The sequence below is a fragment of the Wyeomyia smithii genome, chromosome 1 (genome assembly GCF_029784165.1).
Source record: "Wyeomyia smithii strain HCP4-BCI-WySm-NY-G18 chromosome 1, ASM2978416v1, whole genome shotgun sequence".
Classification (NCBI taxonomy): domain Eukaryota; kingdom Metazoa; phylum Arthropoda; class Insecta; order Diptera; family Culicidae; genus Wyeomyia; species Wyeomyia smithii.
The window spans coordinates 191,452,363-191,596,541 of NC_073694.1; the positions used below are offsets into that span (position 1 = coordinate 191,452,363).

The following is a 144,179-nucleotide window of genomic DNA, read 5'->3' on the forward strand; positions in this document are numbered from 1 at the left end:
ATACACCAACAATTTCATTTAGCCTGAAGAAAAAAGTCCGGTCAAATCGCATAATCTTGGGCCAATTTGCAGGGCCAACACGAGAGATAAATTTAAAGGGAAAACAATTCCACCAGCTCATAAACCATACCAATCTTTTGCGAAACAAAACTCTGGTTTTACCCGGTCGATTACCGCGCAGTGTGATTCCTTCGTGTGTTTAATCCTAATGCAACGAGTGTTTGGGGGGAGCGGTTGATCTAAAATTGTAGATTTAGAAATGAAACACAAGATCAATTTTCAAAATTGATTGGCGTCAAATTTAAGGGATTTAATTTTCGCAACATTGACAAGAGCTGATATTGAGTCCCGAGTAAGATCGGATATGTCGTAAAATATAACAGAATTAAAAATTCGGATTAAAATTTTGTGAATAACAAAATTGATAGATTAAGTTCGAAAAATTTCAAGCATTTTTAACATGCCGGAGAAAGGTACAACAGATTTACAAGACTTAAAGTAGAGTTATTTGTCAAAATTAATTTGAGATTTTTAAAAGACAAGAAATACACAACTTAAAGTTTAGAATGTCGCTCAATAAAAACTGTAACATTGAGGTTTAAATGAAGAACAATGGGTTGAATCACCTGTGTTCAGATGCTCAATCAACTTTTTCGCATGAAAAAGCTTTGCGTAAATGCTTACATCAAATCAACTTACAAAGAGCACATTTTCAGCGGCGGGTGATGTTATGAGACTTTGACGAAAGTTGTTTCATAGGATTAAAATAGGATATCAAAGATCCGAAACATCATAGAATCAGAATCCTACCTATAATATCAAACGTCGACGTTCAAGATTAGTTACGACTTTTCACAACTTATTTCTCAAGCTTTGTTCTCATTTCACAGCGTCGACAACGAAATTCCCATTTAACAAATATTGATTATTGCCATCAAGGTGCGCAGCATCTCATCTTGCTGTGCTGCACAAATTGGCAAACAAAATGGCACCTCGCGTTGTGTTGCCGCTGCCGCTGCTGAAGGGCCCAGAACACCGGCCGGAATACGGCGGTACGGATTCTTCGTCGTTTAAATTAATAGCACTGCGGCGAAACCGTTTTTCCCATCTTTCCACCGCTTGTGCCGCAGTAATTTTCAACGCTCCGCAGCAGAGGGCGAGAAAAGTCCACATCGTTTGCAGCGCCCCGCGTCGCGCGTTGCCATGTTACCCGCTGCGGGCACAACTGGCGAGAGCACAATTTAATCTTTCACCTTTTCCAAAACTCCTTCTCCCGCTGGCCGCGGCCCGACTGCGCGCTGCAAACGCAAACCGTGCTCAGACTTTGAAATGAGCAAAAGCAAATGGCGATAATAACGAAAATAAAACACCAAATAACATACCAGACAATTATAGAATGAACTTTTAACAAGCTTCTAATAATATATAATAAATAAAGTAAATATATGCCATTATAGCCACCCGATTCGGAGTGAAATCCTCCTATCTGTAGTACCCGTAGCGTGGGGTAAGGATTGGGCTGATGCTTGGAAAATCTGGAGTAAAACAACGGCTGGAAGGGTTATAGCCCAGCATGGTACTTGATTTCGGCGAAGGGGTCGCCATGAAAGGATGGGGAAAACTGCCTGAAAACCACTTCTTCGCTGTAGGGTTAAAAAGCTCTGCTGCTAGCCAATCACAGGCGACTCTGAAATCGGATGGCTGTACATAAATTAGCAGGCAATCTTGCAAGCCGGTTTACTCCGCCCCTTTTCGAAGTTTTGCCTTCCACCACACCGAGAGCTGGCCGAGAGCGAGTTGGTGGGCTTTTGCTGTAATAACGTGCACAACGACGACGGTTTGCCGTTGCTGTTGGTGTGAGTTGCGTCCCGGTTTTGCGTGTGTGTTGGAGCTACCGGGCGGCTAATGTAGCAGCTTTTTATTATGTGGCTAGGCGTCGTTGAACGTGGAACGGTTTACGTGCGTGCGTAATCTGCGGGCCCCGTGAAGTGTTAAAAGCGTTGTGGTTGTTGTTTCGTTTTGTTTTTGCCGTTCCGGGCGGCCGGGGTGCTAAACGAGGCATGAACAGAAACACCCGAGAACAAATTAAGCTGTTGGCAATGGAATGAGCACTCAAGAGTCCCTTTGCGGTTTCAGTTAGACTTTCAGGTGAATCTTCGAGAAGTGAATTAGGTGTAAACTAAGCACACATGGCTGCCGAAGCACTGACGGTGTAATATTGAAGTTTGTGTTGTTTTATTTTCTGCTTGTGTTATGGTGCCAAAGGCTTGCAAACATTTCTAGAAACCCAGGATGATGCCGCTAGCACCTACCTCTGTGATAGCCATGTCGACACAGAAGCCACGCATCGGGTTCAGCATTGAATCCATTGTTGGAAACAGGTTATCCAAATCGCCGCCGCATTACTCTCCTAACAGTGACAACTCCGAGCGGCCCCTAAGTCCGCTCAGTGATAGTAGTTACCCCAACGAGCTGCCGACTCATTTGCGGCTTCCGATGATACCGCCGGATTTACAACGAACTCTAAGACTACCCGTGAACTGTTCACCCAGTGATTATAGTACGCGAGTACAACAGTTGACCCAATGTTCCTCGCCTCCTTTCGACCTAAACCGAACGAACCGTCTTCCGGAGTCCCCCCAAAGTCAAGATCTGTCCCGATTAGATAATAGCAAAAGTCCTCCACAAACCCGACTGACTCCGGAGGGAAGCACAGATCGCCGATCACGAAGTCCATCTCCTCAGACGCATGGTTCACTCGGAAACAGCAAAGGACCAATAATAGTTCCTGGTCTGCCAGCCGGCTTAGTGCGACCGTTTCCGGTTGGGCCGCCTGTTCCACCACACCACATGAGTGAGCTTAAATCTATACCGCAGTTCATGAACACCCAGGAGATGGTCCAAGCTGCCCACAATCAGCATCTTCTGGCGGCCCAGTTCCAGGCGGCAGCGGCCTTGGCACATGTGCAGGCTGGCCAAGGATTCCCACCGCATCCTCATGCGGGTCACTTGCACAACCCGAACATTCCTCGCGACAGTTACCCGCTGTACCCCTGGCTGCTGAGCCGACACGGTCGTAATGTGTTCCCGCCACGATTTCCTGGAAGTAAGTCATGTTTTTAGTACCACTTCACAGTTTTATTTTATTGCTATGGTTTCGTATGGATATTCACTGTTACGCGGGCGGACTCGTGGCCACGTCGCAGTGGCAGAGCCACTCGATGACCGATGCACATTTGTGAGAAGTACCCACCAGGGTTGGCCGGATGTTATGCTAATTGTTAGACAGTAGCATTGTGCCTTTGTTTGGCTGATCTTTGCGGGTCTAGATGACAGTGGTTTGGGGGTGTCGGTTATATGAGTTTTATAGCACTTGGTTTTCCGGCGATTGAGCTTATACGTTATCGACAGAGGTCTTCATCTGATGTACATACCAGTATATTTTTTAACCATGTGCACTTCGGCGGATTATTATATTATTTTTGTACCAATTCATTGACAAACACTGTAAGCTAACCAATAAGAATCAACTGAACTTTGGAGATATGTGAAATTAAAAAAAAATGTGCGAAAAAGAACAATTTTATTGTTACAATTTTTTACAGTGAATATATTTTTCGAAGGACAAAATTATTTACCGAAGACACTATACCGATCAAACAAACCTTTTAGATGCTCGAAATATCTTTTACCAATAAATACTCGGTGCAGGAAATAATCCCAATACTTGATGTCCCGGATTTTGTGATGACATAAATCAAACTTTGGGACAAATTAAATTTTTTTTTATTTTTTATTTCTTCAAGTTCAGTTAACTTTAAGCAAGATTTTGGCTTTTCTTCAAGTAAGTTTTCGTCATGAATCCCGCTTTGCAGTAAAATTTTCAGTTTTTGACTGTAATTTTTTTAATGTGTTTTGTAGGGTTTTATCTAGAAATTATGAGAAAAATTAACTTTTTTGCGATGTTCAATGGGCTCTGTGAGTCAAATAACTGCATGCGATGCTGAACTAAACCATCAAAAGATTCAAAAATAACCTTATAAAAAAAAACATATATATATATACGGAAAAATGTTGGAATCGAAGGGAGTTGCAAGTGAAAAAGAGTGCTTTTTTTAGCTAGAAAAAATATTTTTTTCACAAATCACGTTTGAGCAACTTGTAAACAATTTTTTAGAAAATCGAAATGTTCTACAAATACTTCAAGGTATACAGCCCTAGGGGTTGTATGAAATGGTGACGTAGGACTAAATATATAATATATGCTAAACTAAATATTATTATATGCTGAGCTAAACTGTTCATAGGTAACACTACCGTTTATTTTTGATAGTCGTTATTTTAAAACTAACGATGCATGAATACATGAAAATTTTACACTAGTAGTAGTTGCGAAAATTCTCATAACTCTTATCTTCAAGTATCTATAGTTCTGAAAAGAACCGATTCCATAATATTCAGTTAGAAATTCGTGCTACAGAACGCTGATAATCGCACCATGAATATTTTGTTAGCCGCGCATAAAATTTGCTCTCCGCTGTGCCCTCCAGTAGCTGTGCCAGCAAAATATCCTGCAGCGAACGATGGCAACTGTTGCTGTCGTATGCAAAATAAAGGTGTAACATGTTCCGCAGTGCCTGGAAGTTGACTCGTATGCAGCTCTCGTTTCTCAATGTCGCGTACCTTTAACAGCTGCACTGCTCTCGCTTATGTGTAACAAACTAAACTGAAGCTGAATTTTCTACACGCAGTCTTTTGTATCGAGTTCAGAGCAGATTTTTGCAATTAAGGCGTGGCTACGTGGTTTCGAGAAAGAGGAACAAACCAAAACACCTTCAATACTACTGAGTGATTTTCATAAGCATCAAAAGAATGTTTTTGCTTTCCCGATGCGAAAATCACTCTGGTTCTTAGATTAACTAATTTTCGTTGCTAATATTTAACTGATAACAGTCTTCGAGTGAACACAAACAAACAATTAAACCGGAAAATCACTCATTTTAGCAGTGTAAATTCTTGAAATGAGGGTTATATCCTGTTGTGATATACTATTCATAGGTAACACTACCGTTTATCTTTGGTGCGTCCTGGTCGTTATTGTAAAAATGATTATTTAGAAATAGATGAACATTTCACACTAGTAGTAGTTGTGAAATTTCTCATAACTCTTATCTTCATCATCTTATAGTTCTGAAAAGAACCGATTTCATAATCTACAGCTCGAAATGTAGCTACAGAATGCTGATGATCACACCACCACCGGTAGCATTGATTATTTTGTTGGCCGCGTATAAAATTTGCTCTCCGCTGTGCTCTCTAGCAGCTGTGCCAGCAAAATATCCTGCAGCGAACGATGGTAACTGTTGCTGCCGTGTGCAGAATAAAGCTAACATGCTCCGCGGTGCCTGGAAGTTGACTCGTATGCAGCTCTCGAATCTTTAACAGCTGCACCGCACTCGCTATTGTGGAACAAACTAAACTGAAGCTGAATTTTTCACACGCAGTCTTTTGTATCAAGTTCAGCGTAGATTTTTACCATTAAGGCGTGGCCACGCAGCTTAGACAAAGACAAACAAACCAAAACACTTTGTTGAGTCAAAATATGTAGGCAGTGGAATTTATTTCGTCCATGTTATTGTTATCTGTGCTTGGGAAGCAAGCCAATTACGAGGGAAATGTATGGGAAAGCTTGACCCTGGTACTTTTCACCTTTTTCCACCATTAAACACTAAAGCAACAATGTTGAACATAATATCAAAAAATTGTTACACATTTTACCTATCCACCGACATATAAATGACTAAGATGCATTAAGTCGTTCGCTTGCTATAACCGTTCGAAATCTGACGCAACATTTGCCAGTTTCATTTTCATTTTCACAAAGTGTAATCTAGTATAGAAAACAAAGACGTAGTCCTACGTCAAAATATTATAGATAACATTATCTTTCAATTTTAGGTTAAGCATCTTGTCATTTCAACATCGATTTTTTGACACACCCTAATGTTTAGTTTCCGCAGAAAAAAAAACAAAGACGTGTCCCACGTCAAAATCCGATTCATAAGGTTGTAGGTCTTGTTGAGGTCACCCCGAAAATTTGAAGTTGTGGTCAACATATTGTTTTTTTCCACCTTAACGTATAACATTTTTTGAACTCGATCATTTCTCAACCGATTTTCAATGTTTTAACAGTTTTTTTTTTCATTTGTAGCGCAGTTATAACTAATAAATATATTTTAGAATTTTTTTGGATTTATTTTTTGTCTTATAGTGGATATTTTTTCTGGAAGGACCAAATTACTGTCTGCAACTTTGTTTAAGACGTTATATCAATCAATCTAACCATCCTGTCTTTATTTCTTATTTCATTTTTCAAATCTTCTATAGTTTCTAAACAGTGAATTCGAGAATTTTTTGGTATATTTAATAGAAAAAATATTGTTTTTCTCTGTAAATTGCTTTGCTTTGTTGGCTAACGGAACGTTCACCGGTCTAGGACCCATCGCATTAGAGATGTTTAGCTTCTTCTGTCTGTCAGCAGATCGTGCATCTTCTTCCACCGCGCACATCCACCGAGTGCGAGGCCTACCACGAAGTCGACGGCCTCTTCCTGGTTCTCTGCTGAAGACAGTTTTGGCCGCTCTTTCGTCTGGCATTCTGGCCACATGTCCAGCTCACTGAAGCCTGCCCTTCTGTATTACCTATTACCACTATATCAGCATGTTTGTATATCTGGTACAATCCGTGATTCATGCGTCTGCGCCACACTCCATATTCCAATTTACCACCAAATATCGACCGCAGAACTTTACGCTCAAAAAATCCAAGCACTCGTCGATCACTTTCCATCAGCTTCCATGCTTCAAGTCCGTAAAGGACCACCGGGAGTATCAGCGTCCTAAACAGTGCTAGTTTAAATTCTCTGTAAATCATCTGCAAATTTGCCAGGACGTCACACATTTTTTTATTCAACTTCAAAAGCAATTGCAGTGTTTCGAGTCGTCTTTAAACCCTTTGGTTTGGTTGTTTTGATTGGCTTTATTCATTCCAGGAAGCAGTTTTGGTCAAATTTAGAATCGATTCAAAATGTTCTTTCAGTACTTCTGTGACTAATTTATTTAAATAGCGCACTAGTTGCAGCGGATTCCAGCAACGATAGCAGCTGGGCCAGCTGATGCAGGGACAGTGGATACCGATGGCAGCGTATAGCGGCCACAACTGTGGCATGGCTATGGATAGCGAACTAGTTGCAGCGGATCTCAGCTTCAAACTGATGTAGTGAGGCACTTTAGTGAAATGCAGTCTCTGTGCGATAGCGGGCACTAGTGAATGCATTCAATGAAAAGTTGACTCATTTTGACAACACATGAGCCGTCTAGTTTTGAGTGTTAAATCAGTTTTTCACTGTTTATTTTATCACAAGGAATACTTTATTCGCACTGTCAGTGATAACGCCAAGATGTGATCGACATCTTATCCGATATTAAAATGAACAACAAATTGCCCTTTTCAGGATGAAATAAAAACTTGATTGAAGAGTTAATATTTTCTAATAAGTTAATTCACATTTTTAAATTTGTAAAAGTTATAAATTTTACTTCATCTCCGTGTCTCAAAACGTACTGAATTATCTTTTCCTTCAGTCATGAGCACAACATTCGAAAAAATTTCTTCTCAAAATTTGAAAATTGTCAAGCCCCAACCATGACAAGCAACTAACTATATTATTGAAAATGGTCAACCCTTGTTGAAGCGCAAAATTCGATTGATCTGATTAGTCAACGTTTATTTACTAGAAAAAATGACTGACACGCAAGCAGCCGGGTTATCTTTCTTGTAAAAGTATTCTACTTCAACCTCGCGGTCGTGGCTTTGCACACAACCCGCCTGTTTTTTTATTTTTGTGGGATTGTTTTTGAATATTTTTCATGGTTAAGTTCAGCATCACATTCAATTATTTGAATCACAGAGCCCATGTAATGTAACAAAAAAGTGATTTTTCCCATAATATTTAGATAAAAGCCTTCAAAACACATATATAACACATGCATAGTTTTCTATCACATGTTAAAACGCCAATATCTCAGCCCCCCGATAAGATATCAAGGATCGTTTTTCATGTAAATTTTCGTTTTGAATCCCACTGTGCAGTAAAAATTTCATTTCTTGATCAAAAAATTTTGAAGTAGAATACTTCTCTCAGGAAGTTCGGCTACATAGGGATGTGAAATGAAAATCTAAAACCGAAAAAAGTGAAAAATATGTCCAATTTCAAATGCTAATAAATCGGTTAGTATTCGATGGATTTTCTTCGTTCTTGCAGCAATAGATTGGAAAATCTTCTAAGATTCTTCCCAAAATAAGATAATTGTAATTTTATTATTCACACTATTGTACAATTGAAAATAGCCAAGCCTTATCAAAACGAAAAATTCGACCTCTGATTGGTCGTTATATGCTTGCTTCCCAAGCACGGTCGACAGGATCATATACCTTGCAATAGAAAACATGCTATTTGGCCTATATAAGAGCCTGTTTCAGCCGGATCCGCTCATAATAGTTCTAGACAGCGACAACAGCAGTCGTCCTTCCTTAGCAGCAGCACTAGCCCTGTGGTTGGTCACCACGTCTCTGGAGCAGCGCGGTTTTTCTCAGCGTGTGTCGCCAGACAGCCATTATTCCCCCCGTGTTGGGGCAGCATGAAGATTGCCATCAGGAAATCCAATTTTGGAAATCAAAATGCCTTTTTGAAGGCAAATAAACAAGTCATTGAAAGTTAATAATTTTTGTCACCGCAAGCAAGCATTCTGTGTTGCATCCTAGCAATTTAAATTTGTCGCACCCGTCCAATTTACTGAATGTGAAATAGCTTCCACAGTGCATGTTGTCCGTGTATCTTAATTCCCCCAATGTTAGGGCAGCTCAAAGGTTGTAATTAGCAACCGATTTTGAACCGCAACATGCTTTTTTCAAGGCAAATAAAAAAATAATTGAAGGTTAATAATTTTCTGGCATCAACACAAGCAGACATTCTGTGCGGGATCTAATTTTTACTTTATTTAGTATACTCCCCACTGTAGGGGCAGCGCAAAGGCTGCGATCAGCATAACCGACATTGAATAATAAATTGCCCTGTTAGAACGCATTCACAAAAGCAGTTAGTTCGACTATGCAGAGCTAATATGAAGTCGATTCAATCAATCAGCATAAACAGAATTTCGTCGTCTCTCAGCTGCCAAGTTGCAACATGATGCAACACGCAACTGCGAGCAAACGAAATCGCTTGATGTTACAAACCGCAATAAGATACGGGTTAAAACCGTTGCGTGTGTGAGAGCACCATCGGTGTTTATTCGCTGGATACACTATCTACTGTCTACTGAACGCAATAATCTGCTTACATGCGACACGGGGACGGGAACATTTTCTTCAACGAAGCTGCGCAACACGACACAAAACATGTTATTTTGTTGCTACAATGAGAGTGCTATCGGTCCGGTTCGACAAGAAATCATTTTTGTGCATCCGTGCTACGGAACTGAGGAAAAACTTTAGAAACTGAAAAAAGAGGTGAAGCTTATCAAATGATCGCTCTGAGCCGGAATGAAGTCACACATATTTTTCAAGTTATATCATTCCGTACGTACCGTACGTAAAATAATTCATTCCTATTTTCATCCCTATATAAGAGCCTGTTTTAGTCGAAGCCGCTCATAACAGTTCTGAAAAGCGACGACAGCAGTCCTCCCTTAGCAGCTGCGGGAGCGAGCAGTGGGTACCATCGATAGCGGATAGCGGCCACAACTGTGGCATGACTGCGGATAAGCGTAGCAGTTTCAGCGGATCTCACCATCGATAGCAGCAGGGCCAGCAGATGCAGGTACAGCGGATACCAATGGCGGCCACAACTGTGGCATGGCTACGGATAGCGTTGCAGTTGCTCAGCAGTTGGGCCAGCGTATAGCGGCCACAACTGTGGCATGGTTATGCATAGCGTAGCTGTTGCAGTGGGTGTATCAGCATCGATAGTAGCAGGATCAGCTGATGCAACGACACTCCCTTCACAGCTATACTGATGGCTGTACATTAACCTACAGCCGAGCGAATCGGTTCGCGTCGCTTTTCGCGTCTATTATGGCAGAGGCCTAATGGGAAAGTTGTATCATTTTGTTCAGAAGAATATTATTGTCGGTAATATTACAGAGATGCGATTGCGTAAATCCGATTTTGAATTGAACAATTGTTCTTTTGAGAACAAATAAAACACTTATTTGAAGAGTTAATAGCTTTTGGTACCAATAGCAGTATAGTGACAGCCTCATCGGTAGATGCAGATGCAGCCGGTACTTCCCTGAGGCCGATGTAAAGGTAAATGGGAGCAGCAAGGCGAAACAGTTCGGGTTATGCTTAGACGCGCGTCATTTTTCGTTGTTGATATTCCCACATGAAACGACGCGCTTTCGTATGATCAGAGTTGCCAATGTTCCAGTTTAAACTGGATTCCTCCAGTTTTTTTCAAGTGATCCAGTCAAACAGTTTATTCCCAAAATCTTCCAGTTTTGCCAGATATTTGCCAGTTTTAACCAGTTTTTTAATCACCCAAGCTCCGATTGGTTTTCGGAAATATTTTTTAAAAAACGAAAATTTTGTAGATTGATGAATTATGTTGACAATTTTTAACAGCATTTTCAGCATTCTATCTTCTCGCACGAAACACGGCCAAATTAAAAACTGCATGACATGGTTGAGATGAAAACAAATAAATAGATTTTACTAAATTTGAAAAATTCATATTGAGCGTCTTAGTAGAGTGATTTAAGAATTCAGAAGACAGAATTATAAGTTTCCGTTAGACTCTACTAGAAATCTATCTATATGTCTAGTTGAGTCTCACGGAAACATATAATTCTTTCTTCTGATTTCTTAGATTTTACTAGACCATGAAAAAAAATCTTTTATTCATTTGCTATTGCGTAGCAGTTAAAAATTGTTAGAAGAATTAGATACCAAAAGATAGCGAAGTCAGAGATAATTGAAATTTAAATTTCACTGATGTAACGGAAGAAAATGTTGCGTCAATACTATTGTTAAAGATAAAAGTAAATGAAAAAGCTCTATTTTTTTAAATTTTGAGATAGATTGATTGCGTAATTTTAAATTTTGCTGCTGTTACAGGATTATTTTCAGTCCATAATTTTAACAAAATGTAAGCCCGAAGCATAACAGTTTTGATTGAAATGAGTATTTTCTGCGAAGAGCTATCTCTTTAATTGTTGTATTCAAAACTGACACTGGATTCAGTCCCCATAACAGAGAAGTTCTCTCAAATTTTCTTTGCTTTTTTCAAATTTATTTGGAATCCAGTTTTCTTCCAGTTTTTTCCTCAGCCTTTTTCCAGTTAAATCGAAATTTTTTTTGGCAACTCTGCGTATGATAGCGGTGGTATTAGCGGTAGATGCATTTGCCAACACTTCCTTCAGTAAAGCCGTGTCTAGTTTTCAATGTGAAAACACCTTTCTCATTGTGCTGACCGTGCATTTTAGTCCTCACTATCAAGGTAACACAGAGATGTAAGATAAACAGTACATCCTATGATAAATTGAACAATTGTTCTTATAAGGACAACAAATGAATTAATGAAGATTTAATTTTGAATTAGAACACTTCTCTCAGGAAGTTCGGCTACATAGGAATGTGAAATGAAAATCTAAAACTGAAAAAAGTGAGAAAAATTTCAAATGCTAATAAATCGGTTAGTTTTCGATGGATTTCCTTCGTTTTTTGCAGCAATCGATTAGAAAATCTTCTAAGATTCCTACCAAATGCCTGAAATTGCAATTTTATCATTCGAACTATTGTACTATTGAAAACTCTTAAGCCTTGTCAAAACACAAAATTCGACCTCTGATTGGTCGTTATACCGCGCTTTCCCAAGCACGGTCGGCAGAGCTATGAACCTAGTAAACTGGGAATGCATCATTTGGCCTATATAAGAGCTTCATCAGATAATAAACAAACATTTCATCGGATATTAAATTGAACAACTGAAATTTGAAGAACACAAATGATTATTTGAAGAGTTATTATTTTCTCGTTTTGCGCTATAATCCAAAGTTAATTATCTTCATCTACATGCATACTCTGACTATTATTACGTGTTTGCGTCGCTTAGTGTTTGGCTACGGTCATGCAGAACGCAAATAACGGCGCGATGCGATTCGGCAAGACGAAATCTGTTGAAATGTATAGCTCTACTTCGCCTTAAAAAGAGCTGTACATTTCACCACGGTAAGGCGAATCGCATCGCGCCGGCATTCGCGTTCTGCATAACCGTAGCCTTTGTTCCGTTCCCGTTTAATGATGTCGTATTAAATGTGCATATTACAATTCGGCAGCATTTCAACGTCTCACAAAAATTTAAAAATATTCAATGAACTTCATTCAAAATATCAGACAAAAAGAAATTACAATACTGCCAATGAACGGTCAACGTTTATTTACAAGAAAAAATGACTGACACGCAAGCAGCCAGGTTATCTTTCTTGTAAAAGTATTCTACTTCAACCTTGCGGTCGTGGCTTTGCATACAACCTTCTTGCGATTTTTATTTGTGTTTTGAAGGGTTTAAGGGAAAAAATAATTTTTCTGTGATGTTTAGTGGGCTCTGGGAGCCAAACAACTAAATGCAATGCTGTACTGAACCATACAAAATATTCAAAAACAACCCCACAAGAATAAAAAATATATGGAAAAATTTAGGAATCGAACAGAATTGAAAAAAGGGCAAAAGAGTGGGTTCGTAGCGTTTGGGAAACCTGAAACATTTATTTTAGAAAGTCGAAATGTTCTACAAAAATGCTACAAATAACATTATCTTTCAATTTAGGGCTGAGCACCTTGACTTTTTTAACATCGATTTTGTTTGGGACGCTCTAGTGCACACCCTGTACAAAATCTATCTTAACTTATCCAATTATGGTATAAATCAAAAATATTTGAATATATCAACTAAAAACAAATGACAACTCAGTAGCTCAAAGTAGCTGCAAACATTGTTTTCTTATATGAAATGAGTCATAAAATTACATGGTGCATACCAATTTCATAGAATTCATCTGCAGTATTACATTTCGTTTACTTCATCCCAAACTAGTTATCCCAGCAAATTTTGTCACGTCCAAATTTTTTTATGGATTAATGTTCCAAACATTCACGATTGCACATGTAGTTGTTTGTCTTATATTCGCGTTTTTCACATATCATTTAGTAAATAAAGGAAAACTGTTCAAAAATAAATAAAACTGAAGGTTTTCCTACACATAAACATGCCACATATAATAACCCGTGCGAAAAACATGGGAATTCTAAACTAATTCCACATATTTCCAAGTAAGTTCTTGCGAAAGGGTAACTCGTTCAAACTGATTGGTAATGAAAACATGCTTGCTTCGAATTTGACTTCAGGTGTCATCGCGAACAATCTTCAAACCCGTTGCATAATTTTAGTTGGTTCTGGTTCTGAGGTGGAGTGAAGCGTTTAACTTTTAGCTGTAAATTATGTGCAGTCGAATGAGTGTGAAGCTAGAAAGCTCAATTTTAGTTTGGTTGTCAGATGTTCAGAACTACTTTTTGTCTTAGCCACTGAAAAGCCTTTTTTTATTTACCCATTAAATTATCTTTTTTACTGGAATGTCGATTCTTTTCAGATTTTTTTTTGCTTCAGAAAAAAATTTGTAGCTTATTTCGCACACTTCTACCGGCTCTACCTTTCTCCATACCTTACAGAGCATTTCGTACCTCTTCTTATATATATTTTTTTATAAAATGAATCACAAAATAGCTTTGCCCTATGCTGATTTTGATCTTGATCGATGGAGCATGGCTTGAAAATACATGTTGCATTCTTAGTTTTATGTTTTCAAGCATTATTTTGAGAGAAAAAATGTTTTTGTTTTTTTAAATGCTACAAAACATCGACGCACTTTCACGGCAACATTGCACAGTCATACTATAGTATTGTTCGAAAGCAATGCTCTATGTTTCTGTATAAAGCTGTCAAATGATTTCAAAGTTCAAACCCTGTTGCGAATACCGATGGGCAAATTTTTCATTGCTGCTGTTGGTTTCTGAAATGTCAAAACTGCACAATAACGTCAAAGTAGGAAAATTGCTCAACTTTTTATTTTCTTTTTTCAAAAGTTCTCTGCATTTTCTGAGTTGAAAAACAGTGCTATTGTATTTGGTAAAGCCAGCTTTATCCTGTTCTTTTATGAAAACAAGTTTTTATCTTTCATTTTAGTTACCTATTGTAATGAGTAGGCGGTATTTTTCATCCTTGGGGTCAAAATGGGTCAGAATTCGTAAAACGGAACACTGAAATCGCGATGTCTATTTTTTTTCAAATAGGTATTAAAAAATGCAAGAAATTCACTTGGGAAGTTGATTTTCTAATTTTTATTCATTTTGAGTAAGTTTTGAAGTTGTTATTGTCATTTGAAACATAGGTCAATTTCCTTTTTAAATAGACTTAACTTTTTTTCACAACATTTATTTGACACGGCACAATTTAGACTTTACTTTAAAACTGGTCGGTGTGCGACCAGACCAAACCAAGCGCCAAAAACATTATTTCGAGTAATCGGCGATCAAAGTTTACTCACCCCGTATGCTTCCTGCAAGCCGCTGCAGAAAAATTTTGTTATAATACCATTATAAACTGTTCAAATGATTTCCTTTTTTCATGAAAGATAGATTATCATTTTAACATCAACTACTAAATAAAAAACTCAATTTTCAAAAAATGGCGCTTGGTTCGGTCTGGTCGCACGCCGACCAACTATTGCATCGAACTTAATGAAATTTTCACAGCAGATGTATCCTATGTTGTAGTTTATGAAAATATTTTTTTGGAGAAAAAATATTTTTTCAATAGTAACTATTTCAAGCAATATGTTGAAATTTTATGTTCTGCGGCACAGAAAAATCTGAAAAAAATCACAAGTATTTTTGACAAAATTTCGAAACTCTTCTGAAAATTTCGAGTTGATGTTATTTTTAGTTCAAAAGATATGGGCTTTCGCGGTTTCTACAAACAATTTCCAGGAGCAGCAGTTGTCAACTGTGTACCAGTTCAATTCAAAGTTTTGCTAAAATCATGCGTATCGTCACAAACACCACCGTTCCACCATTTTTCGTTTCGTTCCACAATTTAACGTCGCGTAAACTGGAATTACATCGTCGAAAACTACTTTTAAGAACGAATTACGTTCTCTCTCGTTTTATTCTGCTGTATGCTGTGGAAAAACGTTTCCGACCTTCAATATTTTCTAGGTTTTCTCGCCGTACCTACGAAAATTCATTGTGTTAAGACGAACTCGACAAAACAAATTGAGCACAAATCAGACGATTTATTCCAAAGGGATTTTGCACATTTCTGTCTCCCTCTTCTTAATTTGTGTATAGAGATTGTAAGAAGACCACACAAAACTCTGACTCAGGGAAAGTAATATTCCTAGCCATGAGTCATATACAATTCGAAATTTTGAAAAAACTTTTCAATTAACAAGTGAAAAATTGGCTATAGAGGCTGTACACAACCTTACCACAGTGGTCCAATGAAGCAAAAAGTGGGCATATATCAAGATGGCTTGACAAAGTAATTTTTTTTTAATTCTTTTTTCACCAATATTCAGTGGTTAGTTTGTAAGTTCAAAATTCAATTTGTGGTAATTTGTGGTTAAGTGGTTTCCGAGAAAGTTTCGAAAAACTGAGTCAAGCCATCTTGAAACATGATTTTTCTTAAAATGAAGCGGATATCGATGATATATACATCAATCGAAAGCTCTTAATTTGTGGTTTATGAAAATGTAATTTTTAAAGTCATAACTACTAGTGTTTATACAGAAATTTGTGTTTTATTGTTCACGTAGTTCTACGTTTTGTTTATTTGTTGATGGCGCTGCTGTCCGCCAGTGGCGTTGGCTGTTGGCGGTGTTTGTCACTGCTATACCGAGCGTGCGTGTGGGGAATATGGTAAATATCAAGATTCGGGGAACTTGCCAACACACTTGCTATTACAGGTAGCCCAACAGGCGCAGAATGGATATGTGTAATTTTTTTGTCAAAAAGGATACCGGTAACGAAAAAGTAATTTCAAAGTAATCCAAATTCGACGGATTATTTTTCGAGCGCACAGAGGAGTAACTCAAGTGGAAACCTGGCCAAAATTATTTTTGTATCTGTTTAGTAATATGTTGGGAAATATTTAAGTGATAAGTGGAAGTGGCTGGTTCGAGTATTGTATCAAAGAGTAACTCTAAATATCACGCACACAACTTGTTGTTCACATTTACATAGCCAATGTGTCTTCATTAATGTTATTGAGCAGATGAAGAAATACGCTCGTATAATTTGTGTTCGCAAAACGGGCAGCGAAACAAATCGAAGAATTTACCAAAAAAATGTTGTAGCAAAATATCTTCATTTTCATTTTTCAATTTGTTGCTCACAGATTATATGATGCCTCGTGGAACCTGCGTAGGTTGGAAAAAGCCTTTTGTACGGAGTGTTATTTACCTGGATTATTGATTCTGTGCATCAAGTTAATTTTTAGTTTACTTAAATTAGTTAAATTCATTCACTTAACTTATCTCATTTAATCTTTGTTAAGCTTAAACTCTGTTTTAAGCATGAGGCAGGTATTTTTTCTCATTTCAACATTTTTCAAACGGGTTGCAAATGTCAATCCGGACCAGGCTTGTAAACGGTCACCATTTTCATTTGATCTCGCTTCCTTAGCGTGCGTCATAGCCGGCTTTCGCTCGTAAATGTAAAATAACCAAACCATCGCCGCTCAGCTCACAGAAAGAAAAGGATAGTCAAACGACACTCGCGTACCAAAGAGATGCACACTGTCAATAGTTTAGCGATGTTATTTCGGCCTCTTTCTGTCTACTTCGTTCATTCATGTTGAGAAATATTATTACACGATCAATGGTATAAATAATTTCCAGAATACACGCACTCATCGTGCGTAATTCTCATTTCAAGAAAAAATGTCAAATTACGTTTGAGAAAAATAACGTCGTGATGACGATACTCATTTATTTAAGAATGTATTCAGACAGCGAGCCTTGGTAGCGTCAGAGGAAGAAGAAGACGATTTATCGCAGTGAAAAGTGGTTCTACCGTGACCATTTCGAAGCCTGATCCGGACGTTACCGGATGAGATATTTGCGAGGAGGTGTTCGTGATGTTATGAACATCCATTCCCCCGATGATTATATGATCGGATTCCGCGAGATTTGATAACTCTTTAAATATTGAATATACCCGAAAATACGTAAAAATCACTAATTTCGAATACTTCTTAAGAGTTGCTATTATTTTTAATATCGGAATTTTGGTGCAAAATATTGATCAAATGTCATTTTTTTGACGCCTGGCACAACTTGTTACTATAAATGGTTCCATTCCCAAAAAAATGCTTGTAAACTTGTCAATGTTTACAGCGCTCCCAGCATATGATAATACCGTTTAACGTTAATTGAGTGATGGTATTTTGTGAAGCATTTATTTAAGCTGCAGAAAAAAGCGGCATCAAAAAGCGACAAAAAACTTTTTTCTTATTTTGGCCAGATTTTTGTTCTAGGTACTTCTCTGTGCGACGGTGCCACTACTAGCTTAACAGACCCGCGGACAGCAGACATCTTCTTTATTACTTTGCTCATAAGTTAGCACATTTGCATGGAAAAATAACAGAAGAGCAACATTAAGTTGGATCCCGGCAGCTCATTTGAACATTTGTTTGAATATTTCCGAAACATTTTTCAGAATCTAGGTCATGAAGAAGTGATAATTATTGTTTGCGATACCTACTGGTTCTGAAAAATAATTCGTCGAATTTGGATTGCTTTCCTTTGAAAGTACATTTTCGTTACCGATATCCTTTTTGACAAAAAATTTACACATATCCATTCTGCGCCTGTTGGGCTACCTGTAATAGCAAGTGTGTTGGCAAGTTCCCCGAATCTTGATATTTACAATATTCCCCACACGCACGCTTGGTATAGCAGTGACAAACACCGCCAACAGCCAATGCCACTAGCGGACAGCAGCGTCATCAACAAATAAACAAAACGTAGAACTACGTGAACAATAAAACACAAATTTCTGTATAAACACTAGTAGTTATGACTTTAAAAATTACATTTTCGTGAATCACAAATTAAGAGCTTTCGATTGATGTATATATCATCGTTGTCCGATTCATTTTAAGAAAAATCATGTTTCAAGATGGCTTGACTCAGTTTTTCGAAAATTTCTCGGTAACCACTTAACCACAAATTACCACAAATTGGATTTCGAACTCACAAATTAACCACTAAATATTGGTGATAAAAGAAATAAAAAAAATTACTTTGTCAAGCCATCTTGATATATGCAAAAAGTGGAGCTAAATTCCATAGCGCCTTTTACCTTCACTCTAGCTCAATAGTGTCTTCAAAACAATTGTTTGTATAAATGACCCGCAAAATTGCAAATGTCAGAAATTATGAAAAGACTCCTATACTACGAATAAGAAAACTAACTTTTTTGTGTTAAGATATAGAGAAATGGTTTATTTAAAAAAGTTGTAGAAAATTCAAAAATAAATTCATATATCTCCAGGACTTTTCCTTACAAAGTTATATCATGTTTTAGCTTATTTTAACTTCAAGAACGTATGGGTTAAAAAGAGGTCAGTGGAATCAAGATGTCAGTACTTTTCCTTGAAGTTAAGCTGAAGTACTATAAACTCCTTTAGGTTCCATTTGTCCCATGGCGAGCGTATGTTACAGTAGGTTTTCATATAACAAAAATACTAACTTTTTCGTGTTAATAGATAGAGGAATGGGTTATTCGACAATGTTTTAGAACGTGCAAAAATATGAAACTTTGTTGAACAAATAAAATTCCTATCTTCTTTGGGTACAGAGTTACAGAGTATTTTCTGTGAAAGTTCCTTAAAAGTTATTTTTTTTGCACTTAACTTATGTTAGTTACATTTTACAAGAAAACGTTGCTCTAAACAAGCATTTGGGCAGGCAGAACACACGTTTTTGTTGAAGGCCACAAATCTCTAGGACTTTTCCTCACAAAGTTATCGCATGTTTTAGCTTATTTTTTCGATAACTTTAGGAACGTATAAAGTAAAAAAGTGCAAGGAGAATCATGATGTCATTACTTTTTCTCGAAGTTTAGCTCGAGTGCTCAAAACTGTTATAAGTTCCATCCATCCCAATCCACCTTATTTTTATTCTATTCGTTGTTAAAATAATCGAAAAAATATGCTGAAATGTGCTATGACTTTGCTAGGAAAAGTCCTCGAGATGTGTGGCCTTTAACAAAAACGTGTGTTTTGTTTGCCCAAATGCTTCTTTAGAACAAAGTTTTCTTGTAAAATGTAACTAATAAAACTCTGTACCCAATGAAGATAGGAATTTTGATTGTTCAGCAAAGTTTCATATTTTTGCACGTTCTAAAACTTTGCCAAATTAACCATTCCTCTATCTTTTAACACAAAGAAGTTAGTATTTTTGATAATGTTCTAATTTTAAAATCAATCAAATCAAAATGTTCTACAAAGTTTAAATTAAAGTTAATTGGTACATTTTTGTAGAAGAAAGTATATTGGTAACTTTTAATGTATAGAATTTAAAGGGTGTCCCACACCAAATTGCATTACAGGAAAAACGCTGTATAAAATTACCCATTCCGTATTTTATCTTGAAAATTTGGATAGAAATGATTTGGAGTGTATTGTTCACACTATATTTTTTTACCGCTGTCAGTTTTTCGAGAGTTGGACAAAATGCCGTTACCCGAAAAGCAACGTCGTTCTTTTTGTGAGAAGAATTTCCACAAATGGGGCATTTTTGGTACATGTTACAGAATTCAGATCCATCGTTGGCAAGTACGGCATGGGGTGATAAGCTTTTCATCTCCGCAAACTTCCTTTACATTTCCCACTTTACCCGCACATTATATAAAGCATGTGCTTTCTCGATGTTTCAAATTGTTAATCTCAGTGCGGTTGAATTGAATTGAATAATTAACAAAGGAAATTTCAGTTCTCTGAAAGTTTTCGCCTCGTGATTTTTGTTTCATAAGAATTACTTGGATAGGGGTTATGCCAAGTAATTCTGTCAAAGTAATTTTGATTGACAAAAAAGGACTCTTCCTTACAAAGTTATCGCCTTACAAAGGACTTTTCCTTACAAAGTTATCGCATGTTTTAGCTTATTTTTTCGATAACTTTAGGAACGTATAAAGTAAAAAAGTGCAAGGAGAATCATGATGTCATTACTTTTTCTCGAAGTTTAGCTCGAGTGCTCAAAACTGTTATAAGTTCCATCCATCCCAATCCACCTTATTTTTATTCTATTCGTTGTTAAAATAATCGAAAAAATATGCTGAAATGTGCTATGACTTTGCTAGGAAAAGTCCTCGAGATGTGTGGCCTTTAACAAAAACGTGTGTTTTGTTTGCCCAAATGCTTCTTTAGAACAAAGTTTTCTTGTAAAATGTAACTAATAAAACTCTGTACCCAATGAAGATAGGAATTTTGATTGTTCAGCAAAGTTTCATATTTTTGCACGTTCTAAAACTTTGCCAAATTAACCATTCCTCTATCTTTTAACACAAAGAAGTTAGTATTTTTGATAATGTTCTAATTTTAAAATCAATCAAATCAGAATGTTCTACAAAGTTTAAATTAAAGTTAATTGGTACATTTTTGTAGAAGAAAGTATATTGGTAACTTTTAATGTATAGAATTTAAAGGGTGTCCCACACCAAATTGCATTACAGGAAAAACGCTGTATAAAATTACCCATTCCGTATTTTATCTTGAAAATTTGGATAGAAATGATTTGGAGTGTATTGTTCACACTATATTTTTTTACCGCTGTCAGTTTTTCGAGAGTTGGACAAAATGCCGTTACCCGAAAAGCAACGTCGTTCTTTTTGTGAGAAGAATTTCCACAAATGGGGCATTTTTGGTACATGTTACAGAATTCAGATCCATCGTTGGCAAGTATGGCATGGGGTGATAAGCTTTTCATCTCCGCCAAACTTCCTTTACATTTCCCACTTTACCCGCACATTATATAAAGCATGTGCTTTCTCGATGTTTCAAATTGTTAATCTCAGTGCGGTTGAATTGAATTGAATAATTAACAAAGGAAATTTCAGTTCTCTGAAAGTTTTCGCCTCGTGATTTTTGTTTCATAAGAATTACTTGGATAGGGGTTATGCCAAGTAATTCTGTCAAAGTAATTTTGATCTCATCAACGGTTTGATCGTTGATGAGAGCTTTCAAAACAATCTTGAACGGTTTGGCGTTCTAGATGTCATAGGTAAACAATTTATACATCTTGTCAGTTAAGTACTTCGGTCAATTTGATTAGTGACTTTAACGAAGAGGAAGGCTTCGATTTTTTTACCGGGTACCCACAACATAAAATGCTTCTTGCTTTTTCATTTCTTGGCCGATTTTCGATCTTGGCCAGTCAAAAGATTGAAAAATCTGTCTACTTTTATAATCCTAGACCAATATGAACCACTAATCACATCTGGTTCCTGTAAATCCGGGATCTTCGGGAGCATGTTCTGGTGAGACAAATTAGTACAATTGTCAATAAAACCGAGCAACATTGGTACAAAAGTTCATGAAATCATTCCATGAGTTTATTTTGGTTCATTTTGATTCCATCTGATAAGTTGTCCGAAATGGCCATATCGGAGAAGATTCCCGATCTTGAACATGGTCCCGAAGATCCGGGTTTACGGGAACCATATCGGGACCAATGGCTCTCTAGATCAGGCATAACAAAAATAGACAAATTTTCGAATCTTTTGACGGGTCAAGATCGAAGATCGGTCAAGAATTGAGGAAGTAAGAAGCATTTCATTTTGGTGGGTACCCGGGTACCCTGCCGAGTACTTACGTGTGTTAAAATTACCAAGTACATAACGGTTAAAGGAATTCACATTTTGTGTAGATTTATCAGCAATAACTTCCATTTCGCCGGCTTCTTGCTCAGGCAAAATAACAAATGAGCAAAATCATTTCAAATCGCCTGGAATTACGCAAAAATTCAATCGAACATTTTTGATTTGAATGAAACTTTGCACACGTATTTTGCTTAGCTAACTGAGCATTTTTCACAGATGGAGAGATTTTTTACACCCATGAGTTACATTCTAAAAGGGCGTATGCCTTTTGGCATAGGTTTTATTCGAAGCATTGTAGCCCAGAAACCGTTGGTTGTATAGAAAAACTGACTGAGAATGAGTTGTAGGGAATTAAAAATGCACCATACAAAAAATATACACTGTACAAAAAAAATTTTTTGACCAAAAAAAATTAAAAATAAACATTAAATTTCAATTTAAAAAAAAAGAGTTGATTTTTTTTTAAAGAAACTTTACGTTAGTATGCAACTTTAAAAAAAAAAGTCCAGGGTGGAGAAATGAAAAATAATTTTTTTATGGTAGATTAATTTTTTTATAAAAATTCTAATTTAAACAGTTTTCGAAATATTTGTATTCTGATGATTTTTCAAGATCCAGAGAGTCATTTTGAATCAAAAAGCTCTTGGTAGTAAACATTCTAAAGGCATCGGTTTTCGAGTTATTTTGAATTTAAGCTCGAAAATATTAATATTTCGGAAAATACACGTTTTTCTTAATTTGTCCATGGTTCTCCAGCAAAAACCATACGTTAATTGGAATGCTTGATCAAAAATATACAATTCATTCTTTGACAACAAAACGATTGGGCGAACGGTTCTCAAGAAAAGAGTTAAATGTTCTAAGTGATATATATGATTAAGAATCAAATATTTATTTTCGAGTTCTATTATCTTAGGAACATATTTTTTTATGGCATAGATACTTTACAGAACTAGTTTCACCTTATATTTTATATACATCATAAGTAGATGATTCGTCATTTTCTGAAAACAGCTTCTTTTGTATCTTATTTTCTGAAATCGGAACAAAAGAGTAATACTTTTGTGTGGTAGCTATTATTATAGATTTTTGAAAATATTGCTCCATTCTGTTACTCCTGGTTTATATTCTTTATATGATACCCAACTAAATGACATTTTTGATGAATTTTTATTACTTTTCTGATTAGACCAATCATACAATTCTTTTGCGCATGTAATGGGATGTTCATGTTCTTTAGCTAAGCTTGCATTTCTTGCCATTCGTTTTAATATGCCACCAATTGCATCGCATGGGCCTTTACCATGAGGAGTCGCAAAAAATGCCACTCTGCATCGACGTTATATTTTGTTTTGAACTTACAAAGACTTGCAAAGTTTTTTCTATTTTTATATTGTGAGGCAGCTCCATCAGACATTATTATCGCTTTTTTCAACTGTATTGTTGTTTTCAAAAAAAACTCATTAATTTGGCAATAAACACCTGAACCGCAACAGTATCACGATGGAGTACTTCCGATATTATGATGAAGCTGATATTCTTAAGTGTTCCAGATTCTGAATAGTAAACAACGAAGGGATGAATGGTGTCTTGACTATTATTTCATTAACTACACGAATCACAAATTGATAGAGACGTATTAAAATGAGCTTGACTGTTCAATATTTTTACTTTTGCAATAACGTTTTCGTTTATCTTGCGTAAGCTTGATTACCACCGATGATCAGGAAAGGGTTAACAGCATTTGGGCTTGGTGTATTCCATTTTCACTTTATTCATCTTCACAAAATGCAAACTGTTACTAACACATCTGGAGTAGTGCAATCGTATTTATAAACGAAAACAGATATTATAGGTAACCCAGTAGTTATTGGTTGCGTACTTTACAAACAGTTATTATTAGTAAACAAGTAGGTAGTGTTGCACGACAAACATATTTTTTTATAAAACATTCGGCAAGGGGGAACGTGTAGGTAGGCTAAGGTTTAACGCTTGAGTTATTTATCCAATCGTTTTGTTGTCAAAGAATGAATTGTATATTTTTGATCAAGCATTCCAATGAACGTATGGTTTTTGCTAAAGAACCATCGACAAATTAAGAAAAACGTGTAAACATTAATAATTTTTTGAGCTTAAATTCAAAATAACTCGAAAACCGATGCCTTTAGAATGTTTACTACCAAGAGCTTTTTGATTCAAAATGACTCTCTGCATCTTTAAAAATCATCAGAATACAAATATTTTGAAAAATGTTTAAATTAGAATTTTTATAAAAAATCTAATCTACCGTTTTCCTCCATGGCAAAGGTGATTTCTTTTCCCCAATTTGAGTGCCTGCGGAATAGTGTATCTTCGGCACAACTCAATAAATTTCAAATACAGTACTAGCCAATTATTGCATCGTACTTTCATGAAAAGAAGCAGATGCACCCATTTCAAAAAAATTCTGAGAAATTATTGTCATATCATAACGCATACGCCATTCCATCTTTTCCCCTAACAAACGATCAATATACCCTATTTATCATAGCATTAACACACCATTCATACATTAAATTACTGCTAAAAAAGTGCCAAGCTAATAAAAAGCGTTAGGGCTGAGCACGAACAAAAAATAATAATAAAGCGTGTAAAACGATCTGACATTTTTCACTCCATTCGCGTTCGCCATGAACCATTTTCCTCCGGCCCATTGCAAAATCGCGTTCGAGCTTCGGGACATTTTGATTGACTCGCCACAGCATGCAGCAGCAGCAGCAGCTAGCAGGGAGTTCGTCCCATACGCGGCACGTCCCTTTTTCGCGTAATGCGCACACGCACCGCTCGCTCGGCCAGCAGGATTTTGGTGACCGATTCTACGGGGTTTGATCTAGGGGTGTAAATAACAATATTTATTTTTAATTTCCCTTCCCGCAAGCATTGCCAGGCGCACAGCAGCCGTCCTTTCGAAGTTCTCCCTTCGTGGACAAACGAAACGGCAATAATCCCTCTTAGCTGGAAATTAGGGATTAATTTTTTAATTGGATTTGGATGAATCCCGATGCCCTGACAAAAACGGTCGCGGGAGCGATGGCGTCGGTGATTGTTCGTTGGTTGCTTAGTTTTTGTTCCAGGCTATAAAACAAGTTTTCGCCGAAAGATTCTCGTAAACCATTCTTGGGGATTTTTACTTGGCTCTGATTTTAAAGCCACTGATTCGGATGTTTGCGATTAATGAAAAACGTTTGAAAAGAATGATGCTGATTGTGGATCAATTTTTGACTCTGCTTCGCAGTGGATGGAATACAGAAAAATTAAAGTTGTTTTATCGTTCGAGCATTGTGGTCATCCTTTTCACATGCAGGAATAATTATGCATTAGTTAGCGTTAAGAATATACTGCGGGAGCCACATTACTGCTCTATATTTATTACGGGAGCTTGTACATTTTGGCGATTACTCTACAACTTTTTTTTTCAGTCTGAGTGATTTTGATTTTCAACTAGAGCAGCTGATAACTTCGTATGGTATCATCTTTTAGTTGCATCAGTTAGTTCGCGATGTTGAACTGTGCGTCCTAACTGTTGGGATCTGAGGCACTTTCGTCTTTTCTAATGTTCAGTAACGATACTGTTTGCCGCCCGAAATCATAATTGGCATAGCAACTTGCCCTGAAACCCCCGGTTTCAGAGCCGGATAACCCGGCTACTAAAACCTTTTGTCACACACAGGCACAGGGATCGTATAATGATTGCGAATAACTGTTGGTACCTACCGACCGACGCACGGTGTCCCGTAGCAGGCTTGGCTAATGTGTCGCGGAAGCAGCGCTTAACTCGAACAGGCTACCGATATAATTTTCTAATAAACTGCCACCCATTGCAATGGTGGGTAATCTGTTTGCCGTCCGTGTTCAGCTGTAATTCAACACAGGGCAACTGCATGAAATATGGGTTAATTGAAAGCGAAACAACTCGTTAAGTGCTAAGAAATGAGTTTTAGTGATGAAGCCCGCGCCGCACCGGTTGCGGCAACTGATTTAGTTAGGTTAATTTACTGTTTTCACGGCTTTTACAACGTGGATTAGAAAGGCCCATTTCATGGAAATAATTTAGGCTCTTGGTCCGGTGATGGCCTTATCGCACCGCCTTTCGTTCGTTTCCTTTCTCTGTCGCTTCTGTTCTACGGCTACTTATAGCGAGATAAGAACCGTCAGTAAAACCGGGTGTAAATGGAACATTGCTAAATTGGATGACGTGCATTCGAAGCCGAACAAATTCGGTGTGGTTCGATCGCGTATTGCATGCAGCGAAAACAGAAAACCTGCAACTGGTGAGCCTCGAACCGCTCGGCAGACATGGCTGTAATTCATGAAATTATCACTAATTTGAGAACAATTAAGAGCAATAAAGATAATATAAACGGATAGCTTTGAGCGCTGCCCAACTTGGACTTTCCGGGGCCGTCCGGTAAAAGGACGGAACGGTCCTACGACGCAGTCAATCAACTGCGCTTTAGCAATGCTGGCTGCCCAGTGCCAATGCATTCCGTGTCGAACCAATTCTCGCCCCGGCAAGCCTCGGCCAGCGGCTGCGTTTTTGCGAGGGTTTGATTGACAGCGTTGGTACACTATCATTTGGCAGGCCGGAGAACCAGTTCCATGTGACGGGAATCACATTTAATCAACGGTCATTAGCTGGCGGGTTCGCGCGCAAATATGCATCGCTTGCATCCGATCGACCGATCGCCTTTTCGCGAGCCGTGATTCCGTGGGAGGGAGGGGAGCGCAGGGAGGGGAGGTGGGGTGGCCGGCAGAACTAGTGTTACTGCTCCCGGCGACAGCAATTGTGTAGGAATTGAGTTGATTTGAGTTGAGCTGGTGGCTGTTGTTTCTGGGTAAGTTTCAACAATAGGTACTTATTAGCAAAGTCGTCCTGCGTGGTGATTCTAATAACCACCAGCTGCCAATTGGACTTATGTAGTAGTGTTTTCTGTGAAAAAAATGTGTTTACAGTTTGAAGTTGTCCCGGAATGTATGTTTCATGGCATTAATACTCATAGATCAAGGATATATTATTGAGCATTTGCAATCGAACCGAGAACGGTTGTTTCGGATCAAACACTCAGAAACTGGAAATATATTCTCTTATTTTGAATCTCATTTTTTTCGGTCGCATAGTTGAAACTTCTCATCAAAAAAGGATTATTTTAGTTGCGAAATGCTCTCTTTGCGTATGCTCTTTTTAACATGATACGACATGTTCTTGTTGAACAAATGTACAAACATCGACGAGAATAGATATAGACTAGATAATGATAGAATTAAAGTGGTAACATTTTATTACCAAATTAACAAATTGACGGTTAACGTTTTAGTAAATTTCACGCGAATAAAAATATTTAAGTATAGAAGAAATGGCACCAAGAGGTCTGAACTTAGATGCCACCTTGAAAACCATACTGGCGAATTCTAAATAATCTTTGGTAAACAACCTAAAATGGCCAATCACTATTTAATGTGGATATTTCCAGAAAACGGGTTAAAACTACCAAATATCATCCAAAATGAATAAATTTGAACCCGGAAGGTTGTAAATCGAGTCCGGACGTCATTATGAAATCTAAGATGGCGACTTTCGGTTTCCTGAAACATACTAAAATAATACAAGGTATACAGCCCTAGGGTTGTATGAAATGCTGACGTGGGACTAAACACTCAATTAGGGGATATTTTGTTACAAAATATACAGAGTCTGCAGACAGAATCAGTTTTTTGCTCAGTGATTTAAGTATTTTTTTTCAGCCTTTTCTGGAAATCTGTTTTTAGAAATAAAGGGTGATTTTTTAAAAATTTGGTTTTTCTTTTTAAAAACAGGTGGGTTGTGTGCAAAGCCACAACCGCAAGGTTGAAGTAGAATACTTTTACAAGAAAGATAACCCGGCTGCTTGCGTGTCAGTCATTTTTTCTAGTAAATAAACGTTGACTAGTCGAATCAATCAAATTTTGCGCTTCAACAAGGATTGACCATTTTCAATAATATAGTTAGTTGCTTGTCATGGTTGGGGCTTGACAAATTTTAAATTTTGAGAAGAAATTTTTTCGAATGAGATAATTCAGTACGTTTTGAGACACGGAGATGAAGTAAAATTTATAACTTTTACAAATTCAAAAATGTGAATTAACTTATTAGAAAATATTAACTCTTAAATCAAGTTTTTATTTCATCCTAAAAGGGGCAATTTGTTGTTTATTTTAATATCGGATAAGATGTCGATCACATCTTGGCGTTATCACTGACAGTGCGAATAAAGTATTCCTTGTGATAAAATAAACAGTGAAAAACTGATTTAACACTCAAAACTAGACGGCTCATGTGTTGTCAAAACGAGTCAACTTTTCATTGAATGCATTTACTAGTGCCCGCTATCGCACAGAGACTGCATTTCACTAAAGTGCCTCACTACATCAGTTTGAAGCTGAGATCCGCTGCAACTAGTTCGCTATCCATAGCCATGCCACAGTTGTGGCCGCTATACGCTGCCATCGGTATCCACTGTCCCTGCATCAGCTGGCCCAACTGCTATCGTTGCTGGAATCCGCTGCAACTAGTGCGCTATCCATTGCTACGCCACAGCTGTGGCCGCTTTTCGCCATCGCTGGTATCCACTGCACTGCTAGTGCTGCTGCTAAGGAAGGACGACTGCTGTTGTCGCTGTCTAGAACTATTATGAGCGGCTTCGGCTGAAACAGGCTCTTTTATAGGCCAAATAGCATGTTTTAAATTGCAAGGTATATGATTATGTCGACCGTGCTCGGGAAGCAATCATATAACGACCAATCGGAGGTCGAATTTTTCGTTTTGAAAGGCTTGACTCTTTTCAATAGTACAATAGTGTGAATAATAAAATTACAATTATCTTCTTTTGGGAAGAATCTTAGAAGATTTTCCAATCTATTGCTGCAAGAACGAAGGAAATCCATCGAATACTAACCGATTTATTAGCATTTGAAATTGGACATATTTTTCACTTTTTTCGGTTTTAGATTTTCATTTCACATCTTAATGTAGCCGAACTTCCTGAGAGAAGTATTCTACTTCAAAAAAAAAAAAAAACGCATAAAAATTACAAAACTGTATGAAATCTTTATTTGAGCCGATAAATTGGTTTACTCCTGTAACTTTTCGCGAAAATAATTCTAGAACGGTATTTTTTGCGTTACATCATTAACGGATGCTCCTCTAAGAAACATCTCTTCGATAACACAAACGCCTGCTAGGATAGCATTAAGTTAGCAGCAGTTTATGTAGACGCGCTTTCGTGCGTAGACAAAATCCAAAATCTTGCAATTTTGAAAATGCTGTATCTCTGGAACGCGACATTTTGTTTTTTGCTGATAAGTGATTCCAATGTAAAATCGTCTGCTAAACACATTCACGTGGTCAAAATTAAAATCGAAGGGGGGGTATCTCGAGGAAATTGCAAATTAAGTTTTGAATCGAAAAAAATGCCATGTTGGCAACACTGCCGAAAAAAAATTATCACGTAGTTCGATTCAACATCTAAAACCCTTCGAAATGATTTATCAATATCACCTGTAGCTCTTCAGGGTCCCAAGATATTCACAAATTAAAAAAGGTGTTTTGCTGAATTCGCAAAAAGTGGAGGCAGTCCCATTGGCCGAGGGGTTCACGAATTGGTTACACTTTGTACTTATAAGTTCCGGCCCAAAATATATCGACTCACAAGTTTTGGTCGAAATCGGAGATGGTCGATGCATTTCCTCGGACACTTGACATGGAATGACGACCCTTATATGGAAATAGCTAATAATGAGGTTTTCAATTAAAATATGACATTTTACCCACCTATTGGTAGCGTACAAAGGGTTTTAAACCGATCTATTTCTTGTTCCAAAACATGACGAAAATAGTCCAAAACGTAGACGTAGTTTCAAATTTTTTCAATTTAGATCTGGTATAAAACAAAATTTACACCACCGGTGCAGTAGTGAATTTGAGTTTGTTCCAAAAAATCAGACAAAACAACGATTTGGACCACCGCTGAAGATGCCCTAACCGTTGCAAAAATGTACAATTCTTGTTGAGTAATTTATGGTAATCATATTTATGAGATAAACTTTCAAACATCATCTGCAGCAGCATTGCAGTTTTTCCTCGATTGCACACGAATATAAATGTACGACTAGAAGTGTACCACTGCAATACGAAAAGTACCACTGCAGTATCAATAGTACCGCTGCAGTACAAATAGAAGTGTACCGCTGCAATCTCAACTCTCTACTCCACTGGTACTGTTGCTTCTACCAACATGGTTTCCCTCAAGACATCAGTTTTTATTACGTTCTAACAGATGGTTTAGGAATTGTTCAAGAGTGGGGATTGTTTCAAACTTTTCGGAAAACTTTTACCTTCGAGACATCAAATAAGTCTAAGATCACGGAAACAAAAATAAATTGACCTATTGGGACAGGGAGACTTTGTCAATTTTTTTCGATATTTATACAGAGAATATCACAGGAAACGGTTGGTGTCCATCCACGTCGTCTGTGCTAGGAATACTCGCATGTAATTGGTTCATTGTTCGCGTAAATTTGTCATTGAAACTTATCACCAATTTTACCGCTTAGCAAAGAAATTAGAGTGATGAATGAAACATATTGGTTATTGTTATCCACATTGTGGTTATGCTGTTATTAACGTTTGAAATCTGACGCAACATTTGCCAGTTTCATTTCCAATTTTACAGAATGCATCCCAGTATAGTAAACGAAGACGTGGTCATACGTCAAAATAATACATTATATACGGATATCTCCGGAATCGGAGAAATGCCGAGAAGCCGGAAAACTATTCCCAATGCTATTTTGTGTTCCATGATGGCTAAATCTGATCTGATCTGATTGCTGGAATGTACTGAGTAGACACGATCTCTTAAAATTGGTTTCATGCGTTTTCAAGTTTTTAAGTCATTTGGCATCGAATTTTTTTTTCGTAAACCAAAATTTCATGTATCCCTCCTTGGGTGATTTTCCGGATTTCCAAAAGGGCCAAACTTCAATCGCTCTGCGCCACCCCATTTTAAGTCCGATTGTGCTGAAATTTTGCACAGGGTGTTTTTTGGAGCAGGTGAACATTTTGTGTAGGGGTTTATTTTAATGGGAGGGGGGTATGTTTTGTGATGAATTAATCATTTACTTATATTTATTCAGAATTTTTATTATGTGTTCTGCCACAAACGGTGACATATCAACAATATTACATATATTTTAAGCTTTATTTCATTAAAAGATTGTAATTGCTTCCGCAGTTAAGTGAATATAATTGTAGGAAAATTGTAAACCTACTTGTCGAGAAAAAAAAGGAATTTAAAATTAAACTTTAATCTAATCTTACACCTATCTTACTATACAGTGAGCTTATCGTTGTAATTGAGGATTGCAACGATTTTTGTCGGAACTTATTGATTATTTGGTTTGACATGTTTTCTAACGTTTCCACATTAGTGAGCCTGTGTAGTTCATTCGTGCTCAACCAGCGAAAACGCTTCAATATCATTTTCGGAAGTTGGGGAACTGCATATAACCCTGATGGTCTGAATATTTGTTTGTAAACATCTTATATATTTATTGCACTTTGTTTGGATATTCTCAATGTGCTCCTTGAAAGTAAGATTTTTATCATAATTTAGCCCTAAATATTTAACTTGGTCAGACCAATTTAAGATTGCACCGTTCATCTTAACAACATGATTATTGGTGGGTTTGAGAAACGAAACTCTTGGTTTATAGAGAAAAATAGTTAATTGCGATTTTGATGCATTAGGAGAAATTTTCCATTTCTGCAAATATGAAGAAAATATATCTAGACTTTTTTGCAGCCTACTGCATAAGACATGAAGGCTTTTTTCCTTTTACGGAAATGCTTGTATCGTCACGAAACAAAGATTTCTCACAACCTGGTGGTGAATCAGGAAGATCAGCAGTAAAAATATTATATAAGACTGGGCCCAAGATACTTCCTTGAGGTACACCAGGTCTAACAGGCAATCTATTAGATTTAGCATTCAAATAGTCATGGGCGCAACTAAGAAAAATTTCTAGAGGGGGTTCGTTTTCATACATTTAATTGAAAAAAAGGAGGTTGGGGGGCCGGTGAGAACTTGGTCGTATGTTGACAAGAAAGGAGTAGCTGTTCTCCTTGGAGAGCAGCTTGTTTGAGCGTCTTTTCCCTAGGACAGGGGCGGCTTAAACAGCGACTGATTCGAAGCGGACTGTTGAGTTCAACAATAGCGAATTTATTCCACCAGCTCTCCTCATTTAGACCTGGAAGCAACCTAACTACTGTCAAAACTCTTCTTGATTCGCTCGATATTGACCCAGTATTGACCCTGGCGTGCTACCTGTAAAATTTGTCAGTTTCAACCCGCCACCGCACGTGCTTAGTTCGTAAGCAATTATTATATTGCGTCGTAAATTGCGATGTAGTTTCTTTATTACTAGGCAGATTAGCCCGAACACAGTGGAATAAATAAATTCGCCACAAGAAATGCAGTGTCTCGCCAGCTAAACCCAATACGGTAGCCTCATAGCGAGACTAGGCATCGCAGCCCTAGTAAAGCAGCATGCTAAAATCGAATCTAGTATGACGAAGCAAAATGTTGACGATGTATCTGATACGACCGGTAGTCCTCTACGGAATCGATATAACGACGCTTCTGGTAGAGGGCCTTAACACCCTTGGAGTTTTCGAACGGAAGGTGCTACGGACTATCTAGGGTGGAGTACAGACGAACGACGGATAATGGCGACAGTGCATGAATCATAGACTGCACGCGCTGCTTGGAGAGAACCCTATTGCATTCCTGGCGAAAGTCGATAGGTTGCGGTTGGCCGGTCACGTCGTAAGAATGCCGGACGACAACCCTGTGAAATCACTTCTCTTCAGCAACCCAGCAACGTGCACGATGGCTCGACCAGATCGAGAGATCGTCTGGAAAACTGGCAAAACACTGCCCAAATGCTTGATGCTACGATAAGGAGTATAGAATGTATTTATATTGAATACAATCATTCTCTGGAAAATTCTAAGGGGAGCTTAAAACTTATTTAACGTTATTTAAATTCATTGCTGAACTGCAATTTCATAACAATATTAGTTGTAAATTTTACACCTTCTTGAACAACCTCGTACATCGAGTTACAGTTCGACAAAACGGACATTAGCTGCAGCATGGATTGTTGTAGGTATTCAATCTTCTCGGGAGTTCGACTACCTAAATCAATACTGGCTGACTTTTCAACACCAAACACGAAAGGCTTGTTGCTGTTTGAATTCGAAATTTCACCTGAAAGGACACTAGCATATGAAATGTCAGGTGGTGCCTGATCAGGATTATTTGTTTTCAATTTGATGGTTTATGGCCTTCAAAAGAATCTGCCAAAATGCGAATTTCGCCTCGGCGGCCAATTTGAAAATTAACTTTCACATCAGAAAGAAATGATGAAAGTTCTGAACGAAAAGCTTTAAAATTTGCAACAATTACCACAATAGGTGGAACTTTAGCTTTCTTCATACCGGCATTTTGCTTAGAATGAAAAGTTTGAAATTCTTGATCACCTATAGTAGAAAGAATTTCATACTTTTTTTTCTGAATCAGCCTCACGTTTCCTCGTAGCCGCATCAAAGTGAGCTTTTTTGGTTCGTCCTGGCATTTCAGGACAAATTTCACTGCACTTTCACTTTACACAAATTTTGTCAACACAAATTTACACATTAAAACATTAAAAACAAATTCAATACTTTGCAATTCAACAGGTACTCTTCAAAAAAGATTACCTGTTGAAAGCAGAAAACTTCCAATATCTCTCGGTAGTCTAAGGCAAGCCTCGAGCTGTTGGTAAAATGCGACCGTTCTGCAAGGCAGTTTAAGTCGTACTGAACCGAACTTTTACCTCTGCATCTCTAACGGCTGTTAAGGAAAGGAAGGGTTCTTGTGCTACCGTGGTAAGTGACGGATTTGTGTACATTTGCCCTTCCCTTTTCACGCTTATAAATAAACTCTGCTCTTTTTCACCGAGCCTCGTAAGTTACTTTTTCAAGTATCGGCAATTATAATGGGGAGATGTATTTTCATTTTTTGAAATTTGGCGTGAGGAAAGGGTCAAAATGGAGGGAAGAAGGGAGTCCCTGAGAATAAACAGTTTGATTCTAGTAAGATTCGGACTCGTGACCATTCGTTTGCCTTCATGAGCTCAGTCTAATTTCATGTCTCGAAGGTAAAGGTTTTTCGAAAAGTTTAAAACAGTCCTCTTCCTTAACGGGTTATATACCTTTTAGATCGGGAAAAATGAGGGAAGTTTGAATTTATTTTTAAGTGCATTGCACCATTTTTATTGCATCAAAGTGGTATTTGTCTGAAAGTACAGTTTATCAACAACAAAAAAATACATTTGATTTTGAGATATACCAGTTATTACTAGAGTAATGGCCGTTTCCCCGAAATACTTTTTTTTTCGCTGAGGCTTGCGGTGATCCTGATAGAGACTCAGTGGGTCAACTGAATTCAAAAAACTCATAATATTTCATTAGTTTAGAAGTGTGCCGTGTCCTTGAACGATCGTTTTAATGAGTATTTTGTTTTCAGTGCAAACGGGAACGTTTTTCCCAAAAAATGCACGTTTTGAGCGCTAAAAATTGCATTAAATTTTTTTTTTTTTGCGGAAAAATGTAACTGTGTGTTTCAGAGAGCGATCGTTCAAGGACCAGCGAATTTAATAACGAAAATTTGAAAAAGAAGATGAAGGAAATCGATTCAGTAGTTTTCCCGCAATCAGGATCACGGCAAAGTCATTTCTCGAAAAACACTGTTACGAGATAATCGCGTTGAAAATTTCAAGTTTAGCCTATGCGGCCCTAGCGGGGCGTGTTGCAAATCGCTCTAACTTTCTCCTTATTGCTCAGATCTTTATGAAAATTTGCAAAAATGTTCTCAAGATGTTGTAGTTCAAGATAATGTAATAAATTTTTTTTCGATATTTTGAAAACTAAAAAGGTGGGTTATATACCTTAAACAATTTACCATCCTACTGTTAGAGCCTGATAAGAATTAATGTCTTGAAAGAAAACATGCTGGTAAAGGCAATAGTACCGTACAGTACAGGTGGAGCAGAGCGCCGCTGGTCTATCATTGCAGCGGTACACGATTTCTATTCGTGTGAAATCAAGCCAAAACTGCAATGCTGCTGATGATGGTGATTACAGTTTATCTCATCGATTGGTTACCGAAAAAAACTATAAATTACTCAACCATAATTGAATATTTTTGCAACGGTTATAATTTAAAAGTTATTCCGATTATATTTAAACTTTGATACGCACTAAAGAATCGTGACCGGCATTAGAATAAGTAGTTACTAAAACTGTCACTAGGATTTTTTCGAAGACTTGTAATATAAATAAATATGGGAAACATTTAAAAAGAAATAGAGATTTGAAGAAAGTTTTTATATAAAACCGAAGGTTTTTGTGTCACAATGTTTTTAATTTTTCATTTAACGTGGAAAAAATATAGGATTCGTTAGAATTGTTCCTTGAAGCGTTATCAATATAAACTTTTCTATCGAAATTATTTGGTTGCATTTTGTCATTTTAATTTCTCAATCCCCGAGTTTTCTGGTACAAAACTCCGTAGAAAACGCCTACATAATTGATGGACGTTTCATAGGATTTATGTTATTTTACTTTTAAAATTGTAGGAGCACTAAGTTTTATTATCTGGTTCTATAAATCGAGATTTCAACACTCTATAATAATGATTACATAATAATAATAAATATCGAAGCTAAAATAACTTTTTCAAGTCATTTTATTGGTATTCATTAATATTAATTTGCATTTCGAATTAAACAGCTATTTGAGGTGTATTACATATTAATCAATACTAAAAATAAAAATGTTCACTTTACAGTAGAACGGCACTATACAACTTACATAATGAAAAAATACTGCATTTTTCTTCTACTTTGTTTTCACTTGCAACATTGTTGCAAATAGCGCTGCAGGATATGAACATGAAATATATTAGTTGCACTTTCCTGATGAAAAGTTTACTCTGAACATTCATTTCTACAACCTTCATTTGTAGAACCTTTAAATTAATTACACTCAAAAAAAAAAATCCACAATAAATTATCGTTCGCGACAGCAGCAAAAATAAAAGTAATGAACCATCAGGGCGATTATCGAGCGCACTAACGACTTACGCCGTGTGGTACTTGAGATCAAATTAAAATAAAATTACAAAAAATCAATCATTTATAATTAACTTAACATGTTCATATCAAAATAAACCGCAAAGGTCCGCGTGACAGCACCTCGGCACCGGCTGCCATTTCTGGCAGCAGTAACAAACAGCATGAGTAACTGCGAGTCCGAGGCCGAAAGCTTTGCACAGTTCCAGTTTGGCCAGCAGCGGGGACACAGTGTGTGTTTATTATCAACGTCGAACACATTTGCTTGCTCTTTAGCATATACACTATAAAAATACAGTATAATTAAATAATTACATATCATTACTGTGCATATATTTATAAACGCTGCTGCCTGCCAGACGCACACGGCGAACTGGAGCCAGTTAAAATAACCTACTAACGAAACAACCGTTCGCACTTATACTCTCATAACTGCGGCAAGGTGGGACTAGTTTTTAATTGCGCTTTTTTTTGTTGCTGTTATTGCTCTCGTATGTACGTGTAATAATTTGCAATTTACGGAGAAGTCCAAGTTTACCCACGGCTAGTCGTTGTACTACAGAAAAGTTTTTTTTTTCTTTTCTGCGAAATCCCCTGATGGCGATCGCCGCGACGCGTTCTCTCTCTTTCTGTCGGTGTATTACCGCATTGAGTAGCAAACATTTATGCAAAACATTTTATAAACTTGTCACTTGGCTTGTCAGAGGTAATGAGCTTTAATAAATATTTAGCTTGTTAATTAGTCTTAATTTAATATTAGTGTCGCTGTTAGATTGCCTCGTTTAGTGCGGCAGGAGTTCGGGTCATAAGTGATATGAGCGCCGCGTCGCCGCTCAAAGGCCGAGACGCACCAGGCGAAGCTATGTAGACACTAGGTGTCCTGTCTGATAGAAGCTCACGTAAACGATCACTGCGTTTAAATTGTCTGAAAACTTATTAAAAAAAGCCGATAGGGGTTCTTTCTACTTGCCGATCCGGTTACAGGTAAAGCCTGTGAAATAATTAGCGGATCAATGCTCCAATGATTGGTTTTATAAATTGAACTTTGTAAAGTAATCCACCACACCAAACTTGCTGGCATTTACAAGATACAGACTCATTACTAGACTTGCATCACATTAGCCATTAGTCATAAATGTCTTATCGACTAGATGGGTTGTAGGACACAAACATTTCTTTCACTTCAAATGCTTATGATTAATTTGCGTCGTGATTGTGGGGAATTAGAACACATTTTTTCTTACGATCGATAGCTTAGCTTAGCTTAGCTTACTTGTGACTGTACATATTAGTGGTTACTGCTCCATGATAAGTCCAAGTCACTCAAATGGTTTAATAAATTTAATTTTACAATCCCGTTTCTCTTGAAACTATGAATTTCGAGATGTGTCAGTGCCGCACAAAACCTAAAATAAAGAAGGAATATTAGAAGGCAGTCTTTGCTTTGTTAAAGACTGAGTACCTACATATACCTCTGCTTCCCTACAAAGACCACGGAGGGGAGTTTTTGTTAGTAAGTGATATGACCATGATTTATTTGAATCAATATAACAATATAGATATGATCATGTACACATAATGTGAGATTATTAAAAATGAATTATTAAATACAATAAGAGCATCAGGGCACGTAAAGAAGATCTCGGTTGGCCATTTTCGGTAGCTGAAATATTCAAATTCTTAACGTAGAAAACGAAAACAAAAAAATAAAAACAGATTCGAATAACCTATGAAAAATGGCCATTATTTTAAGCTAAATACATGAACTTATATTAGACTAATTCACGACATATCAATAGTTGTTATTTTGCTGTTTCCAAGTCATCCAAACAATATAGACATGATTATGTACATATAAGCTAAGATTATTTTAAATGAATTGAAAAATACAATAAGTAGTATTAGAGCATATCAAGAAGTCATTGGTTGACTGTCTTCCATAACAGGTGATGACGAGAATCCCCTGCAAAGCTGTTTGGAATTTGTTTTCTACCTTATGTCCGTTATATTGTGTTGGTAAAGGCAATAGTACCGTACAGTACAGGTGGAGCATAGCGCCGCTGATCTATCATTGCAGCGGTACACGGTTTCTATTCGTGTGAAATCAAGCCAAAACTGCAATGCTGCTGCTGATGCTGCTGATCGGCATTAGAATAAGTACTTACTAAAACTGTCACTACGATTTTTTCGAAGACTTATAATATAAATAAATATGGGAAACATTTGAAAAAGAAATAGACGTTTTAAGAAAGTTTTATATGTCCGTTATATTGTGTTCCCAGAAAAAAGTGATCAACTAAATCATGACATATCAACAGTTGTTGTTGTACTCTTTCCTGCGGCTGAAAACATGAATTGAAATAAATTATTACCACCAGATTGCAGTAGTTGCACAGATGTGTCGCTCCTTTATACAACCATTCACCGCAAAAAGTCATCCAAACAGATCATCCACACCGTTCACACCGTTGTGGTAGATCAACCAGGGATACCAGATGTGCAGATTTGTCTGCAAAACGCAGATTTTTAGAGTCCGTGTGCAGATTTTTATTGATTTGCAGATATTCACAGATTTTCCATAGTTTCTGCAGATTTTTGTCAGAGTCTCCTTATATTTGCGCAGTTTTTCTCAAAACGTGTGCAGATTTTTACAGACTTTCACCAGTGCGAGCGAAATTTTTTCGAATCACGAATAGATTTTTTTCAGATTTTAAGCAGATTTTTCCGGTTTTTCGAGCAGTTGCAGGCATTTTTCAAAAAAATCTGGCATCTCTGACCACAACCACGAACGTTATCGGCAAAAGTGGATAAATCGGAGCACCAAGGTACAATGATTTACAGGTCGAGCGAAACAGAAACGACCCTTCACGGCTATAGACCATTTTACGAGACTTTTTTTTCAGAAAACATGGATATGCCAGTATAACGCACGTAAAAGCAACATCAATATCAGCAAATACCGTGTATCCTACCCTACTAGTTTGTAAAAAGGTCTATACACGTTTGCCGGTGTATGTACGGGAAATGTCACTTATCTCAATAAGCAAACACATAAAGAATGTATGATGAAGATTAGAAAAAAACAGCAGACCTAGGTCTACCATCCGTCCTGATTTAACAGGACATGTTCTGATTTTGAAATCCTATTCTTTATTCTAGCATTTGCCCTGATTTTCTTATAAAATTCAAGCGTGGTGATGCGGAATTTTCAAAAATTGTTCAGTAACTTTTTACGCGGATTTGTTTCACCCGAATTTTCGAATTAACGGCCTTTTCAGAGCCATTGTCATCCTTATACCGAGTAACAGTGAATGACAATGAGCTCACGTCTCGGGCTCAAACTCATTTGTGCCCGCTGTCGGTTGTGGTCCGCTAATAAAACCGCGTTATTAAAAAATCCTTCGCAGGGCCACCCAGTGGCCTTCTCGGTCAGAGCAAGATGGCCACTGCACAGTGGGGCGACTTCATACAAAGGCTGGCCAAGCAAAAAAAAAAAATGACGAGAAATGCGATAAAAACTTGGTATTTACATAACTTTGGGGCGCTGAACACGATTCTGGCATCTATTTTTTATTTGGGACCGTCAATACAGCACAAAATCCAATTTTTAATGTTTTTCTGGCACTTTTTTAACGTTTTTTTTATAGAATTATGTGATCTTTGACTACAAGTAGTGCCAGTGGGCATCCTCCCCATTGAAAAAATACGTAATTTATGGACCAGCCCTCGAATTAGACAAATTTTGCCTAAATATATACACTAAGGTCGCTTTTTACGCGTTTCTTTACGCGGATTCCGGAATTTACGCGGTATTTTTTTGCGCGGATTTCGGTTCCCCTTCATTCGAAATGCAGAATTGACGTTGGTTTTTTTACGCGGCTTTTTTACGCGGATTCCGGAATTTACACATTTTTTTTACGCGGGTTCCGGAATTTACGCGTTTTTTTTACGCGGCACGTATCCCCCGCGTAAAAAGCGACTTTAGTGTATATTTTTTATTAAATTAAAACAACATAAGTATTACAAACTAATTACAAATTGAAAAAATCCTAATCATTATCATCTTTCGCTGTGATTGCTGAAAGCTCCTGTTGAATTGTTTCCAGAAAATTTGAAATTCATTATACTTATCAGCAAGAAAAATTTCTTTCGCTGCTACTTTCATTTCTTCTAGTGATTATCGATGTTTCATTGTTTCATATATATATATATATATATATATATATATATATATATATATATATATATATATATATATATATATATATATATATATATATATATATATATATATATATATATATATATATATATTTTATATATATATATATATATATATATATATATATATATATATATATATATATATATATATATATATATATATATATATATATAATAAAATTTAACGAAATTATGAATTTGAAAACCAAGACATTCGAATCACACAACGTTCTAAATGAATACGAAAAGATGCGGAAGGCGACGAATGTTCTTTGTTTTTTTCTCATACAGCAAACTGTATGCTTTGCTTTTGTATGCAAACGAGTGCGAAGCAAAAGCAATCTGCAAAAGGGCTATTATTAGCCAGAGTTTGATGGTATGAATTTGCTGCTGGGAGTTCATTGATCATAAATTGAAAAGGGCTGAATGTTTTCAATATTGTTTTAAATATGTAAAAAGTGATAAATTAATTTGACACAATTAAGATTTCATTTGTTTACTTTTTTAACACGTATTTTCATAACTTTTTATTGATAAATTTTGTGATTTTTGCCCAAATTTATATTTTATTTTTACGGATTGAATTCGGTATCATAAATTTTTATTAATGGGATATCATGAATATGATTAAAATTAATCCTGGATGAAATTTCAACTACAAAAAAAAATAAAAAATAAAAAAATCTGCTATCGCTTTGTTTTACAATAGTGACAATTTGCGCAGTTTCGCGCTACAGCGGACAGTATGCATTTGATAGCCTACGTTTTACCTTAATTTTGAATATAGTCACAACCGTGGCAAATTGTGCAACTAAACTTTTAAGCTACTTTTCTACAAAAAATCACGTTATTTTTAAATTTTTTATGACCAAATTTCACACTATTTAATGAAAGGGGTTTGTTTTGCTTAATTTTTACAACAACTTTCCCTTTGACGTTAAAAAAATCCAAGCTATCATTGATGCTACAGAGCGTTTCAAAGTAATGTACTTTATTTTTCAAAAAAATGCCAAAAAAAAACGTCAGTATGCCAAGCTTTGAAAAGCCATAAAAAATTCAGATTTCATGATATTGCGCCCAAATTTTGGATTTTTGGAGGCATTTGAATATTATAGCAATTAAGGAAAAATATTATGAAACTGCTAACAAAAAAAACTTTGTTTGGCTGATGGTCAGCGATTCCCCACTGTGCACTGGAAGGCCCTACGAAGGTTTTTTTTAATTACGCGTTTTACGAATTAACGCGGGTTTTTACAGGGTACGTATCCCCGTGTGAAGAAAAACAAGTGTACATTAAATAAACAAAAGAGTACTATCATGTATTTTGACGGGTAAATTCAATATAACGTGCTATATTTACTCATACGTCGAAGAATAGAAATAGCTTAGATCAATTTTTTGCCGAGGAAATATTATTTCCAATATTTGGACGTGACGTAGACGTTATATGTCTTAGGGGCCATCCACAAGCCACGTGGACAGCTTTAGAGGTATCTATGTAATGTCCACGGTCTATACAAAAATTTTAGAATTTAAATGGGCAGTTATCCACGGAGGGAGGGAGGGGTCGAAATTTCCTAAAATTTGTCCACGTAGAATGTGGATGGCCCCTTACTTGGGCAGTGGTGAGTGTAGGTTGGCTATTTTAAAAGAATGAGAAGAAAAAGAAAGAAAAGAATACAACATCAACAACCGGCAAGTATGGAAATTTACCAGCCGTTATCTTTTTTAAATTCCCTTATTCTATCATCTACACCGCACCGCCTACTTGTTGTGGCAGTTTTCTTCGCGGGCAGTTAATTTATTACAACAAAATTAAATTGTCTGGTTGTGGCAAAGTCCGGGTTATCTCCGTCCGGGTCCGGGTCCTGCGCGAAGTGCCTATTAATGATAAAAAATATTTTTAACATCTGAATGGATTGTTTGAACGGTGTAGTGTCCTCGGTAAAGTTGGAGATAGTAATTTTGCCGTCTCGAAAAAATATACATTATAAAAAAGTGAATAAAAAATTTATTTCGAACTAAATTTCTATTTTTAACAGCGGCTGTTACCCGTTAACATTCAAATTCATTAAGCAGACAATGTGTGCAGTAGGAAAGCGAAAAATAAGCGGACTGGAAATATGATACAGAAAAATATACCGCATCCCGACGGGACTTGAACCCGCAATCTCCCTGTCTCCGACTGTATCATATTTCCAGTCCGCTTATTTTGCGCTTTCACTACTGCACACATTGTCTGCTTAATGAAATTGAATGTTAATGCGTTAAACCGTCGTTAAAAATAGAAATTTAGTTCGAAAAAAAAATCAGCCCTACGGAGCTCCTTCCGTTGTTGTGTCGCACTTGCAAGCACGACTTAGACTGACTTTGGTCTCGATCACACAGGTCTATAAGAGTTATCAGCAGTGATGCCACATTTTCATCTGAATTTTGAGGCTCAGAAAATCTTGCCACCTTGGTAAAATTTCAAAATACGGGTATACCTCGGTTTTACGCACATGCTCGATTTTGAAATGTGCGTAAAATCGAATTGTGCGTAAAATCGAATCAAGTTTTCTAATATTTTTTATAACCTCAAATTACCTTCCGTAATAGGGGACATTCAAGTATTACGTAACGCTCGAAAGGGATATTGAAAAGCTTGACTACATATACAAACAATTTTGAAGGTCCAAAAGAGAGAGAGAGAATGACATGGGAGTGGGGTCGAAGAAGGTATTTTTTGCGTTATGTAATTATTAGACATTCTCTAATGGGCCGTGTATGTCAGTGAACTCACCTAGAACATCTGGACATGTGTGTATACGTGTGTATGTATGCATGTATGTGCGTCAGGGCGTCAATGAGATGTATGGAAAAAATGACCTTCGAATATCGTTTAGCGGTAGGGATCAAAAGTTTCTTTTTTTTTGAAAAAGGCCCATCAAAAAATGTTCAATATCGACGATTTCATGGACCTGTGCATATTTTTCATCGGTTAAAAAGTTGAAACTTTGATCGTTTTGTGGCACGTGTTCCCGAAATCAGAAGACGAGACTTTTGAGCCCTACCTCTAAACGAAATTCGAAAAATCGATTTTCATTGTCTCCCTAATGTGAGTGTTTTTGTGTGAATGTGTGTATGTATGTGCGTATATGTGTGTTTATGTGTGTGTGTATGTGTATGTGTGTGTGTGTGTTTGTGCTTACAAATTCTTTTTAACCACATACTAACACCGGCCTCCATTGAAAACAGCCCCTTTTTCTTTTAACAGTATATACATATGTAGACGTTTTATATAAAAGCGTAGTACATTACTCCAAAAAGGTTGTGTACACACGATGTCAAATATTTTACATGTAAGACACGTACATAACCTTTGAAAAGTTTGCTGTTTCGCAGAAGAGATGTTGTTGTTACTGTCTCCAGGGTTTCGCCGGTCCATATGGACAGCCCCTGATTTATGAACGTGATTTGTGACGTTAAATATATGTAATACTGCAGTATGCACCATTTTATCAAAAAAAAACATAAGAATAAAAAAGGTGTTTGAAAAAAGTGTGCGTAAAATCGAGGTAAAATGTACGTAAAATCGATGTACGTAAAATCGAGGGTGCGTATAATCGAGGGTACGTATAATCGAGGTATGCCTGTATCTGTATAAAAATCTGCATATGTACCGAACATATCCTTCTTGAAAAAAAAAAAAACCGAAATAACTAGTTTAACAGAATTACGGTAAGTAATTCATACACACACGTACACGTAACAAATAAATATAATAAACCTTCACAGCATCTATGCTCAATATTGTTTTTCAACAGTGTCAAAAAGTTTTATAGGCGACCTCATAAAAACCGAAAAAAATCTGTATAAATCTGTATTATTTCCAGAAAATCTATAATCTGTATATGCAGACATCTGTATGAAAAATCCGTAAATAATCTGTATAAATATAGATAAATCTGCATATGTGGCATCACTGGTTATCAGCATCAGCTGACTCTTCTGTGTGTGATGACACATTCCTTTCAGTCGTAAAAATAACGCTTGTACAGCAGTGTGTGTAGTTAGGGATGAGCAATAGAAAAAGTCAGCAGTGGAATGTGATACGCATATAGATTGTGGAACAGTACCACCGTTCCTCGTAGTTTAATTGGTCAGAACACCATGCCGGAGACAGGGAGATTGCGGGTTCAAGTCCCGTCGGGATGCGATATATTTTTCCAAATCTGTCATATTTGATTGAGGAATAAATTAATTCAAAAATGTAGAGCTTAAAATTTGAAGAACGATTCTTATTTGATTTTTTTATGAAAATACGTAATTTGTTATTTTGTACTGAAATAATTTAGAAACTTCAAAATTCACTCTTACATACCATATTTCATCTACCTGACATGATTTGATACATGGAGCAACTGATACGTATGAAAATTCCCAGTGTTTGCTCAATCTGTTTGAAAAATTAGAAAAAAAACAGTAATATTAGCGTCTCACGAAAACGGGGAGGGGTCCAGAGGGGTGGCACCTTTACCAAAACTTAGAGCAACTATTCCCCTTGAATAAAATTCAACGGGTTAAGCAAATCTGAATAATGAGCCTTTTAAGATGAGTAATTTTTAATTCCTTTTAAGTTTTTCTCAAAACAAAAATTTTTTTTTTTTAGGGTATAATTGTTTTTTTCAGAAAGACAACGTTGTTACACGCAAAAGTTGGAGTGTGCGTAACCAGATCATTTATGAGCGAAATTAGCGCATTTACTGATTAGAGATGGAACCAGTACAACGCATGTGCGTTGGGCATAACGCATTTGATGCTCAAGCGTATTTTGAATGTATTGCGCAGCTCCAAACCACTACACTTTTAAAGCATCAGTCGATGTTCAGAAGGTTGGCATTGTTAAAACTGTGCAACCAGCAATCAATACTGATAAGTTGGGTACTGACTCCATTGAAGAAATTATTGTCTGATCGATTCACTTTCATGAATCAGGTCATTTGAAAACATCATTCAATCATTAACAATAAACAAAAACATGAGATTAGTCCAAAACATTTTGCATTTAATTATGGCTCTGGTTTGATTCACATGCATTCGGTTCTGCGTTACTGGCACCAGCGTCAATAACTTCCGCGGCAACAAGGCTCGCTATTGGCTGTTTCGGTTGCTGACGATTTTTAGGGATGCACGAGCCGTTGATACGCACCGGCTCGCGAAAGTAAAGAACGGTTTTTTGAGGGCCTCGAAACTGATCGTTCGTCCGAAGCCGAAGTTTATCGAGACATTACGATTTTTGTGTATATGATGCATATTCTGATTTTGATCTCTGTCAATGTATTCCTTGTACAACTTTTGCGTTATGCGTATCACGCATTGGTTGTGCGAAGTCAGAACAAATTCTGTGCGAATTGAAAAGACACATTGGATGATTAAAGCTTGAACTTTTGCGTGTATTTTTTATTTTACGAAATTGTGGTTAATTTAAAAACTGTAATTGCAAGCATTTGACGTCAATGCTAAGACGTTTCACAATCAAAACGTTTTAGTGATATATTTCTAGAACTTGTATAGAATTTCAAAAATCAGATATTTTTATCACCAGCCTGCCCCCCGAATAATTCGGAAAAGTTGGGTTATTTTAGTAAAACATCACACTTTACCCATCAACTGCTATTACTAAGTAGCGTACAAGGGATGTTCCAGTTGTAGAAAACGGATCGAAGAATAATCGAGGATGTTCTTATGCACTTGTTGAAATGAAAATAGTATTCACTACAAGATATTTAAAATATTGTTGTGTGTGTAGAGTAGCTCTATACATTCTTAGCGCTCTACCTAACCTATAAAGTGTACACCAAAAGATCTAAACAATGGTTCAAATCTTACAAAAAAAAAACTTGAACAGTGTATGTTCAACACAATCATACATCCATTCTCTTCTCGACAGTTGTCGTAATTAAAACTGCTCTCTAACTGATAAAAACAACGAATTCTCTGACACAATAAGCCATTTACGTCAGACTTCGACCATAATAGTTCAGACTAAACCAACACCGATGCTCTTTTCCGTCTTCTTGAGCACAGGAACAAGCAAAAAAAATAACACATTGGCGGAATACATTTTCAACTTCGATTGTCAAATCATAAAAAAAAACAGAAACTGTTGAAGGTGTGCAAATTGCCCTGCTTCGGAATGCTCATGATTTGCTATTTTCGCAATCCGTACCAGCGATGATGGTGAGGTGAAAAGCTTACCCGCAGCCCGACACTGACAGCGAACGATAAATCAATAATATTTATAAACAATCGGCCTAACAACAATTTATAAAATCACCTAGTTTTTATTTCCTTTCGATGTCTGCCTTCGTGGAGTGCCTTTTCGACGCTTTGCAGCGGCTGCCATCGCTGCTGTCGTCACCGTTTTTCCCATGGCCAGGGACCAGCCACGAATTGTTCGCGGCAGCAGAAGCGCAGCCGAGAAACGTGCCGCAATTCGTGGATGCTCACTAACAAGCCAGCAGCGGAGCGCTCAATTCAATCTGGCTTCCATTTGTTTCCAATGTCTTGCATAATAAATTTCAAAATCATCATTCTTTGACTTCTATTTCCAGGCCCCCTCCGCTGTCTTGCGCCGTTGTTGGTGTCTGCTGACGCGTGGAAATTTATATTTGCAAAACTAACAAACAGAATGGAAATGCACTACTGAGGGGTCATCAAGAGAGGGGGGTAAGCTTCGACGGAGAGCAGACGGGGTCGAATAGTGTAGAAATCGGGCGCTGCAAATCGATATTACGTGTTCAGGGATAAGTTGCCGGTTACTGTTTTTCCACCGCCGTCTCAACGTGAAGTGGGTCGATTTTTTCAGTTAGTCACTTAATTATTTATTGTTTATACACTTGCCAAATGCCGTGAACTGCTTGATTGAATCTGAGTCGTTTTATGGTAACGCGAGACGTTTAGGAATCGGTTGTCGATAATGCAGTTTGACAGTTTCTTATCCGATCACTGCAAATAGTGGATACTGCCCCAACCTTCCCTACGTAACTACTTCGTATATGAAGCCCAATTTAGTAGCGAGACAGCATGAAGAGAAATAAAATCTCACTAATCATTTTTATTATGAGCACAATAAATGTGTACGGACTTGTACCGTCGTCGTCGTCCGGCAAAAGGTTTTCTGTTCGCTCTCGAATCTCAAAAGAACAACTTTTTTATTCGGTTCCTCCATCACAACCACCGAGCAGCCCAGAGCGTGGCGTAGATTATCTTTTATTTATATATGCGATGATATAAAAAACACCTCTTTCTGTGCATGTATACTAATTAATTATTTGGGTTTCCTTTTTCGCGGTCGCTTCTCCGCAGGACTTGGCGAGTTTCGTTCGACTTGGACCAGTTCCCGGGTCGGGAAGTTGTCCGCTTGTAAAATTGTTTTCTCACTTCACGATGAAGAATGGGCTGCTGAAGTGTAGGGCACTTTCTTGAACAACTGTTGCTGCCGTCGTTGGAAGCTGATAAGGCCACTTATGGAACAAATGTGCGTGCCGGTTGCTTCCCCGAGCGTTTGCATCTTGGTTTATTTTTTGTACATTTCGTACAGTTTTAAGTTATTTTCGTCGGCAGCAATGATTGCTGATTTTGTTCTCAAAAACGATTGAACCACTCGTTGTGCTTGTGTAAAATAAATTAATTAGTTAATTAAATATGAAAATAACAGTCAGTCACAAAACAGTTACACTTGGTCCTTCAAAATTCTGATGGAAAGTACCGCGTAATGAGCAATCTTTGCAAGAACCGATTTGATCACGTTTAGCGTACGAGCAAGGTGATTTCCACCTGGAAGAGAGGAACGAATACTACACTCAAAACAGAGAACACGGACATGCGTCGTTTTTTGATAGCGTGTAGCAATCTTCTTGCTGTACCGCATGCGTGACTCAAACGAAGTTTTTATTAACATCAGGAATACTGAATGTGCAAATTTGTCTGTTAAACACAAATTTTCGAGTCTGCGTTATCACAATTTGCCGTTGTATATAAGTTTATTCAGAGTTTTGAGTTTATATATATATATATATATATATATATATATATATATATATATATATATATATATATATATATATATATATATATATATATATATATATATATATATATATATATATATATATATATATATATATATATATATATATATATATATATATATATATATATATATATATATATATATATATCTGCGCAGACATTCCGAAAATGAGTACGAGAGCGTAACCTATGAGGCAGGTTTTCCAGGGTTTAATGCAGTTTCAAATTTTTTTTTCTAACTTTCGTTAGAGCTGTCCAAATTGTTACTGATCTCTATTCGTATACGTAACGTTTGGTTTTAAAAATGAACGCAAATAATTCGTTCAAAGAACGCTGCATAATGTAAATAGCAAGAAATGTTATTAAGCTTACGTAATAATGTATACATTATACGAAATCAAAAATAACAGAACACATTCATGTTATGCCTCGTTGTTGTGTTGCTATTTAACGTAGAACAATTTTTTAGTGAGGGGTAAAAAGTTGACAAGCTTGAAAGCGTTATTAACATTATGATTCACATCAACTGGTGCAGTTCAGTATGAAAAAATATAAAATGTACAGAAAAAAATCATTTTGCAGGCTGAAATCTATGTACATCAGCTTCAGCAAAAAGCTCTTCGGGCCAGAGAGAGTTTCCAAGCGGAGACGGATGTAAATTGGGTTGCAACTACATACAATTATCATAATTAGCGAAAGGAAAGCCATTGAACTGAATAAATAATAACAATAATTTATGTCCCATTAAATTGATCAATCTCGACATGTTCTTGAATCAGTTAACTCTCAGTAGCAAAATTCAACGACCAAAAAAAAAAAAAGGAATACCGAACCCCGTTCCCAAACGAAACCTTTACTGAGTTTCATGGAAATCAACGGCTGATAAATTAATTCTCAATCAAGTGGACTTCCAGCGTAAAAAGCGCTGTGCGAAAGTTGATTACATGCACCGCAGCGGGACCTAAATTAAGCAATATCAAACAATAATTAAATTAATTTAAGCACAACATTTTTCAATACCGAGGATCATGCCTATCCGGATGCAGACAAACCACACGAGGGCTCATGCTTCACTGTGCAACGGGCGCTGCTTGGGAATAATTTGAATAAATACCTGTGCCGCGTCGGACACTAGTTGATGTGCAGCAATCTATTGATTCTGCTAACGAACAAAAAAATTAAGAAGAAAAAAATAATGCATCGGCGAAGCTTGCTTGCTCACTCGGAAGCGAACTCGGTTGCAAGCGGCCGTCATCGTCATCGCGTCTGGCAGCAATTCGTGATCGTGCGCTGAGAAATTGTTTACATATTATAATCAATTCATGTTTTTGTTCAAATGATCTACTGGCAATGCATGCCGTTGAGAAATTATACACAGCCGAAGTGTGTGGTTATCCTCGGATGGATATTACGCTAAATAACACACTTACTACGGCCGAACTATAAATTGTGAATGTAAAATCGCTCACAACAGACAGAAAACGCTCGGCCTAGGCCTGTATAGAATAACCAAGAGCGAAAATCAATAGAACTGTCTAAATACCAATGTAGACAGCGCTCTGGTGGCCTCGCTTGTCTTATTTTGTAGAGAAAACTCCACTTCAACTGCCGTAGCAATGTTCCTCGTTCGCCGTAACCTCATTAGAGCCAATCAAATTGCGATTTAAATGGGGGGCTTTTATTCACCCTAATATGCACACCGTGATCGAGTGATAACAGCGCGAAAGTACATATCGTGCGGAAATAGTTCGAAAACAAAGCGATTCGGAAACACCCCTCCACCCCACCGGGAACTATCGCAGCAACAATGGTTTCCATTGCTTTGTGAAATAATTACCCTAATAGAACATCAACACCACCCCCCAATCAAGTGATGCTCTGCAACTGCAATCAATGTAACCGAGCGTGGAAGGCGGCATAAACAAGCAGCGGCGCACGAATCTTTTGCTCCACTCACTTCGAAACGAATGTTGACGTGAAAGCATTTAGCAGTTGCTGAGAGTTACAATAAATTAAAAGGTTAACCCCGTTCTGTCACGTAACCTTCGGCTTTCGCAACGGGGTAAGAAGAGGAAAGGTGCAATCCTCTGGGAGGGCAAATAATTTCGAGTGCAAGGCGGAAAGAATTAGGAAAATGAGTGAAACTTTTTTGCCCAGCGTGCTGCATGCAAATATGCGACAGCTGTTGCAAGCGCGGTCCGCCAATCGATACGACCTTCCAGCAGGCTATAATTATGTAATTCGATACATTGTATTCAGGGGTACGACTTTTTTTTCTGCTGCGAAAACAGGAATGAAAAGTGATTGTTGAAGTGCTGTTTTGTTTTTGAGCTGGCACCAATGGATGGAAAAATCGCTACTGACAAAAAAACTGTGCACCAATGATATTATTGGCGGCGGCAGGTATCGAGTATTTTACGTGGAAATTACTTTAAATTTAGTTTTTCGAATTTAGGCCGATACAAAGTTCATTTTCACTTTATGTCAAAAAATGTATAAAAAACCTAAATTAATCCACCTAGCGGTCAGACCCAGCCTTTCTCATTTAATTTTTTATTTGTAAAATAGATTAACATGAACGCTTCAATCCAATAAATGTATATTCACTCTTTAGGTTCTAAAATATTGATGTTGTAATCTTTACATATAAAATGCAGTCAAGTCTGTCTGTCTGTCTGATCCATATAGGCCCGAGAACTACAGAACCGATCGACGTGAAAATTTGTATGTAGGGGTTTTTGGTGCCGATAAAGGTTCCTATGATAGTTTGAGACCCCTCCCTCTTCTGGAATACAAATGAATATAAATTTCTGCACAACTCAAGAACAAACCAAGCAAATGAAACCGAATTTGGCATGTGGATGTTTTAAGGGGTAACTAATATGTCCATAATAGTTGGATGAAACACAAATTTGTTCACATCTCGAGAACTAATCAACCAAATGGAACAAAATTTGGCAGGTAAAATTATGACCCGCAGACACTCTTTTGAAAAGAGGCACGGAGAAATGACTGGAGAAATTTCTTTATCGGTGATTCCGAAATTTTTTTGCGTGAGTTAGTGTTTTTAAAGTGGCGACAAAAATAAATACACTATTGAAATATATATGCAAAACAATCCAAATTAGTTTTATTTCTCTACATATCATTAGCAAAGTGACCTTAAACGTTACAAAACTCACTTTCAAAATTTTGTGGCTTGTCCTTTGTTTTGTAAAGCCATATTCAATCTTCCGGGTATGTTTACCACCAGGTTTCGCACGAGTAGAAGCTGAACTAGCATTTCACGCTGCCTGTCCGACGTTCCATAATTCTGTTTTATTCTTTGGATGCTGCTTTGCAACCTAGACTTTCCCAATCTTCCATAGAATTTCTAAAGGATTTAAATTAAAAGTCTACGCTGGTCAAACTAATAATTTCATATTTTCGTTTAAAAATCATTTTCGTGTTTTCAATACTGCATGTTTAGGATCGTTACTCTCCAACAAAGAAGCATGTTTTCTTTGGCATACGGAAGCATTGCGCTACGTAAAATATCTACACAGTCGTTAGTATTCATAGTCTATGTTATAAAATCAATGGGTTCCATACCAGCATCAGAAAACAGTATTACACCGTTTTGTGGTCACTTCCAAATTTTATTAATTTCGTGGTTAATTGTGCGTTGAAGGCAGTATTCACCGGTCTTCTCACCAGCTGCTGACCGTTTTGAAACAAAAAGGTTAAATTTCGCCTCATCCGACCAAAACACGATATGCCATTTAGTTGCACCCTAGTCTAAAAACTTTTTAGAAAATTCAGTTCTTGCCAAAATGTGTCGCTTTTGAAGTAGAATAAAGTTTCTTGTGTACCTAGGTGGTCGATTTTGCTTCCATATGCCGAAGAAAACATTTCACTTTGCTGGATCTTTATGCAGTAAAACGATCCTAAACATACAGTATTGAAAACACGAAGATGATTTTCAAACGACGATTTGTTATTTGACTTTGATCATATCCTATGGCCGATTCGTCGTGCATTTGCAGACTTCAAACAAACCGCAAGGAATCAATGAACTTGGAACGTTCAAATAGTACGACACCACATTTAAATTATGTTGAGGCCACATATATTGATCAAAGCAGGTATAGTTTTAAATATATAGTCTTTGAATTTCTCTTCTTTTCATAACTTTTGAGCCACATATCAAATTGTTATGAAGTTTGTTATTTGTAAGTTTGAGAGCTGACTCGTTCGTATGACACTAGTTATGTTCAAATAAGTCATGTAATCTTTGAGATAATAGACTTTCGTTGTTTTATTAACAATTTAATACAAAACGGTTGCTTAAGTTCGATTATAATCAAATGAAATGGGAACATGTAGGGCAGCCAAACTTTGAAACCACGTGTTCAATCATAATTCATCAGTTAACCCTTAACTAGCCCGCTCATCTGATAATAATTATCAAATCGGTTGTGAAGTTTCGTGATTTTCACGAGTCGGCACATTACAAATGAAGTTACAGTTCGACTACAGTAAAATTCAATGGGGTCTTCTGAGGCAGCTAGACCATTCATTTGACACTAATTTTGTGGAAATCGGGTCGGCCATCTCTGAGAAAAGTGAGTGAGTCCAAGTAGTCTTCGGAATATGTTCCTTTGCATAGCTGGATTTTACATTTTTAAACATAACAGGCAAAGTAATAATCCGATTGCAAAACAAATCAATAGGGTCTTATGGGGCAATTGGACCTTCCATTTGACACTGATTTTATGAAAATCGATGCAGCCATCTCTGAGGAATATGAGTGAGATTAAACAGTCTTCAGAACACGTTTCTTTTCATAACTTTTGAACCACAAGTTCAATCTTTATGAAATTCAAAACTTAAGGGTTTTCTAGGTAGCCCATTTATTTGAAACCAATTTTGTTCAAATCGGTTGTGTAGTTTCTGAGATATTGATGTTTCATGATTTTCACATTTTTAAACATAACCTTTAAACTAAAAATCCGATTACAATAAAATTCAATAGGGTCTTATGGGGCAACAAGACTTTTCATTTGCAATTAATTTCATGAAAATCGGTCCAGCCATCTCTGAGAAAAGTGAGTGAGAATAAAAATCTGCACATACACACACACACACACACATACACACACACATACAGAAAATGCTCAGCTCGTCGAGCTGAGTCGAGTGATATATGCCATTCGGCCCTTTGGAGCACTTTTATACTTTCGGTTTTGCAAGTGATTGCTATACCTTTCTAGGAGAAAGGCAAAAATGTAAAATTTAGTACGAAAATGTTGAAACTTGGAAGAGGAAGAATAAAAGTTCAAGCCGTTTTGTTCATATTTTCGACTTTTCGACAAGGTATATGCTTAATTTAGCAACAAACAAGTCCAGTGACAGTGACATCAAAACGTAAGCCAAATGATTAATAATGATAATAATGTGATATTTTTCAACACACGTTTGTATTCAAGTTACAAACGTGATAACTTGCATACATTTTTCTATGAAAGCTTTTCCTGTTTTTTTTCTTCTCAGTGTTATTCATTTTTTGCCCTCCCCTCAGCTAACTTTGATAAACGTGGACATAAAAACTATTCAACATTTGTATCAGCCTTAATTTTGGCTGGCTGCATTTTACAAGAAAATGTTGTTCTAAAGAACTGTTGGGGTAAAAATCACACACAATTTCACCAAAGACCACACATCTACAGGACATTCCCTTCCAAAGTTATAGCATACTTTAGCTTGTTTCAAGAACTTCAAGAAGGTATGGTGTGAAAACAGGCAAGTGCTCTAGAAAATTATGGAAAGTCTTAAATCATTTGTTTTTGTCAAATATCGAAAGTTTTCTAAAACATTTTATGTTTTGAAATCGAAAGCAAAACAATTAATTCAAGGAAATCTTCATCAAACCGTGAATAAGCATATGAACAACTACTCTAACTCATGTTCACCGGACTCTAATACGGGTGAAATGGGACAAATAGAACTTATATTTTTTTTATTCTCGCTTATTTTCCGTCGGTCTAGTTCCGCCACTGTTGTGGCCAATCACCGACGCCCAGGGAGGCGACTCCACACCCAGGACCCTAACTCACGACCTGTTTATTAACGGACCGGCGCCAACGGCTTTACTTCCTCATGCGATGGAAGGCGTGATCCCAGAGATTTTTCGCCTCAGAAAATCTCCCGGTGTCGGCTACGTTGGTTGTGAGTGGATCACGCCACCTCACAACCATCGACACCTATGTCGGCGGTGGGATTCGAACCCAGGCGTCGAGCGTGGTTGGCGGAGACGTTACCAACCATTTTGTAATAATTATTTAGTTATTCCCTTACTTGCTCGCTTTTACCCAAAAAGCTGAAATATGCTCTAACTTTGTAGAGAAAAGTCTTGGTGATGTGTGGTCTTCGAGCGTCTATTTTGTGTTACCGAATAGTTCTCTAAAACTACTAAAACTTTTCTTGTAAAACGCAATCAAAAAAAGTTAAATACAAGGATAGGATGAAGACATTGCTCATTTTTGTTTGCAGAAGTATCATTCGAAAACGTAAATTCCGCCTAAAAGAGCAAACTTGAGCAATGGCAATCACTTCCAGAATTCCAAGGATATTCAAAATAAAAAAAAAGTCAAATTCAAAAAGATACTTCGAGGTACTTTTTTTTGACGATCGATTTTAAATCGAAATTGTCTTTTTTCTCTAAGCATGAAGCAGCATGACCAAGAAGCCTTTTACTTCCACATGCGCTACGTTATGTCTCATAAGTAATATGTGAAATGCAGTAGTTATATGCCTCTACCGTCGCCATTTTGGTTCTTACTGGAAAATATAGAGAGTATATAAAAATTTAATTTAAAAACTAAGAAGAATATAGCAATGTCACTTGAATAGTCAAAACCTCTGCACCGTAAATGCGTTTCATATCCGTATGGGTGAACTTTCGAGGTTGATAATGTCATTACAATATGTCTTAAATATGTATAGAACATATCAACATACGGAATTTGTTCAATGAGAAATTCACTTTTTTGATTTTTGTCTATGCAACGATGCACTGTGTGGCGTCTTGACGGTTCTTTCAGCGGGGTGATACTAATTAAAGAAAAAAAAAAGAAAAAAAGAAAAAAAGAAAAAAAAAAGAAAAAAAGAAAAAAAAACATAAAAAAAAATGAAAAATGAAAAAAAAGAAAAAAAATTTACGTGGGTACAAAACAAATAACCCAGTTCAGAGCAAAATTCAAGGAAATCATCAGATCACCAACCCTCAGAAAAATAATGTCAGGGTTTTGAGAAAAAAATCACAAGGGTTGTATGCAAAGCCACGATCGCAAGGTTGACGTAGAACTACATAAGGTTGTTTGCTACATTACTTGTATTGAATATGTTTAAAATTTTGTGCAAAAGAGGAGTTAAAGTGCTACCGAATTTCAGTTTGCACATACATCACTGAATTGAAATGAAACAAACACTATACAACGCGAACAAGTTTTAACAGTCAGAGTGCATGCAGATTAGAATAACATTTCAATTTTAACTCTTACGCAAAACGAGAAAATATTAAATCTTCAATAATTTGTTAGCTGTCGTTATAAAGACAATTATTGTGCAATCTTATATCAGATATAATGATGATCACACCGTATGTGACAGAGAGGGTTAAGGCATTTTGCTGATAACACAGATGATAGCTGTTTTTACACTGAAAATTTGACGGCCCATATATTTTGACAGGCGTTTACGTGTTGTCAAAATACGGCAACTTTTTATTAGAGGAAGTGCCGGATAATGTAGCTGCTACAGATGTTGCCTGCTACTGCACAAAGTCAGCTCTTTACAAGCGGAAGTGCCGCTGCACCAGCTGGTCCTGCCACTATCGCTACTGATACCACTGCTGATGCTGATGCTATCCGCTGCCACTGCTACTTAGTAAGAATGTTTGTTGTCGCTGTCTAGAACCAAAATAAGCAGTTTTTACTATTATTTGTGTACATTTGTGAACGGAGATTTTAAATCTCTCCATTCATTCGCCTCCATATGAGCAGTTTCGGCTGAAGCATGCTCTTTTATAGGCCAAAAAGTACATTCCAAATTACTAGGTCCATAATTCTGTCGACCGTACTTGGGAAAGCAATCATATAACGACCAATCAGATCATTTGTAATCTGCATTTCAACAAGCATCGACAATTCTCAATAGCATAGCTGCTTGCGAATTGAGGCTTGACAATTTTGAAGGTTTAATTATGCGATAGCTTATCATTTTAAGGTTTGATTATGCAGATAACAAAAGCTGTTCGGATGTTGCATATTACTGATTGAATTTTTTTTATTACTTTATTAAGGTGGCTTTCAGCCACAGGCTGGTTCGCCACCATTACTGATTGAAAAGATAATTCAGTACGTTCTGAGGCATGGAGATGTAGCCAAATTCATAACCGCTTCAACATTTAAAATGAAGCTATCCGCTGCACTGCTGCTGCTGCTGCTAAGTAAGGACTGTTGTAGTCGCCGTCCAGAACTAATTTGAGCAGTTTTGGCTGAAATAGGGTCTTATATAGGCCAAATAGTACATTCCTAATTACTAGTTCTAAAATTCTGTCGGCCACTCAATTGACAATTTAAAAAAAAAATATTAAAACTGGGACATATTTTGTGTAACTGCTCAAGTGACAAAATGAGTGTTTTTTAAGCGGGTTGCTTTCTTCAATAACTCAAAAGCAGTACAAGATATCTACTTCATTCCAACCACGTTTTCCGTAACTGACCACTATCATATTCAGTCAAAGTTAAAACGTTTTGGGACAGTTTCCTTCGTTTCTTTTCAACTCAATTTGGCCCTTTTTACGCGGTCCCATTCGAATTAAAACGCATTCCCCGCATAAAAAAAGCTCACGGTGCTCCTACTGACCGTTATTACGAAAAAAATGCACCAGAGAATCGGGATACACAGGGCGGGAATTCACCTCAGTGCAGACAGAACCACACAAATTTGTACACAACACATTTGCCATCAAACCGTGCGTGCCACTCCCGATATTTCGTTTGTGTTCTCTTCTCCCTATTCGCTCTTTTGTATTTCTTTCGCACCGAAGAAATACGACTGAGTACGCTTTGTGCATTTGGCAAAATGTGCGACACCACACATTGTGTCATACTTTGTGTATTGCTTGGGGCAATGATTATCGGATTTGACAAACGAAAAATTATAGTATTAAATTTTTTTGCACTTCATTTGACTCCTACTGAAATAATTTAGGAGCTAATTTTCAATGCTGCTCAATGGGTTTTGTTTCAAAACTAAAAATAGTTTCTTCCCGGAGATGGCCGCAATATGTCTTGTACATGAACAGTAGGGTGGCGATAGAAATCGACTTTTCGAATTTCGTTTAGAAGTAGAGCTCAATAGTTCAAACTTCAGCTTAATCATCGGGAACACGAAAGCATTATTTTGTGACCAATGAAAAAAATGCACAGGTAGTTCATAAATTTCTGAATACAGTCAGGTTTTTTTACGCGGGGGAAAAGTACCTCGTAAAAAAACCGCGGTAATTCAAAAATCCGCGTAAAAAAACTGCGCTAATTAAAAAATCCGCGTAAAAAAACCGCGTTAATTCAAAAATCCGCGTAAAAAAACACCACGTTATTTTAAAAATCCGCGACCCGAGACGCTCTAGAACCAGTATTTGAAATTGTCCTCTTTGACGGTCATTCTGGATCTTTCGGTGGGCGGAGGGTATTCTTTGGTCTAAGTCTTTTACTAGATAAACACTTAAACGTTTCTGGTTCCAAATCTACGTTTATTCGGAAATTCGCGAAATTTTTTTTGAATTAGCGCGGTATCGCGTCAAAAAACGCGTTAATTCAAAAATCCGCGTAGAAAAAACCGTGTTGATTAAAAAATCTGCGTAAGAAACCGCGGTAATTTAAAAATCCGCGTAAAAAAAACCTCGTAAAAAAATCCGCGTATAAAAAACCGCGTGAAAAAACCTGACTGTATCGAAATATTCTGATACCAAATGCCCTAAACATGCATGAAACATCGAGATCTGGTGTTATCCAAAAACAAAAAATGAAAAAATCGATCAGTTAAAGTTTCACTTTTCGACTGAACGAACTTCAAATGCAACGAAGGACAATTTTTTCCCATACGAGTCATTACCACCCTAATGAACGGTGTCAGTAGTGAATGCATGTAGCGATTGCATATGAATACCGGGACAGAAACATGTCTGGACGTGCGTCATATGTCCTAAGAAACACGTCGTTTCTTGGTTCCTTTTCTCTGCTATTTTTTTACCCGCAACGCAACGTAAACAGCTCAAACTGCAGCTCTTTGTTCTCACGCAATGTGTCACAAAAAGCAGAACAAAGTGTTGTTCCGTTCTCCCTCTCTTGAAATATTTCTCACTTGGTGATATCTTTCATAGTCATTTCGTTTTCGCTCTTTCTCTTTGTGCCTGTTGGTTGTCAACATATGTAGGTACCGTTCTCGTTGGTACCTTGACATAAAATTCACACACTGAGCGCAATAAGTGTGCGAATGACAGCCCTGAATACACCATTCGATTCGTTATAACGTCCAGAATCTCTGGTCAAAATTCCAAAATCATCGTACGGTACTTTTTTGAGTAATGTCCTTTTAAAGGTCGTAAAGTATAAAAAAGTAATATAAAAACGACGAAATACTTATTGTAAAGCACGTTTTTCAACCACCATTTTATGGAATAACTTCCAAAAGAGTTTCTACACTCCAAGTATTATATTTCAAGACATTAACAATAGGTGAAAAGATTTATTTGAAAATCCCACAGTGCATAGTGGTCTAAACTCGAAAAATCGTGATCGTTTCTGGATTTGACTGAGAAAAATTGATTTTATGTACTCAATGTCTTCAGCAAAATTGCTTCATATAACAAGGCCTTACTTTTGGCGTTTTCGGTTTTTCGGTCAATCCACTTGACAATTAGGTAAAAAATATACTTTTTCTAATTTTCAATTTACCAGAATGCTTCCTTCGGCAAAGTTGTGGAAAAATTCAAAAGAAAAACAATTGCTGAATACTGCGATGTCCTATCTGTACGTTGGACACGACAAATAGAGTTTTTGTGGAACAGCCCTCCTTAAAATTAGTTTTTTTGGATGAGGGATGATGAGGGTTTCTGGTTATTACAATTTGGTATGAAATTAAATTTAGCCAGTACGTGGCGTTAGTGTGCATGTAGTTATGAGTATTTTGAATTTGATAGTTTATCTTTCAATCTAACTATTGGGATGGGGGAAAAGAAATGTCGTATTTTGTCAATAGATGATAACACTTACACATATCTTGTGTTATAATTATCGCGTCGAGTCATACTATACGGCTATTTAAAGACGATAATCTGTGCTACAAGTGACGTTTTAACAGTGTTGTGATCGTACGTTTCAGTCTCAAGTTATAGCGCGTTAAAGATACAGTCCACTAAGCAGGAAATTCGTCATGTTTTACGTTTTTATTACCTGAAAGGTGAAAATGCAACGATGGTGTAGTGGCTGTCAAAGATACACCCCGTACTGGTAGGCCAATCGTCATAGAAACCCATTAAATAGTGGAAATCATCCAAGTAGACCGGCATGTGAGCATTTGATCGATTATCCAGGAACTGGGTATAGACCAAAAAACTGTTTGGAACCATTTGCAGAAGATTGGATTCCAAACAAAGCTGGATGTTTGGGTGCCACACGAGTTGACGCAAAAAAAAACTCTTAGACCGAATCAACGCCTGCGATGCACTGCTGAAACGAAACGAACTCGACCCATTTGATAAGCGGATGGTGACTGGTGATGAAAACGTACGACAACCTCAAGCGAAAAAAATCGTGGTCGAAGTGCGGTGAGCCGGCCCAAACCATCGCCACGCTGACGGCCAGGAAGGTTTTGCTGTGTGTTCGGTGGGATTGCAAGGGAATCATCCACTATGAGTTGCTCAACTATGGCCGGACCCTCAATTCGGTTCTCTTTTGTGAGCAGCTCGGCTGTTTGAAGCAGGCGATTGACCATAAGTGGCCAAAATTGGTCAATAGGAATGGTGTTGTTTTCCACCAGGACAATGCTCGGCCTCACACATCTTTGATGACCCACCAGAAGCTACGGAAGCTTGGATTGGATGTCCTATCGCACCCATCGTCTAGTCCGGACCTGGCACCGAATGATTACCATCTCTTCCGATCCATGCAAAACGCTCTTGGTGATACTAAGTTGGCCTCAAGGCTTGCGGAAACTGGCTGTCTGAGATTTTTGCGAATAAGGAGAGGGTTTTATAAAGGGGGAACGATGAAGTTGCCTTCTAAATGGCAACAAGTTTGCGAACAAAATGGTGCATATTTGACTTGAATCGGATAATTCTTAGTATGTTAAATAAAGCGTCAAATTTCGATCAGAGATACGACATTTCTTTTTCCCTAACCCAATATATTCAAAGCTGTGGTCTTCTGGAAACATGTTCAGAAGGTGATGTGAAAAACTTTGCTGAAGACAACCGCTCTGTAGGAGGATGGAATCGTTGTGTAGGTAAATCAAGGGTCAAATACGAAGGATTGCGTGCACACTATCATTACATAGTTGTAAAACTCGGTATTTAACTTTCGAGTATCCAGAAGCCCTTGATTTTCTGAACGACTTTGCAGAAGATCTCTGCTTTCTAGAGGGTAAGAATCACGGAATAAGTTAATGTCAAGAATGAAGAATTGCGTCCACACTAGCGCCACGTTGTGGCAGAATCTGGCACTGAACTATCCACCAACCAGAAGTCCTTGACCTTCTGAACAAATTTGCTGATGACCGTAATTTTCAGTCTGTGAAACTGCCAAATTTAAAATCTAGCAGCCATTTTCGTCATATGTACGTGCAGCCGTGCAAGATGCTGATTTTTAATTGTTGTTGTTGTGTGCAAACATAAGATGTTTACAATATGGAATGTACGGTGTAGGATGTACGAGTCATTGACATTGTTCGCAAGCAATTTAATTATTCTGGTTGACTTTAGGTGATACAGGATTATTCATAACTTGATATTTCTGCCACCGATATTTTTTCACAGTTTTTTCAGTATTTTTCTTTTTTCTTGTACATATTTACAGTTTCTTTCGGTGAATTTTACAGGTTGGTTGGTTTAAAAAATGTTGAAGAAGTTGTTTATAAAATCCGACCGCAAGGTTAACGTAGAATTACGACAGCCTCTCTAATGTCAATAATTTTTTGCAATAACTTTGGAAAAACACTCGATTAGGGTTAATCAATTTAATGGTGTGAAGCGGTATATTTGCCGTATACTTTTCGCATATTATTACATGAGTATAAGGTCGAAATTCTGCTTCGATGTCAAACTATAACCGTCTTCTGCAAGACGTTACATCCTTGTTAATGAAGTGTTGTGAATGTTCTAAAACGGACTCAGCATCATGAGCAGAACGTGCCGGACCTTTCTGTTTGAAATCGGATTTGTGTCGTATATACTGCTTGTTATCCACAGTATCAACAAATCGTAATAAACATCACATTGCTGTGCATTTGCAGCAGCATTAAACCACAGTTGCAGTTTAGTAATAACCATTCATTATGCTCTTCCAAATATATTTAGTAGCCTTGAAAAAGGCCGATTGCTGCAATTGCAATTTCCATTCAATTGTCGCATAAATGCTCCATGGTCAGATAGCGTGCGTTATCCGCTCTGACATAATAAATTTTTCGAACGTTGTGGAATGATATAACTGGAAAAAGAGGTGTGACCTAATTATATCCAGTTATACCATTCTACAACGTTCAAAAATTTTTATTTCGTATGTCGTAATATTAATGTACGAAAAATACATCTAATTCATTCTGGCTTAGAGCAATCTTTTGATAATCCCCACCTTTATTTTCAGTTCCTACAGTTTTTCTCAGTTTCGTAACACGGATGCACAAAAATGATTTCTTGTGGACATTCTGTCGAGCCGGACCGATAGAGCTGTCATTAAGGCAATAAAATAACATGTATTGTGTCGTGTTGTTCTCGTCCCCGTGTCGCTAGAAGCCGATTGTTGCGTGTTTAATGTTGCCGGTGGTAAACATGAGTATTCAGGTCAAAATTCTGCTGTGATGTCAAACTATAACCGTTTTGTTTTAAGACGCAATAGCGTAAGTGCTGCATACCTGTTATCTGCTGCCATCCAGCACGAGAACAAGTATAAATTACAACTAGCCCTTCTCAGGGCCACCAACACGTTCTTGAGGCAATGTTAAATTTTTCCTGGCTTGCAAATGCTGAAATTTGCGGTTTTCCGTCTGTTACACTTAATGAAAAATCTTAACTACTTCAATCACATAATCGTTGAGCACCAAAAGGTGCTATTATATTTCACAACAGTACCAACACTGGCAAGTCTGTTCGATTATCATCATTTCGGATAACCATTCGCCGATGATTCTAGTTCTCCCGTTTTCTCTGCCGTTTCTAATAATTCTGCAGCTACCGAAAACTCCATAACAGCCGCCAGATATACAGGCGCTTAGGTATCAACACGCCCAGCGCGATCAGTCAGAAATTGAAACCCGGCTTTTCTTTCTTCGTCACGATCAGCAACCAACGTCCGTGTGGTATCGGTACAGTCATGGAATGAATTATACACAAAACACAAAGCGCGCATTCTTAGTCAACTAGGTATATTCTGTCGACCTTGTTGGGGAAGGAAGCATTGTGCGACCAATCAGAGGTCGACATTTGCGTTTCGACAAGGCTTGACAATTTTCAATAGTACAATAATTCGAACAATCAGATTTCAACTTTCTACATTTGGACGGGTGCTTGGTTGATTTTCCAATCGATTACTGCAAAAATGGCAAAAATCGGTTGGAAACTGACTGAGTTTGAAACGTTTGAAATTGAACAATTTTCGTGACGCTCTCGATGTTGGTGGTTTTTGAAATTGGATCCCTGTATTGAAAGTGGTTCCGTGTATATGTTTCCGTAAGACGTAATTCTACGTCAAAATTACCAAAAAGCTGTTAAATAATTTCACCAGACCTTCAGCTGTAAAAATTCCGGTAAAATTTTACCAAATTTGGTGTACATAGGATAAAAATATAAAAACTCGCCACTTACCATGGTGACAATGTAACCTTCTTCCTGTTATAGTCGGTATAGATGCAGGGTTAAACTCGGTGTCTGGCAACAACGATTGTAACACTTTCTTTTTTTCTTTTCTAACCGACCCACAATAATCGGAAAATTAAGATTTGCGGCCAAATTTTTTTTTGTGGCAAATTGTTGGTTTTCTACTGCAGATGATTATGTCATACGAAAAAAGTGTTGAAATGGCAATGGGTTGTCAATAAGCTACGTAAACCGAGGCAAATCCTATATTTTCCCGAGAAACAAAAATAACTCGTTAGTGTAACCAAATGAATTATTATAGAAACTGTAAGCGTCTTCATTTTTTTTTGGACTAAATCGCTATGATATACAAAGAATTTCGTCAAAAAGTGTCCCGAAAATTCAAAACTTACATGAAATGATAAGTTTTTACACGTCTTTTTCTACGAAAAACGCAGATCCTTTGCAAACTGTTTTTATAGATTTTTGAAGTGCACAAGGAGGGCTTTCAGGCACACTATCAGGAACTGTGCTTACATTTGATAATTTTGATGTCAAAATTATGAAAATTCCACATATTTTCTACGTGGTATCCCGATCAGAAAGACAAAACAAAAATGCAACAGAGGCTGTTAGTTTGTAATGTGAAAAACCTTTCAGATTGTGTTTTGATTTTAATCCCGTTAGGTGTTAAAATAACAGAAATCATAACAAAAAATACTCTACTAACATCAAACCCATATCAAACTTTGTTACTAACGTATCAGCTTTCTAACAAAATTAGATAGCACATAGAACAGTATAATAACAACTATTGTTATAAACAACAGGTTTCGATAGAGACGCAAAAATTGTAAGATTTGTTTCAGAACAACTTCATTTCAGGCTTTGTTATTATAACTCATTCAGATTCAATTTTGTTATCAAAAGCAAATGGGTAATACAAAATCGTATCAAAATATGTTATTTGTATCTCCCGTTGATAGAATTTTGTAATTTTTTAGTTATGCTCTTCTGATCGGGATGGCAGACTGTGTGTGATTAAAATCAATTATTCTTTCAGTTTTGGGAAACTAATATAACAAGCTCTTAATTGTATGCAACAATATCACAACACCAGTGGTAGGATTTTCTATATTCCAACATCTTCATGAAAACTATTTTTCTTCATTTCTGAAAGAAGTAACTTTGGAGGCGTTTTTCAACATGAACCGTTTTATGGATTGAGATTTCGTTAGTAAATTATGAAAATATGGATCAATAACTACCAAATAATGTGCTCAAAACTTTTTGAATATTAAGTTCGTTTTTGGTAATTTTGGCCTCCCCTCTATATGGGGACCGTCTTATGTGCGACGGTTAGGATGTAGCCGACACCGTTATCGATCTCAACAAAGCGAAGCTGCAGAATTGTTGTGCATTTAAGAATGTAATTTAATTCCAAATTAGCCATTTTACGATGGTCCTTTGTGCAAGTTCACTAGCTCAGACCCTTCACGGCGGAGCTACTACGATATGAGCGTTCGTTCAAGCTCAAGCTTTCACATACCTAAGTTTTGAGTCAATATGTCTGCGCACTTCGAGGCACCAATTTTTGTTACATTCACAAGTGCACTGTAACCTTTTACTATTGACTGCTACATACTAAATGAAAAGCTTGTTTTGAACTCAAAAATCAGATTTAAGCCGAGCATATCGAAAATGGTGAGATTTTCAAAACCGACAATGTTTTTTTTCGGAATGGTTTCTTTTTTGCTTGTCTGTGCACCCTACCCCTAGGTTGTCGAGCTACATTGTGCAACTTCCATTCGCATTCGAATTGTGGCTACAAATGGCAATTACTTTCTAAAGTACGCGTTTAGACCTAATCATTGCTGATCGAAACCATCCAGGAGGTACGTTCGCTGGCACGATAAGTTTAATGGTTATCCGCGAACCACACATTAACTATTTCTGCATCGATACAGGACCGACTGCTCGGGTCTCAAACGAGATCACGTCGAGTCGAGGATCGGAAACCAACGGCTGCGAAGTATACAGCATTTACGTGACTCGCAGTCGATTCAGGCCTGAAACTATCATCAATGTATTTCCGTCGGGCTCCAGGGAGCAACAAGAGGCTATGATTAATATCACATTAGTGCGAAAAGCGCTGTGATAGTAATTCGCAAAAGTGATGCCGATTTTAATGCCACTCGGACGTTTCCCTCGTACGAGTACTGCTGTTGATCACAATCGAAACGATTTACAAAGTAAAGTGTTCGCAAATTAATTCCCATTCCAAATATTTAGCCTGCAGTGCAATTTGCTATTGCGTTTTTACTGCCCAGTAACGAGAGGAAGATGCGAAAATGACGTGCCAGAGCAGCTGATGCAGATCCTCGTTTCTGCGCGGGCATTTCATTGTCCGCCATTACTTAATGTGGTTCGCTCGAAACCTAAAATTACCGGCATGGAAACGCCAAATTCAAAGCGAGCGAAAAACATCATTAATGGCAGAGTAATTACCCGCCGGCTCGAGTCGGTCAAAACTTCTGCACAATCCAGTCTCGTTAAACACTCTCCCCTTTGCGGAGCGCAGGTATGCTGAAATAGTAGGAGGGTGGTAACCAAGACACGACCGCATAGTTGACGTAGGACTACAATAATTTTATAATTTTATTTTGAAGCTATGTTTGATTTGAGCTCGTTTTACTTTTGTAGTTTGCTTGATTTATTTTAACCAATTTAAGCTCAACATCTTCCAAAAGGAAGGTGTTTTGGTTCTGGTGGTAATATCAAGTATCTAGGTCGTCAGCCCAAATTCATCAAGCGACACCTCAAACGACTTGGAACTAAAACTAGTTCATTGGTGGCCATTTCTACTGTTAAGGTCGTCTTTGACCATTTAAAAAGCCAAAAAAGTCATGAAAAAACCGTTCATTATTGGCATGGTTCGATTTTGGCAACAGAAAAAATTCTGAGGTGTTGCCAAAATCGAACGGGGTCTGTATTTTGATTATTTCTTTGCAGCACTCTATCTTAGAAGAAAAAATATTCTCTTTAACATTCACAATGGTCCAGAAACCAAATTTAGGAGAAAATTTGGGTCTAGAGCTCTATAGCAATGTTTTAGAAAAAAACTTTATTTTACAAAGTTACTTAAAATTATTGGAGCTATAAAATTGTAAAACAAGGTTTTCGATCTACAAAAATAAAAAAGTTAGATACTTAATTTTCCCCTAAATTTAGTTTTCGGACCATTGATGAATACCTTTCATTCTAATACAGCGAATTTTCTTTAATGCGCGAAAAGGCAACCTTCTATAAAATATTTAATTGAGTACGATTTAGTAGAAATTAAACTTCCTTCTATATCTATTTGTCTTGTTGAAGTTGGCTCACTCACCGATCACAAAGCGGCAAAGATGTCACATAAATTTTTTTCCTGTAATTACAAGCTCGTGGAAAAAATATCGATAACGAATTACAGTTTTAGTAGAAAATGTATATTCACAGAAAATTTGAAAATGACATAGAATTTTATGAACATGTTAACATTCAATTCAAGTCAATTTAAACATTTTATCAGTATACAGAATCAATCAGAAAAAATTTTGATCAGTTTCAAGATACCAAAGAACAACGAAGATACCATATTTGAAAGTTATATGTCCGTTATCTTCGAAAATAAACTGGGCTAGAGTGATGCACAACATTAGCCTCAGCAATTAATGTTTGCATAGCGTTGTTCAATTACAAGTAAGGTTATGGAAAGTAATATTTTCTTGCAAATGCTAATTCAAAAAAATTTCAATTGAAAAATACAAACACTAACGTCGGAACTCTAATATCAAGATGAAATGAATTTGGTTTTTCTCTAAACCGCCACCGCGTGATGCAACTAGTATTGTCATATTGGACTAAATTCATTTAGCTAGTAAAATATAATCATCAGTACAGCTCGTTTAACTACCTATTCAAAGATCTGTACGGAGCATTTTGGTTTTCTATTGTCTTTCAAATACCTTATATTTAGTTATTTAAATAAATCTAAAAAAAGGCAGAGTGTAGAGTTTAAAAATAAACAACGCATTTTGTTGTCCCCGGCGGCGCAGCCTATTTTGCGACATCCGAAAAATCATATTGAATTCTGATATTTGCTGCTATACGAAACAAGAAGAAGAAGAAGATAATTCAAATGTTACGAACTTTCCGAAAAAGCTTTACCTTCAAGACATCAATTTAGTCTAGGCTGATGGAAGCTAACATTAGTTGACCTATTGGGACGGGGAGATTCTGTCAAATTTTTTTTTGCCACTGCTATACAGGATATCACTGCAGGCAGTTGGTGTCTATTCATGAAGTCTGTGCTAGGCGTGCTCGCATATGATTGGAACATTGTTGGTGAAAATTCGACCTTGAAACTTTTATTCAATTTTCACTGTTTAACAATGAAGTGATAATGAAAATTGAAGAATCACAAAATTGTCCATCATTCTATCAATCCAACGACATATCGATAATTGTGGTCCATCATGTGGTTACATCAGTATAACCGTTTGAAATCTTTCATTCCGTCGTTACATCTTGGTTTTAGTTTTCGCGGAATGTATCTCGGTATAGTGCGGTTAGACGTAGTCCTACGTCAAAAAAAAAACATATCGTGAACCGAAGCACATTAACTTAATGTCTTATCGAAGCCAAGAAACGTGTACACAGGCATATAGCAAAACAGTTTGTTCAACGCATTTTGCGTTTCCCATATCAACGTGATCTTCGTCGTCATCATCAGCGTCGTTATTATCATTACCAGCACCATTACTACTACCAGTACCATGTTTTATCCTCATCATCGTCATCATCATTATCGGCGGAGCCCGTCGTCGTCGTCGATATCACTGATACGTCCAGTCCGGACTATTTACATGCGCCGGAGGAGAAGGAACACTACCCGGCTTTTATACTCCTTTTACGAGAACTAATTTGATTGATTCGGATGTATAATGTTCGCTAATCGTGATGAGGAGCCTCACACGAAAAGGTTGCACTGTGTGCAGCCACGTCAGGGTTCCCCTAGTGATGCGCGCCAACCCTCTCGGAACCGCCGTTCTTGGATCAGCGCATGCATACTCAAAGCAATTACAACGGTTTTAAAAGATCATCAATTAGATTTCGAGCAAAATGTACTAATAACCGGTTTCCTACACTCGCATGAGTGCACCGTGGATATACAAAAACTGAATAATAATTCAATGTGGTCTCGAAAAATTTCAATAGTCAGTTTAATTTCTCGAAATAGCCAGATTTCTTTTTTGGGTGCCTTACGACAAACAACTTGAAAGAAAGAAATCAATAAATAGTATTTGCAAGTTCTAAAACTTTGAAGTTTAGTATAATAGTAGACAGATTCATATAGCTAGTAAACCGGGAATGCACTTTTTGGGCTTTATTAGAGCCTGCTTCTGGCCAAACAAAGCAGTTTACTAGTGGATGGTCACTAAGACAATCCTAACTAATCAGCAGTAAGTAGTTATATTGAAAATTATTATTTGAGTGAGCTTTCCATATAAAACTATCTATACCCTTTTGAATATAAGATATAAAAATTTGACTTCTTCGTCAAAGTACCAAGAAGAAGCATCTGCCACAAATTTCTTAAAGATACTGGGTTTCTATCTGGCTGTCCTTTTAAGTTTTCAAACAACGTTCAAATTGTCCAATCTTAACGACACTTGAAATGAACTAATATTTCATCTCACTGACACGTCATCTAATCGGATGCTCTTCCTCTCTCTCTCCCTTGCAGGTTACTTACTCCCATTCCGAAAACCAAAACGAGTGCGGACGGCATTCTCACCCACGCAGCTGCTCAAACTGGAACACGCCTTCGAAAACAACCACTACGTGGTGGGGGCCGAACGGAAAACGCTGGCGCAGGTGCTTAGCCTAACGGAAACACAGGTACGGTCCCATCAACGAATCGACGAAGCTGCAGCAGCGTAAGAAAACAACTAATATGTTAGGACAATTTATCGAAAATTGATTTCACGCGCTCGAACGGTCCCCGATTTGCCACCCGATCTTGATTTGTGCTGAGCTGACTGAACTCTCGACTCCCTCCTGCGTTCTTTGTTTGGTTTCGCATGAACCGAATCCGGCACCCTTCCGAATAGTGGAAAACATTTTAAGATAACATCAGCAGCAGTATGCTTTCTTGAGTAGCGTTACGATTGGTTCACCTTCCCATTCCCATTCCGACCCGCGTTGTTCTGGATGAATCTGAACATGCTAGTTAGCACTCCTGACACTGTTGAAAAACATCAAGCCAATTTACTCGCATTCAAACTTGTGGAAATAATTATTTTTTGCTGTGTCGATCACTTCTCCGGTGTACAATGTCTTGCGGCTACATCCTTCTACGGGTGGATCGTTCCATTTTCGACTTTTCCTCCTCCTGCATCGTGGATTGCATGGGTGCTTGTTCTGCCGATATTGTTGACTCACTTAATCTACCGTATAATCGGATTAGACACGCTGTTGTCCGCTGGGACTCCGGTCGGAACCCCCGCCCGAATGTCTGTTATTAGGTAGCATGGTATGAGCTTGAAGGGTGGAATTGCCTTCCGAAGATACTATCTAATAATATTATGTATATAATATATGAATTTGAATAGGAACTGCCCAATTTGTGGGTGACGACCGTAATGTTCCAGACATTATCAAATCGTTTCGGGTTCGATGGATACTCGCTGGGGTGGAAAACGGACCGGGGCAAGGCGTCTCGCCATTTTCGGAGGTGCGTTGACGCCAGCAACTGTCGCCTTCGGAGCTTTTAGGGGACCGATAGTAATTAGATTAAATTACAACCGTAATACGGTTTGTGGTTCGTATTGTCGGGTTGCTTGGGAGGTGGGAGTTTTGTGGGTGTAAGCAACTTCTTCGTAAGCGATGTTTTTTTTGTCTGTGGCAAACCTGTCGTCTTTTTAGCGGATTATAATGGTTGTTTTGATTTCTTGCTATAATACGTATCGATATCTTTTCATCACTGCCCTAACTAACACGCTGAGAATCCTGAGTAATAATTCCCAGGATTCCTATAACTCGGTGACGGAATCGTGAGAGGAATCGTTTTTGCGATACGTTCAGAATGTGTTCGAATCGCATACGGAAAACCTTTTCAAGAATCCTCAAAAATCCGAACGAATCGTGAAAGGAATCGTTTCTGCGATACGGACAGAATCTATACGAATCGCATATGAAAAACCTTCTCAAGAATCATACGGAATCCAAATGAATCGTCAAAGGAATCGTTTCTGCGATACGGACAGGATCTGTTCGAATCGCTTATGGAAACCCTCAAGAATCCAAATTTAGGAATCTCGGCGACTCGGCGACAGAATCGTGAGAATAATCGTCTCTGCGATCCAGATAGAATATTTTTACGCGGTTTTTACGAGGATATTTTTGGCGCATTTTGAATCAACCATGTCTCTTACGCGGGATTTCGGATTACCACGGTTTTTCGACGCAGATTTGATTTCCGCTTATTTAACGTGGTTTTTTGCGAGGTACGTATTTCCAGCGAAAAAAAACTGAGTGTATAGCATGCGACTGAGGAAAACGTGTCGTAATGAGTCTATCTCTTTTCCAGATAAAATTGAAGAATCTAACCAACATCATAAAGAATATTATTTTGATTACGAGAGACGGTAATTACGTTTCTGAGAAAGTAAGCTATTTCTTTCTCAGAGTGTTATACTTCCTAATTTAATCCTGTAACTTGGTATTTCTACTTTAGAAGTATACAAAATTGACTAAACATTCGTGTAACTGATGGTTAACAAATGAAAATTTCTCTCTTAAAAAGGTTCATTTCAGCGGTATTCGGTTTTTTTGTAATACTAGTAGAATTAAATGGAAACATTGCATATTCTCAATATCTAATTCTATTCTACTAAGACGCTCAATGTAAAATTTTTTATATAGCAGCCAAGCTAGATTCCCCTCTTTCTGGCTTCCTCTGATCTGAATCTCAAATGATATAATTCAGAAAGACCAGAAATCAAACATATATAGGTATCACCAAAGTAAACTGAACACTGCGACTGTACATGGACCTTGCGTCCTTCTAGCATCAAGCCGAAATTGTTTCAACCAATTAGAATGCGAACAAACTTCTTTGAACATGCGAACAGAATTACAAATTTGAACAACTGACTCTAACGAGGACATACTATTCGACATGACTGACGTCCCGGTTAGAATAAATTCATATATACGTTAGTCGCACCCATAGGATTCGCATAGATTCCCAAGGATTCCTTACATTGGAATCATAAGGCGTCCACAATAAGGAATCCTGACAAAAGAATTCTCAAGAATGCCTTGTATATGGGATTGGGATTTTTGAGTGAAAATCGTGTTATAAGAATTCTTCCGATACGAAACCTTTGACTTTAACCGTTCTGTGCTCGAAATTCTTATATCTGTTGTGATTTTCATTTGATTTCGATGGCACCAAAAGATCCAGTAACTTATCATAGCGTTGCCCAAGAATTCTATCATTCCCGGGAATCCGTTATTCCGAAAACTGAGGAATTTCATGAATATTTGGACAAAATCTAACAATTATTGGTTCAAAATACATAAAATTACTTTAACAGGCCATTTGTATGGTTGTGGGTATTTTGGTCCTTCCGGAATAGATTCCACTGGCGCTTCTAGTGACCATAAAAATAATCAAATAGAACAAGGTCAAATACCATCCAATATTGGTATTTTCGGAACCGGGATGACGTCCAGAGACTGTGAAACGACCAATGATGTCAATTTGAATAGCAAGATAGCGACTTCCAGTTTCTATGAAACAACTTTTCAATTGTTTCAAGCCAGCTTTTCAGGGTCATTTTCTAGTCTCTGGACATGATTTTGATTCCGGAAGTACCCATATTGGGTGGTATTCGACAACTTTTTATTGTTTCCCAGAAACCGGAAGTCGCCATTTTGGAATCCAACATGGTATCTGGAGTTAGTTTCCGGTCTCCGGGCAACACCCCAATTTCGAAAATATCTTTGTTTTGTGGTATTAGGCCATTTAGGCCATTTAGGCTATTTTGAGTTCTTTCAGAAATTTTTTTTAATTTTTTTAATTTGTCTTTTAACTTTTTCCTTAACACAATAAAAAAATTTCAGAGTGAATATTTTTTTCAAAAAGACAAAATTATTATGTACAACTTTGCCGTAGAAGTAACAAATTGTTATGGCTCTGAAATATTTGTAATATTACAAATAATAATTTGTAACCTTCATTACATAGCATTTTCAAATAGCTTCTCAAAAATAAGTCGCGTTGCAAAAATTAAAACGCAAAATGACATCTTTTGTCCATATAAACGTATATGAAAAGTTTCAGCCGAATCTAAAATAGTCGATTAAATTGTTGGCCGTTTATTCGTGGAATTGTACAATTGTCAGATTTTGTTCAAATATTCATGAAATTTCTCAGTTTCCGGAAAACCGGACTTTCAAAAAAAAAGAACTCTTTCGGGACACCGCTGGTGCTAATTTTAAAGTAGAAAAGTTACTGAATCTTTTGGTGTTAAAACCATCGAAATCGTTCTCGTGTTCGTCCGGGCGTTTCCAATTCCGAGAATCTCTTGAAGTGAAAGCTTTCGAATCCGATGGATTCTCTTTTTACGTTTAACATTCATTAATCCTAGTCCCATATACAGGGCATTTCTGAGGATTCTTTTTCAAGGATTTCAATGTGAGGAATCCTATAGAATCCTGAGGATTCTTTTGCAGGATTCTTTTTCGCGGACTCTATGCGATACCTGTGTGTTTGCCCAGGTTACGTCCCGTATCGAATAAATTCATACACATATCCAGACGAACATATAAGATTCGCATAGCGTCCGCAAAAAGGAATCCTGATCTATAGACAGGGCAGTCTTGAGGAGTTCTTTTCAGGATTCCTCATCAAGGACGATTAACGATTTCAATGTGATGAATTCTAGGAAATCTAAAGGATTCTCACTACACGATTCTCATTCAAGAATCCTAGCACCATAGACAGGGCATTCCTGAGGATTCCTTTTTCAGAATTCCTCATCAAGGATGCTTCACGATTTCTATGTGAGGAATCCTAGGGAATCCGACGGATTCTCATTACACGATTCTCATTCAAGAATCCTAACCCCATAGACAGGGCAGTCTTGAGGATTCCTGTTCAGGATTCCTCATCAAGGACGCTTCACGATTCCAATGTGAGGAATCCTAGGGAATCCGTGCGAATCTTATGTGTTGTATGAATTAGGAACTGTCATCTGAAAAGACTGGAAAGAATTATTCACACATTTTAACTCAGTAACTCATTCAGTTTGTTTGTTTGACGCTACACATGAATTTTTCAACGAGTCTTATGCCCTCTGTCTTAGTAGAACAACTCAATGTTATGTGCTCAAGAGAGTTCTTGTTGAAAATAAGATCAAGCGATTAGTGTAGCAGATGGTATCTTCTTCATTCCGAAACCTGATGTAGATGATTGGGAATTCGTGATATATATTTATATAAAACCTTATTTGCGTATCTTTCAATTTTGACAAGTAAAATGCCACGAATCACGTTTTGAAACTAGAAGTTTAAGTCTAAATCAAACTAAACAACCAATCAATACCTATCTTTTCTAGCACAGACAACACTAATGTATATACACGATTTATTTTATTAATTTATATACTTCCTTAATTATCAACAGGCCTCAAACGGTCCCAATAATAAAACTTGCAGTTAAAGAAAGTTTCAAACACCAACATTCAAAAAAAAAAAAAAAATCTAAAAATAGTTGTCTCAACCTAATCCATGAAACATTCAAGTCGAAAACATGCGACACACGATTAAATAGTCTTTGAAGCCCTGTTATGTTAGCATTAGCGGCAAAGTACGTTCTGCTATTGGCTAGTCGAAGAAATCAACTGCCTCTTAAACTACGCAGCCTTGCTTGGATGTTGGTGCGCGCTAGTAGAGATGGAGCATCATAACGTCCTGTCAAGAGATCGGGTACTACTAATGCCCGAGCTGTATTCCTTCGAGCATGTTGAGGGTCAGGACGGATGAGTTGACATCGGTTTTCGTAGTTTGGTAGTCTTAATGGATCATCAAGGTAACTGTCGAAGGGCGTAACGAAGAAACCTGCGTTGAACATTTTCGGTTATTTCAGCTGCATTCAAGTGTAACGGCACCCCGCATCCCTTCATAGCTTCCTACAGGGCTCCGTCACGTTAGGTGGCAGTTGAACTTCAACTTCCTCTTCTTCCGATTGGCTTGGGTGACGAAAACCGCCACCCGTGAGCACAATTAATTAAACAAGAGCCCGTGGTTCGGTACTTGATGGACCGGTAACTCGTCGCCGCATCGCGAGGGTGAGTTACCGGTGATTGTTTATAAACACGACAGAGTGGCAGAGCGCAAAGCTCACCGCTCTCGGTGGAATTAGACTAAGTGGGATTAACGAATTAGGGTGCTAAAACAGAGAAAGGCCGAGAAGGGCCGTTAGCATAACAGAGATAGGGAGTGGTTTCGCAAGGGATTTTTTTTGTGTTCTAACATAGAAGTCTGTAGCATAGAATTTAATCGTTACGTAAAGCCGGTTCCGCGCGGACGAACTCGGCGCGTACAAGATTTTAGTGATTTTCTCCCGGTTAGATTATTACAAGTCCTGGTAGGTCCTCGGAAGGGACCTACGCACAAGTACTGGGTTACACACTACTGAGCAATACTTCAGAACTGAGCGAACAAGCGAGCAGTACATGCTTTTTAGACAGTAAATGTCTGTGAAGTTCCTGGTCATTCGGAAGATTAAGCTTTAGTTCTTCGAAGCTTTGGCTGAGGTTGAGGTGCTGCTTAAACGTTAGCTTAGAGTCAAGAATTATTCCATGGTCCTTGATGCATTCTATGCGAGGAACAATTGCGCCAGCAACTTTGTTTTCGAGCTGAATTGTTTCTTTTCTACGGCAAAAGGAAGTCACCGAACATTTCATTGGATTCAATGCCATCCGATTCCAATCACACCATTCGGTAAAAATATCGATTACTGGAGATTCAGTGTATTATCGTCAACTCCAATTTCGCGGAAAATCTGGCCAAACGAACTGGCCAAGCGAACGATAATCTTGGTCTATCGAGTGCATTGTTGTCGTCATTGAAATAGAGCAGAAATATTAGCGGTCCCAGGTGACTGCCTCGAGGTATACCTGTAGTGGCCATAAATGGAGTAGAATAACTTCTAGAGATGTTCACGCTGAGCTGACGATTGGTTAGATAAGAATGGATGTTATGTGGTTTTGTTCACTCGAGTGCACAACAACACCCACTGAGATTACAACTTTCAGCAGTTACGCATAAAAGCAAGCATGCAGAAATTTAGTCTGGATTATATGTATTTAGTCTGGATTGAAATTTAGTCTGGATTGTTGTATGTGTTTCAGATCAGGTGAACTGAGCAGGCGATGATTGCAAAAACATTTTGCATGGAGTTGGTACTCGTTCATTCCATTCGATCGCAGCCTTTCATTGCAGACGCACTGGAAGAGGAGTCCTGCGGACCGCACTGCTTTGCTAGACATGTTAGTGATCCTGTCCGGATCTGTCGCCTTAGCTTTCAGCCGTTTGGCCACTGCTAGTAGTTAGTTGTGCGTGTTCTGGTACAAAAACCCTTCTGAAGACTCTACCAGGACTTGTGATAATACGATACGATAAACGAACAAACGAATCCTGTACGTGCGGTCAGAAGGACCACGCGGAATCACGTATAATTATTAGGGTGCCAATCATCGTATAAAACAAGTGACCAGAAAATTAACCCTGTGCTAAATTTCTGCTCAATCGGACTTAAAATGGGGTAGCGCAAAGCGATTGAAATTTGGCATTTTTGGAATCCAAAAAATAACCCAATTTCGTGAAATTTCGGTTTTCGAAGTTTGTTTTTTTTTATGCCAAATGACTAAATAACGCATAAAACGTCGAGAATTGGTTTCATCTGAAAAATTCTCGTTTTTTCAATTGTGGAAGGCGAAGTTTAGAACGTTTAGAATTTTTTTTTGAAATTGAACGCTAGTCTCTCGAAATAGCCTGTATAATAAACTATAACTAGCATCGAATACATTATGTTTCATTAGGGTGGTTCATTTATTCGACATAGTGTGGTTCATAATATTGTTTAAAAAATGGGGATAAAAAATTACTTCGGTTCGTTTGATTGGTGTTACGTCTCAGACAAAGTTGTAGATAATAATTCTGTCTTTCCAAAAAATTACACTAAAAAAGATTATTGAAAAAGAAATTGAAAAAATAAAATTAAAACAATCATCTAAAAGAGCTTTTGTTTTAAAAATCTGTTCTTTTATAAAACCTGCAAAAGATTACCAAAACAATAAAACCAGTCCACAGTGGTCTAATAAGGCAAAAAGTGGAACTTAATTCCATAGTGCCTTTTACCCTCATCCTAGCTTTAAAGTGTCTTCGGAACAATTGTTTGTATGAATGACCCGCATAATCGCAAATTGTCAAAAAGTATGAAATGTTTACTATACTAAAAATAAAAAAAAAAATAACTTTTTTTGTGTTAAGAGATAGAAGAATAGTTTGTTCAGCAAAGTTGTAGAAGATTCAAAAACATGAAGTTTTGTTGAACAAATGAAAATCCTATCTTCTTTCGGTACAAAGTTATAAAGTATATCACATGGAACTTACTTAAAGGTTAGTTTTTGGTACATAACTTTTGTTAGTTGCATTTTACACGAAAGTAATTTTCGGAGGAATTGTTAGGGCAAACAAAACACACATTTTTGCTGAAGGTTATATATCTCCATGACTTGTGATGAGCAGTGTGCAGTGCCGTCGGTCTCCTTTTTCTTTTTTTAAAGAAGGTTTGTTAGCAGCTAAAGTAATAAAAATTAGTAAATAATGAATTTATAAGGCCAATCACGAAGGGGCTTCTCAACACTGTTATGGTCCCCTTCTTCCAATTCTTTCATTCTACCACCTCTCCGTAAGTAGTTCTGACAATCAAACGAGTTTTACGCGTGCCCGTCGTCACATCGCCATTCCGTTCGATCGGATTTGCAAGTTACGATGTATGGTCGTGACAAAGAAGGCAAAGTCAAGGGAAAAACAAAGTCCCGTTCATCTCGTGCTGGACTTCAATTCCCGGTAGGTCGAATTCATTGTCTGCTGCGTAATGGTCGTTGTTCTGCCGTAAATAGTACCAGATTTGTAAAAACTAAACCCAACCGCCCTTTTGAGGACAATCGCATATTTTCAAGTGAAGCAGTTAAAATGATTTTGCCTCTTAAAAAAATTCAAATTTGATATAATTTGTCCTGCCGCAGATGGTGTGAGATAATTGCTAATTGCGTGTCAAGTTTTCTGATACGAAAGCATATGCAGCTAAGAGAATGGAATAAATAACAAAGAGGGCGGGGCTTCTCAATTGCCAATATGCGAGTATAGAACGGAAGAAACGTACGCGCGAATTATCCGACAACGTTCCAACTCTAATCTAGGATCTGTTTGGAATAGACAATGAGCTCTAATCCATTGGTTGATTCAAGGTTCACGACAATGGCGCTGAGACTGGAGCTGGGGGAAACAGTTATGGTAAATGTGGTGGGCCGTTGAAAGGCTACCTGTAGTAAACAAATTTGCTGCAGTAAAAACCCAAAGAAAGTAATAGCCGCGATTCAAAGAATTTCAAAATATGTATATGAATAGTTAATTCACTTTTACTGAACGATGGATACTCATTCTCTTTTGAAGCCGTATTGGTTTGAAGTTTCCCGAAAACGTAATTGAAAAGCAATCGCGACGTGGCATTCCAAAAGTCAATTTAGTGTATCACCCTCTAATTTCTACTTCACGAATTTTAGCAGCTTTCCTGCTATGCTAAGGGGTAAATTTAATTTTTTTCGAGGCTAGGGCACACGATACAATCACATGTGCATTTCTTAAAGTTTTGTGCATTTGCAATGTAAATGTGAGCGAAGGCGAAAGCGAGATTTTTCAATCATTCGCTTGCTTTGTTATCCAAAAGTTGTTCGAACTAGTGAACATCATTTTTACACTCCTTTTATCATACCAACGACACTTTGATCATTGTAATCCATCATGTGGTTACACAAGTATTGCCGTTTGAAATCTTTCATTTCGACGTTACACTTTGGTTTTAGTTTCCGCAGAATGTATCCCGATATAGTGCGGTGAGACGTTGTCCTACGTCAAAAAAAAGTTTAGCTTCATTTATCTCAAGAAGCGGTTTCCTGAGATTTTGGTAAAATTTGAAATCATTTTTCACCTCTCCTGGTCTTCAAAAAAGTCTTTGAGCAGTTTTTGGTTTGGTGCGCACCATGTTTAAATTTTACTACCGTAAACCGGGGTAAGATTGTGCTATGGGTGGGTGTGATACTGTGCCATACAAACCCATTTTTTGTCAGCCATCCAATGGCAATCACAATACCAATCTTTCTTAAATAAGTTTCCTCGAATAGTAAACCACCAAAGACTAGTCTCCTGACCCAGAAAAGATGGCCGACAAGTCATGCGTTAGATGGCACAATCTCACTCCGGTATAGCAAATGCTCCAATAATTCAAACTTTTCATGAATTAAAAAAAATACTAATTGATAACAAAACAAAACTCAACAGAAGACAATGTGAAACCTTGCTGGAGTTATCGCAATATCGTTAATAGCAAGGGATCAGTTCGTAGGCTAACGAACAGCTTGAGCAGTTGGTCCTTGGCAGGTTTTCTGCAGCAATCTTATGCAGAAACCTGTCGAAGCCGTTCGTAGCGAACAAACAACCTAACAACAACGACATCTGGAATCGATTGAGGGCCTATGAATATCATCCCGGTTCCGGAAATGTCCATATTGGAAAGTATTTGGCTATTTTCGGTTGTTTCCCGGAACTGAACATTGCCACTTCGGATTTAAAATGACATCTATTGCCCATATTGTGTGGCATTTGATTAGTTCTGGAAACCAGAAGTCGCCATTTTGGAAATCAAAATGGTGTCTTGAGTTGATTACTGATTCTTGGGCATCCATCTTGTTTCGAAATACTATAAGTTTCAAGGAGGCAGGGAACCACCATTGAGAATTTCTGAATGACGTCTGAATTTGATTCTCGGCCTCTGGGCATCAGTTTGGTTTTGAAAAAATGATAGAAATCCGCGAGTGAGGTTTGGTCATTTTAGGTTGTTTCCTGAAAACTCGAAGTCGCCTTTCTGAAGTCGATTTCTGGTTCCGGAAATATTCATATTTGATGATTTTCAGCTATTTTTGGCTGTTTTCTGGAATCCGGAGGGAACACTATTCCAACATGGCGTCTGTGGTTGATTTTCGGTCACTGGGAAATGGCCATTTTAGCGCTGCTTTCAAGAATCCAAAATGGCATTTAAGGACGATTTTCGGTCCTTATAGACCGTGCCGATAATTATAAATACACTTACGATCAACCGTCATTTCAAATAACGTGTAGTATTCAACCAAACGTTGGCTGCATCCTGTTGTTTACATCCAAAAGAAATTTTGAAATGCGTGGCCTTTCTCTCGAGCAAAGAAAGCGAATTGTGCACAAATGGGGCACCGTGAGTGGTCTTTCTAGAAGAAAATTAGCCAGAGAAGAAGGGCATGACAGAAGTATTGTGAAGAGTGCACATTTACTGATGCCCCAAGACGTGGTAGAAAACCCGGGCCTGTTGATCCCACAATGGACAAAAAGGTTAAGGAATACTACAAGCGGCATCCTTCAGTATCAGTACGGGATGTGGCGAGAAAGTTGGGAACCTAGGCGAGTAACGTTATGCGTGCCAAGGGAAGAATGGGTCTGCAGACCCGTCGGAAGCAGAAGCAGCCAAAACGAAATCCAAAACAATTCCTGCTGAATCTGTGAAACCGAGAGCTCGGAAGCTTTATGACAAACTTCTGACCAAAAAAATGGGGTGTGTTATCATGGATGACGAAACCTACATAAGACTGGACTATAAGACTCTGCCAGGACCGCAATTTTATACATCACCGAAGGAAAAGGATGTCCCTGGACCATTGGAAGCCATTTACACCGAAAAATTCGGCAAGAAGGTAATGGTTTGGCAGGCCATTTGTGAATGTGGGAAAATATACGAATGACACAATGAATGGTAAAATTTACGTGAAAGAGTGTTTGCAGAAAAGGTTGTTACCCATGGTTCAGCAGCATAACAATCCTCCAATCTTTTGGCCCGATCTTGCTTCCTGCCATTACTCTAAGGATGCACTAGGGTGGTATAAAACAAATAATGTCACATGTGTCCCAAAGGAGATGAATCCTCCAGACTGCCCTGAAATTCGCCTTATTGAAACTTTCTGGGTTTTGACCAAGGCAAAGCTGAGGAAATATGTCAAACCAGTGGACAATGTTGAAAAATTTAAAAAAGATTGGATTAAAGTAGTAAACGTGGTCGGAGAACACACTGTGCAAAAGCTTATGAGTAGTGTTAAGAGAAAAGTTAGAGCGTATCCTACGAAAAATAATCCCAACTTGAATTGAAACTGGAAAGAAAACACTTATTTTTTATATTTCAGAATAAAATGACCCGAAAAATCCTGTATTTTTTGTTTTATTCAAGAAAGAAAATGTATTTATAATCTTCGGAACAGTCTATAGACATCATTCTGATTCCAGAAATATCCTTAGTCGGTGGTTTGGCCATTTTATGTTTTTTCTAGAAACCGGAAGTCACCATTGTGAATTCTTGAATAGCGTTTGTAGTCGATTTCTGGTCCCTTAGGACGATTAAGTGGTTCCGTGAATTCCGTAAATGAAAACACTTTGAAAAAATGCGCGAAAATGCCTCCGTTTTCTTACGAAATATGACGACTGGTGATGAATTTCGAGAAACTGAGCATTTTCTGATTTTTGATAAAATTGAACAGCAAAAATTTGTCTATTCTACCATCCATGCTAAGCTTTTATTTAGAATTCCAGCATGTTTTGTATTTCACTCCTAGGTATAAAGATTCATAATAAAGAAATGTTTTAGTGATTTCTTCGACCTTGATCGGATTTGCGTTTCAAGTTTAAATCGAACATGACACGCGTATTTTAGTGATAAAATTATCATATAAGTAGTTGTTGGAAATTGATTTTTTTTCGAAAACTTGAAACTTTTTCTGGTGGTACATGTCAAAAAGGTGTATGCGAATTCAAAAAATAAGTACTAAATGAGTTGTTTTCTTGGAAAATTCCGAAAATGACTACACTTTGTAAAGTGGTTATTACTAACAGTATTTCGGATTCAAATTACACCCAAAATTGATAGTTGTAGTCAAAGATTTGTTCCTCCAACATTTTGAAAAATAAATTTTGCTTCATTTTGCGACAAGTTTTAATTTAAAAAAACGAAACAAATATTTTTTTGCAAACTTAGTTCAAAATGTCCATTGACTATTGAAAAAAGAGTACCGTAAACAGGGGTGACTCTTTTTGGAAAATGTGGTAAAAAAGCGCTCGTAGTGCTTGGGACTTGTCGTAATCTTCACTGAATGCGTGGATATATGTTCGCATTGCTACTATTCATGCATTTCCTGCTATTTAAAGAGTGTTTTTCATGCTAAAATATTAATTGAAAATAAAATGTATTTTTGGCTATTTTTGTTGCATACAAACAATCGGTTCAAGCAGATTCAAAACAACAAGTTGCAATACGTAAAGTTTTTTTATTTTGTTCCCAGGTTAGTTCTTAAGATGAACAAATATTATAACAGTACATTTTATTGCTATTTTTGCAAGTTTTTCCTCAAAGGCAATGTTGAGTCCCAATATTCTCCACAGCGTATTACATATTTCTTCTTAACAAAAACCCAAGACTTGAAGTAACATGCAAATTTGGCCAATTTCATAAGTCATATTCCTCGTGGACTAGTTTTTGATGGTTCTAGACCACGAAGTGCGGGGTGGAGGTGGCTAAGGAGTCAATCCGCCTCCGCAAAGGTCCGGCGGGGACCCAGATAGCTACCTTCCGACTACCGTCGGCGGACGCTAACCTGGCCCTGAAAGAGGGCAAGTTGAAGGTCGGCTGGTCTGTATGTCCTCTGGGCATACTACAGCAACCAGACATTTGCTTCCGGTGCTTCGAGGGCGGACATAAGTCCTGGACCTGCAAGGGGCCCGATAGGAGCCAGCTGTGCAGGCGATGTGGAGGTGCAGGCCATAAAGCAAAGGACTGTGGGGAGTCTCCCAAATGCATGGTATGTTCCGGGAAACGGGACGCCAAACACTTTATGGGAGGCCCCAGGTGCCCAGCCGGTAAGCCGGCTGCGAAACCACGGGCGTAAGGGTGACGCAACTGAACCTGAACCATTGCTTCGCGGCTCAGCAGCTGCTACACCAAGCAGCCACTGAGTCGTTGTCGGACATCGCCGTCATATCGGATCCCTACCGCATCCCTCCCGGAAACGGTAACTGGGTTGCGGATAAGTCCAGATTGGCGGCCATATGTACGACGAGCAAGTTCCCGGTTCAGGAGGTTGTCTCAACCTCAGAAGAAGGGTACGTAGTTGCTAAGGTGAACGGAGTGTTCTACTGCAGTTGCTATGCTCCGCCACGTTGGTCTACCGAAAGGTTCACCCAGATGGTCGACCTCCTATCCATGGAGCTAACGGGCCTAACGCCGTTGGTGGTGGCGGGCGACTTCAACGCTTGGGCTGTTGAGTGGGGAAGTCGCTTCACGAACCAGAGGGGCCAGATCCTGTTGGGGGCTTTTGCAAAGCTCAACCTAGATCTGGCCAACGTTGGGAACAAAAGTACATTTAGCAGAAATGGTGCGGAGTCGATCATCGACGTGACGTTCTCCAGCCCAGGACTGATCAAGAACTGGAGGGTAGACGATGGCTACACTAATAGCGACCACCAGGCGGTCTGTTATAGTGTAGACAACAACGAGAGGCGGCAAGCGACGGGTAGAGCCAACACTCCGACCGTTCGCGGGTGGAAGACATCGCACTTTGATGCCGAGGCATTCGAAGAGGCAATGAGAAGGGAGCGCGAGGGGGGCAGTTGGCTCCGCCCGATTGCTGACCAACTAGTTGCTATGCTATCGCGGGCGTGCGACGCCACCATGCCTAGGACTCGCCAACCTAGGAATGGAAAGCCACCGGTTTACTGGTGGACGGACGCGATAGCCGACCTTCGCAGTGCGTGCCTCCGTGCAAGACGGAGGATGCAGCGTGCGCGAAACGAAGAAGAGAGGACAGAGCGCCGCGCAGCATTCAGTTCGGCAAGATCGATGCCAAAGAGTGCGATAAGGGCCAGCAAGAGGGCCTGCTTCGATAGGCTATGTGCGAGTGCCAATACAAATCCGTGGGGTGACGCCTACAGGATCGTAATGGCCAAGACTAAAGGCGCGCTGGCGCCTGCAGAGCGATCACCAGCGATGCTGGAGCGTATCATCGAGGGACTCTTTCCACGCCACGAGCCAAGTCCTTGGCCTCCGGCGGTCGAGTCTCACGTCCGACGTTCCAGTATCTCAGACATAGACCAGAGATGGTCGGCCAACCTGCCGAGCATCCAATCCGTGAGCGACGACAGCCGTGTCGAGGCAGGGGAGCAGGCAAGGGTTACGAATGAGGAACTCATCGTGATCGCCAAATCCCTAAAGGTGAGCAAGGCACCGGGACCGGATGGTATCCCTAACCTGGCGATCAGGCTGGCGATAAAAACGGCCCCCGATCTATTTCGAGCAGTCATGCAGAAGTGCCTGGATGACTGCCTCTTTCCGGACAGGTGGAAGCGGCAGAGACTGGTCTTATTGCCGAAGGCTGGGAAACCGCCAGGGGACCCATCGGCATATAGGCCTATCTGCCTGCTGGACACCGCGGGCAAGGTGCTTGAGAGGATCATCCTCAACAGACTGGTGAGGTACACGGAGGGTGTACACGGTCTGGCAAGTAACCAGTTCGGCTTCCGGAAGGGCAGGTCCACGCTGGACGCAATCTCTTCCGTCATCAAGACGGCGGAGGTAGCGATCCAGCGCAAGAGAAGGGGAATACGCTACTGCGCAATCGTCACGCTCGACGTGAAGAATGCGTTCAATAGTGCCAGTTGGGACTCCATAGCGCTCGCGCTCAGGAGCATCCATGTACCGGTGTCGCTGTACAAGATTCTGGAAAATTATTTCCAGAATCGAGTACTTGTTTACGACACAGAGGAGGGTCAGAAGTGCGTCCCAATTACCGCAGGAGTTCCGCAAGGTTCTATCCTGGACCCGGTGTTGTGGAATGTCATGTATGACGGAGTGTTGAAACTCAAGTTCCCTGTAGGGGTTGTGATCGTCGGCTTTGCAGACGACATAACGCTGGAGGTTTACGGCGAGTCTATCGAGGAGGTCGAGTTGACGGCCGTGCACTGTATACGCAAGGTCGAGGACTGTATGCGCTCCAGGAAACTGGAGCTCGCGCATCATAAGACGGAGGTCACGGTTGTGAACAACCGTAAATCGGAGCAACAGGCGGCGGTCAGAGTCGGAGACTGCACCATCACCTCGAAGCGATCCCTGAAGCTCTTGGGGGTTATGGTGGACGACAAGCTCACGTTCGGGAGTCACGTCGACTATGCCTGTAAGAGGGCCTCATCGGCTATTGCAGCACTATCTCGTATGATGTCCAATAGCTCAGCGGTTTATGGCAGCAAGCGAAGACTTCTTGCCAGCGTGGTTTCGTCCATACTTAGGTATGGCCAGTGTGGTCCAGAGCGCTAGGTACTACCAGTTATCGTGGTAAACTGGAAAGTACCTACAGGCTCATGTGCCTGAGAGTTGCGAGTGCGTATCGTACGGTGTCATACGATGCAATCTGTGTCTTGTCCGGCATGATGCCTATCAGCATCGCCATCAAGGAGGACAGAGAGTGTTTCGACCAACGTGACACAAGGGGCATACGAGGTACCAGAAGGTCATTCTCGATGCTCCGCTGGCAGCGGGAATGGTCCAACTCCACAAAGGGCAGATGGAAGTACCGACACATACCTGAGATATCCGGCTGGGTCGGGAGACGACATGGTGAAGTGAACTTCCACCTGACACAAATCCTGTCAGGCCATGGTTGTTTCAGGCAATATCTGCACAGGTTCGGACACGCGGTGTCCCTAATAATAATACTTAACCGCCGTTCCGGGAAGACCAGGGCTGGAGACTGGAGGGGTTTTAGTGGGTCGGGACAGGGATCAGTAGGTGCCTGGGCGAGTGTAACTACCCCAGCATCTCTCCCCTAGTCTCATCCCCACCCCCTGAGTTCTCTTCTCAGGTGTCTGTTTGCAGATTTCCCCGCCACCTTTAAAAAAAAAAAAAAAAAAGACCACCTTCTCTCTCAGTGGATAACAATTCATATATATTCTAAAAATTTTGTATGAATCTTGTACATTCGCCATTATAAACTGTTCACGTAGAATGTGAATGGCCCCCAAATTGTTTTCCATATTTATAAACTCGTTTAAGCCGTTTAAGGCTGTTCAATTAAGTGAAAGTACCAAAATGTTACACCAAATTCATCAAAACAATGAAGTGATCAAAGTCACCCCGGAATGATGATTGGTGTAAAATTTTTAGAGCATATTTAAAAACAGCAAAAATGTTGCCTAACTTTTGAAGTAGTGACTGAATCTTTTTCAATGCATGCCAGTACATATTTTAAAAATATCAAACAATATTGTTTTCAGTATATTCTGAAAATATTTGAGATACAATCAAAAAAGTGATCAAAGTCACCCCAGTTTACGGTAGTACATTTACTTTCAGTGAATGTTTTTTTCGTTGAAGTATAAATTTTCTACAAACGGTCACTATACCAGGATTCCGGAATTTACGCGATTTTTTTACGTGGATTTCGGAATTCAGGGTTTTTTACACGCGGCACGTATCCCCCGCGTAAAAAGCGACGTGTACAATATTTCAAAGATTTGCGCTACTAAAACATAAAAACATTGGCGCTAGAGCGCAAACTTGAAAAAAATTAAGGATTATAGCTTTTTAACGATTTCTGGGAATTTTGGTGCCCCTAGAACAGATAACTTTTTCAGAAGCTCATTTAAGTAGGGTAATGGGGGTATTTTGGCCCACATGCATATTTTGGCCCAACCGGTAGCATTTTACGCATTTTATCTGATAAATTCAATGAATATTAGAGAACTATGCATGCAATATTGAATAACACACCTAAGAATCATACTACACTATAATTTTCGGCAAAAGACTGGCTCTAGGTAGTGTTGTTTTGGAATTAGTTCATCTATATTCAAAGTCATGGCTGAGTCAACTCAAAGTCAAGAGGAAGTGGTAATATACAAGTCAACGTCCGGAAGCTATTGTAACAAATATGTATGTATTCGAAACGATTCGTTGTTGTAGTAGCATCAATAAAATGTCATAGAAACAGTTTGTGTACTCTAACATGATGGAAAAAGTTGAAAAAGTGGTTAAACGCATGGCCGAAATATGTTTGCCTTTTTTTGAACATATTTTGGCCATGCCAACTTTTGACATCTCTTTGATTACCGCTCGGCCATTTCACGTGAACAAAGAAGCAGCTTGTGACAATTTACAGGTAATTACTTCTTAATTTATCACATTTAACGATATGATATTAGATGAGAATGCCTGTCAAACCGCTATAAGCCAAATCATTTCATTTTTTGATGCCTAAAATTTACAAAAATTCACAGCAGAAGGATGTTCTCCTCAAACACACTATTTTTGCTCTAAAAATACCGATGATGATCTTAAATATAATTGCTCCGAACTATTTCCATACACGTCTGTAGATATAAAGGTGGGCCAAAGTAAAAATTTGGTGGACCAAAATATGTTTTTAGTACTTTGTAGAAATTTTGATATTTCTAGGATATTTTTCAATATATTGCATTGTTGAACGGTGTATATTAAAATAGACACTTAGCTTTTGACAATAGTATAATAGAGTAGGTATTCATGTTAAAAAATTGTGTTTTTTTTTAATGAACTGTGGGAACACTTCCCAAAGCTGGCCAAAATACCCCCGTTACCCTATTTCTCGTGAACATAACGTTAAAGCGATGAACCCGGCGAGCAATTACTATGCGACACTCTGACGCACCTCTGCATTCTTTAGGGGCTCCAAAATTCACAGGAATTGTTAAAAAACTGTTATCATTTTAGGACAACTATTTTGACGTTTAAAATCGCATATTTTTTCTCTACGAAAGTTTTTTGAATTCAGAACATAAGTACAATGAAAATTTTTCCCGACACAATCATCCGACAACGTTCCAAGCACCAGCCCTAGAATCTAGGTACACATAAAATTCGCAACAAAATAAATGGCAGCACCATAAAGGCTCGGGCTTTGCCGCAGCACGTTTACTCTCCCTCTTCCTTCTAGCACTAATGCATCGAAACGAAGCGAACCCTCCTCCTTCATCGCGTCGATCGGTACGAGGAAAATAAATTGTTGGCACTTTGTCGAGCAAATACTCGACAATATTTGCCACAAGTAATAAGGATTACGCAGTCGTTCTCCCGTTCACGCTTCGAGCGCGGGAACGCAGCGGAGGAAAATATGGAAACTCTTGCGTAAAAACATCCTATTATGTTCAAACGAACCAGCACAACACGTACGGACCTACAAACCAGCGACGAGGGAAATCCATTTTGCCAAACATGGATGGAACGAACAGAAGCACATCCCGCTCTTCCTCCTTTCCAGCCGGTGTCTTTCTGCCCCGGAACGGTTGTTTTATGAGCTGCGTGATATGTTTACCGAATCTCGATTTTTCCCCCTCCTGGAAAAAATTGTGTTTTGAGGCGAACGAGCGACAGGGATCATCACTTGGATTGTTCGGCGTCGACAGTTAATAAAAAGCGTATCAATTTTCGTAACGAATTTATTCATGAGATTCATAACGAGCCACCGCCGTCGTCGTCGTCGTCGTCGCTGGAATGGGAAAATATATGACTTTCGTTATTTGCTATCCTCTCCTGGCTTGTTGTTACGAATAGGGTGACTCCCGAAGCGGCCATTGACTGTGGGTTAAAGACTGGTAGCGTTGGGTTAAATTTTATTGTTATTCTTGATAATTTGCAGAATTAGGTACTGGCGTCAGTTATTGCGCTAGGGATGATTTTTTTTACAATTTGTTAAAAATATATAAATTTTGATATATTTTACAATCGATACACCTTATAATGAAGCTTTCCAACGGTGCTTATGTAAATGGTTTCAACACAGTGCGAATGAAACTGGAGTTGAAAATAAGCTATTACTAAACCGAAATTGATCATTCTCTGATCATCAGACGTTTTTTCGGTTGCTTGTGGACTGGTCTTTGACTGCCTATAGCTTCAAAGTTTGTGTTTTGTCAGTGTGTCTTTTAAAGACTACCTGAAAGTTATTTCCCATCAGTCTTTCTCAAGACTACCTACTTTTGAATTTAACATTTGTTTTAACTTTTTTCGTACCACCTGAAATGGCTGGACGGAAAAAGAAACCTCGCATCGCTGCTGGGAGGAAAAGAGAGGCATCTATTTCTGACACATCGAGTGTCTGTAGTGACAATCCTTTTGATATTTTGCCTGAGCAAGAAGCTGGTGAAATGGAAGTTATTAATATTGAAACTATACAAAATATAAAATCTTTAAAAAAGGAGAAAGTTCCACGTATTGTGGTAACTATTTCTTCCGAATTTAATATATTCAAAAAGGAACTTTCAACGTTTGTTTCTGACGTTAAAGGTACCTATCAGATTGGCCGTAGAGGTGAATGCCGCTTATTAGCCGACTCAGTAAAGGGTCGTGATCATGCTTTGCACATGCTTTGTATAATGTGCGTGTAAAGTGGGAAATTTATAGGAAGTATGGCGGAGGTGAAAAGCATATCACCCAATGCCGTACTTGCCAACGTTATGGCCATGGTTCCAAATTCTGTAACATGGACCAAAAATGTCTTAATTGCGGAGACTCTTCTCACAAAAAGGACACATGTCCTGTGAAAGAGAGTAAAAATTTTCGCTGTGCGAATTGTAACGGCAACCATATGTCAAATTTTTATCAATGCCCAGTCCGTTTAGCAATTGTTAAGGCAAGGCAAGGTAAACAAAATTCAATTTCTCAATTAAAACCAACTTCAAAACAAAATTCTCCAAGCGTACCAGTGACGCATAGTTTACCTACTCCTTTGCATACCCGTTTAACTTATGCACAGGTTGTTCGAACATTATACCGCCTAGTGTTGGTAGTTCGAAAATGACCGTTAATATGGGTAATCAAAACACGCTAGAAAATAATTGTACACCTATCACTCCAGCTATTATTGCTGCCGACAATATTTTTTCTAATGTCAACTGCCTGGGGCCTATTACGGCAGGTAAACTTTCTTTTTTGCAACAGGCAATGTTCGATCTTATGAACGCCATGTTGCAGGCAAAATCAATGTTTGAAGCCATTCAAATAGGCACAAATTTTACTATTAAAATTGTTTCTAATTTAAAATTTAGCAATGATTTTAAATAAAACAATCAAAATATTAAATTGGAATGCTCGCTCATTGAAGGCCAATGAGAATGCGCTTTTTAATTTTTTTAACAGTAAATAATGTGCATATTGCAATTATTACTGAAACATTTTTGAAACCTAACATAAAATTAAAATATGATCCCAATTACGTGGTTCATAGATATGATAGGATTCAGGGTTCCGGCGGTGGAGTTCCAATTGTTATTCATCGCCGAATCAAACATCGTGCTCTTCCCCATCTTGAGACGAAAGTTATTGAAACTTTGGGAATTGAAGATCAAACTGCACTTGGGGTTTTATTTATTGCCGCAGCATATTTACCATTTCAATGCACACACGAGCTTAAAAATTATTTTAAAGGTGATTTACAAAAACTCACCAGAAATTGTTCGAAATTTTTTGTAATCGGCGATTTTAACGCTAAACATCGTTTATGGAATAATTCTCAAAGTAATTCCAATGGCAAAATTTTATTTAATGATTGTTCTTCAGGATACTATTCTATTTTGTCTCCGAATAGTCCTACATGCTTTTCTTCTGTAAGAAACCCTTCAACAATTGATTTGGTGCTTACAGATCAAAGTCATGTATGAAGTGATTTGATCACACCAGCTGACTTTGATTCTGACCATCTTCCAATAACTTTTTCTTTATCACATGAATCAGTTTTAAACCCTATGAGCTCTGTTTTTAATTATAACAAGGCTAATTGGGAAAGATACAAAACTCATATTGAGAGAAATTTCAATAATGAGCTTGATTTGCAAAACGAAGTGAATATTGATTCCGCTTTGGAAGCATTAAAATGTGCAATTGTTGATGCCAGGAATTATTCTGTTCCAAAGGCTCAAGTGAAATTTGATTCACCAATAATTGACGAAAATCTTCAACTTCTAATTCGTTTGAAAAATGTCCGCAGACGTCAATATCAACGTTCTCGTGACCCTGTTTTTTAAACTATTCATAAAGATTTACAGAAAGAGATCAAACATAGATTTACTCTTCTGAGAAATCAAAATTTTGAGACTAAAGTTGAAAAATTGAAACCATATTCAAAACCATTTTGGAAGCTGTCTAAGATTCTTAAGAAAACTTCTAAGCCTATTCCAGTTTTAAAAGATGGTGAACGTTTTCTTGTATCCAATGAACAAAAGGCTCAAAGACTTGCTCAGCAGTTTGAGAGTGTTCATAACTCAAATTTGAATTTTGTGAGTCCAATTGAAAATGAAGTCACACGTCAATTTGATTTAATTTCTTCCCAGAATTTTTTACCTGCAGAAATAATTGAAACTAACTTGAATGAGATTAAATCAATTATTAAAAATTTCAAAAATATGAAAGCACCTGGTGACGATGGAATCTTTAATATACTAATCAAACATCTCCCTGAGAGCACAATGGAATTTTTAGTGAAAATTTTCAATTGCTGCTTCAAAATTGCATATTTTCCCAAATTATGGAAAAATGCAAAAATTACTCCCATTTTAAAACCGGATAAGAACCCAGCTGAAGTTTCAAGTTATCGACCAATCAATTTGCTTTCTTCAATAAGTAAACTGTTTGAGAGAATTATTCTTTACAGAATGATGTCACACATCAACGAAAATTCAATTTTTGCAAATGAACAGTTTGGATTTCGCCATGGGCATTCCACAACTCATCAATTGCTCAGAGTTACTAATATGATACGAGCTAACAAATCTGAAGGTTATTCCACTGGAGCTGCTCTTTTAGACATAGAAAAAGCATTCGACAGTGTTTGGCATAAAGGTTTGATTGCGAAATTGCAAACTTTTAATTTTCCGATTTTCCTAATCAAAATTTTAAAAAATTATCTTACTGATCGAACTCTGCAGGTTGTCTATCAGAATTCAAAATCTGATAGATTTCCTGTCAGAGCAGGTGTACCTCAAGGTTCAGTCTTGGGTCCAGTCCTGTACAACATATTCACTTCAGATCTTCCTGATTTGCCTCCAGGATGCACAAAGTCATTGTTCTGCGATGACACAAGCTTTTCCGTAAAAGGAAAAAGTCTTCGTGTCATATGCAGTCGATTGCAGAAAAGTTTAGATATTTTTTCTTCCTACTTGCAAAAGTGGAAAATCTCTCCCAATACTACTAAAACTCCAATGATGTTTTTTCCGCATAAGCCTAGGGCTTCTTTCCTCAAGCCAAACAATAATCACGTTGTCAAGATGAATGGGGTTATTTTAAGTTGGTCCGACAAGGTTAAGTACTTGGGACTAATTTATGATAAAAAACTTATTTTCAAAGAACACATTGAGAGTATACAAGCCAAGTGCATCAAATATACGAGATGTTTATATCCTCTCATTAACAGGAATTCTAAACTTTGTTTAAAGAACAAACTTTTGATTTACAAACAAATTTTTAGACCAGCAATGCTTTATGCTGTACCGATCTGGTCAAGTTGCTGTTCAACAAGGAAGAAAACGCTCCAAAGGATTCAGAACAAAATTCTGAAAATGATTTTGAAGCGTCCTCCTTGGTTTGGTACACTCGAATTACATAGACTTACTGGTGTTGAACCATTAGAAGCTATGTCAAATAAAATTATTAACAATTTTCGACAAAAATCGTTGCAATCCTCAATTGCCACGATAAGCTCTCTTTATAGCCAATAAGTTAGCAATTAAGTTAGTTGTAAGTTTAATTCCCCTTTTCTGACAAGTAGGTTTTAATCCCTACGAATGATAAGTCCTAATTGCGAATGCAAACAAATCCTAACAATTAAAATTACAAATTTCTAACAGTGTTGAGAAGTCACCATTTGTGATTGGACACACATACTCATTATTTACCAATATTTATCATAAATACTTAAGCTACTAAAAAATCCCCCCTTATTTAAAAAAAAAAGATCCTTCTCTGATGATACACGACGATTTTTCATCAGTGTTCCTCCTTAAATGCGTTTAGATAGAATCGCAAGTTGAAACAAAAGTTCACAACTGGCACAATTCTACATCAAAATATAGAGGCTCTGAAAATATTTTTTATCTTCCATACAATTTTTACACAAGCTCTTTGGAAAATTCAGTCGCGATTTAAATTAATTTCTTATAGCACAGCATAGCCTTTTTCAAACAATTGACACGCTTATCATTGAACCCAAGGTGATGTACGTTATTTTCGTTGACTGCTCTACTACATCGATCTCAGCTGCTGCTGTCAATATCATCTGTTATGATTTTAACTCTTACTGGAAACAATTTACTAAAAAAATACACTCTCTAAAATCTTTTCATCTGTTATCCTTTTCTCAACCGCAGGTCAAGGTATGGTTCCAGAATCGCCGCACAAAACACAAACGCATGCAGCAGGAGGAGGACGCCAAGTCGGGTGGTGGCGGCCGCCCCGGCAGTGCTGGTGGCGGTGGCAGCGGAAATCGATCCTCCAGTCCGGGTGGTGCCTACGATGACGACGAGGAGGACGACGAGCTGATCGATATGGACATGGATGACTGCCCGAGTGACGAGGAGCAGGAAATGTTTCACCAGCAGCAACAGCACCAAATGCAACAGCAACACCTGCAGCATCAAGCATGAAATTCAGCCCGGGAACGGTTGCTACTGCAAATGATCGTTCCTGACTGACAAGTGACTCAAACTGGTGATATTTTATGAGATAATGTGTCTAAATAAGTTCCTGATGTGGGTCGGCTGAGTTGAGGCAGAAATTGCAAAGCAATGAATCCACGGAATGGGGTCGCGATACAGCATGGTGGGGGAATGTTATCTGAATGTGCCAAATTAGTCATTCGATGTAGCATTTATAACTTAACCTTATGTGGAGCTTGTCTGCAGTTGGCGGCTGAAAAGTAGCACTGTGCCAAACTGAACGGAGTATGCATGTCTGTGCAGTACAATTATAGTGTAGATAAGTAATTCTAGATGGTTTTGCAACTCAATTATGAAACAATTAGCCAGGCAAATATAGTTGATTATTTAATATTTATTTTCAATTTAAACAATAAAGAAAGAAAAAAAAACCCTAAGTGTGTAAATAAGTTTGTAAGCAATAACCGAGGCATAGCGGTAAATTAGAGTTTCTTTTTCAACAGATGTGATGGCACTATCAGCTAGGAAAAATGCAAAAAGATTTTGAATAGTTGCAATATAACTGGCTGTAGAAGAAGTAAAAACGTCATTAAATGGAATGAATGTGTAACGATATGTAGCATCCATCGTTGTCGGCTTAGGCAACCATTTCTAGCTGTTCGAACTGTGGATTATATAGATGTCCCCGTCAACGTTGGTTGTTACTTTCGATTATTCGGCTGCCTCCAATACATATGTTTAGATGTATTCCACCTAAGAACGTAACGAAAATATAGACAGAAGTTGTCATAACGGAAGGTCTTGTTGGCTTTGTTGATGCATCCGAATTTCCAAGTTACTGAAGGTAATGTTTTACTCAGTCACTGACAACCGCAATACTTTACATGAACGCACTGATCTATAAAATAGGAAACTGCTTCAGAGAACCAACATCAATTTTCGGTTATTTGGCGTCATTTTGGTTTTTATATGTACCACTTTAAGGAACTATTTAAGCATTCATCTCAACATTACACAGCTTTTTGCACGGTGTTCCAAATACCGTTATTATAAAATAAAATACGCCATTAAAACTGTTAATGTCAGTTGGTTTGTATCACTGTCCTGCATTTCTGAGCCAAATTTGAAAATCATCGTTGGACTAGTTTATGAGTTACGCCTTTTTAAAGTTTTAGAGAGGAAATCTCATGTACAAAAATTGCATAACGCTCCCAAAACAAACGTAAATCATAATAGGTATTGTTTTGTAAACAACATATGCCCATTAGGGTGGGACAAAAAATAAATTTTAGCTCCCATGCACTTTTCGTGTTCCTTATGGATCCCATAACAACTGTGTAACTTTTCAGATCGATCGGTGAAACGCCCGATTTGCGCCCGATTTTCAAAGTTTCCATGCGATTTTATATGGGAAAATCCACTTTTTCAATACTTATTTTCTAGAGATGTCCAGTTGGCTGTTAAAAATATATCAATTCATAATATTTGTAGGAAATTTTCCTAGAAAAAACTCTTCTGAAGACCGTAAGGCGCTACGATGCTTGTTGAAACAGCTATTCACCCCAAACTGATTGAATGTCTGACGGACGGCTCACCATTGAAATTTTCCAGCAACACTGCTACAGCATGCTGCTTTTGCAAACTTGCTTAAGTATGAGAAATAATTTCGCATGGAATTAATGTTTAAAGTGTGATTTTTGCTCATAGCATCTTCGGGGAAGCCTATAAGATAAATTTAAGCGATATCATTTCTTATCACATGTACACATCGCTAGTAAAATTCAATGGTGAGCCGTTCGTCAGATATTCATTCAGTCTGGGGTGAATATCCTTTTTTACAAGCAAGGTAGCGCCTTGCAGTCTTCAGAAGAGTTTTTTACAGGAAAATTCCTATAAATATCATATATTGATACATTTTTAGGAGCCATCTGGACATCTCTATAGAAAAAGTTTTGAAAAAGTGGTTTTTCCCATATAAAATCGTATGGAAGCTTTAAAATTCGGGCGCAAGTCGGGCGTTGTACCGATCGATCTGAAAAGTTACACAGTTGTTATAGGACCCATAAGGAACACGAAAAGTGCATGGGAGCGAAAAAATAACACCATCGATTTTTTCCCATATAACGGTGTCCCAGTCTAATGCCCATTGACGACCTTTTTGGAAGATTTGAGCTCTGCTAGGACCATCGGAAAATTGTTCGGATTAAAAAACCCCGGCCATGATGGCAAATTTTCAGCCTGAACCAAAAAACATTATTTGATACCTCCGTTCACACTGGAATTCTAAAACAAGACTAAATAAAACCTTATGTCTAGAACAAAAATGGTTCAATCCGAACATGACTCAATAAAACAAAAATACCTTATACCTTAGCAAGTTTCCACGTTAGATAGTGTCTCGAAAAACTATTTATTTCTACTATACTACGTCTATGTCTATGTGCATTTTACGAGACTCCTCATAATTCAATTAATGTATGAAATTTTGACAGGAAGCACTGAACCGCTGACGTACCGCACGTAAAAGCAACATCAACATCAGCAGATTCCGTGACACCTGTCTGTCAGTTTCTTAAAATGGTCTATAGCAAATCCACAAACAAACAGACGTGCCACTCGATGACGATTTCTTCGTCCAAATAAATAACGGTTAATTCAAAACTTTGTTTCGTTTGCCAAAATGCCGTTGATGTCACTATATGCAAGTGTGGCAAAAACAAGAACCATCTGTGATGGCGCGAGTGCAAATAAGCAAAAATAAAATTTGTTAGTAGGCAGTAAGCTCTGATGGTGAAGCAGTGTTACCACATCTGTTCAACTGAATAACCAAAAATGAGACAAAATCTCTTTATTTTAAGTATCGACATCTAGCGGTGGAGAGAACGTATTTTACACTCGAAATTTTATTACGCTTATATTCCATTCATTCAACAAAAGGGCTGTATAAGCTCTCGCTGCTTTTTCGCCGAGAGAATCCTTTGTTCTCCCCGGTACTGGTATAGTGAGGGTGCCTTTTCATGATAATCGTACAGTACCACCCGCGTACGTGCAACGGTTTTTATGTAAATATATTTCTGATGAATTTCATTGTTGCCCGAGTTGAAAACTAAATATCTTGACTAACGACAATAATTTTTTTACATTGTACCTAATGTCGTAAGCAGTGTTGTGTATAGCGTGTCTGATATGCATTACTTGCAATGTTTGGTATAAAAAAACGGTACGAGAAAAAAATATTGTCGTTGGTCGAGAAATTTAGTTTCCAAGTCCAACGTAAATATTTAAGTAAATCAACTAACAGGTTAAAATAGTTTCATCAGTCGCGAGGTGTACGATCCAAGAAAATTTGTTAAACAATGTTTCAATGGTTGAAAATTTTTTAGTTTAATTTGTTCTATTGACGTTGATTGTGAATTGTTACTAAATTTCCGCTTCAAAAATCTCTTGGTTCTGTCTTAACTTGATTTTGATAGATTCAACTATTCAAGATCACCTTTTAGCCTGGTCATTAAAGCAAAAAAAAGTATTTTTTTGGTGCATGTTCAAACTATTGGAGCGAACTGTTCGAATGATGCACTGTGAAATCAATGTAGGATGGAACAGCAAAAAATGAATGCAGAGTTTTGTTCGAAGTTGCATATCTGTTCTGTGAGTGTAACGTTTCTTTGAAGAGGCACATCTGTTTGTCTGTGGTAAATCTATCGATATATTTGTTATGTACATTCGTGGATATATTCAGGAAAAAGCTGTTTTTTTTCGAACAATGCACGAACTTCGTTTCAAAAACAGGCGCAGGATCAAATGAAAAACATGTTGTGTAAACACTTGTTTTTTATTGTTTGTTCAGTTATTAGACCAGATGGAAAGAGTATATTCTTACATTGGATAGAGTATATTCTTACATTAAAGTAGCACACAAATCCTTTAAACATGAATAAGATGTATATGCAGGGCTGTCATTCGCACATTCATTGCGCTCAGTGTGTTAGTTTTACGCCAAGGCACAACGAGAACGGTACCTACACATTTTGACAACCAACAGGCGCATGAGCATGAGCATGAGCATGATTGACCGCCCGCGGTTGCTACTCCGTTATTGCCAGATCAGCTGTAATTACACAGAGAACCAATAGATGATGCTTGGGATTAACATTCATCCTCAATGTGTAAAAACTGGTGACCTTAATCTTTATATTAGGTAATACCAGCGCCGGTCGCATCCGAATGCAGGTCAAAGAAGGAGTGTGTAAAGGAATACTTTGTCGTGATACCCGCTTTATTGGAAGCCGAGAACACCTCTGCACTTCCACGAGAAATCACTGGGATGTTGGAGAAAAGGGTAAGGTTTGCAGCAGATTTCGTTTTGGTAAACGATGCGCTGAGTTCTAATACCGGGTTCATAAAACCAAATATCGCGCGTACGAGTTCATTATATCTTTTACGGAAACCATAACGCGATCCGAACTCATTCCGGTTGATGATGTAACACCGCAAAAATAAAGCGCACGCAAGAATACCGGACCTATAACCTAATCAAGACAGACTCAAATATTCGAAAATCTGTTTATGAAGTCATTATGCACCTACCGAAACGTATCTCTCATTGATTTATCTCAGCTGACTACACAATGTTACGAAGCAACCATATATGCATTAACCAAAAACAAGAAAAAAGTAAATATATAGGCCCTCAACACATACTGCAAGCGGTCAGAAAGAGAACTTCAAAAACGGCCTATTTGCTTGGCCATCGCCGTTTGGAACGAACGAAAAAAGAAAGAAAAAAAAAAGGATGTGTGCGTTGACAGACGAGTCGCGTATAATCCTGATATTAATTACAAATAATTGCGATATTTGGTGGCGATTAATTACGATGTTTTGTCGCGATAAATTATTATCGATATTTATCGAACGAACGGAGCCTACTCCGAATCACTGCGTGCTGGAATAGAACCTACGGGTGGACAGTCTGCGAATGAATGGTTTGGTAGACCTCGGAAGTCACAACACACCGAAAATCCATATTCGAGCAAAGCTCACCTGGGCCGAAAACACGTTCACCCCGGAAAGTTATGCGCGACCGCTCTATTCCCTCTTACCGACGCATACGCGGAGACACGGACACACGGTATTTCGCGTTGATTACCACTTACTTCTTGAATAATGAAGCGAAGATACCTACTGAGTATGAAAAACTGGCAAAGTTTCATGCATTCATAGCTAGAAAATTTAAAAAAATGCTAATATGCATATCTAACAAGACCGAGTACTAATTAGATTCAACAAAATGCCAAAATAATCGCAATCAAAATTTATTTGCCATGCTAACCGACAAGATTTTTACTTAATTAAATTAAAAATTGTCTATGTGTTTCAGTATTTACTCAAAAGCTAGAAAAATCATGAAACAAGGGCATAAAACTGCTCAAAATGAAAGCAGAGAAAAAAACAAAAAAAAAACATTGGTTGCCTTTTGCCATGCAAATCAAACAAAAAACACAGGCAAAACGTCACCAACACCAACCCGGTGGCATCGGTCTTGTTTCCTGAAGCTGCCGTGAAAGACAGTGGCGCTAGTCTCATTTATGTTCTTGAAGGTTTGTTCACACAGCAGTGTAAGCGTGACGAGCAAAGCATAATATATGTTGTAGAGAGATATGCGGCTTGAATCAATTTAAATATTAAAAAATAGCTTGGCTTAGCTTTGTAAATTTGAAACACACAGGCATTGATACGCTTTCTCTTTTACACATACATTGAGATGGTATTCTTTAAGTCATCGCACTTTTGCCAGCTACCTGCAAGAAACACCGCCATTCGCAATCGGCAAGAGCAAACGTTGTGTACATTCTATAACAATGCAACGCATTTATGTTTTGTTTTATCAAGTAAACCTCTCGACGTTATGTGTAATAAACATATCATCCGAAAACAACACGTAAGTACACTGCCGCTGAACACCGACACTGTGTGCACGTATGAACAATGCTTTTTTTCTTGTTTCGATGAATCAGCTGTCAAATTGCATGTAAAATTGATCCAGTGATCCAGCTAATGCTGGCTTCACTTATGTTGTACGTAAACGTCAGTGATGCCACCGGGTTGACCAACACTAATACTTATCCTTTAATTCCCGCGTCCTCTCTGAACTATCATGCTAGTACGAGAAAGTGCCGCACGCAAGAGCAACGGTCATCCTGCACTCGCACTTCTCTCGCTTTTCCTTGTTCACCTTGCACTTACTCACACACACACTTATGACAAGACAAGGGCTAGCGGGAAACGTGCTCCGCCACCGAAAAAGAAATGCAGCTCTCACAAATTAGCCACAAAATTGCACGAATCTTTCACGGATTTCAACATTGACGTCACTCTCACCGATAATACGAAACCGCCACATTTCGTATTACCTTTTACTCCACCCTTTGCACTTAAAATATAACGATTACGCGACGGGAAGGCTAAATAAAATACGTCGACATTATTGCACTTCCCCCAACCGTACTCGACAATCCTCGAAACACTTCATCGCTATTCAAATCAAACACTCGTAATTCACACCGAAACAACAGCGGCCTTCATTCAATAAACGTAGACACATCACTTTTCCAAATAGAAAATATATAACTTATAAAAACTTGAAAAAACGATGAAAAATTCCGACGAGAAACATTTTCACGTCCGTTCTTGATCACAGCTTGCTTCGATCATTTTGACAACCAACAGGCGCATAGAGAAAAAGCGAGAACGAAATGACTATGAAAGATATCACCAAGTGAGAAATATTTCAAGAGAGGGAGAACGGAACAACACTTTGTGCTGCTTTTTGTGACACATTGCGTGAGAACAAAGAGCTTCAGTTTGAGCAGTTTGCGTTGCGTTTGTGGGTGAAAAAAATAGCAAAGAAAAGGATCCAAGAAAGGACCATGTCCATTTTTGAGAATTCATTTAAACACGATTCTCAATGGCGTGGACGCAGGCCCGGATTTGAGGGGAGGGCAAAGGGAGCAAATGCCCCAGGCCTTCCGATTCAAGCCCCCCCCCCCTCCCCTTAGTCCTGAGTAGTGTTCGACATCGGAACGAAAACGCTGGGTCCGCGTTCCGGTCCGGTCCGGTTCCGGTACGGTTTGGGTCCGGTCCGGTGGGCTTCGTTCCGGTTCCAGTCCGGAGTCCGGTCCGAAGTCCGGGAACAAAAGTTGCCAGTTTTTTCGAAAGCGTTATTTTAGTGAAAAAATTATCATAAAGACTTTTAAGCATGTTGGAAAGTGTTTGACTAAATCAGAACAATACAAACTATATTTTGCAATTAGTTTTTTATATTTTTTATCATATGTTTTTCTAATTGAAAAATTTTGAGTGTAGTAACAAAACAATTCTACAATTTTCCTAGTTTTGGAACATTTATTTGAGCAGAGCTGGTAGCGACTGAGTGACTCGAAAATAGGAACTTTAGAGACCAAATGTCTGAAAAAAAGAGACCAAAAAGAGACCAGAAAGAAACCGAAAAGAGACCAAAATGTGACCATAAAAATAAATTTATAAAGAAGAAATTCAGACTTAGGAGCGAAAAAAACTATAAAAATTAGTGTTATAGAACTATGAAAACTATTTCACCTTTATCGCTTTTAGTTGTTCGTCAACTTGAGCAAGTTCCTGTATAAAGTTCCTCACAACATTCGCTCTTTTTAATTTCAAACCGTTTGCAACTTTCGCCTTCTCACGATTTCTTGCTTCCATAAATTAATCCGACATTTTGAATAAATGATTAACAGAAAGTATTATTCAAAATATTTCGAGAAAACCTAAAAATCCGCGTTATGAACCACGAAAAATTCGCGCTAAAAAGGCGCGTAAAAATCACGTTAAAAATTTCGTAAAAAGGAAACGAGATGAGGGGTTTTCAAGAATTCGCTAAATCTGAGAAGGATTTCGCGTCAACTCGACTGAGGGGATGCTAGTAGCCTCTCAAAAGTCAATGAAACATTGTAGGTGTGAAACCTTACTACCCGAAGTAACTTTAGAAAATGTTTGCTGATGTTTTTTAATAAATCGATATTTCTGAATTACAACAAGAGATATAGAAAAGTTGCCAGGGGATGACTTTTATAAAAGTAACTAAACTTTTGAAGAAATATATAAAGAAATATATTTTATATATATTGAATTAAAGATTCTATGCTATTTTTTTTTAAACATAAAGATTTATTTCAAAATAAGTTTTTTAGATTAGCAATTAAGTTGCCCAAAATTCATTTGAACAAGGATAAAGTTTTTCTAGCAATTTTTTTGTGTCCATCTGGAAGTACGGTAAGGTACACGGAGGCAAGCTGAAATCCGGGCAAGATGAAATAAGAGCCATAATTTCGGTCGTTGATGGTGTATCCAACTGTCAAAGTCGTTCAAAGACATTGAACTTACTATGCGCAAGTTGTGTTTTTGCTTACTCTTAGCTCTTAGTTAATTCAGTGAAAATATTTTTACAAAAGGTTAAATTTGCTGGGAAAAGTATTATTTTATACATTTTTACCGAAAACCTGGTTGGCTGTTGAACATTATGTGTTGATTGAGTGTAATTATATTTAAAAAAGCGCAATAAGTCTTTATTTCAGCAAAAATTTTCATCATTTCAGTTAGCTCCTTACATCTTCGCCTCTGGGGCAAGTTTAAACGAAGATTCGAATCAACTATTTCTACATCGTAGTTGGTTATCTTCATCACTTATTTATCACTTAAAAATTGAGTGTTGCTATTTGCCCTACTATTTTTTCGAGAACTAATGTTTAGAACCAATAAATTAAACTTTCTTTTTCTGGAATTTTTTGGGTAACTTTTAAGTTGAACATTGAAAATTGTTTTAACTAGCCCCGTGTTACCTTGATGAGTTAGATATAAGTTGTTCAGGAATGATTTCTAGCGAATTGTCTAAATGTTCTTTTGCAAATATTAAAAAAAAAAATAATTTAAGATCCTACACTGAAAAAAAAAATTAACTTAAAAAGTTACCTCCAAAAAATTCTTCATGTCATATTTTTTCAAAATAAGTTTTTAAATAGAAAATTCAGTTCCCCAAAACAGTGAGCACTTTTGAAAAGAAAAAAATCTCTGACAATTTTTTTTCCTTTTATTTTGCGGTTTCACGTTTTTTGCCCCTGAAACCAAATCCGTTCTGTATAACAAGAGTTTCTAGGGAATTTCTGAATTTTTATTTTAAAATATTGGAAAAATAAATTTTAGATTTTTTTTTCAAAAACAAAATGTAGTAGATCATCGAACGTCTTCGTCAGTGGTTTTCTTCGGCAGTTTTTCTGCAGCAATCTTATGCAAAAGAGGGCCGAAGAAAACCACTGACGAAGGCGTTCGATACCCTATTTAAATAATATTCGGTCATAACAGATTTTTTACAAAATAAGTTTTTTTTAATTAGCTTACATTTACATTTTTTTTTTTGCACAAGCCAAAGCGGGCTATAAAATAGTTTTCTTCCTTTTCGTGTGGCTACTGTTTGTTTTTGTTATAGAAAATTCTGAATTGACGGGAAGTGCTTGGTTGTAAAATGATAAGTTAAAAAATATTTGGAAGAGGAAGGGCAAAAAGTGCTTTTAAGACCCCCAAAGTTAGCGCCTATGATTACAGCTGTTACAGCAGAATTAGGCTTGATTACGCAGGTCTTGCTGTTAAGCCGCTGTCGACTTTGGTTGAAACCAACAACCAGCTTTTTCAGCCAACAGCCAATCAAGCCAATCAAGCCAATAGGCTCACAGATTTTCACGTTGATACCTTCGTTGAAAGAAATGGTTCAATAAATAAAACTAAAGACATGCAGAAAGATGATTTTCCCGGTGTGAAATATAATTTCTCGGTAATTTCATCGGTGATTTAAAAATTTCGATTCCCATTTCGGTCACAGTGATTTAAAATATCCATTTTTCTCTGCTTTCTCGGTAGAGTGGCCTGGCCTAAATTATATCTTTTGTCACATGTTTTTACTGTTCTCTCAAATTGCTCGAAAAATTGCGTTAAAAAAGCCTCCCAGTTGGACTCGAGCGCCTTGGCGCTGTTGTATGTTCGAATCCTGATTCGAGAGAGAGAGAGAGAGACTGTTAGAGTCAAATGGATCGCTAGCCTCGCAATTGTTCTGTACACTATAACGGTTGGCTGCGGAGTCTGAGCCGAATAAAAACAGATGGTCAAGTTCCGAAACGGAGTGTATTACCTGGGCTTTGCTTTTGCTTTATAAAAGCAATGCACTCCTTGCCACCGGCAACTACTTTTTTGATCGCTGAGAAAAAAATTGTGATGAGAGAGTCTGCCTTTTTTAGAATATGTTGCTAATTTGTATCTGCCGTTTTTGTCCCGATGTCATTTTCTGTTGCACAACAGATACCTCTTCCAACATCGCCTGATTATTTGAACGAAAAATGGAAAAAGAGACTTTTAGGTGAAAAAGAGACTTTAAAGACCTTTCGTTAGTAAAAGAGACTTTTTAGAGACTAGCTTAAAAATAGAGACTAAGTCTCTAAACAAAAACCCGCTACCAGTCCACTTTGAGCTAATATTTTAGTAAAAGTAGCTGCCGGATTTTTTTCCTACTTAGTCTGTTTCTGCGTGATGTGACGACGTCCCGCCGCGAAGAAAATTAATTTTCGAGTGGAACACTCGACGCAGAAACACACAGGACGTCTTAAACTGATTGAGCATGTATGCCGATGGCACAAACTCAGAATAAGTTACGCGAGTCTATCAGTTGTTAATTAATTTCGAAGTGATAGCAGGAGCAAAATTGAAATAGCAAAAAAAAAATTGTAACAATCAATGTTCTTCTAATTTTTTTAGCCTCCCCAGCTGATCTCGAGGTTCGATGCTGGCCTAACAAGCCAGTCGTCATAGGTTCGAGTCTTGTCTCGGGAGAGACTGTTAGTGTCATTAGGATCGTAGCGCTAGCCCCGCAATTGTCCTGTACACTTAACCGGTTGGCTGCGAAGTCTGTGTATAGTAAACAGAAGGTCGAGTTCCGAATCGGAATGTAGCTTTGCTTTTTTTGTCTTTCTAATTTTATAAGAACCATGTGATTAATTAAAGCATATGTTACAGGTTGAAAAGGCGAACGAGGCCATATGGGTTGACTTTAATAAAAGCAGCGAAGAAATTCAAAAAGAATGAACAACTTGCTGCGTTCCATGACCTAAATTGAATAATTTCACCGAAAATGTCCGGGGTCTGAAAAGCATTACCCGGTCCGTTCCGGTCCGGTCCGGAAAATAATCGGACTTTAAAGGTTCCGGTCCGATCGGACTTCGGACCGGACCGGACCGGCACTTTTACCGGACCCTACCCGGTCCGATGTCGAACACTAGTCCTGACTCAGGTCGGCCCTGAGGCGACTTTTTTTGCTCGACACCTTCTAGAACGATACCTCTAAATGTTTTAAGAAAAGAGGGCCTCACAAACAAATTTGCCCCGGACCCCCCGCCGTCTAAATCCGGCCCTGCGTGGACATATCACGCACGTCCAGACATGTTTCTGTCCCGGTATTCATATACAATCGCTACATGCATTCACTACTGACGCACCGTCTTCAACAACTTCGCGAAAGTGTAAATAAATTTAGTTCAAATTTTCGCAAGTAAGGACGCCCTCTTCTGAGGCAGAACCATTATATTTTAACATAAGTAATAACTTGACTAACACTTCTTCGCTTCCTCGACAGAATGCGACTGAAATTCTTATCTATTGTCAGAATTTCAATCGCATGAAAAGCCCAAGCAAAATGAAAGAAATTCAACAAAATCTATTGTCGTCATCTTTTAAAATAATTTTAGGAACTGAAAGTAGCTGGGACGAAAGCGTACGAAGCGAAGAAGTATTTGGAAACAATTATAATGTATTCCGGCACGATCGGAATTTGTCTACCAGTCAAAAAAAGTCAGGCGGTGGAGTCCTCATTGCCATTAATGTAGACTTTACTTCTGAAGAAATAATATCCGACAAATATAAAGAATTTGAACACGTATGGGCCAAAGCATTTGTTGCTGGCGAAGAACATATCTTCTGTTCCGTGAACTTTCCACCGGAACATGCTCATAAACATTCGTATGAATTATTTTTCAAAACTCTAGAATCTATTATGTCTAACATGAAACCAGAAGTAAAACTGCATGTCTATGGCGACTTCAACCAACGTAATGCAGACTTTATTGTAGGCATTGAAAATGAATCTATCTTACTCCCAGTCGTAGGCGAAAACGAAACACTGCAGTATCTTTTTGGCAAATCCTCAGAACTCGGTCTATTTGATATAGATCTATCATGTCAAAAACAAACAAAATGCTTATTTAGACCTATTATTCACAAACTGCACTGAAGACTTCTGTGTAGATGCATCATTGACTCCCATCTGGAAAAATGAAGCATTCCACACAGCAATTGAATATTCAATAGTAATGAATAACACTTCGTACCCCAGCGACTGCGAGTACGAGGATGTACCGGAATACCACAAAACTGACTTCGAACAAGTCAAACGTAGACTTCGCATAATAAATTGGCGTAGTATAATTTGTAAAGAAGGAAATGTCAACGAAGAAGTAACAAAATTTTATGAAATAATTAATCAAATTATATCAGAAAATGTACCTCTAAAAAAAAGAAGACGAACGAACACCAACAAATATCCAGTTTAATCCACAATTGAAGAACCTAAAAAATAGAAAACAAAAAGCACATAAAATATACAAAAAAGACAACAATAGCGAAAATCTTCAAAATTACCAAGAAATTTGCTGTCAACTTGACGCAGCCATTAAAATTGCACATGAAGAACATAATCGTAAAATCGAACATCAAATCAAGTCTTGCCCTAAGAACTTCTTTAATTACGTAAAAACCAAACCAAAAGTAACAACTTTCCATCACGAATGCATCTTGACACTAATGTAGGACAAACTAGTAAAGAAATATGTAGTCTTTTTGCCACTTTTTTTCAAGAAATTTACACCACATATGAAGAAACAGATCGCGACCGCGAATACTTCTCGTATTTTCCTGAATTTTCGAATTCTTTATCTGTCAATCAAATATCTGAATTCGAAATTCAAAACGCACTTAAAAATTTAGACGCTACGAATGGTCCTGGACCTGACAGAATAGCTCCAATTCTTCTCAAAAACTTGGCAGAAGAACTATCTACACCCTTACAACACCTTTTTAACATGTCCCTGAAGAATGGAATTTTCCCAGAACTCTGGAAAACTTCATATTTAGTGCCAATTTTCAAATCTGGCGCTAAATCTGACATTCGTTATTATCGTGGAATTGCCATTATTTCATGCATTCCAAAATTATTTGAATCAATAATTAATGAAAAAATCTTTCAACAAGTAAAACACCAAATTACAACTCAACAGCACGGCTTTTACAAAGGCCGATCAACTACCACAAATCTTTTGGAATTCATAACTTTCACTCTGACTGTAATGGACAACGGTAACCACGTAGAAGCTCTTTATACGGACTTTAGCAAGTCATTTGACAGAATCGACATACCATTATTGCTCTTCAAGCTCGAAAAATACGGAACTGAAACAAAATTTTTGGAATGGCTGCAGTCATACTTAACAAAACGAACACAAATAGTCCGCTTTCAAAATTCCTTTTCAAACCCAATAGAAGTAACTTCTGGGGTTCCTCAAGGTTCCCACCTGGGCCCTCTTCTTTTTATATTATACGTAAATGACATTTCCTTTCTTCTTAAGTCAATACATGTGCTTGTATATGCTGATGACATGAAGCTTTTTATAGAAATAACCAATGCAGAAGACTTCGAAATATTCCAGAATGAAATTAATGTTTTCTACACTTGGTGCATCAAAAGCCTATTACAACTCAACATTAAAAAATGTAATTCAATAGCCTTTAGCAGAAAAACAGTAACACCACCTACAAACATTTTCTTAGGAAACCAACCAGTAGAAAAATGCAAAATCGTAAGGGACCTAGGCGTAATCTTAGACTCCAAACTTACATTCATAGAACATTTTAATACAATTATCAACAAAGCAAATAGTATGCTGGGCTTTATAAAACGCTTCGGCCACAATTTTCAAGACCCATATACAATCAAACTATTATATATTACATACGTCCGACCAATTCTGGAATACTGTAGCATTGTATGGAATCCCTATATTGCCACACATGAAGAACGCATTGAATCTGTCCAAAAACAATTTCTTTTGTACGCGCTTCGTAAGCTAAATTGGACATCATTTCCCTTACCATCATATGAAGCACGCTGCATGCTTATAGACATACAAGCACTTAAAGAACGCCACGATCTTTCAATGCTTTATTTTATCAATGACATTATTTCTCAACGCGTGCAATCTACTCAATTATTATCACAACTAAATTTTTATGCACCCAGTCGTCAATTAAGAAATCGTAAAATATTTTCGGAAAATTCTCACAGAACAAACTACTCAAAAAATGGCCCAATAAATCGCATGATGCGTCCCTATAATCAGCACTGCGAAAACATCGACATCACCATGGGTAGAAATCAAATAAAAAAACGACTAACTACTGAAAATAATGTATAGAATATAAGAAAACATTGTATTATTATAACTGTAGTCTACATTTGCTTGACGAAATAAATAAATAAATAAATAGATACTGTTCATTACGGTGGTAATAACTTGTATGGAAAAAAATTGTCCTTCGTCGCATTTAGAAGTTCGTTCAGTCGAAAAGTGAAACTTTAACCGATCGATTTTTTCATTTTTTGTTTTTGGATAACACCAGCTTTCGATGTTTCATTTTTTTTGCATTTTTAAGACATTTGGCATCAGAATTTTTTGATATTCAGAAATTTAGAACTACCTGTGCATTTTTTTCATTGGTCACCAAATAATGCTTTCGCGGTCCTGAAGTCAGATTAAGCTGTAGTTTAGTATGGGAACTTTTTTCGAAGACGAAACTATTGAGCCCTAATTCTAAACGAAATTCGAAAAGTCGATTTCTATCGCTACCCTACTGCTCATGTACGAGACATATGGCGTAGTACACAAATTACGTAACGCTGAAAACCTAGATTTCAGACCCCCTCTCCCCCCCTACGTAAAGATAAGTAACGTTCGATATAATTACCCCCCCCCCCCCCAAAAATTCCGTAACGCTGGACAACCTGCCCCCACTCAAAATTTGCAATTTTGAGCAAACATCACAGTTACGTAACGGTCTCAACTACGAGCAGCACAGAAAATTACCTTCTAAATTATTTCAGAAGGAGTCAAATGAAGTGCAAAAACCAAAAAAAAATTAATACTATAATCGTTCGTTTGTCAAATCCGATAATCATTGCCCCAAGCAACACACAAAGTAAGACACAAAGTTTGGTATCGCACATTTTGGCAAATGCACAGAGTGTACTCAGTCGCATTTTTTTGGTGCGAAAGAGCGAATGGGGAGAAGAGAACACAAACAAAATATCGGGAGTGCCACGCACGGTTTGATGGCAAATGTGTTGTGTACAAATTGGTGTGGCTCTGTCTGCACTCAGGTGAATTCCAGTCCTGCCTACCACTACTATAGCTGATACCCGTTGTTTTCCGTTGCCAGTGGCAACTTGCCACAAGCTGCTGCTGCTGCTATCAGTTTCCATTTTGGCTTCATTTTGATTGCTGCCAAATAGGTCAAATAGTGCATTCCGAATCACTAGGTCTATAATTCTGTTGACCGTGCTTAGGAAAGCAATCATATAACGACCAATCAGAGGTCAAATTTTGCGTTTTGACAAGGCTTGGCAATTTTCAATAGTACAATAGTTCGAATAATAAAATTACAATTTGTTGCATTTGGTAGGATTATTAGAAGATTTTCCAATCTATTTCTGCAAGAAGGAAGGGAATGCATCGAAAACTAATCGATTTATTGGCATTTAAAATTGGGCATATTTTACACTTTTCCCGGTTTTAGATTTTCATTTTACATCCCTATGTATGTAGCCGAACTCCTTGAGAGATGTAGTTCTACGTCAAAATATCGTTTTGAAGAAACGGCCATTACAACGATTGTAAAACTTCCTTCTTTCCTCCTCTCGCTGACCGTTAGAACGTAGCCGGCGCAGTTAAGGATCTATACAAAGCGGACGCTACTGAATTGTTGCACATGATGATGGTATTTCATTACTAGCTCAGATCCATTACGTAGGAGGAACTACGAAATGTGCGGGTGTTCAAGCTCAAGCTCAGTGTATTTTGAAATTAAATCAAATTTTTTACAACTTTTCGTTTAATTAGATAAATCTACAGGTTGTAATTTTTTTTTGAAACATTATAAGAGTATGTGCCTGAGCGCTGTGACCGCGATGTTGACACTTGCTGACGTTTTCTGGATAAGAATGAAGATGAATTTTCTGTATGCTATAATTTAGAACCACGATGAATTTTTTTTTGAAAAGGCGGGGTCACGCAGAAAACAGAATAGAAAACATACGGTAAAACACTTTTACTATTGTAAAGGCCGGCAGAATTGCCAGTATGGTGTAGAATGGTCACAGTAAATTACGTGCAATATTTGATGTAATTTGTATTTATCTGTAGTTCATCTGACATGCGTAGTGTTCTAATGAATAAAAAAAATTTATAAAATTGTCAATAGTGAAATCTTATTTTTAACGACTAGAAGTTTTACTGAAGTCGAAGAGATCATCCACAAGCATGAAAGTCCGAACCAGCGAGAGTATCGCCCCATCATATGCATAGACTTCTCCACCGAGCAATTTCGCGCCAAACAAAGAATTTTACGCCTTTCTTCAAGCGTGTCCATGTAAAAAAGTCTGCATCGGTTTTCATATTCCGGAAGAACTAAAGAATTTTGCCAATGAAGGTGACGTAGGGCCAACCGGATAAATCTTCGCTGAACGCATTTAATTCTATCGATCCAGCACGTATCTGCAGGATTCCAGACAATACAAGCGCTCTCAAGAATCGGTTGGAGCACTTCAAGCAGTATGGATCATTGAAGCCTTTGGTAACCTTCGAAATAAAACCAAGTTGTCGATTGGCCGTGACAATTATCGAGATGCATATTTAATGTATCGTACTTTTAAATGCATGCATTGAGACGTGTACTGAACAGCTCTTGAACACTAATGTCTTAATCGATAGGTGAAGCTTTCCCCGAAACTATTGGTATAATAATTAGTATATCTTTTCAATTGCAAACCTGTGAAAATTGAACTAAAAGTCAATTGGAAAAGCGGCGGCTAACCAAACACGAGGTTATTTTGTGTTTGCGAAGTTTACTTTAGACGCTTGCTGTGAGTGACGTTCCAGTTGGTCTCGAGGTACGATACTGACCTAACAAGCTAGCCGTCATAGGTTCGAGTCTCGACTCGGAAGAGAATGTTAGTGTGAATAGGATCATAGCGCTAGCCCTGCAATTGTCCTGTACATTAAACAGTAGGCTGCAAAGTCCGCGTATAATAAACAGAAGGTCGAGTCCTCCGAATCGGAACGTAGCACCCAGGCTGTGCTTTTTGTAAGTGACCCCATCTGTATTTCAAGTTAAGATGGCGAAACTAATCCCAAATGAGACATCTTATGGTTGTTCTTTGTGCAACCTTACTATCTGAGATCTATCATTTTCAGGTCGCGTACGATTCAGTTAAGCGAAATTAATTATAGCAGATACTACTTGCAAGCGGTGTTCTCTTATTCGTTTGCTGCTCGATTAACTACCACAAAAGTAAAAGTTATGCAAATCAAAAGTGCGACATCTAATTAATAACTTTTGTGTCCGAAGTTTGAGACAAAAATCTGATTCGAAACAGTATATCCTCTTTTCGGTGGGTAATTCCTAGTCATTCATGCAGCCTCCCCGATAGGTTGTATTTAAATAATTGAAATACCATAAGCACTGCCGAAAAAAAATAATTTCTGCTTAAGTGACTGCTGAACACGATCTAACTAGCAATCTCCCGGTTTGGGCCACCTGCTCTTCCCACGGGCACCACTCTGCTGGAATGTACCCAATGACTAGCAAGTCGGCAAACGGTGTGTCATGATTGACCCTCACATAGTTGGGCAGATTTACCAGATCGAAATAATTCTGGGACTCTTAATGGGGTTCTCCTCGTTCCGCTCCGGGCCCTTGCTCCTAAATTGTCCGAGCTGAAAACTGCATCCTCATCATAATCAAATTATGGTCAATTTTCAGAACAATCAATTAAGGACTAAACTCGAAATTATATTTATTAAAATAAACGATTCTGATGATGATTATTGTAATTCGTGCAGTGCCCAGTTCTGCAATAGTGTAAAGCAGCCGGAGTGAGAATGCGTCCGAAACTTTTGCGAAGAACGTCACAGTCCACAAGCAGGCGCCACCAGCGATTCGCAACGGCAATAAATTCGTCAGGAATACCGATTAATTTCGTTGAAAAAAAAAAACGATACACAGACGTGCTGCCATGCCCAGCCGTGCCGATTCATACGTGCTCCCAGCCCGTGAATGAGCCGGCGCATCGTTTATCCGTGCGCATTTTATCGATGGTGTCAATGATAAGCCACCGCCCTGCGGTCGTTCTCCTGGAAGGGGGCCGCCCCACCTTCAAAGTGTAGGAAATCTACGGGGGACGGCATTGAATAATGATGATCCCGTCACTGAATGACTGGGAACCGGCTATTGGCTTGCATTATGTTTTACTAGCTCGAAGAATTGCTGAATTGCCTATTGCTGCAAACGACCTCATAATACACAGTTGAATAAAGCATTAGAATTTATAGCGGTTTGTAAATAGGTAATTTGTATACACGACCTTCCGTAGGTGGTCCTCACTGTCATCGATCCCTCATAACTTGGTGTCTGTTGGCAAAATATGACTCATGATCAGCAGACAGGACAGAAAGCAGTTGTGGTCTTTCCCAGACTAAGCAAATCTATGTGTAACGATAATAAGTCTCGTTTATTTTCGGCGCCAGAGAGTTTACCATGAGAAACCTTCGCGAATATGAATGAACCAACTCAGTTATAACACATTTTCGTGTGGATTGCGAACCGGCCTCTGGAAACATGCAATTAGTTTCCGAAAACCGTAATCCAATCCATCCAGCGCACAGAGGAGTAGTTCGAGTGAAAACCTGGCCAAAATTATTTTCGCTGCTATTTAGCAATGTTTTGGGTAATATTTGACTGAAAAGTGGAAATAAATGATTTCAGAATGATCAGATGTAAAATAAGTTCAATTAACCCTTTTAGGACCAAAAAAAAACAAGTTTTACAATTTTGGAATCTGATATTAATAAATTTATTTATTTTCCTTTACAGAATAGAAAGATAGAACGTATATACAACGATTTTACGTAAATTATGGAGCTTAGGAAAGACAAAGAACTAACATACATACATACATACATATATAATATATGTGATTAACACGACCGGCATTTTTGCTTCGCAGTTAAAAACATGCTTATTGAAAATTTGTACATCAGTTTTCACAGTTATTTGGTACCATTTATTTGTAATTTGTTTGAAATTTTAACTTTATGATATAACCATGATAACCATGATTTATGGGCTTCTAATGCCCATGGGAAAAATGTTGTGTTCGTTTCAAATTCCAGTAGCCGCTTTGTTTCGTGTTCTTGTCCTGAATTTAGCTAATCTAACACTCAAGCGAAATAAAATGGACAGTTGAATGTTTATTGAATTAAACTATACAAAAACTGAAATCCCTTGACGTGTTGAATCCACACAGCAGTGTTAATTTGGCTTTCATGCCAAAAAAATTAGAAGACTTCTCAAGTTTAGTTTATTTTTATTCTGCGGTTCAGGTATCATGAATTTATTACAGATAAGACGGAAAAATGAAAGAAATGCTTGACGATTGCAAACCTGAAACGAGAGAAATGTTAAAGAAACTGCTCAAGTTAGAGATGAATCACAGTTGTTTACGTTCGCTTAGCTAGATTCTTCATCAGAGTCGCTTCGAATTTTCGCAAAGTCTTTATCATAGCTACCCACGACGTTATCTATCTTCAGCATATTGAGAGTTTCGACGATGAAAGGTTTAGTTTTTCTCACTGGATTCTTACGGGAGGAACTCAAAAACGGATCCGAGCTTAGCAGCAGCCTGTTTAGGATATCTCGATTGCAAGCCGTTCTCGAGAACTTTCTCGTAAAGTTCTGGCGATATACTCTAAAATATTTATTACGTGCCTCTGCAGCCTCCTCAGAAAGTAATCCAATCGGCAAAAGAGCGTGCTCTATGACACTCTTCCCGTGCACTAAAATCTTATGAACGGTTGGGGTCATGGGATGCCAACGATATAGTGTTGAATACCTCCGTGCTGTATCCATCGCGTATCTCGAAAATTTGTCAGTGTCTATACTGTGTCCACAAGTTATGACCTCTATTATAATTTTGAATCGGTGAATCAATTCTTTATCAACGCCAGTTATTTCAGCAACCGCATCAACTTCCTCAAAAAAACACCTAGCAGTGTTGCCATCATTTGTATTTCCGCAACCTGCTTTCGGCACATCCACCAGAAGTCCGAGCTGAGTTTTCATTTCCGTTTGAATCTGTTTTTTCCTCTCCGCAACGATCCCTTTTTCTTTGTCAAGACGAGCTTGCCATTTTTGCAATGGTAGCTTGTAGCTCAAATGAAGTATGAGTTCAAAAAAACGAATTCTGGCATGTAACGTTGATAGACCGAATCTAAATGTATCTGGATTCTCATTCGAAATTTTCAAATCATTAAATGTCTTTGATGTCGCACCACAAATGTAACACCGCATGATAGATGAAGTGTTACTTGCTGCATTGCAAACTTTTGCATCAACCATCGTGGGTTGAAGAGTTTGCTTAATTTGAATCAGGTGTCCATTGCTTGCATAGTATTTCGATTTTAAAAGTTGTGAGATTTGCTTTTCGACATGCGACATTTCTCCTCAGTTGTTTCATTGGTTTCACGTATGAACCGGCCCCGAATCGGGCGACAAAATCTAGGTGATGATGGAGTTGGATTTTGCCACCCCAACTTGCTTTTGTTGTCGTTGTTGACAAACAGTCTTAGGGGTACGAACGAACTTAAAAAAATGTTACTGTCACTATCGCCACTGTTTTTAAATTTTTGTTTAAATTTGTCTTGCTGTGAGCCGTCACAACCCCACTTGGAGTATAGTTCCAAACTTTGTTGCTCTTTTGTTGTTAAGGTTGTCAATATTTCATCCAGATAAAGACATAATCTGGTTACTGTATGGTCCAGTAAGCCTAGAAGCTGAACCTCTAAGCAGACTTCAGAAACCGAAATAAATTTTTCTTCGGGGTAGCATTGTGCCTTAGCCTTTTGCAATGACGAATATGATGGATAGATAGACTTATTTGAAGCATAAATAATCTCCCATTGACTCCTTGTCAGATCTGCTTCAACGAAAATAGCCAATGCTTCTGAAAGCGAATGTCTATTTACTTTTGCAGTTTCTAATTTTACCAAAGCTTGTTGATAGGTATGTGCTTTAGATGGTAATTCACTAACATCTTTGATAATTGTTGCAGCCGCAATGTTACCAGATGCCCGTTGACTCATCTGCGTTGCATAAATTAATTCTTCAATTGGTACATTTTTCCGAAGTTCCTGTGTCTTACGCCGTTTACTACATTCGCTTGCCTCAAAAAATGTTTTGTTGGGGCGTCCAGCACCAGAAGTTCCCACTTTTCGCCACATAGGAAAACTTTAAAACCCCTTTAACCAACAAGAGTGCTTTTGCACAAACGTCTTTTTATTGTAAGAGCAACTAGACCATCTTTTTTTAAACTCGGATTTGAACTTAACCAATTTTTGCTTAACAGTGTGCAGTTGATCATGGGGACAATTAAGTTCTTTCAATAGTTTCTTTTCCATTAGGTCGATTTTTTTGAATATTGAACCAGTATTCCGTTGCATTACCTCATAAAGACACTGCCTTGTCACAATTTTGCAACCTTCACTATAATCTAGAAACGAATGTGTAAAAAAATGTAAGCGAATGAAACCTATGTTCTTAGATTCTCAGTATATTGACAACTAGGTTCATTTAGACCAAACAAAATAATACAACGATGAACTAGCTGAAAATGGCACTTAATAATATACAAATGACTGACTTGATTAAACTTACGTTCAACAGTACTCATGTCTAAACAGGCAGTTGTTCGGAACTTATGTAATGGAACTAGTACTTTTTTTGTAAACTGTAAGAAGCTAACTCAGAGCTCAGTTAAAGACTTGTTTTCTACAATGGTAAAAACACATTGACCTTTTATAGCTGGTTCGAGTATTGTATCAAAGAGTAACTCCAAATATCACACACACAACTTAGTGTTTACATAGCCTAATGTGTCTCCATTAGTGTTAGTGAGCAGATGAAGTAATACGCTCGTGCAAATCGAAGAATTTACCAGATAAATAATGTGGCAAAATATTTTCCTTTCGAGTTTTCAATTTGATGCTTACCGATTATATGATGCCTGCGTAAGTTGGAAAAAGCCGGAGTGTTTTTACCCGGATTATTAATTCTGTGCATCGAGCGCCAACACTTTACGTTAAAATTTATCAAAAACAACATTTTTCAAACGGGTCGCAAATGTCAAGCCGGACGTTACCGGATAGGCTATTAGCAAGGATGTGTTCGTGATGATATGAACTTTCATTCCCCCGAAGATGATATGATCGGATTCCGCGAGATTTGATAACTTTTTCAATATTTAAAATGCTCAAAAATACATAAAAATCACCCATTTCCAAAACTTCTGAAGAGTAGTTATAATTTTTAATTTCGGAATTTCTATCAACCGGTTTATTAGCATTGAACATAAAGAACTCATTTGCTGCAAAATATTGATCAATTATCATTTTGTTGACGCCTGGCACAAGTTGTTACTATCAATGGTTCGATTCCCAAAAAAATGCTTGAAAATTTGTCAATGTTTACAGCGCTCCCAGCCTATGTAAACACCGTATAATGTTAATCGAGTGATGGCATCTTGTGAAGCATTTATTTAAGATGCTGAAAAAAATATAGTGGCACCAGAACGCTTAAAAATTTTTTTTCTAATTTTGGCCAGCTTTTTGTTCTAGGTACTCCTCTGTGCAGCGTCGACCACTGCGTAGTCATATAATTTCGATCTTTGATAAATCTAATTATAATAAAAGATTAGAAAATCTAATAATATCCCGCTCAATCAACCAGGAGATGAACATTAAATATTCCAAATTAGGCATCATTAAGTGTAATTTGCTGTTTATTGGATGAATGACTACACGCTCAAGTGACTGGAATGATTTTCCTTTTTCGTTTCTCATTACTTCGGCGCGAGTTCGGTATTGGCCCTCGAGCGAGCGTGGCTGCGTTTCACAGTGTAAAGTAGGTGCCCCAACGCTTTTCATTAGATGCTGCCTTGATAGTCGAGAAAAATCAAAAAAATATAAAGAATCTAGGCGCCGGATATTTTTCGTCCTCCACTTTGCGCCGTCACTGGTCAGCAAGCGAGACACAGAGGGTGCACAATTATTGCCGCTGAACGGCTCAACCGGCCGCCTGGATGCCACTACTGGAGCCGTCGTCCGTGGGTCGGTTGCTGAATATCCAAATCTTGCGAGACCCTATAATTATTTCGTTTCTGATTTATATCGATAGTTCCTAGTCTGAAACGAGACACGAGTGTGCGAGTTTGCATTTTGGCGCAGATAAAAAACAACATCGCTGTTTCCTTCTCTGTTCCTCTTTCTCGCTCGATCGCTTTTTCTCGCTCTGTTTTCCTTTTTTTTCAACCTGTCTCAAACGTTTAGTTTAGTCATGACTCCGCAAAGTTCAGGGTGTCACATATTTTGAGATATTTTTCGTTAGTTTCCTAAATCAGTTCGAAATATTTGTCTCAAATTTGATTCTGTGAAGTAGATTTCTGTCAGTTACCATGAAAACAATACAGAACAATACTAGAAACAACTAGGATGCTTTTTAGCACAGTTTTTTTACTCAGTTTAAGTTGAGTACAATAAAATACAAGCACTTACACAGCTCTAAATTAGCTGGTCTTTGGAGAGCTAACTAAAAAGCTAAAAAATTAAAAAATTTGTAGAACAGTGAGGAGCAAAATCAAACCAAAACAGCTCAAAACAAAACTATCCGAGTAGTTCTGCACCACTCAGGCGCAAGACTTTGTGTTAACATGTGTGACAAGGTAGCGAATTCATACAGAATTGCCAGATTTTTTTGCTCATGTGTTTTAAACAGGGGGAATCTATCTGTCAAATATCGTGTAACCGTGACCAGCATATTTGGCAACAAGGCGTCCGGTTGTTTTGGTTTTTTTCGTTTTGATTGAAGTCGCGGAAAACTTTTATTCATACTGCGCGGAAAACTCGCGGAAAACTTTTATTCATACTGCGAAATCGCGGAAAACTATTATTCATACTGCGTTGCGTAGTGAAATTTGGTGGCAACAGCCTGCAATTAGCTAAAAATCACAAAGTTTCCTCGCCACACAGGAAATCTTTTAAACGTCATGGACCAACAAACTTCATGGACCAGAGTTCATCTGCGATAACGCACACATATATGAATTTTGACAGCAGTAAATCCCACCTGGTTTCAAAGAGGCCAATGTGAACTAAAGGGTGTTACGGTCAAAAATTGGTCAAACAAAAATATGTGTGGTAATTTTGTATTAAAAAATCAAATTGTGTCTCTTTGTTAAATTTATTTCTTGCATAATGAAGGAACAATATTGTCTCAAGCCCCCGTTTTAGCGAATATGAATTGCCGGACCATTCTCTTGACTGCTTCCATCATGTTTTGTACGGCCTTCTGTGTCACTTTGTTTGCCAGTTAGCCTTGAAATACATTTCGTTGACAACTGTCTTTCGTGTCTTCTTGAGGTTCTGCTTGACGATAGCCTAGTATTTTTCTATAGGGCGGAGCTCTAGTGTGTTGGGAGAGTTCATATCCTCTGGCACCACCTAGACGATGTTCGCGGCATACCACTCCATGGTTTTATTTCCGAAATAACAAGATGTCGAATCCGTCCACAACAAAACGGAACAACTGTGTTGCTTGAGGGAAGGCAACAAACATTTTTGTAGGCACTCTTGCACATAAATTTCCTAGTTGTTGGAACCTCTCGCGATAAAAATGTTGCTCTTCAAACCACAGCAACAGATGGCCTGCCACACGAGATATTTCTTTGCAAACTTCGACAGGTTTATATGCAGTACAACTTTCGCGATCATTGTCTGGCTGACTTGGTTTGCTTATCGTCACGACTTGGAGTCACCACCTTTTTGTGAATCAACAGTCCGGCTCATTTTTAGGCTTGATTCACAGTTGTAGACGACACTCCCAGCTTGCTTGCGACATCTCGGACGGAAAGGTTGGGACTCCGCTTGAAACTGCTGGCTACTTTTTGCGTCGTTTTTTGGGGGCCTTCGAATTTCGATTTCCCCCCGATCCTGTCTCCCAAGCAGTCGATAAAGGTTTCCCAAACTCATTGGTGACGGTTGATTTGGCCACATTCAAAAATTTCGTCAACTTGGCGTGCTAGAAGTTCGGCTTTTCGTGATGCGCGAGCATAATTTTGACGCGTTGCTTCTCTTGCGTCGACGCTTTTTTCCCCCTTGATGGGCTTATATCAAAAACAATTATAAGGCACACACAAATCCTTAAAATGAGGGCTGATCAGGTTTTTTTTTGAAACACAATAAAAAATACGGTAAATTGAAGCTGACCAATTTTAGACCGGAACATCCTTTAGAATTAATCAAGAACTAAAGCATGTGGTGGTATTTAGAAGCAAGACATATTTCTATGACAGTTTGACTTCCTTCCCAACTCTGGAATAATGCACATAAGCCAAAAATGGGATTCAGACTTCAGATTGACGGCGCGGTCAACGAGTTGAGTCTTATAGTCGAGAACCTGTTAAGGGCTAGAACAGGCCTTTTCAATGATTTGAACTTGTAACCGACGAAGATACTGGATTGCAAGCGATTTCATTCAGTATCGACACTGTGGCAATGAAACATAATTTTTTCCATGTGATAAAGCAAAATGTCAAGAGCTGTTAGTATTGAGGATTGACATTTCAATAAATGTTATTTCGGTCATTTCAATTAACTTAAGGTGAAACGGTATTGAATCCATGAACGGCCGCCTATGAATTTTCAGAAGCACAAATCTCGGAAATAGTTACTGTGTTCCATGTGAAAACGCTATTTTATGTTTGCCCCACTGCAGCAAACATAAAATAGTGAAAGTGAATAAAAAAGTGTAAAGTGTAATAAAATAGCGTTTTCACAGGGGACGCATTAACTGTTACCGAGTCTTGTACTTCTGATGATTCGAGGTGTGGATTCAATATGAAACGGTAAAAAAGTAACGACATAAACGAAATACTAAACTAGCTGCACCTCTAGAAATAACGGATCCGCACGAAATTTGCGCTCTACAGGACGCTGAATTACCCGGTGGCGCTCTCCGAACATGAATCGTGGATTTAGAGGGAGGCCGATCGGAGAGTGCTTGGGTTCTTCGAACGTGCAATCCTGCGATCAATACTCGATGGCAAGCAAGAAACTGTTCGCTAGCTACGTGACACGTATGACGGACGAGCGCCGGGCAGAGATAATATTCAGTAGAAACTTGGATAGAGGCCGACGACTTGGATGAAGGGTTCTAAATTTTTGAAACATGGCAATGAAACTGAATATTACGCGCAGTCATTTCGATTCGAATAGTTTCATTTTCATTTCATTTCTTTCGGCTACTATCATCGAATTAAGAAGAACTTTTTCGCTGTCTAACTAATTTGATTATTGGTTTCTTTCCTCTGGTCATTTCAAATGAAACTGACGACTGTCTCAATCGACGGAGACACTGACGCAAATTATGAATCTTTCCTTTAACTTCAGCGTGTCATTTGAAATTAGCACCGCATCATGTCACTTGATTATTGTTTCCTTACACCGCAAGACGCACTTGGAATGGCAATGGCATCGAATAAATCCGTTACACATGTTCCGATCATTATTTCGGCAATTTTTTTTGCTGTTGAACACTGGCGCCCTGTAGCAATTTAGGGTTGTGAAGCGTTGTCACAATTTTTATATCTCCCTCTTCCGTTTAAAGTTTGTCGTAGAAAAAAATGGACAAAAATTGCTCATCACACGCACTGATGAACTACCCATGCAGAACCAATCGTAGTAACCTATGTGTCAGTAGGAAAAAAAATTCCAACCAACAACCAATGACCAACAACAACCTCCAAAGGGTGCTGGAGAGGAAGACCGAGGGAAAAGTGGTTACATCGCTGCGTGCCCTTGGCCGAAAGATCGGTGCAACCGGCCAAACAATGAAAAATTACCTGGTGAGCAAGAACAGGAAGCGGCAATCCCGTCCACTGGTCTCCGAACTGCAGACAATGACGCAGTGGTAGCGCCTAAATAAGATGGTCAAGTCGTTTTTCCCGGCAAATCGCGACAGTGATGGACGAGACCTATTTGGAACCTGGATGGCAACGACTGGCAGGGCACTTCGTATTTTACTTTCCCTACGAGGCAAGTGAGCACCGAGGTGAAGTTCATTTCACACACCATGTTCCCAAAGAAGATGCTGTTGTGGCTGCCAATCATCGAGAAGGGGATGTCAAAGCCGCTCTTCTTTTGTTCCGGACTGGGCTATCAATTGTACGAAGTGCCGGCCGGAAGTTTCGTTGTTCGTCAAGCAATATCACAAGGGCGAAGACACGGTGTTCTGGTCAGATTTGGCGTCGGCCCATGACTCGAACGATCGTTGGAGAAGATGGAGCGGCTGAATATCGATGTGGGTCCCAAGTTGGCAAACCCGCCCAACGACCTTAAATTGTGTCCCATCGAGGATTTCTTGGAAAACCAGAAGCCTTAGATCTAATCCAACCATTTTGGCTCAAAAATTAAGGAGGTACCCGATCAGAAAGACAAAACAAAAATGTAACAAGGCCTGTTAGTTGGTTATGTGAAAAACCTTTCAGGTTGTGTTTTAATTTTGATCCCGTTAGGTGTTTGAATAACAGAAATCATAACAAAAAATATTCTACTAATATCAAACTCATATCAAACTTTGTTTCTAACTTATCAGCTTTCTAACAAAATTCAATTTTGTTATCAAAAGCAAATGGGAAAATAGAAAATCGTATCAAAATATGTTATTTGTATCTCCCGTTGATAGAATTTTGTAATTTTTTAGTTATGCTCTCCTGATCGGGTATTGATGACCAAAACGAAGAAAGAGCTCAAAAACATGTCCGCGGGCGTGTTTTCGTCCGCCATGGCGAATGTTTCGATTAACTGCTGGAAAGCCGCTCGCAAGGGCAAGGGATGTTTTTGCAAGAAAGCTAGCAAAATTATTTTCCATGGAAAATTTAACAAACTCAATTACCTGTATTTTGTATTTTTTACCACCAATTGAAAAAAGTCCATTTTTAACCGCAAAAGTTACATGCATGAAGTACTATATGGGTCATTCCATACGGAGTGACCACGAAAAAGCACAAACTTGGACACGACCATCACAGATTTTGCTCAAAGTTGGGAGAATTATTAATCTACCGTCACTTTGGAAAAATCCCATATTTGGTGTCGATTGGAATACCCCCCGCTCTGTGGGACCCCCCTGTTTATTGCAAAGTCACGCACTTTTTATTCAAAATCTCTTTTTTCTTTTCCTTACAAATGCACTTCCGGTCAAAAACAATATTTTTTCTGGATTCCTTGGTTCATTTTCTTCAAAATTCAATTATGATTATTTTTCGGGTGTCTTAAAACAAAATAATTACAAAGTTTACAACTTTTTTCGTAAAAATGTAATATCTCAAGATTGGCTCATATTACCTCGGGATGATAGTTGTTTCTTATGTTAAAATTTCTAAGGGACACGATGAAATTATCAAATTTAAAATGAAAATGGCTGCATTTGCCGAAAAATGTAAATTTAGTTTTCAAATACAAAAATAATTTATCTGGCAACACTTCCGGTCAAAACTAATATTTTTTCTGGATTCCTTGGTTTATTTTCTTCAAAAATCATCTATCAGTATTTTTCGGACATCTTACGTCTATGAATTGTAAGAAAAAGAAAAAAGAGATTTATGACGAAAATTGCGTGACTTTGCAATAAAGAGGGGGGTCCTAGAGAGCGGGGGGTATTCCAATCGATACTAAAATTAAGATTTTTCCAAAGAGACAGTCGATGAATAATTTCCCCAACTTTGAGCAAAATCTGTGATGATCGTGTCCAAGTGGCATGTACACTTTGTATGGAATGACCCATACGTTTCTTCGTAAAGGCTCATTTTTATTTTCAATTGACAATCGTTGCATGACAGTTACACTGTTAATCTCCGCTTCCAATTGAGTTGTTTAGCTATATCAGCTTTTGTATCATCTGAAAGAGCTGCATTTTTTAAACAAAACGTGATTTTCAAACATTTTCCACCGTTGTCATGCAATTTTTATATCACGAATCGAAACTGCTCGAAATCGCTACAATGATAGTTCGCCGATATACCAACTGTCATTGTAGCGATTTGGAGCTATTTTTATTTATATTTTTTATTTTTATTTTTTTATTTTAAAAATCGAAAGACAATGATATAAAATTTTAGCTGATATGGAAACTGCTCCATTATTCATCTCATTAAGCCGATATTCACAAAGAATGCACGGTTCAAACACCGAGTTTTCACGGAATCATTGAACAAATAAACAAAATACGCTTACGTGCTCTTATGGAATCGTTCAGCAATGTATATTTAGTAAACTTAGCTAGATTTATCCTGAATTTTGTGAAACAAACCATTTTTCTCAACGCTTCCATATCCATCTCAAAACCTAAATCACTGCTCAATTATTCATTCCACGACGCCCCCATATTCATCACACTATTAATCATGAATGAATCACATTATCATGAATAAACATAGCCACACTCGTCGTAGTAGGTTACCTAGATATCCGCTGTAGTTGTTTACGTGCAAAATTGGTAACCTAGGTAACCACTGCAGTGCTGTCGATTACTAGACTACTCGTATTACTAGAAACTGATTTGGCAACTTTTGATTATCTTCAACGCAGTGAAGCAGATGAGAATACATACAGTTGAATTTTGGGATTGTAGAAATTCACCTCACATTCCAAAGATTTAAGTATTCTTAGTGTAGTGAGTGATTTTGTTTGGTTATTTAAATAAAATACGGTCCGCTAGTGATGAAAAAATCTTTGGTTGACTGCTTAACGAGGCCCTTTGTAACCGTATAGAACAATGCGCGGATTTTGTTTTCTGAGGTAGGGGATTGAATTAAATGAGTTTTTGAGTGCAGATGTCCGACTATGACATCAAATTTAGAGCTTTTAAGTGAGTTTTTGAGGATTCGACTTTATGAGATATCTGTGAACTAAGAAGAACCCATTCCATGGATTAGCAGATTGGTTTAGTTAGAAAATAAGCGTTTTTCCGGTTTTCAACTGTGCCTGCATGTTGTATGAGATGAATATATGGGCTGAGATGAATAATGGAGCAGTACCATTATTTTATGCATTTATATGGGCACCAACTGCCAAAAAAGCAGACTACATTGAACCGATTTGCTCTTACATAAATGTATAATTATTGACTTTAGCCTCGTAAATAATGTGCGTCATTAATTTAGAACTGATTATTATCCTTTGCTTGCGCTGTTCATTATCATTCGACGTAAATTATCAGTGCTTCGGGTATTTCATATAGTTTTGGAATTTCACTCGTCTGATTCTTCTGAACAATAAAACATCTAATTAAGGCTCGACGATTTCGTTCAGTGTAACGACGTTTAACGTTACGTTCCCAGCAGATCAAGCTTCTTTCATTTTTCAATAAATGCTTGCTGGTAGCATGAGAAACACCATTTAGATCTCAAACAGTCACGTCCAAGCGATTCCAACTATTCTCAAAATAAAGAACCCCCTGTTTCGGTGGTGTTGGACCCAGCAGCCGCGAGGTCCGCACACGAGAGGTGCTGAGAAACAACGAAAACATGACCAACCAACGTGTGGAAATTAGCTGGCCAACTTTCGATTATAGATGTTTATCTACGATTAGAAAAGAATTATCGAAATTACCCCCGGACGATTCTCCAAAGTGGTTGTTTTCCTCTCGACACCCGAACCGTGCTGCTTCTCACTGCCCGGTTGCGGTGTGAGTTTTTTGGGGCTCCGCGCTGGTTAGCTAATGTTAATAATTTGGTGATAATTTCGAACTGCTTTATTAGCAGTCGATGGAGGAGGCCTCAATAGCGGCTGCAAAACGGAGGATGCAAAATAGACTAATGGTGCACTTGTTCCGAATAATTGAATGCTGTTAGATGGGTTTAGAAAATGAGCGTATGGGAACAAATTTTCGTCTAGAAGCAATGTAACTTTGGAGAAATGTTCTCATGATCTCTCCTTCCAGTTATTTCTTCGAAGTAGGTTCTTCTAACTACAAACAGAATATTTTTTCAATATTCTAATGAGAGCGTGTAATAACTTGCGTGAGGGTTGTCACTCCCTTGCTCTTGATCTGCTCACTTTAGAGAGATCGGGCCAGGCGTTCGTATGTATTTCAGGAGAGGTCTCTGTGAGAATGGTCTACATACTTTATCAGGTGAATTAAGTTAACTGACTACTCGTGTCACCACTGAAACTTGTTGGGACTAGAACAATCCCTTTTAGCTGGTTGATCGTCCGCGATCATCAGAACGTCAGCGTGGGGTTCATCCTTACTACCGGCAGACTGCATGCAGCCTGCAAGAGCTCGTAGGCTCATCTCGTGCGTGGTTCTCATTCACAGGTATAATTTGCCCTCCTTTCGGGCAGTAATAACACTCTAACAGGTCAAATTAACGGAAATGTGTTCAACAACTTGCTCAAATGGTTGCGCCGAGGGACGGAATATGTGTTACAGGAATGGTCATATTTGAAACAAGTTTCGATTCGAGTTTGAAATCCAGCCATTCTGGCGGTTTCTGAACTTGTGGTTTCATGTGCATTTCAGTTCTCGACGACCTAAATCAGTGGTTTCGTGCCAGAACTTTGCAACTTCTTCTACCACAACTGCAGCTAAGCAAAGGATAGACGGTCAGCAAAGTGGAAAATTGGTCCGATGTTTTTTTTCTGCTTTCCGAGTCGTTTTCTTCAGCTGCAGAATCAACAAACCCGATTTGATACGAACGAGCGTTTAGCAGCAAAAGGCTATAATTTGGAATTTGAAATGACTCGCCCGTCTAGCTGTAATTAATTCTTTGCATCGATTCGCACGGTTTTTGGTCTCGGAAGGGCAATTTAGATTTGGAGAGAGAGAACAGTTCCAAAGGAGAGTAGAGGATTCGTCGAGGCCTCTAGATATTCGTATGTTGTACGAATATTCGAACAAACCTTTTTTTTTTTCATCGTTTCGATTATTAGTTTTGAGTACTCATAATATTGCTGAAATAACTTTCCTTAAGCTATAGTTATAGAATAGATATAGAATCGCTTTTATGCGATCGTTATTCAAAAAGAAATTGTGTCAGCGATGCCAATTTTTCTTTAGAAAATATCTGGAATTGAGCTAGCTAAAAATGTGTTGCAAATATCCAATGAAAAACAAAATGTTAAAAAAATGTTATTATGTAATGTTAATTGATTGGAATGACAAACAGATTCACTAAACGAGTTTATGTACAGGGTGTCACCGTGAAAGTGATACACTTTATTTATGCCATGGAATTAAAACAGATTAATATTTCTTCTTTGGTTCTTTTCATTATCATGGTAGAGTATTAAAAGAAAAGAACCGGTGAAGAAATATTCATTTGTTTATTATTATCTGTTATTATTATCATGGTAGAGTAGTAAAGTGGTCTCCCAGATGGTCTCGAGGTACGATACTGGCCTAACAAGCCAGTCGTCGTAGGTTCGAGGCTCGGGTTGGGGGAGACTGTTAGTGTCAGTAGGATCGTAGCCCTAGCCCCGCAATTGTCCCGTACACTAAACAGTCGGCTGCGAAGTCTATGTATAAAAAACAGAAGGTCGAGTTCCGAATCGTAATGTTGCACCAATGCAAAAAAAAAGAGTAGTAAAGTTACACTTGACTGACACGACTTAGATCGACCTTCGATTCCAGATTTGTACCTAACGGGTTTTAAAAGTGTCCAAAGGCATGTGTTTTACTTAACCCGAATTTCCTAGGGAGTATCCCCAAACGCTGAAATCCAATGGATTCCAACTGGGAGGGGATGCGAACCATTCAGAGGTGCTGATAAAACCCGGTAAACTTTCGTTGCACTACATCTGAACAACCAATGTCCAATGCTCCGCAGGCGCTGAACTTTTCCTTTTTGAATCTTCACTGGCACGAGGCAGCGAATGGTTTTTAATGACGTGTTGTAGATAGTTATTTTTTATTAATTTTCACCTCATCTGTTGCATATTGCTCCCCAATCCATCACAACTGAACTATTCTGGAATCGTTCCACTCTTCTTTTATCGGCTAGAATATCACGAAGACATGCTCCTTATACACGGTCATTCTGTAGTTTTTGAGTCTATAGGGAACAGTCAGAGAGACATTCGCATTTATAGATATAGATCCTCCTCAGTTGCGGCGACAAAATTGTTGGAGTGGATCTTACGCTTCAGGTTTGTCCAAAAATTCTCGACGAGATGAAGCTGGGGGACGTAGGGCTGCTCCATCTTCTCCAATGATCGCTTCGAGTAGTAGTAGGTCGACGCTACTAGTAGTAGAGTAGTAGGCCGGCAAGAGCACCGCGTCTTCTTTCTTATTGTATTTTGTGAAGAACGACGCTACCTCCGGCAGACACCTAGGGGCTAGGCAACTCAATTTTTAAAAGAAATATTTCGGTAATATACGATATTGGTGAATATATATTGATGTTTATCGTTTATCTGTCACATTTATTCCACTCCAACAGACTCCGACACTATCAAAGAGTTGTGATATAGATAGACGGGTGTCTGAAAGTGTGATAAAAACTTTGTAATATCGAATATTGGGTCACGGCCAGTCCGGAGTGAAAAAAGTGCGGGTTTGACATCAACTTCTCGCTGATTGTCAGCCACACCAGCACCTTCTTGGGAAACTTGGCGTGTGAAATAAACTTTACCTCGTAGCTCACTTCCTCCGTTGAGGAAGTAAAATATGAAGTGCCCTGCGAGTCCTTGCCATTCAGGGTGAGATAGGTCTTGTCGTCCATCACCACCGCCACGTCGCGATTCACCGGGAAAATAGACGTGACTATCTTATTCAACCACTGTGTCTGCGTCATTGCCTGCAGCTGCGAGACCAGTGAACGGGAATGCCGCTCTCTGACATGTTCGCCAAGTACTTTTTCACTGTTTGGCCGGTTGCCCCGGCCCACAGTGGTCGGAGGCCAGAAAAAAGTCGATTTTTCATGTCAACATTTTTAATGTTTTGCATTTTTCCGAAGATTCTCAAACTATGAATGACCTTTTCTCAAAGTTTTATGACAATCGGTTGAGATATAGATTTTTGGTCGCACTTTGAATGTTGCTATATGAGGCAATTTCGATGATTTTCATGTTCAAAAATCACAATTTTTGGCCTAACTGCAAATACCTGTAACTCCCTTAGTCTTGATCCGATTTTGATACAAGGTGTTTCATTTTGAAGGGAAATTCATATAATTTTTGGTAGACTTTCAAGACTTTCCAAAAATACAACCAGTTTGTCAATATAGGTAAAACATATTGCAGGAAAGCTAAAAAAAAATATGTATTTCTAATTTCATTTCTACCGCACAATCTTGTGAAACGGTTCAGAAGGATCGGATAATCAACAGCCAATGGGAAATTTGCTGTACTTTTCAGATTTTTGGGTTCCTTTATGCATATCGTTGCTCATTGAAAAATAAAAACCATGGAGACGTATGGAGGTCAATTGTAAAATATACAGTTTCGTATATTTAAACAAAATGATTGACTGGGAAGCATACATGTAGTTTTTTCAGTACTCTCAAGCATTTTTATATAGACTTGTGAACCGCTTTCAGTACTACAAGATGTATGAAGAGCGTAAAAATTGAATTGATGAGAAAAAAAATCGTCTTTTATATTTCAAATGATGTCAAAATAAACTACCATACGATGTCAGATTTTTTCCTAAAAGACCTTTAATTTGTCGTAGAAAGATCTTGAATTAGCCAAACGGCTTAAAAGTTACATTTTTTTTAAATAAAACAAATTTAAATATGTCGATTTTTGAACCACCCTAATTCCTAAAAGAGTTCCCTAAAAACCAAACAAAAAAATACGAGTCTAAAGTTTTTCGATGAACAACAAGTTAGAGAACCCCTACGATATTCATACTAGCACCTATTTCCTTCTCATCACTCTTATTTCGCTCTTCTCATCGCTCTTAACTTACTGAACTGAATCAAGAGGTGAAATTAAAATTACTTTTACTTTGAAAAAAAAAAAAAGAAAATTCAACAGTTGACTGGACAGATAAGAGCAGTACAATAAATATAGGTGTTGAGATGAATGAAAGAGTTCAGAGAAATGAGTTCACCACCCCAAAATTGTAATAATATGTAATTTCCAGTCATTTAAACAAGGCTTTAGGTTTTTTCCGACTTTTGTTCAGAGACCTGCCACTGTGCGACCTCCCGGCCAAGCGAACACAGCCACTTTTTGCTCGGTCTTCCCCTTTAGCATCCTCTGGAGCTTTTTGTCACTTAGGATCGCCGGCCATCAGGAACCAGGCTTTCTTTCGAAAAATAAAAAGCGGTTAACGCCAATCGCTCCACAGCCGCCATTTTGTAACAAAAATAGCAATGAAAATATTTTTTCTATTCTGCAAGAGTTGCTCAATCCAATGATATATTATTTAAATACCTTACATCTCAAATGTCCTTTAAAAAAATCATGATAAAAGCCTTTTTTTTGAGTATTTGGTAGAAATTACCCCTTAAGCAACTGGCAAACCTCCCTAATAAAAAGTCATGTTTCGTTTCGTTTCTTTTTGCTCATCTCGATCTTGAAGAGAAAGCATTTTTTTCCTCTTAACAAATTGAGAGCTTACATTCAGTATGCATCATACCATCTGCTGTTAAGAGAGCGCAATTGACGCTCTTAATTTGACAGAGCAGCAGTCAAATGATACTCTTGTAGAAGTCATCCGCACTCGCAAGATATTACCTATATGTAATGAATTGCTCAGCGAACATCTGCGAATTGGGTCCTACAGAACTCAATTTTCTGAGCAAAACGTGATTTTTCAAAAATACAGTCATACCTCGATATAAGGCAAATTTATTTTCGTTGCGTTATATCGAGTTACGCTATATCAAAGCAAAAAAAAATTTTTTTTTCTAATTTATGCAAGAATGTTAATGGTTACTCTAAGATGGGCGGAAACCTTTTTTCAACCCTGTGTGATGTGTAGAGGTGGAGAAGAAGAAAACGTCTAGTATGTAAGTCAGTTATATTTGCGCGTTCAGAGAGAAGAGTTTCAAATAAAGAGAACCAAATTATTTCTTGTCTTTAACTCGTGATCGCTTGGAAATTCCCACATTGGGTATTTTTAAACCTTTCTTATGCTCATTTGGAGTAAATTTCAACAAGCAAATTTTTTTTTTTAATTGATGCAAGAGGTCACTCAAAGATGCCTAAAAAGCTATTTCCCATTTCCCTATCAGTATTTTTTAACTATTCTTATGTCCATTTAGGACAATTTTCAACAAGCGAAAATAATTATTTTAATTGATGCAAGACTGTTGATGGTTGCTCAAAGATGCACGAAAACCTATTTCGCACCGCCTATCAGTTTTTTTAAACTTTTCTTATGCTAATTTAGAGAGAAACTCAACAAGCAAAAAAAAAATATTTTTTAAATTGATGCAAGACTGTGAATTGTTACTGAAGGATGCGAAAAAACCTATATCCCATCACCTATTAGTATTTTTAAACCTTCCTTATGCCCATTTTCGACAATTTTCGCAACATTTTTTTGAAGCAATTTATAGCCCAAAAACAGTTACTGTATCATTTGTTTTCAATTTCAATACATTCTAAAAAGTTACGTTATCGTAAATATCGAGGTAAAAGTTACGTTATATCGAGGTTGCCTTACATCGAGGTATGACTGTATAGGTAAAAATCGAGAAAAAATGAAGAACCAATTTTCAAATTATTGGATTCAATTCAATGTAAGAATCCTTTAACCCAGTAGCAAAGAGCTAAAAATCTCCAATTTTAGAATCTATGAGAACAGATTTTCGTGTTTTTCATTTTAAAACAGAAGGCATAGCTCTCAATTCCTCATTTTAGAACCACTGCATTTTACGCACAACATTGGACTTAAGATTTTGTACGGTCTTACCAAGAACGTTGTTTTTAGATTTGCTTCTGATTTCTGGGAAATGTTCGACATTTTTTTTTTCGTCAATTTTTTTTTTTTTATTTTTAGAACTGTTCGTAAGAGGTTTTTTTTTCAATAATTGAGTAATTCAACAACAGAAAAGTCAAAACTGTAGATGAATGAGTATAGCTTTAGTTAAAAAAGCAAAGCCCAGATGCTACATTCTGACTCGGAATTTGACCTTTTATCCTACACAGATTTCGCAGTCAACTGTTAGTGTATAGGATAATTATAGTGCTAGTGTTAGTACTGACACTACCAGCTATACTTATCATGTCAATTAAGTGCAAATTACAACAATGAATTTGAAAAGGTTAATAAGGAAATAAATCAGATAGAAAATTTTCTCAAAGTTATTACGCATTGTACTATGTGCTGTCAGTCATACATACACTGGATTTTGTTTCTACGCGATTGATACGTGCACGCAGAAAAAAGAATCGCGTAAGAAAAATCGCGTAATTTTGAACAAATCGTGTAAAAAAAGTAAGCATCGTTTTGACAAAAAAAAAAATTCTGTAGGAACCTATGACCACTGCTTTTTAACTCCGCCTGTGACGGTTCTCTTTAGTTTAGTGTAGCCTGTATGAATAGACTTAAATTATTGAGAACTGGCGCAGAGGGTCCAAAGCCCCTGGAAAGGAGGATGGTTGTAACAGCTCTTAACCATGGCTGTTACGTAAAATAATGGTTAAACCCCTAAGCTAAGTTGTGACGCGACCCGTGCCGAGAGATGAATGGTGGGGGGGGGGGGGGTTTAATAAATTCCCAGCCGCTAACGGAGCCTGTGGAATACCTGGCGCCCTTCCACAGTAACATACCCTTCTGCGTTAGGCTATCGTGACACGCAGATGACCCCTTCTTTCGTGGCAAACTCGTGGGACTAAAAACTGGAGTTTAACAAATTTTCAAAAAAGGGCCCCGGCAACCTCAACCTGTCGGAACAAATGGAGCCAACACACTCCATGGCGTGCAGCCCCACAAGGCTGCACGCTACAGGCAGAACCGAGGAGATGGAACTGGAGATGGATTTCAACCTCGACAGCGAATCGCTAGACGGAGGACCTTCAGTTTCATCACTAATCCTCGGCTCGCCAAGCGGGAAAGAAGAGAGCCCGACGGACAGTCTTCCCGATCCGGAGACACAGCCGATTGACAAGGGGAAACCTAAGTCACCTCGTGCTGATGCCAAACGGCTCTCCCAATCGCAACGGCGGCGTCTTAAAAGACTGCTAAGCCTGGGTCACTCACGCGAGGAGGCCATAGGCATAGTTCGTCAACCAGTCGACCAAGCCGACCGCTCAGGTCAGGTCGCAACCAAGCGACAGCGGTCGACTGAGACAGCGTCGCCAAACACAAGCGCTAAGGGCCCGAGCAGCAAAAAGCCCCGGGATTTGGCTTGCGCGGAGCCCCCTGCACCGCGACAAAAGTCAGGGGTAAATATAGGGAGATGCTGGAGGCCACGAGCCTGTCTATCACAACGATAGACTATCCAGCCTCCCTACTTACCCCTGAACAGTTAAAAACTGTTCGAGATGCCATTCTGGACTGCATTGCGGACCAGGAGTCACCGGCCATCAGGCCCAAGTTTAGGAGCTGCCGCCTAAAAAACGGTACCCTACAACTTGACTGTGCCGACAACAACACAGTTAGATGGCTGGAGACCACGGCGTCTTCTCTCATACCGTGGGAGGGAGCACACCTTAGTGTCTTTCGCACGAAGGACCTGCCGAAGGCCCTAAAATTTGTAGGGTACTTCCAGGTCAGTGTGGACACCACAAATGAGAGAATTCTCCGTCTTCTCCAAAATCAGAACGACGGTTTCTCCACACGTGCTTGGCGAGTATGTCATCGCAACGTCACTGGAAAGACTGTCGAATTGATGGTGGAGCTGGACCAACAGTCTGCTAACCTCATAGCGGCACAGAGCTTCCTGCTGAACTACAAGTACGGCAAAGCACGCATGCGGCAGGTTGGCAGAAAGTCCTCAAACACAGGCGCGAAAGGTTCTGGTGCGAAGGCAGGAACGGTACGTTCGGAGACTCCCTCAGGGAGTGTACCGCTACCACCTGCTCGACGCACTCCCGCGATAGCGAAGAAGGTTCCGCCGAGAAATCGAAAGAGGAGTAAGCGTGAGCATTTGAACAGTCGCGACCCTCAGAGCCAAATTCCGCCGCCTAAACGTGTGAGTAGCACTTCTGTCGCCTACCGTCTGCTGCAACGGGAGCCTGTTGCTGAGGGTATGCAGACTACCCATCCCAGCGTCACCGCTGATGGCAACCGTCCGCCAATCGGATCTCAACTAGATCCGACGAAGGACGCGCTGCCAACAAAATGAGCAGCATACGCTGCGTTCAGGCGAACCTCCATCACGCAAAGGGCGCCTCTGGTGTTCTTTGCCGGAGGTTCACCAAGGATCAGCTCTCCGTGGCGCTGATCCAGGAACCATGGGTCCACGACACCAGGATCCTTGGCTTAGCCAACACAAACAGTAAGTTGGTCTACTGTAATCAACAGTCAAATCCCAGGACTGCAATTCTGCTGAACAGAAACATTAAATTCGTTCCCATTACAAAGTTCATCCAACGGGATTTGGTTGCCATTGCGGTGGAAGTCCCGACAACCAACGGCACTCAAGAAGTGGTTGTTGCCTCCGCTTACTTCCCGGGGGACGAGGACGATATACCGCCATCCGAAGTCGCAGCACTTGTGCGATACTGCCGAAGCATCAACAAGCCACTCATCGTCGGCTGCGATGCCAACGCGCATCACACAGTCTGGGGCAGCTCGGATGTCAACACTCGAGGTGAGTACCTACTTGAATACCTTACTTCTAACAATGTTAATGTATGCAATGTGGGAAACGAGCCAACTTTCAGTAATGCTATTAGACAAGAGGTCCTAGATCTCACTCTATGTAGCGCCTCGATAACGGAGAAAGTCAAGAACTGGCATGTCTCTGATGAACCCAGTTTATCAGACCATAGACACATCAGATTTGACGTCGAGGCTACTCCTCTGAGAAGAGAACATTTCAGGAATCCTAAGAAAACCAACTGGAACTCTTTTAAGGAACATTTGGTCAATTCGAGAACATCCTGCCACCAAAATATTCGAACTCCAGGTGAACTGGACATCGCAGCAAGTGACCTACAGCACAGGATCACGGAAGCTTTTATGTCAAACTGTCCGTTAACAAATCGAACAGTCTGCCGTGATGTGCCCTGGTGGAATGAAACTCTCAGCAACCTTTGTCGGGAAGCTAGACGCTTGTTCAACAGGGCTAAAATCACGTCCAACTGGGAAGCCTATAGAGCATCCCTTACAAAATACAACGCTGAGCTACGCAAAGCCAAAAGGAGGTCTAGAATTCGATTCTGTGAAGACATTCAGACTCTACCTGAGGCAACGCGACTGCAAAAAGCGATGTCCAAAGATCACACGAATGGTCTTGGGCAGTTGAAAAAGGAAGATGGTAGTCTGACTGTCACTACCAAGAAAACGCTGGATGTTCTTATGAACATTCACTTTCCTGGATCGACAGCAATCTCCGGTTCGAACGTCGAAGAGTTACAGAGCCTCGAATCCAGACGCATAACGTCACGTGACTCCGCAGCGCTCGCTCGTAGAATTTTCACGGAGACTTCTATCAACTGGGTACTAAGCTCTTTTGAGCCTATGAAGTCACCAGGACCGGATGGCATTCTACCAATCTTTCTACAAAAATCGGACGGAGTCGTTATGTCCGAACTCATCAGCCTCTTTCGAGCCAGCTTTACTATGGGACATATCCCGGTCAACTGGCGGAACGTTAAGGTGGTGTTTATACCAAAGCCGGGCAAAAAAGACAAAACATTGCCCAAAGCTCTCAGACCTATAAGTCTGACGTCAACTCTTCTCAAGTTGATGGAGAAAATTACGGACAACTACATCCGCAGAGAGTTTCTGAAGGAGTTACCCTTACACAAGCATCAATATGCTTATCAACAGGGTAAATCTACTGAAACCGCTTTGCATTGCCTAGTGACGAAGATCGAGAAGTCCTTGAAATATAAAGAGACAGCGGTCTGCGCTTTTCTTGATATTGAGGGAGCTTTCGATAACACGTCCTTTGCATCAATTTACACGGCTCTACAAAATAAAAGAGTCGACGATACTACAATGAGCTGGATCCAAGCAATGCTTTCGAGCAGGAAGATCACAGCTGCATTGGGGGATACGTCTGTCACAGTAGGGGCAGTGAAAGGGTGTCCTCAAGGAGGAGTTCTCTCTCCACTGCTATGGTCACTGGTGGTAGACGTTCTCCTAACCAAGCTATCACAGCTGGGCTTCGAAGTCATTGGATATGCTGATGATATAGTCCTTATTGTTCGGGGAAAATGTGATGCAACTCTATCTAGTCGTATGCAAACGGCACTTAACACCACCTTTCAGTGGTGCTCAGAAGAAGGGCTGAACATTAACCCCGCTAAAACGGTCATTATACCATTTACCAAGCGAAGAATGCACACAATCATTCCTCCGCTACTGAATGGGGTAAGACTATGTTTCAGTAATGAGACCAAATATCTTGGAATCATTCTGGATAAGAAGCTGAACTGGACTGCTCACCTAGACTACGCTATCAAGAAGGCAACTTCAGCTATCTGGGCTTGCAGTACACTGTTTGGCAAGACCTGGGGGCTAAAACCACAATTAGCGCTCTGGTCTTACATCACCATTGCTCGGCCACGTATAACCTACGCAGCCCTCGCATGGTGGCCTAAAGTAAATGAAAAGACAGCTCAGGCGAAACTTACTAAAGTCCAACGATTGGCCTGTCTCTCAGTTACCAGTGCCCTGCGCACAGCACCGACAGCAGCCTTGGAGGCCTTGCTTTGCTTACTTCCTCTACATCTCCATGTGAAGAAGGGAGCAGAGCTTGGCGCACTAAGGCTGCAAAGAAATACAACGATGCTCGAAGGTGACCTAACGGGTCACCTAAGCATCCTAAAGGAGTTTAAGCTGACACCATTAGTAACAACAGTCTCGGACTGGATGGAAGCGAAGCCAAACATGGACGTTCCATATATAGTGATCGACACAGATCGCTCCATGTGGAACAATGGAGGGCCGAGTCTTCCATCGGGCACAATCCGCTTCTACACGGATGGCTCAAAAGTCGGACCCCAGACTGGTTCAGGGATCTACGGACCAGGTATAAAAACCACTATCTCAATGGGTAAGTGGCCAACCGTCTTTCAGGCGGAGATATACGCAATATATATCTGTGCTATAACATGTCTACATCGCAAATATAGACATGCGAAAATCGGAATCTTTTCGGACAGTCAGGCGGCATTAAAGTCTGCTACATGTGTCTCCAGACTAGTCTGGGAGTGCATCGCAACACTCAGGGAACTCTCCCGCCTCAACAAAGTTATGCTACTTTGGGTACCCGGTCACTGCGGAATCGAGGGAAATGAACATGCCGACAGCCTCGCAAGACAAGGATCTGCTCAGCAATTCATTGGACCGGAACCGTTTTTGGGTACTTCCACATCCGCCATTAAAGGCGAACTAAGTACATGGGAAAAGCTAAAGATAGCATCTCAATGGCAACATGCGCAGGGTTGCAGGCAAGCTAAACAGTTTATCTACCCTAACCCTACGGTTACCAAACGGCTACTTAGTTTAACTCGTAGTGAACTACGCATCATCACGGGACTTCTCACTGGACACTGTCCTGCTCTTTATCATTTAAAGAAAATCGGCAAAGTCCTAACCGACAATTGTCGCTTTTGCAACGCTGAACCTGAGAGCTCAGCGCATTTGCTTTGCTTTTGCGGGGCTCTTCCTTTATCGAGGTTTAACTTCTTTGGAAGTTACCTCTCAACTCTACCAGGTATGGAGCACCAATCCCAAAACGGTCACAGGTTTCATCAACCATGTAGTTCCGGATTGGGGCACAGGCTTACAACCAACTAGCTCAACTCCATCAATGAGTTCGAGCATCTTGTAATCTGTGTAAAGTAATCGGGACCAGCCACAAAAGACAAACATTCCTGTCGCAGTGGCGCTTTCTACCCAATGCCCTTCAGGCATACAAATATAAAAAAAAAAATTAGACTACTGCTACCATTAGTTCGATATATTGTGGTGTACTCCGCGTTAATTTATATGCACTGTCAATTTGTTCCATCACTATGGGTATCAGTGATAGTCGCACCCAGAGTATGCATTTTACCTCAAGAAGGTATGACTTATTTGATGAAGTTCCTTACCTTCATTAGTTCAGCAGACCATATCTCGTTAGGCGTAATGATACCTTTTTCAAGAATATGCAGTCTTTGCTGAATTATTGCGCTGCATTAATTGTGTTCTATGTTGGTTCATATACAAATGTATCCCATGTCACAAATCCCGTAATTAAAAAAAAAATTTCGTAAAATAAAATCGCTTAATTTCGAGAAAATCGCATAAAAATCCGTGTAAAATAAAATCACGTGGAATAAAGTCGCGTAAAAACAGAACTCAGTGTTCAACAACAGTGACAAACCATCTTCAATCATCAACATCCTACGGCATTGTTATCGTTACTAAGGAATCCTTTCTTTTTCGTCCATTGGATTCTAGGCATTTACCAAATAAATTACCACTGACCGATACGAAGTCATAAATCAATTGCGCTCAAATCCAATTTCCTAAAATTGATGATCAATGCCTAGTTCCTACCTGAATGCCGTCAAAGGCTGGCCTTGTTGGGTTCTTAATCTGTCGGTTTTTCGGTCGCAGCGTGATGTTTATTTAACCAAATGTCATAAAAGCAATACACATACATCTCCCTCTGGTGCTACGGTACAGTTTCGAGGGATAGGAATTCCCGCCGGAGAACATGGCCTGTAAACGATAGGGTTCATCGCAAGCCAGCTTAGCATAATTGCATTAATATTTTCGGAAAAGGTGATCCGTGAAAAGAAAACAAATGCCACCAGCGCTTATCCTTTTTGCGGTTGCTTCTGTCGGCAATTCCGTCCCGGTTGGGCGGCTGCTGAGAGTGTGGTTTTCTCGGCTATCGAGGCACAATCGTGATGATAATAGGAGAAGATAATCTGCTGACTCCTCCCACGGTTTGTTTTTCGACAGATAAGTCGACGCATCAGCCGTATGCACAGGAGGAGAAAGCCCTTTCTGGCGAGCGGAGGTTTGTTCAGGTAATGGGATGAAATGTCCTGATCCAGTTGACGGAATGGATGAAAATGGGACGTTTAAATAATTTGCTGATTTGTCTTTGCTCTCATTAGCATGGGATCGTATTCCGAATCCAATTACAGCTATTGGAATTCGGTTGGGTTTGCCTTCGGTTAAGCTTGCGGTGTTCGAGTGTGTACCTTTAACGGACTTTGTGGAGAGAAAAAAAACTGCAAGTGCATGTCTGTGCGGCTGTCAATAACGTCGGAAGGATCAAATTATGCTTATTTTCAGCAGTCTGACCAATCACCAATTTATTTAGGAGTAATTTAAGACAATTTTCACCTTCGTACCTAGCAATCATGAGTGCCTCTGGAACAGCACAGAATCCGATGAAATATACCGTAAGTACTTTTAGTGATCATTAAACTTCGTTGCTGGAATGTGCATTCTCGTTCGTGTCTGTGTAAAGTTGAACTCCGCGGACAAACCGAACTGCTGCTCGTAAGATGCTGATGATGGCGATGATGATGATGATGATGAAGATGGAAGTCTGATGGGCTTCTTGGGCCGTTGAAGAATATGCATACGCGAAAGATCGGTAGAGAGAAGGATAAATAAAGAAAATGGAAACAACAAACAAAATAATATAAATTACAACTAATTATCGCTGATTATTTTGATATATACCGTCCGAAGGGGTCTGCTCTTTTCGCGGTGTTCAACCTGAGAGCCGTCGCGTTGAGAACTCTGCAGTTTTAATGCTGTTCTAGTTGTGAACCCAGGGTTGCATCGCCAAGATCCTGGATCCGATAATCTCAGCTACATATTATCGGAAGTACACTTCCACCTGAAGTCAATCATAGTAAATACAGCCATGTCCGAAGTCTACGCCCCAGTTCTGATCGAGTTGAGATTTACGATTCAGTGCACTGTAATTCATCGATCGCGACGGATATCATCGATGCTTGCAGGCGCAAGAGGATCAGTCTTCGCGGGCCGTGATCGATTTACGGTGAGTCATGTACAACATTGAACGTCGTCGTGATTCACAGTTATATCAAATGGCTAATGTACTGCTGCCCCTGCAAACAATTTGGCCGTTACTCGAGCTCCGATACCGAGTACCAAATCGGTAAACTTGTTATTTGCAAATTGATTTTAGCAAACATTACTTTGCCATGCCATCTGCCATTTGCACGTTTTATCGATTCAGCCGTACAGCACTCCGTGGATCCGGTAGAAAACGTTGGTCTTGAAGTAGCTCTTTGTAAGCTCCAGTCGCTTTGCGAAGTAGCCGGAAAATGCAATAAAAATTTAAATTAGTATAAAACAGCGATACGAAATTGCATCCCAGCTCACGGCGATATCGACGACGTTTTCCATTGAAGCACAGTGCTTGATCATTCTCTGTTTTCTTCACTTTCCAGTCGCATTTCTTCCGGGTAATGAAGGGGAAAATTGTGTTAAAGTTTCACACAATTTCAGATCGCGTATTACTTTGAGATTAGAAAAAGCACGATTTCTGCTTATCAATTTTGTGTAATTTAGATTTGGTTTCATAGCCCAAGCCCAAGTCGCTTTTGTTATGTGGGCAGATTGGCCCGCGAATTGCCTCCGGAAGGCATTCCGCACTCCGCGAGACGTGATCTAACCGGGCACTGAGGCCCTTATCTTCTTTCGAGTCGGCGTTCATGACGCTTGCAGCCATCGAGAATTGTAGGGAAAATGCTGGCAAAACAATTACCAGTTGAGCCTCAATTTCCTAGCGATTTGCTCTGCTCATGACATTAAAACGTAAAAATTAAACTACTACTTGACAACAATGTAGACCACGGTGAACAGCATTGGCAGCAGCAAACATGCAACTATACAGTGATTGATTAGCAGATGAAGGCACATAGTCATTTGGTCAACATGCGGTTGCCTCGGAGAAGAGCCGCAGACAGGAAATAACTCTGTAATTATTTCGAAGCCAGTCGGCGTGTTGGACGTTCGTTGCCGGTAAGTAAATTAGTTGTAATTATTGCGTTTTAACTTTTAAAAGTTAGTTAGGTACATCAACTGGAGGAATTATGCGCTGATTGAAAACATCACTTGCGGTTATTTTTCGTCTGAAATTTGCATGGTGGACCGAATTTCTGTTATGGTAAGGAAAGCTTTTCTTCAACGTTCTTATCTAAAATTATTTACCATTCAATTAGTATCAATTAATTTAATTAGAAAACAATTTACAGCACTTTAAGGAAATTTCATAAAAAATGTCCCAGTTTTGATATTTTTTTCAATTGTCATTTTTGATTTGGCTGAAACTTTGCATAGATGTTTCTATGTGCAAACGATGCCATTTTATGCTACAGGCATACCTCGATTATACCCACCCTCGATTACACGCACCCTCGATTTTACGCACATTTTACCTCGATTTTATGCACACTTTTTTCAAACACATTTTTAACTAGAATATTTTTTGTTTGAATTGTGGGCTGTCCATATATCACGTGCCAACTTAGGGGAGAGGTAGGAAGATGTCAACGGTCTATATAATTTGTCTAGAATTTATATGAAAATTCATCCACCAAAATATATCCACAAATAAATCAGGTTTTTTACGCAGGGAATACGTTCCTAATGTGTATGGAACCTCGTAGAATAATTGAGTTAAAAAACAACGTAGAAAACCGCCCCAAAACTTTGAACATTGACTATATATTTTGCATATTTTATATCCATAGTGTAGTGTAGTTAACCAACAGCAATTTTACACCAATGCACCATATTTTGACGAGAACTTGTTTGTTTTGTTTGTAAGTTTTGTATGTAATAACTTAATTCGTGTGACTAATTTATGTAAATTGTAAACTGTTAATCGTAGTTGCCCTGAGGACGGGAAAATAAATCCTTGAAACGTCGGCTTTGACATAATAAAACGTGTTTTAAAGAAACCCCTGACCGAAATTGCCATCATTGAACCCATTAACTATTTATTGGTCAAACACCGCTTAACAATGACTATATATGATAGTGGTCATTCTGAAGGCCATAAATTATGGCCTTGGTTATAAATTTTCAGTATTTACACCAAAAATTGAGAACTCTTCACAAAATTGACATATGATTACTTGTGTCCTGAAACGAAAAACGTGATTGGAATGAGGTCAATACCTTGTGCCGTCTTTCAGTTGTAGAAAAATGCAACCCGCGTAAAAAACCTAACTTTTTATGGATATTCCCTAATGAAAACTTGTTTGATTTGTAATCGTTCAAAAACAACACAAACAAAATTAAATATCTTTCAAAAACAGATTTTTCCCACGAAAACTACATATTGCTCATAGTTGATTAACTTGGAGATATTGAGTTAAAAATATTAGAGTTTATCAAAAAACATTTTTTTTTTTAATTTCTTCACAGAGTTTGTTTTTTGTGAAGGATGAAATTAATATCTACAACTTTTCCAAAGACTATTTATCAATAAAACAAACCGTATTGGCTCTGAAAACATTTTTATCTCTATCAGGCACTCGGCTTATTCAATTTATGAAACAAATTTCAAGCAAGATAAATGGACTCTTTTCAATGGAATTTTGCGTTAGTATGGGTAAAAACACACGCACCCATATTCATTGTTTTATGTAATCCCTTTCAGGCATTTTCCGGATATTCTGAGTGAGTTCCTTGCCATAAACGGCCCATTAGAGAACATTTATTAATTGTAGAAATTTAGAAAATTTTTAGAAACAAAACGGTTTGGTTGGTTGTTGTGACGTCTTCGGCAAAGTTGTAGATTAAAGTTTTGTCTTTTTAAAAATATATATACACTTTGAAAACAAATGTCTCTTTGAGAAAAATATGTAAATTAACTATCTAAAAAAGCTCAGTTTTTTAAACCAGTTTTTTTCATAAAAACTACGGAGGTTAGCTAAACATCGATGACTGTCCAATAGGGTGGGACAAAAAATTAAGTCTAGCTCCCAAGCAATTTTCGTGTTACTTATGGATCAAATAACAACCGTGTAATTTTTCAGATTGATCGGTGGAATTTATTTTTTGCGCCCGATTTTTGTAGTTTCCATACGATTTAATATGGGAAAATCCACTTTTTCAAAACTTATTCTCTAGAGGCTCCTAAAAATATATCAATACATGATATTTGTAGGAAATTTTCCTGGGTAAAACTCTTCTGAAGACCGTAAGGCGCAACGATGCTTGTAGAAAAAGTTATTCACTCCAAACTGATTAAATGTCTGAAGAACGGCTCACTATTGAATTTTACTAGCAACACTGCTGCAGCATGCTAAAAACTTGATTTTCTGACCAATTAAGACCCTCTCCTTCTTTGGGAGTTGCTCCTTCCTCTTCCCAATATTTCTATGACCACTTCCTCTGTACAAAGAACACGTATGCTGTTGACGAATGAGAAGAACCAATTCCGAAGTTTAAGCAATTTATTATGACTTTGTTAAAATATTCCTTCAAACAAATAAATGACTGAACCATTTACCCTTACTCTTTACTTACGTTTAATTTATCTCCTTAGATTTTTATATGATCCGGTTAACCTTACTTGCGAATTTCGCAGTTAACCCAATTTTGTCTTAAATTTGCTCTATTTTTTTCTTCAATAATTTACCTGTATTTAATACTTTATATTAATACCTTACAACCTGTTTTATTTTATCGCTTACGGTATTTTTCCAGGTAACCGTGGTACACGTGTCTCGGGTGTACGCTGGTGCTTATTCACGTATGCTATTGATCAGATCGGTTAACCTAGTTTGAGGTTACTTTGGAGTGTAACTGCAGAAATGATTATTTATATCTAGACAAACATTTCAAAAGGTCCTATCTGCTTTGATCGATTTTTTTATCGATCACTTTTAATTCAATGACTACATCTTATTAAACACCTTTTATGACACGTTATTTGCACAAGTTGATAGCGGAGGGATCACTCTAGCCTCCTTAATGAAAACCACGCTTGGGAGAGTAACTGAAGCTGAACCATTACCAAAATGAAAAGGCGCTCCGGAAAAACGATGAAAGCAGATAGGACCTTTTGAAATGTTTATCTAGATATGTACATTAAACTCAGTACATTTGATGTATTTCTATTGCCATACTCACCGTTGTAACAAATATATATTTATGAATTAATTGCAGATTGTTTGTTTTAAATTAGTTTATTTGACACGGCACGATACAATTTATGTTTAACTGAGCCAAGTACATTTTTTTTTAATTCTAAATTAGCAGGGAAAAGAGGGAGGCACATTTTTTATATCTCGCGGCCGACTACGAGCTAGTGGGGATTTAGAGTGAGAGGAGGGGAGTTACAATTTTGATTTTAACTATATTGAGTTACAGGATTCATTTTTTTTTGTACATGGCTAAGCAGTGATGTTCCATTTGAGCAGTTTTGGTCTGAGGTGTCTGCGTGAACATAAAGATGCCGAGTCTTCGTTTGAATGTCTCCAGCTTAGTGTATCATCTTCTTTCAGCGTGTAGCGAGAATGGTAATCTAACAAATAGATAGAAGAGTTTCACGTTCGTTCGGTTGTTTTCCTCGGGCCCGAAGGGAATCTATAAGCTCAGACCTAAGACCACAGTATTCTAGAAAAAACGACCAGCTCAGTTTTCTCCGGAGAGAATTCGATACCCAGCTTAAGAGCCCATTCAGACAAATTGTCTAAGGTATCTTGCAATGGTCCTTGCAGATCGTTAGTTTCGCTTCCAGTAA

At 38.4% G+C, this 144,179-nt stretch overlaps 1 protein-coding gene across 1 annotated transcript; it reads left to right on the forward strand.

Moving 5' to 3' along the window:
- The first annotated feature begins 1,940 nt into the window (after positions 1–1,940).
- Positions 1,941–94,584, forward strand: LOC129718298 (homeotic protein empty spiracles). Its single transcript, XM_055668940.1, has 3 exons — positions 1,941–3,106; positions 69,447–69,601; positions 93,509–94,584. The coding sequence occupies exons 1-3, from the start codon at positions 2,293–2,295 to the stop codon at positions 93,782–93,784; spliced, it is 1,245 nt and encodes a 414-aa protein (XP_055524915.1). The 5' UTR covers positions 1,941–2,292; the 3' UTR covers positions 93,785–94,584.
- Positions 94,585–144,179: the final 49,595 nt, after the last annotated feature.

What these genes read in the sequence shown, in the direction of transcription:
- LOC129718298 (XM_055668940.1), top strand. Translation starts at nt 2,293, where the DNA reads ATGATGCCGCTAGCACCTACCTCTGTGATAGCCATGTCGACACAGAAG. An exon ending in CCCGCCACGATTTCCTGGAA is followed by an intron (nt 3,107 to 69,446) that starts GTAAGTCATGTT and finishes TCTCCCTTGCAG; the next exon opens with GTTACTTACTCCCATTCCGA. An exon ending in TTAGCCTAACGGAAACACAG is followed by an intron (nt 69,602 to 93,508) that starts GTACGGTCCCAT and finishes TCTCAACCGCAG; the next exon opens with GTCAAGGTATGGTTCCAGAA.